This window comes from Liolophura sinensis, chromosome 12 (assembly GCF_032854445.1).
Source record: "Liolophura sinensis isolate JHLJ2023 chromosome 12, CUHK_Ljap_v2, whole genome shotgun sequence".
NCBI lineage: Eukaryota > Metazoa > Mollusca > Polyplacophora > Chitonida > Chitonidae > Liolophura > Liolophura sinensis.
Window position 1 is genome coordinate 2,718,556 of NC_088306.1, and position 137,120 is coordinate 2,855,675.

At 39.4% G+C, this 137,120-nt stretch overlaps 5 protein-coding genes across 7 annotated transcripts; 3 read left to right on the plus strand and 2 right to left on the minus strand.

Moving 5' to 3' along the window:
* Positions 1 to 7,328: 7,328 nt before the first annotated feature.
* Positions 7,329 to 9,438, minus strand: LOC135479500 (uncharacterized). Its single transcript, XM_064759361.1, is given in 4 exon segments — positions 7,329 to 8,061; positions 8,064 to 8,189; positions 8,191 to 8,881; positions 9,214 to 9,438. Coding segments are annotated over 3 exon segments (984 nt in total). The 5' UTR covers positions 8,839 to 8,881; positions 9,214 to 9,438; the 3' UTR covers positions 7,329 to 7,851.
* A 2,494-nt stretch (positions 9,439 to 11,932) lies between these two features.
* Positions 11,933 to 38,753, plus strand: LOC135479550 (uncharacterized). 3 transcript variants are annotated; one of them, XM_064759432.1, is made up of 4 exons: positions 11,933 to 11,967; positions 34,037 to 34,740; positions 37,443 to 37,613; positions 38,305 to 38,753. In XM_064759432.1, exons 2-4 carry the CDS (start codon positions 34,178 to 34,180, stop codon positions 38,462 to 38,464), a joined length of 894 nt encoding a protein of 297 aa, XP_064615502.1. In that variant the 5' UTR covers positions 11,933 to 11,967; positions 34,037 to 34,177; the 3' UTR covers positions 38,465 to 38,753. The 3 variants fall into 3 exon arrangements, with proteins under 3 accessions (XP_064615502.1, XP_064615503.1, XP_064615504.1); XM_064759433.1 differs by lacking the exon at positions 11,933 to 11,967 and adding an exon at positions 17,275 to 17,439; XM_064759434.1 differs by lacking the exon at positions 11,933 to 11,967 and adding an exon at positions 31,918 to 32,003.
* Positions 38,754 to 44,689: 5,936 nt separating this feature from the next.
* LOC135479335 (mediator of RNA polymerase II transcription subunit 12-like protein) lies at positions 44,690 to 94,716 on the minus strand. The gene is given in 42 exon segments (XM_064759158.1): positions 44,690 to 47,679; positions 48,014 to 48,236; positions 53,983 to 54,159; positions 55,031 to 55,142; positions 55,723 to 55,833; positions 56,502 to 56,613; positions 56,943 to 57,082; positions 57,859 to 58,020; positions 59,081 to 59,201; positions 59,643 to 59,752; positions 60,508 to 60,576; positions 61,279 to 61,417; positions 62,636 to 62,800; positions 63,321 to 63,424; positions 64,411 to 64,485; positions 65,689 to 65,790; positions 66,993 to 67,167; positions 68,114 to 68,228; positions 68,676 to 68,903; positions 70,548 to 70,677; positions 71,412 to 71,553; positions 72,513 to 72,623; positions 72,840 to 72,970; positions 74,300 to 74,408; positions 75,496 to 75,659; positions 76,748 to 77,301; positions 78,996 to 79,110; positions 79,569 to 79,780; positions 80,459 to 80,585; positions 81,138 to 81,269; positions 81,990 to 82,129; positions 85,910 to 86,009; positions 86,588 to 86,864; positions 87,376 to 87,512; positions 88,588 to 88,701; positions 89,710 to 89,894; positions 91,354 to 91,513; positions 91,836 to 91,916; positions 93,420 to 93,522; positions 93,799 to 93,866; positions 94,221 to 94,283; positions 94,622 to 94,716. Coding segments are annotated over 42 exon segments (6,228 nt in total). The 5' UTR covers positions 94,715 to 94,716; the 3' UTR covers positions 44,690 to 47,339.
* Positions 94,717 to 96,172: 1,456 nt separating this feature from the next.
* Positions 96,173 to 107,600, plus strand: LOC135479484 (acyl-coenzyme A thioesterase 9, mitochondrial-like). The gene is made up of 13 exons (XM_064759334.1): positions 96,173 to 96,300; positions 97,171 to 97,216; positions 97,780 to 97,976; positions 98,619 to 98,711; positions 99,957 to 100,060; positions 101,542 to 101,615; positions 101,903 to 101,970; positions 102,406 to 102,517; positions 103,107 to 103,197; positions 104,566 to 104,651; positions 105,393 to 105,480; positions 106,099 to 106,252; positions 107,313 to 107,600. The coding sequence occupies exons 2-13, from the start codon at positions 97,182 to 97,184 to the stop codon at positions 107,354 to 107,356; spliced, it is 1,146 nt and encodes a 381-aa protein (XP_064615404.1). The 5' UTR covers positions 96,173 to 96,300; positions 97,171 to 97,181; the 3' UTR covers positions 107,357 to 107,600.
* Positions 107,601 to 123,299: 15,699 nt separating this feature from the next.
* On the plus strand, positions 123,300 to 136,763 carry LOC135479490 (thiosulfate sulfurtransferase/rhodanese-like domain-containing protein 3; the record flags this gene model as incomplete). The annotated part of the gene is made up of 3 exons (XM_064759351.1): positions 123,300 to 123,480; positions 131,637 to 131,799; positions 136,066 to 136,763. Coding segments are annotated over 3 exons (405 nt in total), but the record flags the coding sequence as incomplete, so codon positions are not given.
* Between the last annotated feature and the right edge of the window lie 357 nt (positions 136,764 to 137,120).

Sequence of the window (137,120 nt, forward strand, 5' to 3'; positions counted from 1 at the left end):
AAAAAGTATCGCTCTCGCCGCTTCAGCCGTGTAAGGTATCACTCTCGCTGCATCAACCGTGTAAGGTATCACTCTCAACGCATCAACTGTACAAAATGTCGCCCTCGCCGCGTCAGCCGCACAAAGTGACGCTCTCGCCGCATCAACCGTGTGAAGTATCACTCTCGCCGCATCAACTGTACAAAGTGTCACTCTCGCCGCATCAGCTGTGTAAGGTATCACTCTCGCCGTATCAACCGTGAAAGGTATCACACTCGGCGCATCAACTGTACAAAGTGTCGCTCTCGCCGCATCAACCGCATATAAGGTGTCACTCTCGCTGTTTCGGCTAGTAGTGCGGACGGTCCTGGATTCCCCCGGGGTTTCTCCGGTTGCCTCACACCATAATGCAAGCCGCCATAGTATAATTCAAATATTCCTGACCACAGCGTAAAACATTGATTAAATAAATAAATACATAAATATAGAAATAATTATTAATAAATATAATGCTGGCATTCTTTCCCATATACACAGCAATGGGTAGGCCTAAATATGTTATATATAATCTATATTCCTTATAGCCTTGATGACCTGCTGGGGAGTATATACGTCTATACTGTTTGATTGTTTCCTTCAGCTTTAAATGATACATTAAACGGTAGGTTTTATTTCTTAATATGAAGTTTAACATGTGGAATAAAAAATGACAGTAGAAAAAGCCTTTTATCTTTCTTTTTGGGGCGTAAAAAGGGCTTTAAACTACAGTATTCCTAAGGTCGCAGCGTTCGGTCCGAAAATTAAGTAGCCTGTATAAAATGGTGACGTCAGCGCTCTGTCAAAACTTTTTGAACAACTCTGTACAGGTCGCCTTCCATACGAGTTCAGCTAAAGAATACGTTTTGAGTGTTAAAGTGGCACCCACTGACGCAACAGCTGAAGACCTGAGACATGCGGATGTTCTTGACTACAAGCTAACAGATGACTTTGGAAACGTGGTCAATGAAATTCAGCAGATGTATGAGTTAGGGAATGTAAGATTAACACATATTGTAGATGTTTATGGTCGGCGGCGCAAACCTCATAAAAATTATCTCAATACACCCTTAAAAATTATATTTCACATAATGGAGATGATGTGGTGTTGTTTACATGGCCAAATATGCCTAAATAATATGTTTTTCACCGAAGGTTACAACATATTGTTAGTTTTGCACTTTGCGCATTTTGACACGAGGACGTGTCGAATTTAACGAAGGGAGAAATGTAAGATATGCCTCAATTTTGTTTCTGTTTTGGCATATCTTTCTTCATTTCTTTAAACATTATATTCTTTGGTATGTCTTAGGTAAGTCTTTGGTATGACCCGACCCACGTTTGATCTCGGGTCTCCCGACTTCAAGGTGAACGCTTTAACATTAGCCCACCGAATCGGTCTCTCAAAGAGGATATAGCAGGATTCCCATTTAGTATCGCCAAACTGTGAATTGAACCCACGTATACCGCCTTCCATGGAGAATGACGGGTGACGGACAGCTTTACTTGAGATAAATATAAAAAAAATTGTATAAAATATAAAATATAATTATATAAATAGCCTGCACACTGAATTTAAACATGGCAGTGTGGTAGACATTTCTCAATGCTATATAAAACTTTTGCGAAAGTTTAGTGTCAATAAATAGGACACAGGTTTAATACATGAGGGTTATGTGTTTGCCCTACATATATGCGTTGCTGCCCACACTGGCCAAGGGTTATGTATTCGATATCTCTAAGTTAGAGATCTCATCAACCTCATATATATACACTCCAAAAATAAAGAGTTCTTGTTGTCTGTGTGGTGCTGGAATAGTATTCTGTTACTACAGCAGATTTTCTGACAAATTTAGCTCAAATATTGTATTAATTCAACGTAAAAAGTGTATTAAGACTGTAACAGGATAATACGCTGAAAACACGACAAGGTGTTATGTTTTAACAACACAATACATTCTAGCATAACTCAGACAGACTGAAGGATTGAACAGATTATTCAAGACTTCGCCTCATCATCTCTCATCTTCACATTGTGTCAGTGTGTGTGTGGTGTGTGTGGGGGGGTGGGGGTGGAGGTGGGGGGGCTTGAGTACAGCGTAAAACACAAATCAAATCAATAAATAAAATAAATGAATCATCATAAGTGTTCATGTGTGGTGGACACAGGAGTAAAGCACGGCTCTTCAGTAGGCCTGTGTATGTAAAGGTGTAAGAGTTGGAATATATCGTGACATAAAAACACTCCAAATGACCAATAAATTTTGTCCTGTGTGTGAACTTACCTTTGGTATGGGGGTTTGATATCGAAGCTGAACGTGGTCCTAAAATGCACGAGAGATCAACAAGGTCATCGCCGTCGCTGTGCTGAGCGAGACTGGCTGTTAACCCTATTGAGCGTGACCTACTTACATGGCTGTGTACCTGTATACGCATGTCGGCTACTTGTATGCATTTGATATATGCCTTTTTCAAAGTTGGTCTAGTGTTGTCAGTTCGTACGCCGTTAAGTGTACATACATCACAGTATGCAGTGTACAATGTTCACAGGGTGCTTTCCACTACATCCTTACACCTTTGATTGATTTCATTTGATTGGTGTTTTACGCCATACTCAAGAATATTTTACTTATACGACGGCAGCTAGCATTATCCCCGGGGGAAACCCACGAACATCCGCAGGTTGCTGTGACACCTTACGTACGGCCGGAAAGGATGCCAGCATGCGCGACCACATAGGTGACAGGCTTCTGGGTCATTGCACCGCGCTGGCGTGCTAACCTCCTCGGAGACTCCCTCATACATCTTTAATGACATGGTCTCAAAACTACCGTTCGTTCCTGTAACATGTAATAACTTCTCATTGCAAAAAATATACTCCCGTTTATTGCCAAGAATACACAATCAAGAAACACCTCATTGCAAAAACTACACTTAAGTAACTGATAATTGCAAAACTACATACTCAAGTAATTCCTCATATGTAAATGTTTATTACGCTAAAGGGATTACACAGCAAGTATCTCATTGTAAAACTACAAAGGGCAGTAGCTTTACACTGGAAGAACCACACACTCAAGTAACTCTTCACTGGAGAAATCACACACCCAAGTAATTCTTCACTGAAGGAACCACACACCCAAGTAACGCTTCACTGGAGGAACCACACATACAAGTTATTCTTCACTGAAGGAACCACACATACAAGTAACTCTTCACTGGAGGAACCACACATACAAGTAACTCTTCACTGGAGAAATCACACACCGAAGTAATTCTTTACTGAAGGAACCACACACCCAAGTAACGCTTCACTGGAGAAACCACACATACAAGTTATTCTTCACTGAAGGAACCACACATACAAGTAACTCTTCACTGGAGGAACCACACACCCAAGTAACTCTTCACTGAAGAAATCACACACCCAAGTAACGCTTCACTGGAGGAACCACACATTCAAGTAACGCTTCACTGAAGGAACCACACAACCAAGTAACTCTTCACTGGAGGAACCACACACCCAAGTAACACTTCATTGGAGGAACCACACAACCAAGTAACTCTTCACTGGAGGAACCACACACCCAAGTAACACTTCATTGGAGGAAGCACACAACCAAGTAACGCTTCACTGGAGGAAGCACACACCCAAGTAACGCTTTACTGAAGGAACCACACAACCAAGTAACTCTTCACTGGAGGAACCACACACCCAAGTAACACTTCACTGGAGGAACCACACAACCAAGTAACACTTCATTGGAGGAACCACACAACCAAGTAACGCTTCACTGGAGGAAGCACACACCCAAGTAATTCTTCACTGAAGGAACCACAAACCAAAGTAACGCTTCACTGGAGGAACCACACATTCAAGTAACGCTTCACTGGAGAAATCACACATACAAGTTATTCTTCACTGAAGGAACCACACATACAAGTAACTCTTCATTGGAGGAACCACACATACCAGTAACTCTTCGCTGGAGGAACCACACACCCAAGTAACTCTTCATTGAAGGAACCACACACCCAAGTAACGCTTCACTGGAGGAACCACACATTCGAGAAACGCTTCACTGGAGGAACCACACTCCCAAGTAACACTTCATTGGAGGAACCACACAACCAAGTAACGCTTCACTGGAGGAAGCACACGCCCAAGTAACTCTTCACAGAAGGAACCACACATACAAGTAACTCTTCACTGGAGGAAGCACACACCAAAGTAACGCTTCACTGAAGGAACCACACACCCAAATAACTCTTCACTGGAGGAACCACACATTCAAGTAACTGTTTACTGGAACAATCACACAACCAAGTCATTCTTCCCTGGAGGAACCACACACCCAAGTAATTCTTCACTGAAGGAACCACACACCCAAGTAACCCTTCATTGGAGGAACCACACACCCAAGTAACGCTTCACTGGAGGAACCACACACCCAAGTAACTCTTCACTGAAGGAACCACACATACAAGTAACTCTTAACTGGAGGAACCACACACCCAAGTAACTCTTCACTGAAGGAACCACACACCCAAGTAACGCTTCATTGGAGGAACCACACACCCAAGTAAAGCTTCACTGGAGGAACCACACACCCAAGTAACTCTTCACTGAAGGAACCACACATACAAGTAACTCTTCACTGGATGAAACACACACCCAAGTAACGCTTCACTGAAGGAACCACACACCCAAATAACTCTTCACTGGAGGAACCACACATTCAAGTAACTGTTTACTGGAAGAATCACACACCCAAGTAATTCTTCACATGATGAACCACACATCCACGTAACTCTTTACTGGAAGAACCACACATACAAGTAACTCTTCACTGGAGGAACCACACACCCAAGTAACTCTCCACTGAAGGAACCACTAATGCTTCATTGGAGGAACCACACACCCAAGTAACGCTTCACTGGAGGAACCACACACCCAAGTAACTCTTCACTGAAGGAACCACACATACAAGTAACTCTTCACTGGAGGAACCACACACCCAAGTAACGCTTCACTGAAGGAACCACCCACCTAAATAACTCTTCACTGGACGAACCACACATTCAAGTAACTGTTTACTGGAAAAATCACACACCCAAGTAATTCTTCACATGATGAACCACACATCCATGTAACTCTTTACTGGAGGAACCACACACCCAAGTAACTCTTCACATGATGAACAACAAACCCAAGTAACTCTTCACTGGAGGAACCACACATCCACGTAACTCTTTAATGGAGGAACCACACACCCAAGTAACTCTTCGCATGATGAACCAGAAAACCAAGTAACGCTTCACTGGAGGAACCACACACTCAAGTAACGCTTCACTGGAGGAACCACACACCCAAGTAACGCTTAGCTGGAGGAACCACACACCCAAGTAACACTTCATTGGAGGAACCACACACCCAAGTAACGCTTCACTGGAGGAACCACACATTCAAGTAATGCTTCACTGGATGAAACACACACCCAAGTAACACTTCACTGGATGAAACACACACCCAAATATCTTTTCATTGGAGGAATCACAGAGGGTCTACAAACCAAAGCATTGTTTTATGAGACTGTTGTTTAACGCCATACTCCAAGAGTTTTGATATATGTGATGACTGTCTGTATTATGGTTGGAAGGCACTTGAACACTCAGATTAAACAACCAGCTACATGTAAACCACCCAAAGTAAAGTATGAATTTCTGACCAGTAATTGACAAACATTCTTACAACTGCAAAGTTTTACCTGAAGAACTTGAAGAGCCTAGTATATATGCTATATTGGTTGGGGACAAGTGATCTCCAATGAACTTCATGTATTTATCTATTTATTTATTTGACTGGTGTTTTAAGTCGTACTCAAGAATATTTCACTGATACTATGGCAGTAGGATTATGGTAGGATGAAAATGGCCAGAGCCCAGGGGGAATCCATGACCATCTGCAGGTTGCAGCCAGACCTTCCCTTGTATGGCTGGAAAGGAAGCCAGCATGAGCCGAACTTGAACTCACAGCCACCACATTGGTAAGAGGCTCCTGGGTCATTGCACCATGCTGGCGTGCTAACCACCTCAGCCATGGAGACTCCCTGAACTTCATGTATGATGGCCCAAACAGCTATGCAAAAGCTGCTGATCACCTGTTGCTCCTGTCAGTGTCGGGAATGTGTCCTATGGTGAGTGAAAGACATATATACTATTTGGTTAAAGTTTGTTCTCCTAAAAAGGTTTCCCACAGCATACCTGGCTTACCACCCACCATCTACCCTCAACAAATCTTGTGTTTATTCTTAGAAACCACTTATGGCCAGAGAAGAAGCCAGCATGAACTTGAACTCACGGCACCTTCATTGGTAAGACCCTCCTGGGTTATTGTGTCATACTGGTGTGCTAACCCTTCGGCCATGTAGGCCCTTTCATTTTTACTACTAATTTCCAATCAAAATCTTGACAATCAAGAATGACTAAATTAAAATTAATTTAAAAGAGGAAATATGCTAGTTTTATTTGCTGTACAGAGTGAACAAAAAACTACACGTAAATGAGATCTTGTCTGAACTCCACAATACGGTAATGATTTCCAATCCAAGCAGCCTTTATATTTGCTGTGTGTTATGTGTACATACAATATAGCTTCTCTCAACAATTTTCACCTTACCCAATTATTCTCAACCATGAAGCATATTCACATACATGCAACTTTTATTTACCTTGACATGTATGTAGGCCTAGACGCAGGAAATCTTCTACTTCAGCCACAAAATATGCACTTTGTGGTAATTTTTCAACATTTAGTGGTCCTTTTTCATGTTACTTTTTACAATCTGAACCAAACTGTGTCAGCTGTCTTTCAGTTTGTGGACAGCATATCACATTTTCATTTATCTCTGCACTACAATCATGCATTAAGAACATATCTTTACATAAAAAGATCCTAAAAAATATCTATTCACGAAAGAATTAACATCGAGTACATAAAGGCACTATGAAGACTGACGAATCTGACACACACATTACAAAATATTCTCTACAGGTAGGCTCACAAAAGTCATACTTCATTTTCAAGACTAAAGTAGTTAAATATTATACCAAAACAAAGGTATAATTTTTACATGAATCATAAGCATTTTTTATGATCTTGCAACAATTGTCATTAAAACCCATAGGATTTTCAATGTCATAGCACCAACAGCCAATTTACACTCCCGTAATCTAACTGTTATCTGGTACATATATATTGAAATTAAATTATATTGAAACATTTATGAGAAACATTACATGCATATTTTACTAGATATCATAATCTCAAAGATTTAACATTGACACGTATAGATGCCCATAAAATAATTTATAAATTAGTTTTGTATTAAAGCAGCAAAAGCAGGACATAAGGAGTTTTTATCAAAAGGTGCATGTACACATACCATTCAATCATGTAATGAATCTACCACTGATGCTTATAAAAAAGCAACCAATTGTACAATCTTAAATATGCTGCAACTACTGCCAAGCAACAGATATGCAAAATGTTATGTAGCAGCATTCAGGTTGTAAGGTATCTAAATATTTCATTTGAACAAGCAATCCACTAGATAACTGTAAAAATATATATCAGGACTTCAAAAAATCTCTCAGCAAAACAATCAACAACAATTTAAAAAAAAAAAACATTTCACAAAAATGCAGAAAGGAGCACTGGAATGATTTTTGAATCACCACAAATGACCCTATTTTTCCCTACTTCCCTATATTTCCCTACATGTACTACCCCATACATGGATTTCCCTATTTCACCTATTTTCTTATACCAGTTGTCTAGCTTTTCACCACAGCTTTGTACAGTTTCCGTGTCACACCCACAGATGGCACCAGAGTACGAGCGAACTGTCCTTTCAGCAGTGATCCCATCGATCCTTTGTTTAACTTTGCATTTTTCTTTGCCTCGTATGTGTTTGTCCGGGGGTGGGTGGTTTTTGGAGACTGCGGGAGCTTGCTTGCTTCATGAACAAGCCGGTGACATTCGACCGCCCTTTGTCCAGGTTGGCGGACTCCTCTCCTTCCGGCTTGACTCGCGCTTGTTGACGTGCAGAATTCGGCAGTTGATAATTCGTCACCATGGTCCCCATTCTCTTTCCACGATCTAGATCTGCGTTTTTCCTCGCCTTCAGGCTTCACACGTGGTTGGGTACGACATGACAACGGCGTCTCTCCATACTTGTTCATTATCTTCTTCATCCTCCTCCCTTTTCCCACGTCGGCATTCTCTTCTCCATCCGGCTTCACACGAGGCACCGGGCGTGACGACTCGGGTAACTTTTTGGGATCATGAAGAAGTCCACTCATCCTCCCTCCTTGGTGAACTTCGGCTGTTTCTTCGGCCTCAGGCTTAACACGTGGAACTCTACGTGCTGAGCGCGGCAGTTCGTAGCTGGACATAACAGTGGCCATGCTGGAGCCTTTATGGGCAATGGCAATTTCCTGTGCCTCAGGCTTGACCCTGGGGACAGGCTGAGCATCAGCCCTGGGGGTCGTGGTCCCGCTAAGGAGGCCTCCCACAGAACCTGTTCTGTGATACTCCATCAGTTCTTTGGACATTTCTGACGGACACCTAGTAACTCGTCTTGGTGACTCGACGATCTGAGGCTTGTCTGTGAACAAGCACAGTGTGCCTTTGTGTTTTTTGGCTATTTCTTCTGCCTCTGGTTTTACTGCTCTGAGTGCCCTACCGGGAGACTGCCCACCCCCATTCTTGTCATACCCAGGATATGGTGCCGTCAATGCTCTCTCTAACACAGTTGCCATAATGTATGATTGATGCTGAAGACCTATGAATATTCACTGTTATCTGGAATATACAACAGGAGCAGAAACATTACCGAAACAATAAACAATACCGAATTCATAAACATTACATCTGACTCAGATTAAGCAGCCTGAATATATCTACTCCAGCAACTACATTTCAACCTCTACCTCATCTAATATCCTGACACTCATCGGTTGAACGAGGAGGAAGATTGAAACAGTTACAGCCAGCAAGCTGAATTTTTCCAACATTCAAAGTAAACAAAAAACCATGCAGTTGTTGGTTCTAAAACGCTAACACCGCAGATAAACATATAAACAACATCCATTTCAACGCTTCCAAGGGACTAGCACGCTAAAAGTAATACTTACCTTGCCGCGTCGAGTTGACGACACCAGGCTGTTGTTGTTGTTGTGAAAGACGAATGTATGCACGTCGACGACGAATCCCGCTTTACTCAGTTTGAAGTTTCAATACTTGAGTCAATTGTGGTTCAGAACATCGTTTTTATGCCTCATCGGTTTCCAGTCAAATTAATTAATCCCTATCATCGATTTAAGTGAAAGATATAAAGCGATTTGTGACAGATAATTGCCAGTCGGTTGCCACAGAAACATCAACAAAACATGTCACAACGCGCACTTGTCAAAAGTAGCTGGTTGCATGCAAAAAACGAAATACGGAGTTTGGTTTAATTTTAATTTTTTTTCTTTTCACCAAGGGCAGCTCATTTACTGATAGAACCTTAATCGGACATTAGAATGTTTACAGCTTAAGGACATTTAAACAACCCAACGATTTTACGGCGAAAAGAAGTCCTTAATTCAGTATTTGAGTGTTGTGCGTAGCTCGCGTTATATATTCATATATAACCCAGTATACATCAATAAAAGGTGTCTGGATAGCAAACTGAAGCCGTGTGCCGAAATATTGAGTCAAAATGAGCGTTTCGTTTTTCGGCGTTACACTACTCGTATAAATATATGTTGCGTTGTGCGGGTTTTCAATTTTCAGAACACACTCATATACAAACGAATATAATTTTATATAATAACACGAAAAAAAACAAAACAAAACAAAAAACAAGTTAACAACAAACAAACCCGTAACTGCATATGTTAATTTCTAATTAATAAGGTTATGTGTTGAGTTACAGCATGTGTGTCTTATCTGCGCCATAAAGTTAATATTCTAGTAGTTCCGTCTAAATGGCTACAAGGGCATGCCGATTTTAGAGAACAGGTTTAATTTAGCATAACTAATTAAGTGATAATGGTTCATTTCTGAGATATGATCTAGGCCTAGATAGTTCAGATGAGATTGCTGATGGATATCATATATCTGTGCAAAGTCTTACCATATTGTCGCTGTAGCCGCCAGAAATACTGTAGCGGTAACTGATGTTTATTTCATTTTGTTTAGTTGGTTGAAGACATATGTACAGTAAAGGCATAGCAATTTAAATTTTTCCTAGCCCAAAGGAGTTCTTTTTTCTACGCTGAGCGATGCCTTGTGTATACATGTAGCTTTCTACACACAAAAAAGTGATGTGAAATTAATGACGACAAAATACACGCTTTAGACCAAACTGTAGGCAACCAGAATTAAACCCTGTATAGAGGTGTTCACGTGTCACTCCTGTAATTTTGAAGGCAATTCACGTTGACCTGCGAGATTTCGCATTACATGAACTGTTTCCCAACCAATCAGTATTGTTTGTAGGCCCTACCACGGAGGTATCACAATGTACAGCTATTCTGCAGGATAGAATGTAGGCTATACGACGGTTTCAGTGTATTGGTGACTGCGGGTGTCCAACTTGTTTGTGAGGGCTAGCCTTAGTCTTAGCTTTACAAAATCGTTTGCAGGTTGAGCCGTTTGAATACAGAATGCATCTATTCTGTGATTGCATGGTGTAACGAGATTGGAGATTTTTTTATCATAGCAATTTGCCCCTGGTCTGGTTTTCAATTTTAAGATAACATATGGGTCTTTATTTCCGTTGCTTTTTGCTTGTATTATTTTGTGCTGTGGAGTACTCAGTATGAAATACAGAAAAACATGTATTATTTTCATTATGTCATTATGTAACAGTTTAAGATATAAAAGGAATGTGTGTTGATATTAATATTAATGTTAATATTAATTGTATGTATACAGTATACATGGATATGTTTTAAATAAATTTTTAAACCAAATTATGGAAATTATAAATTTATATTTTAATCCATTCCATATGAATAAATATTTACATTAATAATTTCAATCATCAATTTTGATAAGTAATTTTAAATCTAAAATTTATAAACTGTAAATTTGGAATTGAATATTGCAATTTTAAATGTGAAATTTGTAATTTTCAGATTTGAAAACTGTAATGCCTACTTATAAAATTTTAATTACAATGTTTACAATTTGAATGTTACATTTTAAAAAAGAAATTTTAAAAAGTTGATTTAAGAATTTTGTCCCTTATTCTATGCAGTCTAGGCATATAAGGTAGTACAAAACCACCACTGGTAGGCAATATGCATTCATGCAAAGATTTCTTTTACAGAAAACAGTAAAGTTACTAGCATATGCAACCTAAGTCAATTGTTCACCACAATTCACAAACTGTTTTATTTTACCTCTGTAAAAATAAAAAGTAAAACTATTTATGCGGAGAAAACTTTTTTTCTCTCTACATAGGTCTGTGTTACCCTTACAAAATCACTACTGGCATTTGCATTTTGTCAGAAAATGAACGGCTCTAGAAATTTGACACACTTGACCTTAATCTATCTCAAAACACCTTTATTCCAGTAACTGCACAGGAAAAGTAACCAGACTGGAGCATGGTCAAAAAAAAAAATCATGGATTCATGGATTTCACACATTTGGCTGTGTCAATTTTTCATCTACTAAATCGAAATCAAAAGGCGCTCGGATTTTCTTCGAAATTTTGGCAGAAACAGAGAAAGGTTTTTTGTTAATTTAAATCTCTTCTTAAGATTCCCGAGTACTACTGAAAGGCTATACTTTCAAGGGAGATAACCTTTACATACATCATCTTTTCGACGGAGTGAATGCCCTTGCGAGTCAGCGTTGCAGAACTAATCGGAGAGATTTTGTCCACGAGTGAGGTAAGCACATCAAGTCACTGTTTTAAATTTCTGTAAACACGTCGTCTTTTGTCCGCTCATTACAAGATTTATATCTGTCAGTCATACAGTGTAATTATGATTTTGCTTGATGTTCATTTGGTCTAAATTGTCAACTGTCTGTCGGTGTTTCGCGAATCATGTTATCTGAAATTTCTTTGCACAGCCGACATTTTGGCGGCAAATCCTGAGGCGTTTCCTCCATCCAAATGTATTTTGCCTCACCTGGGCTACATTGATTATGGATAAGAACAACATATTTAGTAAGGTTGGTGTTTGGGATATGTTAAACAGCTTGTGCTCTATGAGTATTGCGGCAGTTTGGTGATGTTTAATCAACATTCCGCTGATGTCCATCTTGAAATTCTCCCATGCTACAACAACGACGCCGGGCTGGGGCTAAGAGATGACGTCAATAAAAAAAAAAAGAAAAAAAAAAGAACAACACTATCTACAAAAACAATACTGCCGCTCCTGTATTTGTCTGTATATGGGAGTTCCTCTAGGGTGGATCATGAAAAGAACTATATTCAGGATAAGTTCATTGGTTTGTTGTGGTTATGTGCAGAAAATGGCAACAAGATTAAACATGTCCTTAGTGTACAGTAGGCATTTCTGTATTAAAGGTAGTCGCAGTTGTAATGACTGGGTTGATCCTTTTGTTAGTTAGTGATCCCTTTCTCAGATGGTCATTGTGACAAACTGTTTTTTCAGTGAATTGCTGTCACTGACACATGTGCAGCAACCTCAACTGTAAAATTCCCACACAATCCACAATCCATGTCAGTGCATATATGTAAGTACCATCCACAAAGACTTGAAGCCTGCATTAGCCTAATCTTATTATACAGTGACAGCCATAATCCTGTTAGCTGCAAACATGTGTGTTAATCCTATAATCCTCTACTTGTGAGTAGTTACCTCTCACTCACAATCCGTCATAAACTGCTCATTGTTGAGTTGTGATTTTGTGTGATATCAATTTTGGGGTCACGTTTTGAAATATTACTTTAAATAAAACCTGGGAGTCGTTATTTGTCCCTTATGATCCAGTCTTTTATTGAAAATGCGTGTAGTGAATTGATAATTTTGATTGGATGAGGCTATGTACGTACATGTAGGGTATCTAAGTGTTGTGTTTGTGTGGTTCTCCATCAGCTTTTTGAAATTAAGCTATTGAATGATGAATGTCTTTCATTATTTCGTTACATTGCTAGTAATGCGAAACATCTTGGCCAAAGGGTCATTAAGCAGTCTTATATTCAAGCCGATTTAGTGTTAACTTGTTGCATTATTGTATAGATTTAAACTTAAAAGTCACTTTTTAATGTTTAACTGGAAGTCTATGTTATCTCTATGTATTAAAATTAAAATTTCCTGCAGTAACTCCCAATTTTTTGCCAGACTTAAGTCTATGAAACTTGTTTTGTCTATGTTGCTTTCACTTTTTGTTATGAAAATTAGATCCATACACGTTAAGAGTTTAAGCGGTATCTGTTGTGTTACCCGATACTGCTGAACCTTGTTTCATGCCGAGTCAAATTTGGTTTGACGAGGTACAAAACAAGATTCAGCAGTGTCGGGTTAAACAACAAACACCAAGAGGAGGGTGTTAAAGTCTATCCTACCCCGAAAAATGAAGAAAATGAGGCAAAATCGGTATATTTCATGCAGCTTTTTGCTGCCGTTCTCTTTCCCTCCCTCCACAGAGTTCATACATTTTAGATCAATCAGCGGCAAGCTAATTCCATTGCAGTTGACCTAGATACATCAAAGCTACATATGGATGACATCGTGTCTCATTGTTGAGTGACATAGGGATGTAAAATTACACTGTACATGTAATATGACGTCATATCGCTGAGCCCGAGTTGAAACGTCACGATACAAATGTTTCTTTTTCCACGTCATTACGTCTGGGTGTAAACTTTCAAAAATCTAGAAACAGAAGCAATATCTATAAACTGTGCAAAATAACACTTTTATCACTGAAGGAAATTCCGATAGTTCACCTTTATATGAATCACAAAAGCAAATCTAACAAGTAAACAAACTCAAATTCTTTTATTTGTAGACATAAACAGTATGAAATCATGTGTACTTAGGAGGGTAAACGTACCGGCTGATCATCTTTATTTCATGTGTATATTTGCACACGGCCCGCAACTAACAGCGAGGTATAATTCACATCTACATGCACTTCTATATTTTGTGGACCCCAAATCCCCACATGAAACAAGCAGCTACAGGTATCAAGAATGAATACAACTTGTCAGTGTGTGAGATTGCTGGTTATGAGGAAAAGGTTGTGATGATGGTACAATAGAACTAGACTGCTACAATTAAAGCTAGACTGCTTGTATATATACATGTATATATGTCGCCAAGATTTAGAAAGATCTAGACTGCTTCATGCTGTCTTATTTCTAGGACTGTTAGCATTAAGCTTTAGTGGATTTTCGTGCTTTGTTACTTTCAATGAGGAATTTAGTGATAGCTGATCAAATACAGCCTGTTGATTTAGTGTTGATCAGTGAATTGGCTTGCTTAATTCCTTTCTTTATTATTGTCTGAGTGGCCTGCATATCTGTGTGCAAAGTAATGGTTACCCAGTAAATTTGGCCTACAGAGAACCACTTATTGTGAACTAGCATGCACACGAGAAGCTTCTGGTCGCCGACCATCCCACCTGGTCCGAGGGAAGAATGTTCCCTTGGGTTAACCTGTATTTACCTGGATTCTGCTGTAAGCCCACCCTGTGCGGGATCATTGTAACCTTGGGAATTGACCTGAACCTCTAATAAGAAAGGGGAGAGCAGTTCACCTTGTCTGACGCCTTGCCCTAGTCTACCAATATAGAGATGTGAAACACAAAGCTGGGAGCTTGTTGATTACACTCAGGTTTAGATGCTGAATTTTGTGTTTTGTCTAGTGTCCAATACTTAATAAATTGAAACAAACACTGAGGTCCAGAAAATCTTTAGTCTTCGTGGTTTTCATTTGATATTTTGTTGAAAGTACTTATAAAATGTTTTGAAAACATTCATTTGATTTTATAGGTATCTTTTCACAGATGCTTGTACCTAACATTGACACAGGTCTACATAACATGACATATAAATCATTTGTGTGAAGCAATTTGGTTACTTACTTTATACAATTAGTGATTTCAGAATGTAGAGTTATTTCCTTATGATATATGCTGTTAATGCACATTCTGTCATATAACAAAATCTAATGACTGCCTTCAAATAGTACCTATTTATGCATAGTAAGGGTCAAACTGCAGTGGACATGTGTTGTGTGTTCAAGTTATTTTTGAGGGGTTGACTAATTAAATTCTAGCCATGTTAACGATAGGTAACCAAGTCTTTATTACATATTAAGCATGGTCAAGAAAAATATGTTACAGGTACAACTACAGTATGTACATGTAAAGAATGTGAGAATTTTGATGTCGTACCATACAACACACAAAAACCCAGTTTAATGTTTTTTTTTTAATCATGACCTTCCTTTTTACCTGTACATGTACAGTGATTTGTACATTCACCTTTGACTTGTTTTATTTGTGTGATCAACAGCCCAAGGCCTAGAGTTTCTTACGGTCTTGTCTTGCATGTACGGTACCTCTGACGAGGTCACTGCTAATTCTAAACTGACGTGACCTGACCTAGTACAGTAACACACACCTATATATGGACATTTACCTGTAACGAGGTAATTGATACAGCTGCCGTGTACTGATTTATTCAGTCTGTACTGACAACAGGTAATGTTCTTGGCAGGTGATTTGTTGCATCTTTCCCCTATCATTGCCCCCCCCCCCCCCCTCCCGAAGTACAGATTGTGTTGTGTCACTTATATCTATAAGTACACTCACAGTGTCTACATGTATCCTTAGCGCATGTATGTGGGGGTAATTTTTCATTTGTATCTCTGTTCTTACATGTAATAAGCGTGTTTTTCTATGTGTAAAAGTTCTGTGGCTAATTCAGTTTATTGTTGAGTCCCTGGTTACAATTCGTACAGGCTGTGTGCATGTTACCTTCATTTTGGACTACCCTATGTCACCAGGGTTAAATTGAGCAGAAAAACTTTGCATCAAAAGTATCAAAGTTTAAGCCCTTTATGTGCTTCTGTAAGTTCATTTCTGCCGACCAAACTTCAGGCGAATTACAATATTTACAGTGAGAGCTTTGACTGAAAATTCACCTATGTATTGGTGTCCTCGTGGAGTTTATACAGTGGCAAATGTACAGTGTAAGTTAACATCACGGTGTTATAAACTGGATTATAGTCAGTGATGTATCTGATGTGAGCATTGGGATGGGCTGTTTATAGATAGGTTACAGTTGATGATGGGACTGTTGGTCTCTCAGCTATGTACATGTACACACAGGATGGGTAGACCTACAGTAATATGCATCCTATATGGTTCATATGCAGCTTTATACGTGTGCATGTACACTGACAGCTTGCATACCTCTCTATGACTAAATTGTTGGCAGCAAATGTAAACTGGAAAACGGATCTTGTCCATAAGCAATGTGTGCAATGTGTACTCTTACGCCAAACACATGTCCAAGGAAGGAGATGCACACATGTACTGTATAAGTATCAAAACTTCAAAGAACCATTTTGATCTAATACTGGTTTGATTATGTTACTCCAGCAAAATTGATCGTGTTTCTGCTCACAGTAGGACAGCATTCGTGTTGTTTGGCTAATTGTGTCTGTATAGTACATGTATGATCTGTTTAATATATATACTCCTAAACAGCGTAGTGGATTTGTCCAATAACTTTTGTGCAGATGTTAAGATAGGACACAAGTTCAAAGTATACCGACCAACCCATTGTACATAAGAGGGTAGATATGCAACCTTGTCCCCTGTGATACCCATGCACATTTACACACATGACCTGTCATCTGGGGTTAGACAGCTGTCCGCTCTGTAGTCGGCAGCACAGCTGTTAAATGCACTTGTATCCCTGTTTGTGTAACATGTACAGTAATCATGTGCTAGATAGTCTTGTGTCTGATCCTTTATATTGCTTACGTCATTCATTTTCTGAATTCAGTAGTTGAAGTTTTCACTAGATTTCGGATGGCTTTCGGCCATATGCTACAGTATGATAAGGCACAAAGATAAAAAACATTTTAAAAGTGGAAGAAACAAAAAGGTGTGACTGTATGGATGACTGGTGGTGTGATTTATTTACATACAAACGGTACATTAACATGTACTTGTAGGAAATTGATTGTATCAGAAAACCCACCGGTGATGAATATGACAGTCAGTTTTGCTTCCTGCGCAACTTCAGGCAAGAGGCTAGCAAAAAAAACGCAGTCTTCAGTGTTCACACTCACTGCAGCCTGGCAGACCAAAGAGTTAACAGTATTGGGTTGTGCTACATTGTGCTGTACATTTACCTCAGTAACTTATCAGTTGTAAGTACACTTCTTTGTTTCTGTGGCCTGTACAAACACATGGTGTTATTTTGAAAAGAATACCATAAGAGTATTTACCTGTGGTTTGTGGTTTACAGTTGAAATGAGGAGTTTAACCAGAGTTACTTGCTGGATAAATGTTAGATTGAACAGTGTAAGTGATGCACTGGCCTTTACAAACAGGAACTACAATCTTCGCAACGTCTTGCTACAATGTATTTGTGTTTTCACAAAATAGTGCCTTTCTGTAGGATGTGGGTTCACCACCCCAGGTCTTTTTGGGAACCCCTTTTTGGTCATTGTTTTGTGGAAATGTTATACATATGATCAGCTTCTGCTTGGTCTTTATCACACCCAAGTGTCTTATATCTCAATAATCGTGACAAAATAACTTATGTAAGAAAACAGGTTGTGAGTAAACCTTTTGTTGTTGTTTTTTACCTAATTTTGCTTAATCCATGGTGCTAATGGACATGCAGCTTCTTACTGTGTAAGTATTCACAGGTTATAGAATAAGACACGGAGGTAAATTGAAAAGGCCATGCCTAAATTCTTCCAATATTAGGACATATTAGTGGTGCTGAAAGCAAGGAATTTCATCTCTTTCCCATTTTTTTTTAGAAAGGTTGAGATATAAATGTGTGTTGTTTATTACATGGACTAACCATGTAAAAAACAAGAAACTAAATATTCCTTCTACAGTTGCATGTATATTGGTTAAAAAGAGCAAACCAATGCGTTGTCTCAAAAATTGAATGAATTAGGGTGTGTTACCCGTTGCGTGTGACCATTTGACAACTATCCCAGTGTCGTTGCTGTTCTGGTATTGCCGGCATTGCTATAGTCCTTTGTGTGATTAAGTGGGGATCAGAATTTGGGTCACCATACCTGTTAAAATATTGGCATGAAAATAGCCCTGGATACTTGCCTGCCACATTTCCTCTAATTTTATTATTCTGCATGCCTTATATGTGCAATGTACGTGTAAGTGATGATTCACACTCCATATCTCATTTTTCTAATCGAGAAAAAAAAAAATTATTATCCATCTAACTGACTTGAAATTGATAGAAGGTGCTTTATTCACAGCTGTATACACATGTAGACATGTGTGGCAATGGTTTGCATTTACATGTACCCCCATTGAAATGCAACAGCGTATGTAGCATGTGGTACTCCTGTTATTGTAAAGCTAGTAATGAGCCCCGGCCAGCGCTCTGTTGATCGTCATGACATCAGTTACATGTATACAGTCTGTGATCTGTTAGGATCTGCTGCCGTGCTCATCAGCATCTATCAAAAGATTATGTAAATGTCTGCGTAGCCTGGTATGTAGACTTCCTTGCAGTGTTGATCATTATGCAAGAAACATTCACTTGTCTGTCTTCTGGAACTCCTCCAACTGGACACATTCAAACATACAGTGAGTCTGAAACGTCTAAATTTAGGAAATAGGTAAGAGATTAAAGAATAATGGGAAACCAAAGAAGTTGTGAGCAGAGATTAAGTACAGTAACTGACAGTAAATTTCGCTCATAAAAGTTTAATGTTAACTGTAAAAATACGGGTGCTTTTGGTGTTTAAGCTTTCATTTTTCCAGAAGGGTATCAACCTGAACCTTCAAAACAAACCTCAAGACAGCTTTCTCTGACCATAAGAACTACTTTTACCGCGTGTTTGTTGGACTGAACATATTTTTGTAGGGCTGAATCTCAGTACTTCATCTGTGTGTGGGTGGGGGGTGGGGGGGACTGTACATGTATGTATAGGGCTGAATCTCAGTACTTCATCTGTGTGTCTGGGACTGTACATGTATGTATAGGGCTGAAGCTCAGTGCTTCATCTGTGTGTGTGGGACTGTACATGTATGTATAGGGCTGAATCTCAGTACTTCATCTGTGTGTGGGACTGTACATGTATGTGTAGGGCTGAATCTCAGTACTTCATCTGTGTGTGTGTGGGACTGTACATGTATGTATAGGGCTGAATCTCAGTACTTCATCTGTGTGTGTGTGGGACTGTACATGTATGTGTAGGGCTGAATCTCAGTACTTCATCTGTGTGTGTGGGAATATACATGTGTGTATAGGGCTGAATCTCAGTACTTCATCTGTGTGTGTGGGACTGTACATGTATGTATAGGGCTGAATCTCAGTACTTCATCTGTGTGTGTGGGACTGTACATGTATGTGTAGGGCTGAAGCTCAGTACTTCATCTGTGTGTGTGTGTGGGGGGGGGGGGGGGGGGGGGCTGTACATGTATGTGTAGGGCTGAAGCTCTGTACGTCATCTGTGTGTGTGGAACTGTACATGTATGTGTAGGGCTGAATCTCAGTACTTCATATATGTGTGGGGGGCTGTACATGTATGTGTAGGGCTGAAGCTCAGTACTTCATCCGTGTGTGGGGGGCTGTACATGTATGTGTAGGGCTGAATCTCAGTACTTCATCTGTGTGTGTGGGACTATACATGTATGTATAGGGCTGAATCTCAGTACTTCATCTGTGTGTGGGGGGCTGTACATGTATGTATAGGGCTGAATCTCAGTACTTCATCTGTGTGGGGGGGGGGGCTGTACATGTATGTATAGGGCTGAATCTCAGTCCTTCATCTGTGTGTGTGGGACTGTACATGTATGTATAGGGCTGAATCTCAGTACTTCATCTGTGTGTGTGGGACTGTACATGTATGTGTAGGGCTGAAGCTCAGTACTTCATCTGTGTGTGTGTGGGACTGTACATGTATGTATAGGGCTGAATCTCAGTACTTCATCTGTGTGTGGGGGGCTGTACATGTATGTATAGGGCTGAATCTCAGTACTTCATCTGTGTGTGTGGGACTGTACATGTATGTATAGGGCTGAATCTCAGTACTTCATGTGTGTGTGTGGGACTACATGTATGTATAGGGCTGAATCTCAGTACTTCATCTGTGTGTGTATGGGACTGTACATGTATGTATAGGGCTGAATCTCTACTTCATGTGTGTGTGTGGGACTGTACATGTATGTATAGGGCTGAATCTCAGTACTTCATCTGTGTGTGTGTTGGACTGTACATGTATGTATAGGGCTGAATCTCAGTACTTCATCTGTGTGTGTGGGACTGTACATGTATGTATAGGGCTGAATAACAGTACTTCATCTGTGTGTGTGGGACTGTACATGTATGTATAGGGCTGAATCTCAGTACTTCATCTGTGTGGGGGGGCTGTACATGTATGTATAGGGCTGAATCTCAGTACTTCATCTGTGTGTGTGGGACTGTACATGTATGTATAGGGCTGAATCTCAGTACTTCATCTGTGTGTGTGGGACTGTACATGTATGTATAGGGCTGAATCTCAGTACTTCATCTGTGTGTGGGGGGCTGTACATGTATGTATAGGGCTGAATCTCAGTACTTCATCTGTGTGTGTGGGGCTGTACATGTATGTATAGGGCTGAATCTCAGTACTTTATCTGTGTGTGTGTGTTGGACTGTACATGTATGTATAGGGCTGAAGCTGAGTACTTCATCTGTGTGTGTGGGACTGTACATGTATGTGTAGGGCTGAATCTCAGTACTTCATCTGTGTGTGGGTGGGGTGGGGGTGGGGGGGGGACTGTACTTGTACATGTATGTGTAGGGCTGAATCTCAGTACTTCATCTCTGTGTGTGGGACTGTACATGTATGTGTAGGGCTGAGGCTCAGTGCTTCATCTGTGTGTGTGGAACTGTACATGCATGTGTAGGGCTGAAGCTCAGTACTTTATCTGTGTGTGTGTGTTGGACTGTACATGTATGTGTAGGGCTGAAGCTCAGTACTTCATCTCTGTGTGTGTAGGGCTGAATCTCAGTACTTCATCTGTGTGTGTGGGACTGTACATGTATGTATAGGGCTGAATCTCAGTACTTCATCTGTGTGTGTGGGACTGTACATGTATGTGTAGGGCTGAAGCTCAGTGCTTCATCTGTGTGTGTGGGACTGTACATGTATGTGTAGGGCTGAATCTCAGTACTTCTTCTGTGTGTGTTGGACTGTTCATGTATGTGTAGGGCATGTGTGTGTGTGTGTGTGTGTGTGTGTGTGTGTTGGACTGTACATGTTTGTGTAGGGCATGTGTGTGTGTTGGACTGTTCATGTATGTGTAGGGCTGAATCTCAGTACTTCATCTGTGTGTGTGGGACTGTACATGTATGTATAGGGCTGAATCTCAGTACTTCATCTGTGTGTGGGGGGCTGTACATGTATGTATAGGGCTGAATCTCAGTACTTCATCTGTGTGTGTGGGGCTGTACATGTATGTATAGGGCTGAATCTCAGTACTTCATCTGTGTGTGGGGGGCTGTACATGTATGTATAGGGCTGAATCTCAGTACTTCATCTGTGTGTGTGGGGCTGTACATGTATGTATAGGGCTGAATCTCAGTACTTTATCTGTGTGTGTGTGTTGGACTGTACATGTATGTATAGGGCTGAAGCTCAGTACTTCATCTGTGTGTGTGGGACTGTACATGTATGTATAGGGCTGAATCTCAGTACTTCATCTGTGTGTGTGGGGCTGTACATGTATGTATAGGGCTGAATCTCAGTACTTCATCTGTGTGTGTGGGACTGTACATGTATGTGTAGGGCTGAATCTCAGTACTTCATCTGTGTGTGTGGGGCTGTACATGTATGTATAGGGCTGAAGCTCTGTACTTCATCTGTGTGTGTGGGACTGTACATGTATGTGTAGGGCTGAATCTCAGTACTTCATCTGTGTGTGGGTGGGGTGGGGGTGGGGGGGGGACTGTACTTGTACATGTATGTGTAGGGCTGAATCTCAGTACTTCATCTCTGTGTGTGGGACTGTACATGTATGTGTAGGGCTGAGGCTCAGTGCTTCATCTGTGTGTGTGGAACTGTACATGCATGTGTAGGGCTGAAGCTCAGTACTTTATCTGTGTGTGTGTGTTGGACTGTACATGTATGTGTAGGGCTGAAGCTCAGTACTTCATCTCTGTGTGTGTAGGGCTGAATCTCAGTACTTCATCTGTGTGTGTGGGACTGTACATGTATGTATAGGGCTGAATCTCAGTACTTCATCTGTGTGTGTGTGGGACTGTACATGTATGTATAGGGCTGAATCTCAGTACTTCATCTGTGTGTGTGGGACTGTACATGTATGTATAGGGCTGAATCTCAGTACTTCATCTGTGTGTGTGGGACTGTACATGTATGTGTAGGGCTGAAGCTCAGTGCTTCATCTGTGTGTGTGGGACTGTACATGTATGTGTAGGGCTGAATCTCAGTACTTCTTCTGTGTGTGTGGGACTGTACATGTATGTATAGGGCTGAAGCTCTGTACTTCATCTGTGTGTGTGGAACTGTACATGCATGTGTAGGGCTGAAGCTCAGTACTTTATCTCTGTGTGTGTGTGTTGGACTGTACATGTATGTGTAGGGCTGAAGCTCAGTACTTCATCTGTGTGTGGGTGGGGTGGGAGGGAGGGGGGACTGTACTTGTACATGTACATGTATGTGTAGGGCTGAATCTCAGTGCTTCATCTGTGTGTCTGGGACTGTACATGTATGTGTAGGGCTGAAGCTCAGTGCTTCATCTGTGTGTGTGGAACTACATGCATGTGTAGGGCTGAAGCTCAGTCCTTTATCTGTGTGTGTGTGTTGGACTGTACATGTATGTGTAGGGCTGAAGCTCAGTACTTCATCTGTGTGTGGGGGGCTGTACATGTATGTGTAGGGCTGAATCTCAGTACTTCATCTGTGTGTGTTGGACTGTACATGTATGTGTAGGGCTGAAGCTCAGTACTTCATCTGTGTGTGTTGGACTGTACATGTATGTGTAGGGCTGAAGCTCAGTGCTTCATCTGTGTGTGTGGGACTGTACATGTATGTATAGGGCTGAATCTCAGTACTTCATCTGTGTGTGGGGGGCTGTACATGTATGTATAGGGCTGAATCTCAGTACTTCATCTGTGTGTGTGGGACTGTACATGTATGTGTAGGGCTGAAGCTCAGTACTTCATCTGTGTGTGGGGGGCTGTACATGTATGTATAGGGCTGAATCTCAGTACTTCATCTGTGTGTGGGGGGCTGTACATGTATGTATAGGGCTGAATCTCAGTACTTCATCTGTGTGGGGGGGGGGCTGTACATGTATGTGTAGGGCTGAATCTCAGTACTTCATCTGTGTGTGGGACTGTACATGTATGTGTAGGGCTGAATCTCAGTACTTCATCTGTGTGGGGGGGGGGGGGACTGTACATGTATGTATAGGGCTGAATCTCAGTACTTCATCTGTGTGTGTGGGATTGTACATGTATGTGTAGGGCTGAATCTCAGTACTTCATCTGTGTGTGGGGGACTGTACATGTATGTATAGGGCTGAAGCTCAGTGCTTCATCTGTGTGTGTGGGACTGTACATGTATGTATAGGGCTGAATCTCAGTACTTCATCTGTGTGTGTGGGACTGTACATGTATGTATAGGGCTGAATCTCAGTACTTCATCTGTGTGTGTGGGACTGTACATGTATGTGTAGGGCTGAAGCTCAGTACTTCTTCTGTGTGTGGGGGGCTGTACATGTATGTGTAGGGCATGTGTGTGTGTTGGACTGTTCAAGTCTGTGTAGGGCATGTGTGTGTGTGTTGGACTGTACATGTTTGTGTAGGGCATGTGTGTGTGTTGGACTGTTCAAGTCTGTGTAGGGCATGTGTGTGTGTGTTGGACTGTACATGTTTGTGTAGGGCATGTGTGTGTGTTGGACTGTTCATGTATGTGTAGGGCATGTGTGTGTGTGTGTTGGACTGTACATGTATGTGTAGGGCATGTGTGTGTGTTGGACTGTACATGTATGTGTTGGGCATGTGTGTGTGTTGGACTGTATGTATGTGTAGGGCATGTGTGTGTGTGTTGGACTGTACATGTATGTGTAGGGCATGTGTGTGTGTTGGACTGTACATGTATGTGTTGGGCATGTGTGTGTGTTGGACTGTATGTATGTGTAGGGCATGTGTGTGGGGGGGCTGTACATGTATGTGTAGGGCATGTGTGTGTGTTGGACTGTTCAAGTCTGTGTAGGGCATGTGTGTGTGTGTTGGACTGTACATGTATGTGTAGGGCATGTGTGTGTGTTGGACTGTACATGTTTGTGTAGGGCATGTGTGTGTGTTGGACTGTTCATGTATGTGTAGGGCATGTGTGTGTGTGTTGGACTGTACATGTATGTGTAGGGCATGTGTGTGTGTTGGACTGTACATGTATGTGTTGGGCATGTGTGTGTGTTGGACTGTATGTATGTGTAGGGCATGTGTGTGTGTTGGACTGTACATGTATGTGTTGGGCATGTGTGTGTGTTGGACTGTATGTATGTGTAGGGCATGTGTGTGTGTTGGACTGTACATGTATGTGTAGGGCATGTGTGTGTGTGTTGGACTGTACATGTTTGTGTAGGGCATGTGTGTGTGTTGGACTGTTCATGTATGTGTAGGGCATGTGTGTGTGTGTGTTGGACTGTACATGTTTGTGTAGGGCATGTGTGTGTGTTGGACTGTATGTATGTGTAGGGCATGTGTGTGTGTGTGTGTTGGACTGTACATGTACATGCAGATGTGTGCTTATCGTTTCCTTTGATCGTCACATTCAGTTCTGTTGAAAATTTCTCTTTGGTCATGGACTGGATTTGAACCACAAACTGACCATACAACATTCAGGGTTGAGAGAAGGCATGCGAATCACAGGTCAGTTTCTTGGGGAAGGTATGATAGTGGTGAGATGTACATGTATATACTTACATATAGCCGTTCATCAGATGCTACATTGTAACGGTTTGAGTTGCGTGCTGATGTATTAAACTGATCAGTACACAATCAATATCACCATGGATATGCATGTGTTTGAAGTCCTTTGAAACTTAAAAGTACAGGTAAAAGAAACACTTTAATTTTTATGATTGCCGTCTACTGGGTTTCCTCTAGCCATAAACGTGAATGCCCGCGTGATAAGGGGAATGTTCGACCCAAAACACCAGTCTGATAAATGAAAATTTGAGCTCTCTCATAATTGTCACTTTAAAATGTCTTTTTAAACAATTTTTATGCTGACTTTTTTTTTAAGGTACATATACATGCAATTTTTATGCTGACTTTTTTTTTAAGGTACATATACATGCACCAGTAGGAAATCAGTGATATCTAATCAGATATGTACACAAAGTTCTGTAAACCTATCGGTTCATCTCCCTTGAACAGCGTGAGCATTTTCACGATGAGGTCTGTGTGAAAACCGCACGACATTCAGGCTCTCTGTACATGGACATGTATGAAGCCGGTCAGCCTTGACATCTGCATGTATAAAAAATAAGTTTGTGGGTTTTTTTTGGTTTTTTTTTTAAAATTGATGGTAATGTCACTTTTTGACTTTATGGGGTGAGTAAACCGTAATGGGGAGGAGAGGAAATAATGCCATGATCCATCATGCATGTATAGAAGACAACATTATACATGTATGGGGGGTCCTCCGTGGCTCAGTTCGTTAGCGCGCTAGCGCAGCGTAATGACCCGGAGTCTCTCACCAATGTGGTCGCTGTGAGTTCAAGTCCAGCTTATGCTGGCTTCCTCTCCGGCCGTACGTTGGAAGGTCTGTCAGCAACCTGCGGATGGTCGTGGGTTTCCCCCGGGCTCTGCCGGGTTTCCTCCCACCATAATGCTGGCCACCGTCGTATAAGTGAAATATTCTTGAGTACGGCGTAAAACACCAATCAAATAAATAAATATACATGTATGGTTGCCATGATATGGCAGAGATATTGACAATGTGGCATTAGGCCATAGTCATTCATTCATCTACCCAATCACAACTTTACTTGTATTGTTGCCAGACTGGAATAATAGTTTCGACTCCAAGGTTACCTTGGAAAAGTAACCAGCTTCCAGTAAGCTGACAGAGAAATTTAAAATAGGAACTTTGATCAAGGAAGGTAGCTAATTTTAACAATAGTAGCAGGCGTGAAAGTAGCTTGTAATCACCTTGTCATATCAGGATTCCTTTCTGACTTGTGTTGCAGACTTTAGATACATAATTGTATAATGTGTACACAATGCCTGTCAAGGTGTAACTGGATACAAAGCTCACTGAGTACCCCGACTAAACTGTTCTCAACAAAAGGGAAACTGCAAGAGAGGAAACTGTTTCGAGACACCTCGTAGTTATGATTGGACTGTTGATGTAGCCATAGTGACACAGTTATTCAGATTAGGCTGAGGTGCGTGTGAGAGTATTCCTATATACAGAACAGGTTTGGTGACATGACAGCCTGGTGAGGTTTGCCATTCTTAGCAGGCAGTTGATTGATTGCCAACTGATTTGTGTCTATCTTTACACCCGATCGGTTTCATGAAGGGTACAAAGGGTCAGTTAAAATTTGCATCTGACACACTCACTCAGTGATATGCTGGAGACATTTTTTACGCACATACTGCCTGGTTCAAATACCGCTAAGTTGAGATGCATAGGTGTGATTCAGTCATTTGAGACTGGATACTGTATGCACTTAGTTGACTGGTAAGTTTATCAAAGGAGTAGGTACTTATACATTGTACATGTATTCTCTTGTGATGTGTCAAACATATACCTTGTCCACCTTTCCAGGAGAGTGACTGGTGAAAAGTTACCTGTTGCTTGAGATGGATGATTTTTGATGGACAGTTTGTTCAAATTTGTGAAATATTGGAAGGAAAATGTAGCATACATGTATGTCATCGTCAGAACTAGTCTGAAAACATTTTCAACAGCACTTGTGTATTTGGTAGCAAGGAATCTGGTGTCTAGCCCTCTAGGACTTTTTATGTACAGATGGGGAAGTTTCTGAACAGATTGAACAAAAAAATCACCTGTCATATTAAAGCGACAGGTAGAACAGATTTCAGCCTTTGTCTTTCATAACCTTTTCACATGCAAAAATGCAGAAAAGGATATTGATGTACATGCACTAATATTAGGCATGTTACAATGTTTTTTTTTTCTTTTTTTTTCCTCTAAACTAGCCATCTAACTTGATGAAAGCTTATATATTATGTGTCTTTGTAGAGGGTATTATAATTCTCCTGTGGGATTGTCAAAATCTAACATTCTGATAATCTGAGACAGTGCTGAGATAAAATAATACAGATCCTCACAAATTTGCTCACAGATACATATAGGTAAAACCTGGAGCACAGCAGCCAATTTTTCCATGCTTTTGAGCTGGATTTGAACCTGGGAGGGTCCTAGTAATTAACGACAGCAGTCTGCAAAACTTGTCGTAATTGAGGACGCCTTACATGTACATGTACGCTTCTTGGTTAACATTTCTTTTTTTCTTTTTTTGCCATAGCCAATTGAATGAAATTGAAGGGTGCTGTTGTGTAGGCATTAAATGTACAGTATGGGTAGTGATACAGGATATCATATGGAACATGATAGAACCATATGGCATAAGTAAGCACCCACTAAAACAGTAAAACTATGATGCTTAAACAACTTATTAGACTTCATCAGAATTAAAACTTTTTTGTAGTAAAATTGTTTCAAGAAAAATTGGGACATCACCAGTAAAGTTAGATCAGCATTTTAAATGCCTTGGCAAACCTCTGCTGCAACCTCATTCATGCCATTGGTATGGGCCAGCTACAGTTTTGTGAGATGAAACCAAATGGTTTAGCAAATTAAGCCAGGGAGGGCCCCTTTAATCCAGTAGTGCCCCTTTAATCCAGTATTGCAATATTAGCTTATAAGCACATCAAAATCAGCTGCCCACTTCAGAGATCTGATTCACTTGTATAATTCGTTATGAACACCCTGTACCTGTCAATGTGCACATTTTCTAGTTTAAAACAGCTTTTGACTACAAAGATTAGGCCGAGACACAGGGCAGAGCAAGGGTAAGCAGCCAGAACTAATGTCTACCTTGCCTTTTCTGCCTGAGATAAGACTTTTGACACAGTCCAATGGTTATTTTAGCCATGCATGACCAGGAGCCAGGTCTTCCCACAGGTTTGGAGGTCAGCCTGATGTGTGCTCTTGCATATCTGAGGTTTAAATGTAGTATATGGCTGACGGAGAAGAGCTTAACTCAATCACGTGTGTTAGAAGGTAGATAAAATGAACACCTATTGTAGAGTTGTCAGCCTTAGCTTTTGTCATTTTACACTTCTCAAAATAGTCACTGTCGTTGCTGGTAGTCCTTAACTGCAAAGCCAGGTTCAAAGTGTCGGAGTCACGACCTCAACAAAATTTGATGCTTTCCAATATCATTTGAAGGTATGAAATGTATTTGATTCCATTGACTCTGTAAATCATTGTGAAACGACATGGATAAAATATCACCATCAATTATTTGTGTCTGAAATTATGACTACTTCATGGTGTTTTCAAGGTACAAAGTAATCTATATGATGACCTGGGGAGAGTTTCATGAAGCACACATTAATAGTCGAGTAGGCCTTTAACTGCCTTAACAACATATGTTGCAGTGTTATTAAGTGCACTTGGCTAAGGGCTACTTAACACTAAGTACATGTTCGCTTCATGAAACTGGGGCTTGGCCGGAATTTAAGGTCATAGCTTTTACCTTGAGCTCTCAAACATGAGTGAATGACCAAACGTTTTGACACTTATATGAACCTTTCAAGGGGTATCACAGGGTCAGATTTATTTTTTGCACAGGTGCAGAACAAGAGTGTGTGTACCACTACAAATTGTTGTTGCAGACACACCTTGTTAAGTACACCTAAATATATGTAGCACTCCTTTGTGAATGTTTCTGGTGTGTGAAATACAATACATACTGTGTCAGTATGGGCTAGTTTCAGTGGTTTCCTGGTTAAAGCTGATAAAAATCATTTGCTATTCTAGGTTCCAAATTCTGGAAGGAAATATCCAGATGTATGGGTGAGTTACACATCAGGTGGTGGTAAAATAATAGCATATGTGTACTGTCTGATCGTCCAAACCTTGTGCTTTAGTGGTTCAGCAGATACATGTACAGTTAAGTGGTACAGTAGATACCTGTACAGGTCATTGGTACAATAGATACATGTACAGGTCAGTGGTACAATAGATACATGTACAGGTCAATGGTACAGTAGATACATGCACAGTTCAGTGGGACAGTAGATACATGTACAGATCAGTGATACAATAGATACCTGTACAGGTCAGTGGTTCAGCAGATACATGTACAGGTCAGTGGTTCAGCAGATACATGTACAGGTCAGTGGTACAGTAGATACATGTACAGGCCAGTGGTACTATAGATACATGTACAGGTCATTGGTACTATAGATACATGTACAGTTAAGTGGTACAGTAGATACCTGTACAGGTCATTGGTACAATAGATACATGTACAGGTCAGTGGTACTATAGATACATGTACAGGTCAGTGGTACTATAGATACATGTACAGGCCTGTGGTACTATAGATACATGTACAGTTAAGTGGTACAGTAGATACATGTACAGGTCAGTGGTACAATAGATACCTGTACAGGTCAGTGGTTCAGCAGATACATGTACAGGTCAGTGGTTCAGCAGATACATGTACAGGCCAGTGGTACTATAGATACATGTACAGGTCAGTGGTACAATAGATACATGCACAGTTCAGTGGGACAGTAGATACATGCACAGATCAGTGGTACAGTAGATACATGTACAGTTCAGTGGTACAGTAGATACATGTACAGGTCATTGGTACAGTAGATACATGTACAGTTCAGTGGTACAGTAGATACATGTACAGTTCTGTGGTACAGTAGATACATGTACAGTTGAGTGGTACAGTAGATACATGTACAGTTCAGTGGTACAGTAGATACATGTACAGGTCATTGGTACAGTAGATACATGTACAGTTGAGTGGTACAGTAGATACATGTACAGTTCTGTGGTACAGTAGATACAAGCAGAATAAATGTTTTTTCAGTGTTGGATGAGGGTGTTAAAATAAAAATAAATTTATGTTGACTTTTCTCAATTTTTCCTGTTGAGTGCATATTTACAGGATCGAAGAGTCTTGAAAAACAGGAAATCATAAAATAACATCAAGATGGGACAAAATAAAGGATAGATTTGTGGTTACATTTTTATTCAATATTTGAATATTTTTTACTTTCGGCTGGCCTGTAAAATACAAGATAAAATTGGTTTCATTTTACATGTAGGTGAAATTTCCAACCTACATGTAGCTGTAGTGTACATGTACATGTATGAACGTCTACTTGGTTAGTGTCATCTAAGACCAGAGTGCACATGTTCATGTCAAATACATGTAATTTTTTAACAATGTCTCTTGGTGGCTTTCCTTCCTACAGACAGCACATTACAATTGTTGCGATCCTGAAATGCAGAATAATAGTAAAACGTGATATATCACAGTCTGTTGTACGGGGTCGTAGCCATGATAAGGGTATATGTGTAAATTTATCGGGCGTAGAGTGAAGAGCTTTTAGAATATGAACCCGGACAGGTGACTATAAACTTTAAACAGCTGAGTGATTTTGAAACTGTCATGAATATGGGAGAGCCCTTGATCACTAGGGAGTGAAAAGCTGGCCAAAAAAGAGGGTAAAAAATGCTGTGTATGTGTTGATAAACTGTTACTGACTTCAAGATGTGGTTTTGGTCATTACTTCGGTTTTCCCATGTAACAGCATGAGTCATTTAAGTCAGAACAGTATAGACTGGGGTCTAACTTACACACTGTGACATTTTTCACACTGTTCTGTCTGGGTGCTGTGTATACGATGTACATGTATGTTATACCAGTTGAATACCTGTGTGTGTGTATACAGTATACACACACACACACACACACATATATATATTGAATATACTAAGAGAACACAGAAGCTGTCAGTTTGTCGTACATGTGTGTGCAGTAATATTTCATATGTGACATCCCTGGACAATTCAACATGGTAATATTTTCACCAGGGCATTGTTGGTATGTCAGCATGACCTGTATAAAATACTGAGCTGAAGAACCTGCGATGTACAATGTGCTATACAGGTATAAATTTTATCAGGAGATATTTTTATTCAGGTGTAATAACAAGTCTGTTGTGATGTAATGATAATCGAGTCTGCAGACAGGATTTGTCTTACATAAGCTGTGTAAACAGAGATACCTGTGGAGTGGTTGTAGCTTGTAGTTTTAGCTTAGTGACACTGAGATGCAGGGACAGCTTACCTGTCCCAGACTGATTACCACCACCTGTGCAGATCACCTGACACTAGAAGGATAAAGTGACAAGTTGAAAGCTGTCTCAGTCACATCCAGGTGTGCTGAGCTCATTAGCTGGCAGGTAACATTGAGGACACAGCAGGAACTCAGCAGGTAATCCCTGGGAACTGTTACGGACACATTTATCACCTATATTTACCTAGCTGTAGTTAATAGCAAACCAGAGACATTGTGGTTGTCACCACACTGAGGAATGGAAGTTAACGCATGTGCAGTATGCTTATACATGTACGTAGACATCATTATCTGCAGTACAACTAGACTTTAATAGGTCTGTTGACAAGAAGATGTACAGGTATGGAAATAATGTTAAGCGACTTGTATAGCAATATGTTATTTGCCAAATGCACGTATACATGTACATGTACTACATTTATGTTATCACAGACCTGCATTGCATTTGACTTTTGGCAGGGTTATTGTAATATTCACAAACTCAGCATAAATGTAACCCTATCTTGTGATCATTTTGAATTCAAGCATTTTCAGATGTAAGGGCTTTAGGATAAGTGCTTACACGTGCAATTTATCACTAGATCAACATCATTAGGAGTATCTGTTTATGCTGGATTTTATAGGAAAGATTGGATTGAATAGCCATCTGTTAAGTCTGGGACACACTTGACAGATTTTTTCGCTGATACAGTCGTCTTTTGTGAAGTTCTTAAAATCTGCCGTAGAGTATTTCGCAGGCGATATTGCCTGCCCTGAAATTTGCTTGTGTCAAACATGTCAGATACTAGCGAGGAAATACGCCGGCCCGAGTAGTGTGTCCACTCACGTGATTTTTGGCAATCAAGCTGATCAATCAAACTTAACGAAATTGTAATGAACTGTGAAATGTTGTTGTGTCACATGGTTTACCAGGTCACGTAACATGACGTAATGACAACAACCAACTGAAAAATCCGCCTAGTGTGTCTTCAACTATGCTGCCAATATCATCAGCTTGTGTTGCGGGGGATTAAGTTAATCCCTACAAGGGGAAAAATCCGCCTAGTGTGTCCCCGGCTTTACATTGCCAACATATCCAACATACACATGTGTATATGTGTGTGCAATATATATATATATATATATATATATGTGATATGTTGACACACAGCCATTGTAATAAATCATTATTTGATATTTATACATTGATAAACAAATCAAAAATATCTATTCCAACCCGGATGCGACTATTGTTCAGGCAGTATTCCAGTATAAACTGCTTGTCAAATCCACAATGTTCATGGACAGCCACACCAGCGTGTTTGTGTGTGCATACACCACGTAACCACTGATCGGTGTAACAACCTGTAGATTGATCTAGTACCTGGACATAAGATACATCGTGCACCTACAGCTGTATGTGTACTGATGCACAAGCTTTTTGCAGCTCTGTGTAAGTGTGTACGGTATTCAACTATGCAGTGTTAACATTTTACCAGACTTCCATGTGTACATGAAATTAATCTTGGTAGTGACTTGATACTCTGTACCCAGAGTTTTCATTTAGTTACTATTGAGTTAAATAGTAAGACTATTCAAAGTAGGCGGCTAGGGGGATGGCAGTAGACAGCTGTCTGCAGTCTGCTACTTGCCCTTTTTGAACACCCTGTATACCATTTACGACGTTATTTTGTGGCTTAACCTGGAGGGTTTGTCGTGAATGAAAACGTGTTTATACTATGCTTTATGCGTTCCCGATTTTATGGAAAAATGCAGTGGTTAAAATACTATATCAGATCTGCATCTAAAGAGTGACAATTAGATTTGTACAGATTTTCCTTTCGCTTGGATTCCCAAAGTTGCGCAAGCATGATATGGCTGCAGTACTTGCAAAGCGAGGCAGTGACATTCATCCATTAAGGATTTGTAACCATCAAGATGTCGAGCCTTTTTCTACCAGTTAAATCTAAATTGGTTCTTGTAGATTTGCTGTTTGCTAATCCACCCTGTCCCAAAAAAGTTATTGCTCCAGGTGAAGTTTTTAATGCATGTTTTGTGGATCCCATGTCAGCAAGGATAGTGGATTTTTCATGCATGTCCTCTTGTCCAAATTAGGTATGGTAGTTGGGAATTAAAAGTTTGAGAACACTTGGCCCTTATTATTTTTATGACTGTGGCCATCTGTGTACATTTGCATAGTTTTATGAAGTTTGCACGAGTCCTCATGAGAATTGGGTTCCTGGTTTCCTGTCAAATGTAACATACATTTAAGAAATGAAATGTTAAGTTTTGATAGTACATGTACGTGTACATTGTGGCTGTTCTGGTAGTTTTACTTCAGAATTTTATCACTGTGAGTTCAAGTGTTGATGTTCTGTGTTTCTTCTGTTGCAGATTTTCTGACGTAGTGTTGTACGTGTTCTAAAGCTGTTTAGTCATGCCCACAGACTGAAACGAAGACATTCTAAAATTAAATCTGACCTGTGCACCTCCCGATTGTGATTTTACTGTCCACACATTCCAGAGCTCATTACCATGCATCAAGAGGCACATGACTACGCAGAACGGAATCGTGGCGATTCCGAAAAATGGTTTGATTACACTGGCACTTATGACAACCCGAAACCAAAGGAACGCATAATAACAGAAGAAGCAAAGAAAAACGCAGAAACCAACAAAGGTTCTATGAAGGACATTATGGGCGGATACGCTGACCCGCCCATCCAGCGGCAACTGCACCCTCGTGGCGTCAGATCTGAAGCATCCGTAACCGCAGAAATAAGCAAAGGTGGGGCCATGAAAGATCTAATCGATAATTACGGACACGCTGGAGATGCAGAAAGGCCAGCGCCAAAACTGAAGGGTGAAGAGGCCCAGGAGAATGCTGAGAAAAATAACGGTGTGGTGGACAATTTGATAAATAATTACGGTAATCTAGAAATCTCTGATCGCCCCGCCCCCAGGCTAGGCCACGGAGGGGATGAGATCGCCAAGAGGCATGAGGACACGTCTGGGATGGGCTCTATCATGAGGATGGAAGCAACACCCAGCCCGAAAGAGACCAAAGTTAGCAAGCTTCACCAAGAGTCTGATAAGTGGTAAGTACTACAAGAAACAGTTTGAAAAATGTTAGGGTTTATTGGTGAGTGTTGGTTCATTCAGAGAGACAGACATACTGCTTACAGCGCATGCATCCTCTACATGTACCTTTCACTTTATCTCTGCAACCATGAGTAAATTTTTTTACAGAATTCTTAAACTATGCCAAGTCACAGTGATGAGGCAGGAAGTGATGTCAGAAAACACACACAACCTGTCTCAACCTACGTCTCTAAAAATACTTCATACAGAGTATTTTTAACATGACGCTAACCAAAACCTAAAACAATTTTATTGGTGAATGCTGATTTAATAATTCCACGGGAGGACACACGTGATGAGGGTGAACCTAAACAAATATACATGTATGTGCATCTCATAGGTTCCAAAGGTCAAGCTTGTCTAGTGGTGGCAGTGATGTAAAACGAATGGTAGAGAGCAACCTGATACTGCATACTGTATTTATGGAATAAATGTAATGTCTGGATAGTGTTTTTCACCTGAAGTTTGGTGTGAAAAAATGCACATTGAGGTGTACATAAAGCCCTTAAAATAATACTTTTAATGTAGACACTTTGTGTGATAATTGATAAAACATCACAAGAGGCTCTATCAGCTGAATGGTTCAGTTAGAATCAAGCAAACTAGGTCACATTAAAAATGCTAAACGTCAGGTGAAATACCATATGTAGCTGAAGTCTAATTGTATAGAGTTGTTCTTGTGTCATAATGTAGCTCAGTCAGTCAGCTGAGTAGGAGCTGCACAGTACATACAGGTTTAGTTTAGTTAACACCTGATAATTCATAAGTGAGTTAATGAGCCACGTCGTTGATTTGCCGAAGGTATTAAGGCATGCTTTAGGAAAGAGGATTAGTGGTCTCAGCAATCATTTGCCCTGGACATGATGCTTCATTACCTGTGGTTTTTATATGTTGTACGGTTTATTGATTTCTGTGTAATTTGAGAATAAGGTTATTGTAGCCGTGGCTATATGCAGATCATTTTGTACCGGTACACATGGACCATATATCATACAGTACCGGTAGTTTTGATACAGTTCGTGTACGATACAGTTTCATGAAACTTACTCCTGTTATACTTCGAGTTTTTTGAGCCAAAATAGTAGTGCTGAAAGCGAAAAATCACATTTATGTCTCAGTTTTGAGGGTTTTGTCCGGAAAAGTAAAGATATGTTGTTTGTTAGATGTACTAACCATGTGAGAAAAGAGAAACTGTGTTCTAGTTACAAATATATTTGCTAAATAGAGTAGACGAGACGTCCCAAAAATTAGAAGTATCGGTACTGTATTAAAATACTTTCACTTCAGTAAATTGCTTACTACATATTCATATATGTACGCACATATGATGTGGTTTTATTTCCCAAATCAAGCACTGTGCATGTGCGACATGTATATGGGTAAAACATGACGTACAGTGTACTTACACACATGTACTTTGTGTGTATCAAGGTACACATGTGCATGTCATTTTTGTGTATCAAAGTACACATGTACATGTACTTTGTGTGTATCAAGGTACACATGTGCATGTGCATTGTGTGTGTCAAGGTACACATGTACATATACTTCGTGTGTATCAAGGTACACATGTACATGTTCTTTGTGTATATCAAGGTACACATGTGCATGTACTTTGTGTATCAAGGTACACATGTACATATACTTCGTGTGTATCAAGGTACACACGCACATGTACTTTGTGTGTATCAAGGTACACATGTACATATACTTTGTGTATCAAGGTATACATGTACATGTACCATGTGTGTATCATGGTTCACGTGTGCGTGTACTTTGTGTGTATCAAGGTATACATGTACATGTACTTCGTGTGTATCATAGTTCACACGTACATGTAAGCACGATATTACAAATTTGTATTGCTCTTACAAGCAAAACAGTTTTGCTCTGGTATAAAATAGATTTAGGAAGGTTGGTGCTACTGCTGCCAGTCTCCACCCTGGTAGAAGTCTCATCAGTTGTCATCAACCTTTCATGTTCTTGTTCCAGTAATACAGTATCAGTATTCCTTCTGTAGTCTAGATGGCCTATTAACAATTTATACTTGTATGTAGTCCGCACATGCCATAGATTTGCCAGAATTTAGTATCAGGCCGTCATTTCTGATTTTCTCCTATTTTCTCTTTCTCTGCCATGTTGCCAAACCTATGCCACATGCCCTACATTTGCATGTTTGTCCCTCACTACTTTCACACTACAATGTCACATAGGGTGAATAACCTAAAACTTTGCCCATGACTGCTGGTACATGTAAGTTGTCGATGCCCGATTCTGAGAGTTCGTAAATTGGAAGGTACATGTAGGATGGTATCCAACGAGAACATTGTAAGATTCAGCGCCAAAAGTGATATTTGTTGTCTCTCAAAATGCAGTTTTAGGGCGAAATTTTAGGTTACTTACCATATAATTCTGTTCTGCGTGTAGATGTAGGTGAAGCAATTCTGAAACCATGATGTGCTATGAGAGATTGAACATGTTCATGTATGAGTGATGTACAGATCTGCATGTTCAGACCCCTTGCTCAGCAGGAAGGGGTATGGTGTAACTCTCAATTTGTGTGAATATGTGTAGAGTGAATTGTGTTAGTGATAACATTTTAGCATGAGTTTCAAGATTGCATTAGGGCATGTTTACATGTGTCCCTGTTGTGTTTCAGCTGGGATGAAATCCCCCCTGCCCGCCGCACGCGTCCAGAAGCGGAGGAGATCATAGCCCGGCAGGCTGGTGATTCCCTGAATGGAATAATCCACATGGATGGGGATGATCAGACTGGTGGTGCACGCTGGGAAGTCAAGACCCTGGCCCATACGGAGCAGTCCAAAACTCCGTGAGTACATGTCCACAGGGCATTGGATCTCGGTGGGGGAATGTACATGATCTATCACACTGTAGTTGACAGAACCACATGACGTGTGAAAGCCAAATTATGATTCAGAATGAAATGATTTCATCTTTGTTCCAAATTCATATGCTGAGAGATAAAAATGACATCATCATGCTGTAAGAACAAAGAAATGTTTGAAGAGACATAGTTTTGCTGGGATGAGATTGTTTCTCTCCACACACAAATATCTTGTTTGTAAATCACATCCTGAGGGATAAAATGACAGAGTTCAAGTCCAGCTCAGGCTAGCTTCTTCTCTTGTCACACATGGAGAGGTCGGCCAGCAACCTGTGGATTGCAGTGAGTTTTCGCTGGGCTCTGCCCAGTTTCCTGCCTCTGTAATGCAAATTTCCTCGAGTACAGCCTAAAATACCACTCAAGTAATATAAATAAAAATCACACTGTACATATATTTTGCAGATTGACTTGTGGTGTGGAAGTTAATTATTAACCTCAGTGATGTGGTTTCTTTTCACACTCAGGTATCTTTGTAGTATTTCAGATTTTGGATTCAGTGGGAGTGTTTTGTACTTGGGTTATGTACATGTGCCAGTTTTGCACGGTCTTGTCAGATTTCTCTTTATGGTTACCTCGGCATTTAAGTAAAACTGTTTTGTTGTATTTATTTTGACAGACGAGTGAAGACTTCACCATCCCGCACCCGACCAGAAGCTCTGATTAACTACCAGCGTAGCCGAGGCTCAGAGATGGGAGCCATCTTGAAAATGGAGCCTGCTGTGAACAACGCTCCTCGCAAAGTAAACAGGATGTTCCTCAAGTCTGAAGAGTGGTAGAGGATGAGCCAAAGCACAACAACTGTAACAGTTTCATCAGCCTTTCACAAGACTGAGGCAAATATTGTGGATATTTTTTATGCGTATATACGATGTTGTTGTTGTAGCCTGCTTCACTTGTGGCTACAGAGTCGGTGACAGAAGATGGTTTTTGACGATGCTTGGCCTTTTAGAGTAACAGTGATCCTCTAAAAACCCAGTGGCGTGTGGCTTACATTTCACTGTGACATGCTGACCAATGATTGCAGAAAAACGGGGGTTTCGGATTGAATTAATTTGAAGAAATGGAGGGTTTTTTTTTTTTTTTTTTTTTTTTTTTTGGATGCAATTTTTATGGAAAGTGCTTAAATCTTGTTTCTCCGAACTATTGGAAATGTGCGTAAAGCGTGAGGTTGACATTTGCAACTTATCCACAGGTCGAAAAGCATGTGCACACAGCAGTCTGCTAGAAAATCCATGTCGTGTGTGGTTTGCTGAACGGACAAGAGAATGGACAGATCGTCTGATTTTGTGAAAGGTAGCCAGGGTGTACATGTATACATGGTTGATGCCAAAAGTGGGCTGTGGCGTTTCATTATTAATACTAATGATTTTAATCTCGTATGCTTATAATGAGCAACATATTCTCTCCCTAAAACATTTTATGTAATATTTACATTGAAAACGATTTTTCTCCTTATCATTACTTGTAGGATAAGTGTCCACGTTCATGGTTGCCAATTTAAATATCTTGCCAACAAGCTCTGTTGTTTTCTATTGACCAAGGGAAACAGCTCTGTGAGTCCATCCAACGATTAAAGTGATCTAAGCATGTAGATGTAAATGCAAGTCTGATGATAGATGTCTGACATTGTTGAAAACACCGCTTTGGAGAAAGTGGTGAAACCCATATTCATTATTCTTCATGGTATAGGACATTGGATCAAGGTCACTTAAGTCTTGCACTTGTAAGTTTGGTCAGTTATGTTCTGTGGAGTTGAACAGTGTGGGCCCTACCACTTTCTGCAAAGGAGTGATTTGAAAATGTCAGGCACCTACTTTTATGCTTATGTTGTAGCATTATGGAGTTAAACAGGACATGGGAATGTAAAAGTACCACACGGGATGGAGTGAACATCCCATTTTTATGACAGTTCAGTTCCTTTTAGATGAAGAGCTTAAGAGCAAAATATACATGCATTTTTCCATGTGCGTCTATTATTGTTATTTATTACTTTCTCTTGTGGTATAGTTTTTTCAGCCTGTTTTTTTAACATGCCATATAACAGTTTTAATCATCACATCATATCAGTGTGTTTTAGGGGTGGCTTGTTCTGCTCAATGCCCACTCACATGTACATGGATGTTATTAAGGGAGATTTTAAATTAGCCTTTTTCCATACATTTAGCCTAAGCCCTCTTACTTTACGGTAGTTACAAATAGTTAGCAGAACATTTTAAGGTGAGGGATCAAACTGATTCTCCCAGTGAAGGTTCATTAGACCGCTTTTTAGTAAGTACATGTCCACTTTTAATGATAAATTTTAATGAACTGGGCGTTTTGTTTCAGAATGAATCTCGCACATTTTCCATACGACTTACATGTACTGACTTTTTTGTACAGATCTTTGTTGGCTTAGACTCCACACCTATAGCCAAACTAATTTTTTTCTCTTTTTTTTACAGTGTGATTTTTAAAAGTGTTTGGCAGCTTCATTTTTAGTGGAATTTCACACAGTACATACATGTATGACATAGATTTGGCATTCACTTTAGACAATCCATTTAATATGCTAATATTCAGGATATTAATTTATATTCATATCTCTCTTTGTTTTGTTGCCTGTTTTTAACACCAACTTCATATTTTTCATAAATATGACATTGAGTGGCTTTCGGAAATGTATGGAGTTGTGACCATACTAATGTGAATGGGATCTGGTTTGTGTGTTGATGTCTTCCATTGCAAACTCAGTATATTGTTGGTAATGGCTACCTGTGAAAACATGTTTGTCATGTTTATACTGGCATCTTGAGTCCCAGTTTCGTTCAAATACACATAAAACATCTTTGTATAATCCTGTTGTTAGTGTACATGTACAAGTGCATAAATGTGATTGGGTGATAGTCTGTTTGCTGTTGTGGAGTTAAGGCTTTTCATTGGTTGGTGGTAGTGTGAGTGACCTATATGTATGTGCCAGTGATTGTGATTGGCTGCATTGTTTATTCCATTTTGATCCCTTATTGGTCCAACTGTTAATGAGTACATGCAGTTTCAAACTTGTGTTACATGATTGCTGATTGGCTCTGTTTGATGTTGGTTTAGTTGTTCAGTTATGCTTGTTGTTTTAACTACATATACAACAGCAACTTGGTCTTGTCTTTCCTCAAGGCAGTCAGTTTGTTTTAAATATGTGCGGCAGGAAAAAATGTCACTTGAAAAGACCCGGAGTTCTTCAAAGGAGACTGGACTTGCACAAATCTACCTCAGTGTGAGGTAATCGGAGTTGCGTTTTAATATTTGCACACATAAAACCATACATGTCATGTACTACCTGTACACTTATGTAGGTTAGATTGCTTTAGGCTGAGGTAGGTTGTGCAAGCGGCCCAAGCGCTCCTACTGATTCTTCTTCAGAGACATGTCTGCTTCATAAAGCTGCTTCACCCGGCCTGACTCGTCGCACAATTGGAGTAGTCAAATGAAGATAAAATAAACAGCTTTTCATATGTCACATTCACGGTGTGATTTGTCAAATTATACTTAGGAAAGTTTGTCCTTCAATGCGACAATCACACTGCGGAAGTTCAACTTCATACACAAATGCTAGATGCGACTCCATTGTGACTGGACAAGGTTAGGCAAAGTGGAGCTATCTATTCGGTATACGTGACATAAAGTTATACCACCTTGTTATGTGTAGCAAATGCATGCCTGTAACTTTGCCACTGTAGTAGTAACAAGTTTATACGGTCTTCTCTTTTTTTTTTCTCTCCCTTTTTCTTATTTGTATTCTGACGTTTATCTTCTGGACGGGAACACATTGGTGCGTTAGTCTTTGAAGGAAGATGTCCTCAGCTATCCTGGAAATGTTCATGAAATATATTTTGCTATTGATATTGTTTTTTTCTAACTTGACCAAAATTCTACTTATACAATTTACCAAGCTTTGCGTGTTCAAGTTGACTTGTATGTATTGTGACAATTGTGTTGGTCTATGCAAGCAACTTGTTATTTTCAGCTACTTAAAGCATTTTAAAGACGTGACTTGGTGTTTTTTTTTTTTTTTGTTTTTTTTTTTATCCTTTTTTTTTTTTTTTTTGTTCCTTTCAGCTAGCAGCAGAGTCATAAAGGCATTTTATTGTACAGTTTTCCAGTTTATTGTTATGGATTTGCATGATATCTTGTTTATACTTCTTGTACTAGGTAACTGTACGACAATAAAATGAAGCCTACATAAGAACTTCACCAGGACTTGATTGTTCATCTCTTTCTAACGAATCTGTGTCATTTGTACGCTCGCTGACAACCACATACTTCCAACAAGGTCCCAAGAGCTTTATCTGCGATTAATCTGACGTAGGGTTTTGCCAAATTTTGTTCAGCCAAACATAGCCCCATAGCAACGTCGGGCAAACCCATCAAAAACTTGATGCAGTTACCTGCCCTTGTCAAATTTTTCAAGGTTGTCATTATTTGTGACACTAATGAATCACGGGGGCTCATGCGGCCTAGGAAATATCAGATCGACTTTGTGCTTGCGATAAATTGATCGATGAAGTGATAAGGAACACAAGTGTCTGCAAACTTCAGGCCATGGAGACCTATTTGACGAGTAATTTTGCTGACAAATTTTAAATGGAAAGCACTGGTTTGGGGCAATTGTTAGCTGAACAAAATTTTTGCCAGACCTTACATCAGGGTAATTTTGGACTGCCCTAGACAGTGAGAGCGGAGGAATCCACAAAATGCTTGAGCACGGTGCTAGCTTGAACTCGCACCTCGTTTTTCCTTGAGAATGAAAGATGGGCGTCTTGACCACTCGGTCAAGGCCCACTGCCATGTGTAATGTGTTGCAAAGAAAACACTTTTAATGAAGTTAATATTAAATGAAAAACCATCAATAAACACTCTAGGAAATAGTAGGCCCCTATGGGGTATTTTTTCTTCCAAAGTAAATTTTTTCAACAGTAAAACGGTTTTAAAATGTCAGATTCTACAACGCTCTGTAGTGACCCATAAATTATCTGTGACACAACATCCATGTTTTTTTGGCTGATGTGATGTCACTGGTCCCAATATGGTCAGAAAAGATCACCGTAGAATCCAAAGTTTCAAATGTATCTTGCTGGGTTAAAAAAGTTCTAAAAACAATAAATCCGACTATTTTTGTGAACAGTGTATTGTTGTTTCATCCGACATACACTTTACATTGGTCTTTTCTGTGTCCTAAACTCCCATTTTAGAATCATGCTGTCGGAACTGAAATGAATGAATGATTATGGTTTAACGGAACTGAAATGAAAACAGGACACATGCTGGGGCTGTGAATTGGGATCTCTCTGACTCAAATTCAAGTCCATTATAATAAATTGCAGAGTGTGAAAGTGTAACACTGCACTAAATGGCCACAACCTGTCTGCGGCCTCCCTTCACTACGTCTCCCTTCACTGGCTGCATAGAACAGGTTTGACTGTATTACTTTTTGCTCTGAAACCTATATTATTCCAGTAGGGTATCATCCTGACTTCCATTCCAATCAATCCTCAAAACATCCTCCTAAGATCAACAGAAGTAACTATCCAGCAAAATATGCAACATATTCATGGGCGAAATTTTAGGTCATTTACCGTGTGTAAATTGGCAGCCAGTTATGTCATGTGGACCAATAACCGTGTGTAAATTGGCAGCCAGTTATGTCATGTGGACCAATAACCGTGTGTAAATTGGCAGCCAGTTATGTCATGTGGACCAATAACCGTGTGTAAATTGGCAGCCAGTTATGTCATGTGGACCAATTACCGTGTGTAAATTGGCAGCCAGTTATGTCATGTGGACCAATAACCGTGTGTAAATTGGCAGCCAGTTATGTCATGTGGACCAATAACCGTGTGTAAATTGGCAGCCAGTTATGTCATGTGGACCAATTACCGTGTGTAAATTGGCAGCCAGTTATGTCATGTGGACCAATAACCGTGTGTAAATTGGCAGCCAGTTATGTCATGTGGGCCATTTACCATGTGTAAATTGGCAGCCAGTTATGTCATGTGGACCAATTACCGTGTGTAAATTGGCAGCTAGTTATGTGGACCAATTACCGTGTGCAGACTGGCAGCCAGTTATGTCAATTGGACCATTTACAGTGTGCAGACTGGCAGCCAGTTATGTCATGTGGGCCATTTACCTTGTGCAGACTGGCAGCCAGTTATGTCATGTGGACCAATTACCGTGTGTAAATTGGCAGCCAGTTATGTCATGTGGGCCATTTACCGTGTGCAAATTGGCAGCCAGTTATGCCATATGGACCAATTACCGTGTGTAAATTGGCAGCCAGTTATGTCATGTGGACCAATAACCGTGTGTAAATTGGCAGCCAGTTATGTCATGTGGACCAATTACCGTGTGTAAATTGGCAGCCAGTTATGTCATGTGGGTCATTTACCTTGTGCAGACTGGCAGCCAGTTATGTCATGTGGACCAATTACCGTGTGTAAATTGGCAGCCAGTTATGTCATGTGGGCCATTTACCGTGTGCAAATTGGCAGCCAGTTATGCCATATGGACCAATTACCGTGTGTAAATTGGCAGCCAGTTATGTCATGTGGACCAATTACCGTGTGTAAATTGGCAGCCAGTTATGTCATGTGGGCCATTTACCGTGTGTAAATTGGCAGCTAGTTATGTGGACCAATTACCGTGTGCAGACTGGCAGCCAGTTATGTCAATTGGACCATTTACAGTGTGCAGACTGGCAGCCAGTTATGTCATGTGGGCCATTTACCGTGTGCAGACTGGCAGCCAGTTATGTCAATTGGACCATTTACCGTGTGTAAATTGGCAGCCAGTTATATCATGTGGGCCATTTACAGTGTGCAGACTGGCGGCCAGTTATGTCATGTGGGTGAAGGAAACCCAAGTGTCAGATACAAACCATCACTCTGGCTAGTTGTCACTTTACATGGCTGAGCTAACAAATGTCAGGAAGTACAGGAGTAGATCACACGACACCAGGTAATTTTGTACAGGTATAATTGTAGTAATTCTAGTTGTTTTTTTACATTCACGTAACATATACAACAAAACAGTAGTAAATAACACTTCTGTAAACAACCTTTTGTAACTGATGCATCCTGCAACGATTCCAGTCTCACCAGCTTCCTCCAGCTGTGCTTTGTATTTTTGTAACCGACGTAAGTCTTACAAAACCTCAAATAGCCTAACATAATTCCCTGGCATCCAGGAAACTGTCTGGTGTTAGAACTTTTAAAACTTACAAATTTTAAACCAACTACAAATTGTGTTTTAAACTGATGTCCAGTCTCAAGTTTCTGTCTTCATTGAACGTTATATGACCCGTGAGAAGAGAGACTGACATGAGTTAGTGAGTTAGTGATAGTGAGTTACTATCACATTTGACTTTAACGAGATTGGAGCAACATCAGGTAATACTGTTATGTTGTTGCAGTTAAAACTGTTACATGTGGATATACACATAGACCTACCAGACAGTTAGCTGGAGCAAAGGTAATGTGAGACAGTCTGAGATTCTGCCAGAATCCACTATGAATCATCAGTGGGAAATAACTTGTGAAAGTACTGTAACTTCTAGGAATTTAAAGGCTCGGATGGCTTGTTTGACTGAAGCACAACTATATCTACACTACTTTTTACACAAGGCAGAATGAAACAGCACTGAATGTTATGAAGAGAATCTGTATTCTAGCCAATTTCACTACGGCGTCAGTGCATGGGAAATGAAAATCTCTCACATCTTTACACATGTACATGCAATTATCGTACAGAGTTACATCCCTTGCCTCTTTCATCTAATAATAGTTTCCATTTATACCAGAGATGTTACATATAACAGTTCTTCAACTTACACTACACTGTAGCCAAGGAGCAGAATTTTCTCAAATATGGATGACACGGGGTATATACAGATGCATGAGTTGTCTCCCCCCTGAATATTTACATCAACAGAAATAAATGCATGACCAGTCATGTACAGAGAGACATAAATAACACGGCCAATATTATAGTGGAAAATTCCTGACAAAAGTGTCTACAATGTCCCAGTATTTTGTACATAAGCCTATTCTGATGGCATGATTCTGTGTAGAATGGTAAAATGACACCTTCTGTGAAGCCTAGAAATGGGCCAATCAACCAAAGTAGTTTCATCATCAAAATTCACCTAAAATGTGTATAAACTGGACTTAAAGTTGCTCTTTCATATGTGAAAAGGTTAAGGAAATAGGGTGCATGTATACAAGCCTTGTAAAATGATCTTAATTAGTCGAACTTTCAGTCTTTCACATATACATGCACCAGTACACAGCAGTCCATTACACAATTTCACAGATGTGAAAAAAAATGTCCACAAGAAAGTGTCAGCATCCAACATAGACTAGCACAGCTTCATTCTGTCGACTTACTTCACGGTTTTCCTCGATCAACTGCCAAAAACCCTGATTTTTCAGACTTTTCAAGGCCTTGTGTGAACTTTGTATCTCAAGAGAGAAGTAATATATACAAATAAAAAGATTGGCCTATACATTTTACACTTGTGTACCATATGAATGTGGGTAAAATTGAAAATTTGACTTAAACCAAAAATAATCAAGCATAATGCAACATTTCATTTCTTTTCTACATACCTTTGTGTGACATTTACTTTTCTACATACCTTTGTGTGACATTTAGCAATGATAAATACAGTATTCATTCATAGTATACAATATACTTTATTCACAAATGTTTTTCAGTAGCCTGAATGAAATAAATTATCTCACTTTCAACTAAAAGGCGGACACCTAAAATTTAATTCACAATTCTAATTCATATCATCTTGCCCATTCTACCAAAAATACAGAGTAATTTATACAGAGTTAAGCCATTTCAACCGAAACACAAGAGTGTTGAATTTGGAAAAAACAAAGTCTGTCAACATTATAGAGTGTAGAAAATTTACACTTTATGACATTTTTTGGTCATTTTAGATAACAATACAACCTTCTTAAATCAACCCCAATAATTAATATATGAAACAACTGTCCAAATTACCAGTGTAACAGTTTTTGATCAGTAACGAGAGGTCCACAAAACTACACCTTAATGATAATGTAACGATATGTCATGTCATGGGAAACTTGTGCATATTGTTAACATACAACATTTTCTAGCTCTTTTGTTTTTTCAGAGAGTTAATTCATGTTCCCAACTCTAAAAAATGTGCTCTTAAGATCAATGTTTTGCCACAGATCTCCAATATGGACTCTTCCAATTACAAGAGTAAAGCAAACATACCCTAAATCAAAAGTTTCTGCACTTCAATGATATTTTGGCATGTTGCCAGAGAAAGTTTCTGGTACTGAAATAAATATTCTAGATCTTACCAAGGAGGACATAACTCTGTCAGCTTATTCACTAGGGATTGTTCATATCTCATTCCACAATCCTTTTCTCACTGACAAAAAGGGAAAAATTTAAATTCTAATACCAGAGGTTATTTTTTTGTACCCAGCCATGGAAATTATTATCATTTCTCATAGCCTATTTCACAACACACCTGTCAAAATTCCAAGTTCCAGTGCCAAAATCTAACCACTGTGATGATGAATTAAAATTAGGACTGAGTCATAGGAATGCGTTTCACACTTGTTCCTCTCCTTCTCAGTACTGCGGGTGCTGTGGATGCTGCTGGTATGCCGTGTGTTGCTGGTACTGAGGAGGCGGAGGGGGGTGGGGCTGTTGCTGTCGGTTACCGGACAGTTGTCGGGTTAGCTGCTCCACCAGCGCCTGCGTCTGCTGCTGCTGAGTCTGCATCTGCTGCTGGCGTTGCTGCTGCTGCTGATGCTGCTGCAGTTGACGCAGCCGCTGCTGGGGCATTGCCATGCCCTGTATGTTGTAGGAGTTGTGCGGCTGTTGTGGAGGTACCATCTGGTTATAGCCTGGCATGTTGGACATTCCCTGAGATGCTGCTGCCATATTGCCGCTCATGCCCTGATGCACCCTGAACGAGAAACACAAAAGAAAAAACCCTATGAAAAATAGTTAACTTATGAAAAAAAAAAAAACCGACTGAAAAATAGCTAAAATAGATAAAAAAAACCTGATGCCTTGAAGGGTTATGCCTGATGGGCCAATAATTTTTCATTTTTTTTTTAAAATATGACATGAAAAATATGCAATTTATCCTTGCTTCTTGTCATAAGTTTAGTCAATAGAAATTGCCTAATACATGTCCCTCACTATCTGAAAGGCCTTTGCCTATACGGCTGCACAGAGTATAGAAATTCCAATGATATGATGTTCCGTTGAAAAGCACACTCCTATCCTTACGCTACCTGGTCTGAGGGTTGTAAGGAGGTTGGAGCTGCTGAGGCGGTTGCTGGGCCATGTAACCGCCTTGTTGTCTCATCTGAGGCATCATGGTAGAGCCTGTCGTCTGGTACGTCTGGCCCATTGGCTGGGACATCATGTTCGTGTGGGTGGGCTCCATCATGGGCTGCGGCTGTTGTTGTTGTTGTGGCATGTTACTGTAAGGTGGGTACGCCTGGGGCATGGCAGCTTCAAAAATAGACAATCAGAAACAGGAAATTAGGCATGGTGATAATTTTTTATTGGCATGTATTATCACCTGTTCAAGAATATTTCCCTTTTAGCTATCAAATGGGAGGTCTGACCCCACTTTCACAAGACTTCGCAACTCATACTTCTTGTAACTTTCTACATAAATTACTATTCATAGGTTACAGTGCAAAAAGCAGACTTGATTTTCATAAAATGTCATGAAAAATTTTTTGTCAAAGTGGGTCCTTTAAAATACATGAATATAGGCTGAGGAAACTGAGCGGAGTCCAGAAAAAAACAGAACTGACAATTCATCTAACAGACTTCTGTACCTTAAGAGTGGAAACAGATCAACAGCAGCTGGATTTGAACTTATCAGGCACTGAATTAACTGTCTTTTTCACACAGCAAAACCACAGGAATCTTCCATGTGGTAGATTTAAGGGATTTACTATCTCTTGCCTCAATAATCCAATTTGACTCATTTAACTGTTTCATGCCATATTTTTTAATTAATACAACATCAATCAGTTTTAGAGTTTTAGAAAACAGGGGTGCCTGGGTAAACCATTGCCCTTTGGCAAGTTACTGGCAGGCATATGGGTATACAAATCATACTGGTGAAAACAAATGGTCTTCAATGAACACCACAATCATTCATTCAATGAACATTAGACTCTGCAAACGTCGAAGACTGAGCAATTCTCAAATTCTCTGTACAAAACTGGGGTCGACCCCACACCTTGCGTGTCCTACAGGTAGCTACTGAAAAACAATTTTCTTACCCACTCTGCCATCGCCTGTTCCCTGCTCAAATAGTTACAGGTCCCCTTTTATATACACGCATGTATCAAATTATCCTTGTAAATACATTTATCCCATAATTTGCCTGTGTCAGTGATATAACAACAGTTATGTAAATTTGTTATATTCCACAGGTTATATAAATTATCCAAACTTTTGATTGGTCACCTGAACTTTCATTGACAAGCTGATCCAATGAAAAAGTACAACTGCATACTGGACTACTTCTCTTCTATTATTTGTTGCCGTGGGGGAGGAGGGAAGCGGGGGGGGGGGGGGGGGGCTACCAGGCTAGTGATCACTTGCTGCACTGGGCAAGTAGTTTCTTGGTGCCAAACGGTTAAGTTTTTGGGACACTTGATAGACATAAAATGTATCTTCATGAAATGTGAAAAATAGCAAAGATTGGTGCAAAGGAAATGAAGGGCTTGACGCTGTACGTCTAAACAAGGTATGGGTACTCACAAAAGGTCAACTCAAGTTCAACAGTCAACAACAGCAACATGCCCCAGTATCATATTTTCACAAAATTTAAAAAACTTAACTTGGTATTTTGTCAAGCACCACAGAGTTGTCCTGTGGGTATGAAATTGCCTGCAACTGATGTGCCTCCAATTATTCCTAGATCCAGTCCATTCTATCTGCCACACTGAACACGATAACTGGTCTCACTGTGACCCTTTGATTCAACATCACATCTACCATCACACGGAAAGTCCAAACAGAACCAAAATCACGCCCTTTGAGACATCTTAGACGCTGTTTTGTTGCATTCTCCAAGTTCCATGATGGTTAGTGAGACCAGCAAATAAGTTTTGAGGCGAATTGTCTGCGTTAAAAGCGTGAATTTGAATATTTCATTCAGTATGATTTTCGAAATCACCGCTCCCCAAACCCTGCAAGTCAGCGCGTGACGTCGTACAGATATGACCTAGATTTACGTCACAAATTTGGAGTCAAATGTGTTGACAAATGAGCAGTTATGAATGCTGATATTTTTGAAAAAACTCAGAGCTTGTCGTCTTATAGCACACTAATGGACTGCGTAATGTTTTCTGTTCGCAGAAATTACAGATTTCCTCATTGTTTTCTAGACCTATAGTTAGTTAAACGTGTGGTTTGGATCCAATCATTTCACAGACACTGATATCAGTATATTGACATATTTGTCAAAACAAAACGACATTGTCGTCTCTATCAACCACCTAAAGTCGTTCAAAATAAATTATGGGATAAATAGGATATGCAATTTGTGACCCATAAATATCAAATTTATTAAACTCGTGATGTGATATTCCTTTGTCCTCGCCAAAGGCTCAGAGCAAATGAAAATTACAGCACTTGTTCAATAAAATTGATATAATGGGTCACTCATTTGTATATCCTCTATATATACCGATACAACACTATCACCAAACTCTACCAGCCATCTTTTAGGTCATGATATTTGAAAAATTATTTCATCCAGTAAATTGGAGCACATGTCTACTATGATTTCAACTGATATATGTAGTGATGAATTATTGATCGTTTTCTAAAGAAAAAAAATACTGTTGGGAGATTTGAACACCTGTCTCATGGGTGCATTTCTGTTGTTCGACTACTAATAGCCACACAGACACTGCTTGTATGGCTATCTCAGACTAAGTATAGATTTTTGCTCACAGAACAAAGCAAAGTGTCAATGTATAACGGAGAGAAATGAAGCAGAAACCCCAGCTCAGCTAACATGAACTTGCAATCTAATAGAAGCTCAATGCAATAAAAGCTTTATTCTATCTCTGGATAAGCCCAACAGCTTATTTTTTGTGTTATGAGCCAACAGTAAAATGGGATTAGTAAAACAGGACAACTATATGTACTGCTACTTACAATATTTATTAGAAAACTTCCCGACTGATTTACTTCAGTGGATTGGTATTTTGTCTCTCATACTTGTAACATATGTATGTTACATGCATATTGGTGGATAGACTTGAAGTGATCTCCAATGCATGAACTTTGTGTAAGACCAAGTAAATGCTCATACCAGCTTTGTCAACAGTTTATTCCCACCAAACCCCAGAGAACAGTGAAGTTGAGAGTGTCTCAATGAGTCCCAGCAGAGAAGTAGCTTAGATTTACAACCACTCGACAGCTGGTCGATGAAGAGAAAGCGGTTCGGAATCTTGAAAAACTAAAAGCACCAACACCATGGGCAAAACTGTATTTAGGCCACATCAATGTTAATTTTTACATGAGCAGAAAAAAAAATTGTTTTCAATGTCAGAGGAAGGCATAAAAATAAACTTGAATATCATCTAATGTTTTGGAAATGTGGATTATCCTGGCAATTTTTGCTGCTGACAACATATCTACATGATGGGAAAACCTTGAAAGCCTTCAAAACACTGAAAGCCTTGAAAACATTGAAAGCCTTGAAAACATTGAAAACCTTGAAAACATTGAAAGCCTTGAAAACATTGAAAGCCTTGAAAACATTGAAACCATTGAAAGCCTTGAAACCATTGAAAGCCTTGAAAACACTGAAAGCCTTGAAACATTGAAAACCTTGAAAACATTGAAAGCTTTGAAACCATTGAAAGCCTTGAAAACATTGAAAGCTTTGAAACCATTGAAAGCCTTGAAAACATTGAAAGCCTTGAAACATTGAAACCATTGAAACCATTGAAAGCCTTGAAACATTGAAAGCCTTAAAAACATTGAAAGCCTTGAAAACTTGAAACCATTGAAAGCCTTGAAAACCTTGAAACCATTGAAAGCCTTGAAAACATTGAAACCATTGAAAGCCTTGAAAACATTTAAAGCCTTGAAACCATTGAAAGCCTTGAAACCATTGAAAGCCTTGAAACCATTGAAAGCCTTGAAAACATTGAAAGCCTTGAAAACCTTGAAACCATTGAAAGCCTTGAAACCGTTGAAAGCCTTGAAAACATGAAAACACTGACAGCCTTAAAAACAACTGAGAGGATATACTTCAGTCCTATTAAGATTCAGAGTCATTAGTCTAAACTGAGAGGATATACTTCAAGCACCAGTCCCATGTTAATAATATTTAATATTTTCTCATGATTCTCAACCTTGAAAGAATCTGTTTTCTAGGATTTTCCAACACCTAATGCCCTACTTTGTCTCAAGAGTTCATATCTGTTCAAATATTTTCATGTCAAACCATGTCCATCAGCACTACTGCAAGTAATTGTAAATTACAACATCTAAAATAAAAGCCACTTTATGATAATAAACCACAGATGCATCACTGAAAAAACCTAGGTGTGTGAAATACCATGCCTTTAGCACACACAGTCCATCAGGTACACCTTCAGGTACATCTCCTCACCAGCACAGGTTCAATATGTTTATGGAGGAATGATACTACCAATGAAGACTAATTCTGACTTAAGTTTTTAGCGAGACTTTGTGAATAGCTTTGTGATCCTGGGGCCTATTATCCAACATGATCTAACCTGCTTTCCTGTTACATGTATGCTTTGTGATCCTGGGGCCTATTATCCAACATAATCTAGCCTGCTTTCCTGCTACATGTATGCTTTGTGATCCTGGGGCCTATTATCCAACATGATCTAACCTGCTTTCCTGCTACATGTATGCTTTGTGATCCTGGGGCCTATTATCCAATATGATCTAACCTGCTTTCCTGCTACATGTATGCTTTGTGATCCTGGGGCCTGTTATCCAACATAATCTAGCCTGCTTTCCTGTTACATGTATGCTTTGTGATCCTGGGGCCTATTATCCAACATGATCTAGCCTGCTTTCCTGTTACATGTATGCTTTGTGATCCTTGGGTCTGTTATCCAATATGATACAGCTTGATTTCCTGTTACATGTATGCTAATGATGTTTAGATTTTTACTAGCCTTTATACCTTCAGTTAAGAAGACCTCCTACTTTGACAGTGGCAATGACAAATGTCAGGCAAACTGGATGACTGGCATCAGGCCAAGCTGGTATTAAATATTCTTGCAAATTTAAATGTGAAAACATGCTTTAAAGCATGAAGCCTTTCACACACCAGAAAGTCAGACTGCTTTGCTAAAATTATTTATAAAAGATTAAAAGCAAAGCTAACATGTAATAAAAAATATCAGTTTATACATGAATAGGTGAATATATTTGCGTAGCTTTATTCAGTCTGCCTCAACAGCAAAGAAACAAACATGGCTTAGTCAGTGAGAGTGTTTCTATATGAAATCAGCTCCCAAAGACGGCAATGGTCTGTCAGGCAGGCAAATTAGTTTGAGATAAAAGTAGCGGACACTCAATGGGTGTCAAGAGCATTGCATGAATACACTTTACAGCACTGACTGGAAATGAAGTTCTGTTGTCTGATCTTGCCATGTTTTAGTCTTAAACCTATTCATACATGTGGCACAGCCATTTCCAATCGGTGCTATTATGATAATATGAACTGGATACTCTTTTATCCTGCATCAGACAAAATTCTCCAATTTTCATTTGACAGCAACGGTCACATGGGAGACAAGTATATTCCCACCATGCCGTTATGTCTGTTGACTCAGTTATCTCCCTTGATTTGGAGGTAGAAAACAGTGACGTGGCTGGAGCGATTCATTGATGCAACAGTATTCTGCATAGAATTTGATGGGTCTTTGCAGGATAAATTCGTTATGTGGTCACTCAGTGACAGGATAAACCGCTTTCCCAGTATGAGAGTTAATGACACCACATCTTTACATATTTATAGTTCCAAATCCTGTCACTGAGTAATGATGTAACTAATAAAGTTTTGTTAGAGATTTCACCACAGAGACTAAGAGAAGAGTAGTAAGACTAAGTGGTATAAAGCTTGCAGAGTAAGAGTTAGATAAGCATCCTCACATGGCGTAGTCCCCATGGGGTTGTAAGCGGCGGCGGCCGGGGGGGGTAGCGGCGGGCATGGGGGTGCCATACATGCCTGGGTTATCTATCATCACCCGTGACTGCATGTTGTTCTGCTGGTGCGTGCGCAGCTGCTGGCGGATCATCTGGTGCTTTCGCATCATCAGTTGTGAGTGCATCATGTGCGGAGGCTGGCTGAAGTTCTGCGGCGGCTGACGCGCCCGCAGCATCGTGTGCAGGACCGCCTTCGGACCTGCGGGACAAAGAATCAGACAGGGTTAACGCCATTCCATTTAATAACAAAACAATAGTCATGAGGAAAAATTTGTGGTAACTTCCCATGAAAATATGTTGCCTTTATAATGACACTAATATCTACAGACTGTGTTGTTTACAAAAATGTTAACGATAAACCAGATTGACAGGGTTATTAACAGAATTTCACTGCATGAATGAACAAGGATCTCTTAGTTAATCAATTTTTCGCAACTTACCATAGAAATATAGCGTATCGACAGTGTTATTTACAAAAACTTCACAATAAACCCAATTTATGCAGTCTTGTAAACATAGTCCCAGGGCTTTACTTTCGATTGGAATTCCATCAGCTTGTACCCTCTTTAAAAAATGGTTATATTCAAATGCATGTTTTTACAAAAGAATATGTATTGTTTCACATCATTTATGATATCAAGATGGAATCTCCAAAATCTGTTTACACGTACTTTGAAATGTATTAAAACCTTTATTCTGGTAAAAAATTGCAAAAATAACTGCTTGACAATACTGTACTTTATAAATCTTTTTATTACATCCATGGTTTTCTGGCAATGCTACATTCTGACAAGTATTCACAGGTGTCTTTACACCTTTTTGAGGCGATATTGCACAATATAATACATTGGAAATTACCGAATAAGTTTTCTGAATTTTGAGATGGAGACTCTTTTTTAGTCAATTTTAAAAATGTATTGCTTCCTTTTATTGTGATTTTAGATGCTCATGTTGCCAGCCCTAACTCATTTCTGGTTCTAATGCTTTTTTTCTCCACAATACGTCTGACATCATGTCCACGTGGCATTAAACCCTAATCCTTCACATCTAACCTGTGTTACAACACTTACCTGGTCCGGGCTGCTGTGGGTAGCTGTACGGTTGTTGCTGCTGGGGTGGGAACCAGCTTGGGTGGTGGTTAGGCTGGTACATAGGGTCAGGCATGTTACGAACAGGGTTAGACTGGAACACACGAACACACGGATAAGAACAAGGAACTGATAAACAGCTGTATTCAGTTCCGTATCATGGCTGAAACTTCTGGTGTGATGTTCACACCTGGATGGCCATTAGCTGAAAAAAATCTCGTTTTTTTTTTCTTCAGAAGTGTCTTGAATGCCAGAACATTCTTAATCAAAAATTTCTAAAACAGGACAATGTCAAATGTCTATTTAGTAATAATTTAATTACAATGAATGAGAAACTCGCACATGTACATGTGTGACTTAACTATTTATATAGTTAAAATGATTCTAAACGTGTTATAATGTGGCCTGCTTTATAATATTTAGGAACATTATTACCAGTTTTGAACAATAACACTTGAACAGAAAAGACTGATATTACCTGACCTATTCTAAAGTAATAGAAAAAGTTCAATCTGATTTGCGCTGATTAATTTTTTGCCAAAGAAAAAAGTGTCCAGCTCATTGCTGGCTTCCTTTTCGTATGTACGTGAGAAGGTCTGCAAACAACCTGCGGACGGTCATGGCAAAAAGCCTGAATCAATCACATCCACGCGCGTCAGACCCCGTCAACTGACCTGCACATATGGACTAGTAGTAGCAGATGGCCGAGTCTGTCGTCTGCGACGCTTTGTTTTCTTTCCTGTGTCGTCTTTCTGAGTTTCTTGAACCTCCTGAGGTTTCTCTTCCTGCAAAACCACAAAAGTTGTTTTCTTCTTAGAGAAAGTAAAAGATTTCGTGCTGCTACAGGTCGTAGCTGATAAAGCATGTTGCATACTGATGACACTGAATGGTTAATCTTTGGCTACAATGAAAGGACAACGTTGTTGTCTGGATGGTTTCCTTCTAGTCTACAATCTTGTGACCACACACTGAATATTTGTTACTGTTCACTTAAATGGATCAAGTCACTCCCGTTTATGGATGAAGGAAATGTCCTAGGGTAAACTACCAGGCTTTGCCTGTTGCCTGAATAATCTCCTGGGTATAAGTGCTGGAGACGTCTCTGTGTTGTCATTCAGACATACTGGTATGCAACAAATGGATTTAAATTTCTTCTGGTCTGTCAGCAACCTGCGGATGGTCGTGGGTTTCCCCCAGGCTCTGCCCGGTTTCCTCCCACCATAATGCTGGCTGCCGTCGTATAAGTGAAATACTCTTGAGTACGGCATTAAACACCAATCAAATAAATAAATTAATTAAATTTGTTCTGACTTTTACAAATACATAATATTTTTGTTTTGTTTTTTTTTGCAGAATTTTTTTTTCACTCAACAATGTTAAAAAGACATTTCTCTAAACTTTCTGGTACAGTAAATTTATAATAGCCTGTTCATGGAATGGCAATGCACTTTACCATGGTGACGACCTTTTCTTGGACCGGCTCCAAATCTTCTGGGGGAAGTGGTGGAGGTTCCAGGTAGTAACTGGTTGGTTGCCTCATGGAGTGGGTGTGGTATAAGAGCATCCTGTGACATTGATTGACAAGGTGATTGACATGGACTCAAAGTACTGACATATATGTAATGTATGTAGAGCTGGGGATCCTGAAGTGTCCACAACACTACAAAACTGGACAAGGTTGCACAGGCTATTATTAAAGAGAATCCTCACGGTTCAAACACTTAAAGATTTCAAGTTTTCAGGCGTTTTCAAAGCCCCAAAATCATACAGTGTATTTACTTACACAACTTCAAAGCAATGTTATTCAATCCTGGATGTTATCATCAAATTCCACATTTTTCAAAGCTTTCGGGCCCATAAGAAGCATGAATGTTGCCCACTCCGCCAGACTGACCTGAACTGTTCCTCATACTTCAGGGGCTTCCTCTCTAGTTTCACTGCCCCAAAGTGCGTCCAGGACAAGGGAGCAGGGTTCTTGTAGCCCTCGATGACATCCCAAGCACTGATCTTCACTTTAGATGCCACTTGATGGCCCTGAAATTAATGTGTTTACTGCATTACTTGATCGTGGGAAGGTCTGGCGGCAACCTGCAAATGGCTGTGGGTTTCCACCATGCACCATAATGGATAATACCCTACACCAGTGTTCTCGCTGACCTAAAATTTTTCAATGCAAAAATTTACACGTCCTACAAACATTCTGCTGCTATGTACCCTGTTTATGCAAAACGCAACATAAGAGTTAACCAATCACCTGATGTCTTGATTTACTGATTAAATTGAGTTAAAGGGAGACTACTCCATAGCAAATACATTTTCAATCAACCGTGAAGTGCTTGGCCGAGTAGCAAAAACAACCAAACCTGATAGCTCGCTCTCTGACTTTGAGCAAACATCACACTGTTAGGATTCGATAGCTTTTAGGCTTTTATATTTATTTATCTTGACATGTAGGCCCAAACAACTTATTTTGAGTATGCTTGTTTTCTTACCGGTCCAAGGGACCAAAAACCTTTTAATTTACCTGTCCTGTATGATTTCTTTGCTGGCAAACGAAAACACTGTACACATTGGTTGCAAATGTTCAATCTTTCTGTGACATGGTGACATCACAATTGCTTTCCCCGGGGAATGGAATGAAAAGTAATGCTATCACAATAAAGATCCATTTATTAAGGTATCTGCGTATCAATACATAATTAATATCATTCAATAATCAATCTGCTCAATATTACACTCTGTTAGTAAGAAAAATTTCCGTTCCATGGAACCATCTGGGTGTCTCTCCACCCACTCATGAACCCGCTCACCTGTTTCTTGCAGATGGAGTCAAAGCCTGCAATCTTGTTGCCTTTCGTATCTACCAGCGTCCCATGAGGTTCGCAAGTGATGACCTCATATGACCTCTGGGGGAGGGGTAACAGTTGTCGGATCTGATCCGTGGCCTCTGTGTGCTTGTTTACCAACTCTTTCTGTAAATACACAGATTTCGGCCAAAATATAATGAAGAAATAAATACACAGTGTCAAGTCAGATAATTATCTTCTATTTTCAGCCGACTTGATTTTCAGAAGAGGGACACTGTGACGTAAATTCAGAGCTAAATGATTTTACTGTTCTTGCATGCAGGAAATTCATTTATTTTAACACAGTAGTCAACTCAGGTTTATGGAAAGTAAATAACAGCTTGAAGCTATATATGACGGCAGCCAGCATTACGGTGTGAGGAAACCTGGCAGAGCTTGGGGGACACCCACAACCATCTGCAGGTTGCTGGAAGAATTTCAAATGTCCGGCAGGAGAGCCAACATGGCTGAAAGATCCACACCACATGTGATCAATATTCTCATACATCTAGGACAATAATATGCAAATATGTAGGCATGTATGTATGCATGCTTATGGTTTAATGTCGCACTTAACAGTTTTCTAGTAAGACCACAATTAGTCATTCGGTGTGTGTACATATACTGTCTCTTCTTTTGGCAGGGAGAGTCCATGCCACCATGGTGCTGCTTCATTGAGGCATCGTGAGCGAAGACACCAGACATGACACCCCACTCAGTCACATTATGCTGACCTGTCAGTCATGTTTCCTTGTTCTAAACTGCAGAGCGCCAAGCGAGGCGGCATTTGGTAAGTCTTTGGTATGACCCCACCCAGGTTTGATCCTGGGCTCTCCTGACATTGAGGTGGACGCTCTAACCATTAGGCCACCGAAGCGTTCGGATAATAAGCGTTTCGCATACTAAAGAGCAACTTTCAGTGCAATTTATAATAATATTTTAGAGACAAAGCTACATCAGTTGGATTGGCCAATTTCAGGGCTTCATAAAAAGTACAATTAAATCAGTCAACACAAAATAATGCCTTCAGAATATCCCTGAAACAACACATTGCAAACATGCGAAAAATGCTAAACAATTACAGTAGTATTTGTGGTATTGGCACTTCACAAAGAACAATGCAAAACTTCCCAATGTACAAAGCAAAAGTAAGAAAAAAAAAAAACAACACAAACAAAGGACAAACCTTGAGTTTCTTGATGAGGTTGCTGTAGGCCTTCTTGTTGTCCTCTCCCTTTTCTACCTCCACCACCTGAGAGCTCAGAATGAGGACAGACAGCATGTCCAGGACTGTTGTGAACAACTCACTGTTAGCCAACAAACAAAGCAGCAGTTTAAGTTATTTGATTGTTTTTTTTTTTTTTAAATTTTACACTGATATGACATTGGTAAGGCTTACCAAAATGCCTGCAGTAAACCAATGACCTTGATCAACAATTTGACAAGATATTTACATCTGAGAGGAAAAACTATTTTCAACTCTGCAACCTCGATGGTCAGAAGTATCAGGACCACCTTCTAATGACAATCAAATCCAGTATTTAGTTCACAGGTTGTGTGAAAGTCAAAGACAAACACTTTCACATGTGATGTACAGATCCCACAGCTGTTGGTGGAAGACAAGAGATCTTCACAAGCAAATTCCCTGTCCTGGGCTGGGTTTGAATTGCATCTCATCTGTCCTAGAGACTGAAAAGGTTTACCACTTGGCCACGACCAACTCAAGAAAGCTCCTTGACAATACTTACTTGTTTGTCTGCATGTCTACCACGCCGTAACTGATAAGCTGGAGGAGAATCATCGCCCAATCAGACGTCAACGTGTTGTTTCGCTGTATAGTGTCAAACATTCCCCCAACCTGTCAATCAGAAAGAGAATTATCTTTCATTAATTTACATCAAATGCCACACCTGTGAATTCATACCTTACCTGCAATACTGAAATGAACGCTGTGCTCTATAATTACAATGAAAGGGGTCCTGGATGATTTATTTATTGGATTGGTGTTTTACGCCGTACTCAAGAATATGTCACTTATACGACGACGCCCAGCATTATGGTGGGAGGAAACCAGGAAGAGCCCGAGAGAAACCTACAACCATCTGCAGGGTTCTGCCAGACCGTGCCATTTGGTCGGAGAGGAAGCCAGTATGAACTGGACTTGAACTCACAGCGACTGCATTGGTGAGAGGCTCCTGGGTCATTGCGCCGTGCTAACCCCCTTGGCCATGGAGGCCACAGTTCCTGGATGAATACAAAACTTCATAATATCTTGCAGTCGTGAAATTTGTAATTCACAGCTATTAATATAATGATTAAACATCTCCCTTGTGTTATTGTGCTTTACATGTACATGTATACAAAACCTATGCTCAATAAATGCAGTACTTTGTAAGACACAACCCTTAACATTTACCTTAAAATTGGTCTCACTGTTATTGGAGTTAAATGCCGACACTCAGGAATGACATTAGCAAGCAAAAAAAAAAAAAAAAACACATAAATCTCCCACATTCATTACCAGGGTTACCAGAATAGTGATAGCAAGATTATTTCTAGTTTACATGCATAGCGAAGAATCAATCCTCTTTATGGGTTTATGTCAATACTTACCAAACTCAGCCTTAATTGCAGAGCTTCATGAAGATTCTGACGGATTTTACCCTCGTCAGGGCTTTTGTCCTGTAAATAAAATCCTTGTTTTGTTATCATGTGATACTAATTATTGTAATACAGTACAATGTAGTGAGATGATGATCCACAGTCAGACACCAGATACGTTACATGGTTGCTCAGTGATAGGATACAGAGATATGAGGGTTACTGACACAATATATTTGCGTATCCTATCACTGCGTAATCATGTAACAAATTTATTCTGCAAAGATCCATTAATTCAGTGCAGAACACCGATGTATAGGAAAATTGCTACAGCTATGCATTCACGACCCAACAAAGGGAGATACCATACTTAGCAGACACATTTGACATCATCTGCAGGATTTCAGAATATATCCCAGATGCAGGATAAATTTCCATATCCTGTCACTGAGTAACCATGATGTGAATTTATCCTGCAAAAGACCCATCAGTTCAGAGTGGAAGTCCGATCTATAGTCAAACAGCTTCAACCACATGTTCTTTGTTTTCACAATGAAACAAAGGGAGAAAACCTAGCCAGAAGACATATGTCATCTGCTGCAGGATATTCAGTGTATGACATATGCCATACGCTGCGTCAATACAAAAATTGACGTGTTTTCTGTCATGTCAATGCCGAGTTCAAAGCCAGGAAAATACCCAGGTATTTGGCATGACTGATTTTGAGGTGGATGTTCTAACCATTACACCTGCGAAGACGATGCTCCATGCTGTACTACTGACCAGTATTTCCTTGGTGTTATTGATGAACCTGTATAACTGGGAATCCAGAGAGTTCAGCAGCCCTTCTCTCTGTTCATCTTGACCCTTCAGACATGTCAGCACTAGGGACAGGAAAGGCTGGTGGCTCAGTAACGACTTACTGAAACACAAAACAACGGAGTTAGCCATACCATCACATGGGTACTTCATACACATCAGCACTAGGGACATGAAAGGCTGGGTTTCCCTTCAAAGACACTGTGACCGCTGACCTTGAGACTGGTGAGGACAAAACTGCCAGATCATATGTGACAGATACAGCGCTATTTAGCACAGTTTTAGCAAATTAGTACAGTATTCAGGGCAATTTCTGAATATTTTTCGACCAAAATGCACCATATCAAAACTTAAACCTTATAAATGTAATGTTTGTATTTGCAAGGAAGGGCCATGATGTTAAGCCTGAGAGACAGGTGTAACAAATGAATACAGGTGGACTTTTATAACTTTTGTGAAAGGTATAAAAGAAAAACTTTTGGGAAATGTAGAAAAAGAAACTTTTGAGAAAGGCAGAAAACAAAAAAACTTTTGGGAAAGGTAGAAAAAAAAAACTTTTGGGAAAGGTAGACAAAACAAATTTTTGGTAAGATATACAAAACAACTTATAGGAAAGGTAGAAAATAACATTTTAGGAAAGGTAGACAAAGCAACTTTTGGGAAAGGTAGACAAAACAACTTTTTGGCAAGGTATACAAAACTTATAGGAAATGCAGAAAATAAAATTTTGGGAAAGGTAGACAAAGCAACTTTTGGGAAAGGAAGACAAAACAACTTTGGGAAAGGTAGACAAAACAACTTATAGGAAAGGCAGAAAATAAAATTTTGGGAAAGGTAGACAAAGCAACTTTTGGGAAAGGTAGACAAAACAACTTTTTGGCAAGGTATACAAAACAACTTATAGGAAAGGTAGAAAATAAAATTTTGGGAAAGGTAGACAAAGCAACTTTTGGGAAAGGTAGACAAAACAACTTTTGGGAAAGGTAGACAAAGCAACTGTTGGGAAAGGTAGAAAATAAAATTTTGGGAAAGGTAGACAAAGCAACTTTTGGGAAAGGAAGACAAAACAACTTTTGGGAAAGGTATACAAAACAACTTTTGGGAAAGGTAGAAAATAACATTTTGGGATAGGTAGACAGAGCAACTTTTGGGAAAGGAAGATAAAACAACTTTTGGGAAAGGTAGACAAGATAACTTTTGGGAAAGGTAGGAAAAAAATATCTTGTCACATATGACAGGTAGGAAATGTTTTTTTGGAAATTTCAATCCCTGACACAAAGAGAAAGTTTTGTATAGTTTCACTACTGTATACAACACTGACCTCTTCTGCGTCTTCTCTCTGTCCATCTTTCCCTTGGAGGAGAGGAAGAGATTATTGCTACTCTCTAACACCTGGCCTGCCAGCTTGAGTACTCTTCCTTGTGCCCCACTGGCCAGTTTGGAGATCAGTGGTGCTACCAGCCACACATCCTCTTTGTCACCATCGCTAAATGAGAGAAAACACAACGATGATCTTTACAAGTAGATGCGAGCTACCTCATTCCCATTTTACAGCTTCTTATTTTCAACATCAATAATTGTATTGAGGGAGACCAACTTTTCAATGTTTAACACTAAATTATTTGCTGTCTTAACATTCAGTTAGTAAAGTGGGCTTTATGTACCATACTGACGATGTATGTTGCCTGTCTGATGTTGATGTTTTTTGATTTTCCTGTTTTCATGCCTTTCCAATCTTGTAAATATATCCTCAACAGGAAAAAACACTGGGATATGCCACATTTTTCACAGTTTAGATGATTCTTAACTTTTATTTTTATACTCTCCACAAATTATAAAAAAATATTTGTTCCGCACTTAAAACAACAATTTAAATTTAGATTAACTTTTTAATATTTTCCCGTTGAAATAAAATTGTAAGTCCATCTAACTAATTCATGGATAATTATTTCAGGTATTTGCTAGTTACAGTTTGAACAATGTTCGAAGTTGTAATTGCTGCCTACCCATTCATGGACGGTGATCCGGGTCTGTTGGATGAACCACGATTCTCCGTCTGCTGCTGGAACAAGTCTATCGTGCCACGGGCAATGTTGTCCAGCAAAGTGTCCTGTCCAAGCAAAAAACCATTGTAAGTTGTGACAAAGTCATAATAATAATAATATATTTTACTCCAGACAGTATTGTCCATGTACATAGGATACTGCCATATATAAATATATATGAATAAGTTAGCTGGTGTTATAGGAAAGACAATAATTACTAGCTTCCATGCAGTTTACACATCCACTCTGCTGTGAGAAGGGAGCACATGCTCGGGTCAGAATTTTTGAAAACACACAATAGCATATTGTTCGATTTTTCTAGTCTGCACTGAAAACTGAACATAGATCTTCGAATCAGCTCACCAGACGACATAACACGATTGATAACAAACATTTTTTTGCACAGTCACTTGTATTGTTCATCAACCATCTAAAAGAGTTGTTGTACATGACCCACATGCTTCTATATACACGTTTAGTAAATTTACACCACAAATGGGAACAGTACAGATTTGAGCCAGAACTGTGATAAAGTGTTTTTTTTAACTAAACAATAATGACATGTGAACATGAAATGTATTCTGCACATAGTAGACGCTATTCAGTGCTGCCAATCTTATTTGGGAAATATCAATACTGAATACAAGTTGAAATATCAATACTGAATACAAGTTGAAATATCAATACTGAATACAAGTTGAAATATCAATACTGAATACAAGTTGACTTTCTTCTCATGTTGAAACTCTCTGTATCAGCAAAGTGAATTGGATTAAAAGCCACTGGATTAAAATCTTAGACCACAAATAAATACTACCCTACTTCCACAACCTTTACTCATATCAAAGAGCAAATCTCAGTACAATTTATGTCCATTGTTAACTTGATTTAGGAGACAAAACAACACTGGCTGGATTGGCCAGTCTCAGGGCTTCACAAAAAGTATGGTTTTAACAGTCTACACAGAATAATACCTTCAAATATGCTTGAATAAACACCTTACAAACATGCGAAAAGGTGAAAGAATTACGGTACATGTAAATGCACGTACCGATTGAGATGCTGACTGTTTGAACATTAGCTGGAGTTCCAGCAGAGACAATCTAAGTGACCAGCGGTCAAGTGTCTGAAAATACACGTAAAGATGGATATTAATATACAGGTTAACAAAGATACATGTTACAGGTAATGAAACATGTCACAGATAATGATGCTTGTCACAGGTAATGATACTTGTCACAGGTAATGATAACTGTTACATGTAATGACACTTGTTACAGGTAATGATACTTGTTACGGGTCATGATACTTAGTACAGGTAATGATACTTGTTACAGGTAATGATACTTGACACAGGTAATGATACTTGTCACAGGTAATGATACTTGGTAAGGTAATGATATTTGTTACAGGTAATGATACGTGGTACAGGTAATGACACTTGTTACAGGTAATGATACTTGTTACAGGTAATGATAACTGTTAAAGCTAATGACACTAAAAGTCTAAAGATCAGTTACCCCCGGGATAAAGGATACACGCAGAGAAGAACTTTTCCAAAGTGACATATTATCCAATGAGAGTATGGGATAAGGGGAAACATAAACAGCAGTTAGAAATGCCTGTGTCAAAAATGTCTGTGCCAGAAATGCCTGTGCCAGAAATGCCTGGGTCAAAAATGACTGTGTCAGAAATGGCTCTGCCAGAAAGGGCTGTGTCAGAAATGGCTGTGTCAGAAATGACTGTGCCAGAAATGACTGTGCCAGAAATGCCTGGGTCAGAAATGGCTCTGCCAGAAATGGCTCTGCCAAAAATGGCTGTGTCAGAAATGGCTGTGTCAGAAATGGCTGAGTCAGAAATGCCTGAGTCAGAAATGGCTGTGCCAGAAATGGCTGTGTCAGAAATGGCTGTGCCAGAAATGGCTGTATCAGAAATGGCTGCGTGAAAAATGGCTGTGTCAAAAATGGCTGTATCAGAAATGGCTGTGTCAGAAATGACTGTGTCGGAAATGCCTGTGTCATAAAATATGAACATCTGCTTTCTCAAATAAAAGAATGCCATAAGCCAACTAAATGTAAATTGCAGACATTAAAAACTGTAATATGCCAATACCAAATACATTAACAATTACATGTATGTTTGATCGCTAAGAATGTCTGACAGTTCAATTTATTTATTTATTTTTCTTGATTTTACGCTGTACTCAAGAATATTTCGCATATACGACAGCGACCAGCAGTATGGTGTGAGGAAACCAGGCAGAGCATGGGGGAAACAAACGACCGCGATAGGTCAGAATTAGAATTACATGTTCCTGTTTAGGCCTTACCTGCAGTATTCTCTGTATGACCTGTTTATTGTCGGGCTCGCTGCCTTCTACCTGGTTCGGTATCCCATTCGGATAACATAACATCTGTAACAGTCGCTGAGCCTGGGTAAGGGAACCAAACGGTGATTGTAGTGGTAACCATAGTAACAGGATAGCAGTTCAAGGGATACGAAAATGTTACTTATATAATACAACCGCATGCAATTAAAAACAGAAGTAACACCACTGGAATCAAGCTAAATGATCAGGTGATCAGATAGGAAAAAAATTGGGGCCTCTGTGGCTCAGTCGGTTAGCATGTTAGCGCAGCGTAATGACCCAGGAGCCTCTCACCAATGTGGTCCCTGTGAGTTCAAGTCCAGCTCATTCTTGGCTTCCTCTCCGGCTGTATGTGGGAAGGTCTGCCAGCAACCTGCAGATGGTTGTAGGTTTCCCCCGGACTCTGCCGGGTTTCCTCCCGCCAGAACCCTGGCTGCCGTCGTATAAGTGAAATATTCTTGAGTATGGCATAAAACACCAATCAAATAAATAAATAAATAAATCAGAAAGAAAAAATTAAGTTTCAACAATGAATGTAATATTTTATGACCTTAGATTTCCTCTAATTCGGATTTGGTAGCAAGGCTATAAAAGAGCCACATGAATGCAAAACTTCAGCTCAATACATCAAGTACCGAAATGGTGAATTGGTAATTTATGGTAATTAACATGCATAAATAGCATCAACAATGAAATATCCTCCTTACATCAATGTGCTTAATATGCATATAGATGCAATACATTTTGAGATGCCACAACTAAGATTTTCTTTCGCTTTGATTCTATCAGAAGTAGTGAATTTCATAATTTACTGTAACTAATATGCACGCAGCAAATGAACAATGGAAAATCCCCCTCATGTTATTGTGCTCAACATGTGTGCATAGCTCAATATATGCAGTGCTTCTCAAGATACCACACCTGACCTGTTCTTTAAATTTGGCTTTCCATGTTATTAGACACCAGGCCCAGCCTGGGTAGAGCCTGAGCTATGCCTGTACTTTGAACAGGTGAGCTAAAAATGGAAGTTTCAGCAGCTCAAATAATATCTTATGACTTTGATTTCTTCAGGTGAATGTTTAGGGCAACTACATTATCTTTCTGAGGAGAATCCTCATGAAGTGGTCATGCGTCAAAATGGGAGCACTCATTTTCAGAACGTTCCATTCATAACCATGGTATAGTAGAAGCCATTGGTTGAACAGTCCCTCAGGATCCTTGACGAACTTTTCTCCCATTTGTAACTGGTTACTTTGGTTACTTACCTGTTTTGGAGACAACATGGAGTCCAGTAGAAGCTCTTGGTTGAACAGCCCCTCGGGATCCTTGAGGAACTTCTCTCTGACCCATTCTTGACTACGAATCTCCTTCAGTGTGTACTTGGCGTACTCGCTCAGTCCGGCCGTCTCCATACCACCATTACTACCTCTACTGGTCGGCCTTGAGAGTGACAAACAAAGGGAGACATTACAACCTAATACATGTAAGCATGAGTGAGTGAGTGGGCGAGTGCTTGGGGTTTAACGTCGTACTTAACAATTTTTCAGTCATATCACGACGAAGGAATCCGTAGAATGCATGTAATGTGTCTCCTTGTTGCAGGACGGATTTCCACCGCTCTTTTATCTAGTGCTGCTTCATGAGGCACCCTACTGGAGGCAAGTAAGCCGCCCCGCCTGAGCCATTATACTGATATGGGTCAAACAGTCGTTGCACTATCCCCTTCATGCTGAACGTCAAGCGAGGAAGTTACAACTTCCTCTTTTAAGGTCTTGGGTGTGACTCGACCCAGGATTGACCCTGGATCTTTCGCTCCCGAAGCAGACACTCTACCAACTGTGCTATCAGGGCCGGAGTGTACGCATGAGAGATTTGTAAAAAAAAGTACACATTGTACATTAGACTTGTCAGGAATTTGGAATATCTCCATCTTATTTAGTTTGTTTTTCCTGAATTTTGGGCAGAGGAAAAAGAAAAAAAAAATCAACCAAAAAAATAAAACAAAAACATCACTCCTTTATCTGGTATATGACTGTGAAAGTCTTTAACATATAGACATGACTGATCCAGCTTGAGCTGGGTTCAAATACGCAATCTACAAGTGACCTAGATACTCACAACCCAATGAGTTGTAAGTGGAGCAACAGTACAATAAATGACCTAAAATTTCACCAAAAACAGAGCAATTTTATAAGCAAATAAAATGTCAAAATAAAATGGTGTTGAAATAGACTCTTTCAGAAAGACATCATCCTTCGTTCCAAACAAACCTCAAAACACCTGTCTACAATCAATAGATCTTTCAGAATCAGGAAGATGTACCACTTTGTTTTAGATCATTTTAGGTCATTTACAGTTAGGACAGTGCAGTATATAAGGTACTCACTCCAAGTTTTCCTCAAAACTCTTGAACAGCGTACTGAACAAGTCCTGCTGCTGATTGCCTGTCCTGCTGGTACTGCTGGCAGATTTGTCTACTTCCTCCTCCCCACATGAATCACCTGTCAACCACACACACTCATGCATGAAAAGCAAATATATTAATACAGATAATACAGAAATGAGCTGTTTACTACCCAGCTGGAAGACCGATTGAATGATTTCATTTAACTGCTATCTAGTGGGTTTACTGAGATCAAAACTGAAGCACAGCTTATCAAAAACCAGCATAGCTTATTGCCAAGAACCTGCATACAGCATACTGTAATTCTTCAACCTTTTCGAATGTTTGCAAGGAGTTTATACAAACATACTCTGAAGGCATTACGCTGTGTAGATTGACAAAATTTTACCTTTTGTGAAGGCCTGAAACTGGCCATTCCAACCAATGCACATGTAGATTTGTCTCCAAAAACAAATTTAAAATGTGCAAAAAGTTGCACTGAAAGTTGCTCTTTCACATGCGAAAAGGTTGAGGAATTAGAGTATATAGCTCACTAAGAATTAACATAACTTACCCAGAACTAACATAGCTTTGAGCACGGCCAGCACAGCACCCACGGTGATGCTGGCGTGAGCTGCTGTCAGCAGATTGCGATCACACGATGCCCGCACATTACACGTGTTTCTTCCCTGAAGACTTGTCGGGGAGAAGGTGACCGGTGAGGTCTTAAAGAGGTGTAGTAATAGATGACAGGTCAGCCTCGCGCCCGACTCTGCATCCTGATCTCCTCCAGCTGAAATTACAGTCAGGGAATGTTAGCACAGACACACAGACAGACTGACAATCAGACAAACAGCCAGTAATTAAAGTGGTGTTCTTTTGCTGCCTTGATTTACAACAACAGTTCCGCAAACTTTTCGCCTTTTGGGAGCAAAGCAACTGCTTGATTACCAAACAAATATCTGCTTGATAAGATGAAAACTAAAACATCTCACCTTTAACGTAACAACTTTAAGAGTCGTATTTACACATTACAAATGTTGACAATGTCATTCACTGGATTGTACACGTAACAAACTGCTTTTGAGGAAACGGTTTAAAGGCACATACATCATATATGTCTGTAAATGAATATAGACGTGATGAAAAACATTTTTTTCGATGTATGTCAGGGTGAAAATAAGAGAAGAAAAGCAGTAAACCCATAAATCTGCAAATAGAAAACGCCAACAAGAGGAAGATCAACCTGTGAGAAACAGTGAGCCTTCCAAAACCTGAAACAAACTTAATACCTTTTCCCAGTCTTCAAAATAAGCAGTAGTGAGTGCTTTGATAACAGAACAAGTGACAAAGTGATAAAATGTAAATTATATACATATATTTCAAAGCAAAAGGAAGTTATGAATTTGAAAACCTTTTTGGAAGATTGTTTTAGAACAATTTGTTAATTGATACTGGGCAAACTCAGCATAGACATCTACCATTAGAGTTTATAATCAAAATTGTTTCATTAAAGTGTTTGTATACATTAAGAATATTTTGTAAAAAGGGAAGTACAGTGAAACAACAGTGCAAAACAAATACCACTCAAACTGAAATAAAGTTTGATACTGTACACAGACGAAAGCTTGGGAATTCTGCCAAATTGAAAAGCAAAATGGACATGTAACGTGACTGCTGGAATCTTGTTGATGTAAAACACAACATTCAAGACTGAATAACTCAATTATGTTTAATAATCAGTAACGGTAGCATTATTTGCTCGGTAACGGTAGCATTATTTACTCGGTAACAGTAGCATTATTTACTCGGTAACGGTAGCATTATTTACTCGGTAACAGTACCATTATTTACTCGGTAATGGTAGCATTATTTACTCGGTAACGGTAGCATTATTTACTCATTTGATTGGTGGTCAATCCCATACATGAAAAGATTTCATTTATAGGATTTCATGGTAGAGGAAACCAGGAGCAAATACATTTTGAGTTTTATGGGCGAGCGGACACTAACAAACCTGAAAATGGCATTTTTATTTTGTCTGTTCTGTTTTTCTAGGCTTCAACAGAAAAAAAAGCCTGGGAATAGACCACATTTCCCAAAATTAGATGATTTTCAAGGTTTATTTTACTGTTATACCTTTCTCCGACATTGAAAAAAGAATACATTCCGGCCCTACAACAACAACAACAACAATCAGTGTGGCCTAATAACCCTCAGCCCTACAACAACAATTTAAATCAGTGTTGCCAAATAACCCTCTAATATAATAATGCCTAAGTCAAAACATTGAGGGACTGCCAGCTCGGTTTCAGGTCGGGAACAAAACACAAAGCCAATTTACAGGCACAACTGAACGATGAACTTAAACGAGGGGCAGGCACATGTGACCGGTGAGCTTACAAGATGGGCATACACAAATGACAGGTGAACTTACTCGAGGGACAGGCCGCCATGAGGGATGGGAGAGCAACATGGCCGACAAAGTCCTGGAGTGAGAAGCAGTGGCGAGCGATGAGGATAGACGTGAAGACAGCTAGAGAGTCATGGATTGACAAGTCACCCACCTGCAACAGGTAACACAGAATGCTAGAATACAGAGGTCAGAGGTGAGCCAGCCAGCCAGCTAGCCATTTAAGGACGAGACACTCAGCTAGAGCAGGTAAAACTCATCAAGAATTAGGCTAATACATGTGATTAATGTCATTATAACAAACATAAGCAATAAACGACCTCAGTAAGAATATATATGGTGGTATCAATGAACCCAAAACTTAAGAATAACTCAATAATAATAATCACCTTATTTAATTCAATAACTTAATAAAAACATTCAACTTTACAGTGTACCATAGTGTACAATTTAAATGTGCGTTCTACTTAGGGTGAACTTTTTTTATTTTTTAAACCAAAAAAAAAAAAATGTAATTTTAGAAACTATTCCCCTTCCCACCTCAACTAAATGTTATGATAATGACTTAACGATATGGATGTAATGTTAGGAGGATTGTCAAATAAGTAAAACTTCCCTGAGTCTGGCATTCAATAACAAGGAAATATTTAAATCAAAAAAGTCGGATAAAAGTACTTTAAATACTGAAAATCACCCAAAATTTCCCGCAATTTTTCACCAAGTTATCATCCTGTGATGCTAATTTGGTGAACAATTACAGGAAATGTAACTTCAAAAGATTCGCTTTTTTGTTCTAGATCATGCACAACAGAGTGAATAGGTTGAGTAAAATATTATTTATTAAATTTTATTATTAAAATTATACTTGGTGTGTTGTAGATTACTTACATCAATCTGAGTGAGGACATCAATAAACCCACAGCTGTGATTCGATGAGCCACAGAGAGCACGTAGAACTCCCAGCCATTCGGAACTAAGCGCATTACATTTGGCTGTCAGCTCCGCACACAGTATAGAGATGTCATTCAGCCTGCAATACGACACAACTACAGGAGTGGAATCTAACAATAACGTTGATAGCACTACTGATAATTATCGTACTTGCCCTACAAATTTGCCTGAAAAAGTGCATTTTAGAGGCAAATAAAAGTAAAAAAAAAAACAAAAAAACAGTGATGTCTGACACCATCTACCTTGATTTACTGAGCCATAATAATGCTTCAAAGTCCTGAACTTTCCTTCATAAATATGCATGATTCCTGATCCAATCAAATTCCACCATAGTTACTAACACTGACAGGAGTTCAAAACAATATGGGATGTGGCTGCAGTGGGAAGTATACGGTGTGTGGCATAAATTTATTTCACACTAGATGTAGAAGTGTTAGCACAAAAAGTAATTCCCTGCACATCGTCGTGTTAAGGGTTATAGGGTGGGCTGTCATTTTGAGGCATAAATGGCTTCAAAATTAACAGTAAAACAACAACTTAGGCAGTGGTAGTGACTTTCTGCTGCCTGTTTGTTTCATGAAAAGCACATTGACCATCACCATTCACAGCACTGCTAACTGCTGTCGTATAATATTGTGTCAAAGAATACATCAGTTCTGAACGTACATCCAATTGCTTTTAAACAAGGAAATACACACTTATAAGGAATGATCAATGACTGGCTGAAAACGTCCTGGCGGCAGTAGGCGGGTCGCGATGCCATTGGCTGTCAAAGGGGGTTTTGGAAGACCTTTATACGTACAGAAAAGCAAGGATGATTACGAAGTCTATAGTGCAGTATCAACCTTGGTGACAGGAAGATGAAATCTGCAGAAGTTGTGACATCCTGCCAATGCTGTCTTGTACTCCTCAGTAAAGGAATGATCCTTTTTTAAAGGTAAAATGTTACTACACAATGGTCATTTTTTCTTGTTCTCACAAGAAAAACCTTGTTCTCGTCCTTAGTCATTGGCTCAAAAGACAAAGGAAGTAACTCACCTGTCAGCCCCTTGAGATCCACAAATCTGAAGCATGGCATTGCAGACAAAGCTGTAGCGATTCGCTGACATTTCGTTCAGCTGACGCACACTCTGGGGATCTGGCTGAGGTCTGTTACCAACAAAGAAATGTTTAAATCAGTCATGTGATTCACCTTTCACATGTTGGTGACATATTTCATGTTTATATCCATATTACCTGGAACTGTTCATGGTGTTTATCATTTCTACATCCACATTACCTGGCACTGTTGGTGACATATTTTACATCTATATCCACATTACCTGGCACTGTTGGTGACACATTTCACATCTTTATCCACATTACCTGGCACTGTTGATGATATCAATCATAAAGGAAGGTTCCCACAACAAGTTGGAGGAGGATGGCTGTGTTGGAGCACAAAGGCGGTTGTTCATCGTGGTGTAAGCATTACTGAACACATCGGCAAACTTGGACTGGAAAAAAACAACAAAAATACGATGATAAATCCCATCATGCATTTCTCTGTTGTTTCAATGGAATTAATGTTCATTCTTACAATAAAGGGGACTGCTATCATACCAGTCACTGAATTATTTTGAGTATCATCTAACATGTCAGTGTATAAATTAATACATTCCTATGTACATAGAGTTTCTAAATTTCATGTGTTAGCATACTTTCTTAAAGGTAATTCTGGCTTTCACATTTATGTATCACATCATTTAGATGTATGTAGTCAAGTTCTGTGTGTTTTCAGTACCAAAACAGAACCAATAAAGTCTCTCATTGATTGTAAAAGCACCTGACCAAATCTGTGATGGCCTCATCTTGATGTAGCTGGAGCCTGTGAGGTAGCACACATGACGTACCTTGATGTAGCTAGTCTGTGAGGTAGCACACATGATGTACCTTGATGTAGCTAGTCTGTGAGGTAGCACACATGATGTACCTTGATGTAGCTGGAGTCTGTGAGGTAGCACACATGATGTACCTTGATGTAGCTAGTCTGTGAGGTAGCACACATGATGTACCTTGATGTAGCTGGAGTCTGTGAGGTAGCACACATGATGTACCTTGATATAGCTAGTCTGTGAGGTAGCACACATGACGTACCTTGATATAGCTAGTCTGTGAGGTAGCGCACGTGACGTACCTTGATGTAGCTAGAGTCTGTGAGGTAGCACACGTGACTTACCTTGATGTAGCTGGAGTCTGTGAGGTAGCACACATGACGTACCTTGATATAGCTAGTCTGTGAGGTAGCACACATGACATACCTTGATATAGCTAGTCTGTGAGGTAGCACACATGATGTACCTTGATGTAGCTAGTCTGTGAGGTACTGCACATGACGTACCTTGATGTAGCTAGTCTGTGAGGTAGCACACATGACGTACCTTGATGTAGCTAGTCTGTGAGGTAGCACACATGACGTACCTTGATATAGCTAGTCTGTGAGGTAGCACACATGATGTACCTTGATGTAGCTAGTCTGTGAGGTACTGCACATGACGTACCTTGATGTAGCTAGTCTGTGAGGTAGCACACATGACGTACCTTGATGTAGCTCGAGCCTGTGAGGTAGCACACGTGACTTACCTTGATGTAGCTAGGAGTCTGTGAGGTAGTACGACTTACCCTGATTTAGCTATAGTCTGTTAGGTAGCACACATGACTTACCTTGATGTAGCTAGAGTCTCTCAGATACCGCACATGACTTACCTTGATGTAGCTAGTCTGCGAGGTAGCACCCAACTTACCTTGATGTAGCTAGAGTCTGTAAGGTAGCACACATGACTTACCTTGATGTAGCTACAGGCTGTGTAGACATCGTACAGGTAGGCCAGTATACACCGTTCCGCTGAGCTACAGTCTGTAGGATTGGATACATGTCTTACCACCTTTATCAGGCTGCAGGTACGAAAGGAAAGAAACAAGGTAATAAATGCGAGATCTCACTTTACAGCTCTAATATTTCACGTTCTACCCAAACTACATGTGGTATTGCCTATAAGAGCCACTGTCACAGGTAACATTAGCATTTTGAGTTTAAAACAGGGTGACAACTCAACACCCTTAAGTCTGAAGTCTCATTCCATACATGTAGCCTTAATTTTATTTCATGTTTTCAACACTTATGTGTGATTTTTACACTTGAAAAAAGCTAGACTTCAGGTGAAATACAGTAACATATTTTAATATTTCATTGGTGGTTAACACTGTTGTCTCAAATTTGAACTCCTGGTTGACCTCATTGGTCTGGGGCCTGACAATTTCAGCCAACCAGTGTTGTAACCATCTGACTCTGTGAGAGCCACTTCCTTCCTGACAAGACAACTTTAATAATACCAGCACAATGACATCACCAAACTTGTCTACTGTAATTTTTAAACCTCATTGCTTGTTTGCACAAAGTTTATTTATTTATTTGATTGGTGTTTTACGCTGTACTCAAGACTATTTCACTTATACGACAGCAGCCAGCATTATGGTGGGAGAAAACCGAGCAGAGCCCGGAAGAATACCTTAAAGAAAAAGGCCTCTAAAAAAAGTAGGCATCACTGATTAGACCTCCTAAAACTATGCATAAATATTTATATATATATATATTTATTTCATTTATTTTTTTTTATATATTTTTGTGAACAGAGTTAAAGGCATTCAAACATTTGAATTCTAAGGTGTCATGGGCTTTACGGACTATACTATCAGAGTTGAGGAACTCTGACGTCACAGGGAGTTTTTCCAACTCTAAACACTGAATATTGCAGTAACTCTTTTTACCCCGCATGTGACGTCAGAGTTCCTAGACAGCGTCAGTATGGCACATAAAGCCCACCGTAGTTTCCAAATATTTGAATGCCTTTCAACACTCTTAAGAAGAATCTGAAGAAATAAATGAAAGTATTTTTACGCCTAGTTTTCAGTTGTCTGTATGATGAACCTTACTGCATATTTTAGCTTTCCTTTACTTTAATCATGATTGATCGCTACTCACTTCTCAAAGGCCTGTACCGCCCACTCCTGACTAACCGCCAGATACGAGTGGTATTTCCTGAACAAAGCCACGATACACATACACAGGGACGTGCAGTAGTTCCCCGCCAGTGCCGAATTCTTGTTTGTCAACTGCACTTCTACTTGTATCAACTCCTTGAGCAACTGAAATGAAGAGAAAACTTGAAGGTCAAATGCTGGTAACTATCATTAAACGTGTATTTACTGGCTGGTAACTATCCTTACACATGTATTTACTAGCTGGTAACTGTCGTTGCATGTGTATTTACTGGCTGGTAACTACCATTACATGTGCATTTACTAGCTGGTAACTATCATTACACGTGTATTTACTAGCTGGTAAGTATCTTTACACCTGTATTTACTAGCTATTAACTATCGTTACACGTGTATTTACTGGCTGGTAATTATCATCACATGTGTATTTAGTGGCTAGTAACTATCGTCACATGTATATTTACTAAATGAAGCAAAATGAGTAACTTTGCCATGGACAAAATTTTGGTACAAATACATCCGTGGGAGAGCAGACAACGGTATGGTGGTTTGGCGCAATTGCATTTCAATTGCTCGAACTTAAGACGTGCCAGGTTCAAAAACAGACACGGACAGGGAATATGTAGAATGTCTGCTCTCATTGTACACGTATGTGGGGCCTTCAAGAGACGTCGACGACACCTGTTTGGCTAAACAGTTTGCGCATGTTAACCTGCATTGATTTGATTGGTGTATTACGTCTTGGTCAAGAATATTTCACTTATACGACGGAGGCCAGCATTATGGTGGGAGGAAACCTGGCAGAGCCCTGGGGAAAACTCATGACCATCTGCAGGTTGCAGGCAGACCTTCCAGAGAGGAAACCAGCATGAGCTGGACTTGAACTCACAGTGACCGCATTGGTGGGAGGCTCCTTTGTCATTTCGTAATGCTGGTCTGCTAACTCCCTCGGCCACGGAGGCCCCCTTAACCTGAGCTGAAGCCACTTGCTTTCCACCAATATGGTGACCATATCCGTATGTCACATTTGAGAAAGTTTGTTCGTAACTTGCCAAAGGTTGATGGTTTACCCCTGGCACTCTGGTTTCCTCCACCCATAATACAGCTTCTTGCTGTATAAGTGAAAAATTCTTTTGTGTTCTCTTAAACAATAATCAAATATTAACTACAGTAGTCTGAGGTAACAGAGTCACAGCAACGACTCTTACTCCGTAATCTGTACAAGAAAAACTTACCTGAATGCAGAATTCGATGACCCCATTAATATTTAACGAGTACTCCATGAGATCAAATAAATAGGACACATTATCAACTAGGGGGAGATAACCGGGGGTAGCTGTCATGAAGGTGTTGATTTGCTCCAGTACTGTGGCCGCACACTGCGATGTGACTGCGTGTTGGTCGTAGTATGACAGTTTCTGAAACTTATTGAACGTCGCTTCGAGATTTGTGGCTGTGTCAGTATCTTTGTCCTTCTTCTTCTTCTCCTTCCCGATGGCACCGCTACTGATGTCGATACAGTTTTTCTTACTGAAAAGCTTCAGGATTTCTTTTGTGATTTTCTTTGAGACATGTTTTGCGTCATCGCGCGTTTTCCCAACGCCGTAGAGGACAACCATGCGCTGGTTACATTCGTGGTACGATGCATCGTCTTGTGGTATGGGAAAGTGTGTGGCATACTGGAGGTGACGGGATGGCCCTTTGGGGGGAGGAGGGGCGGGTTCTTGCATAATACCACTGTAATGAACTCCACCCTGTTCCTTCTCAGACTTCACCGATTTTACAGAGGCTAACGAAAGAAAAACACCGCTATTATAAAACTTTCATCTTTCAGGCACAATCCTAATTCTAAAATGTAGTTTTGTTAAAAAACACTCTTACATAACACCATACACAAACGGATAAAAGACCATATTTATTTCTTCTCAAATCTGACCATTTTTTGGTCTGAGGAGGCTTCAGAGAATGTGACAAACTGTCTTACAAAACCTGTACCATACTGTGTTCTGAACTGTTGGAAGGTAGGACGATATTCTACTGGAAAAATGTTTCCTCCAATAATAATACAGAATTTTTCACAATAGAAACCATTATTATGGCTGGAGGAAACATTTTTCCAGGGTTTTGAGAAATCTGACGGCTCGCCGGTAATGGATTCAGTTCAAATGACAGCCTAAGTTTCATGGAAGATATGTTGAAAACTGAGAACAGCTGACCCACACGTAACACCTTACTCTGAGGCTACATATACACCAGTGAAGTGAATGTGAACATGACAAGACTAAAACATGGTAGTCTTTACCAAACAGGAAAATCAAGTATAATGTCAACATCTTCACAGCATGTCTATCAATCCCAAGAGGTTTCATGAAGCAAAGTAGGCATCAGTAAACAGACCACACACAACTATGCATAAACATTCTTTCACTAATTTTTTTAGATTTTTGTGAGAAGAGTTAAAGGCATTCAAACAATTGAATTCTAAGGTGGGATTTATGGACCATACTTTCAGAGTTTAGGAACTCTGATGTCACAGGAAGTTTTTCCAACTCAAATTACGCCATTGAATGTTGGAAAAACACTCTTTACCAATTAGTAAAAGATTACTGAGACAATGTTCCCCAAAATTCCTTCTTTCTGGTAACCATCAGGAATAAAGGTGATGTGACGTCAGAGCTCCTAGATATTGTCAGTATGGCTCATAAATCCCACAGTAGTATTCAAGTATTTGAATGCCTTTCAACACTCTTAAAAAATTTTGAAAAAAATATATGAAAGTATTTTTATGCATAGTTTTCAGTTGTCTGTATGATGATCCTTACTTCATATCTTAGCTTTCTTTTACTTTAATCTGCAATCCATGTAAAAGTGCCCAATATATAGAAGCTAAAAAAAACAGCTTAACCTTCCAAACAGCCAAAACCTGCTAACTTGATTAAAAATGCAAACATTCCTAATTTATGACCAAAATGAGTAAATGTCCAAATCATCTTCATCACTCCCACAAGTTTCCTATAGGTGATGTGAAAACTGTGAGACTAGCAGACCCAAAGATAAAACCTTACCCCACTGACCCAAACAAAAAAGCTTACTCGGATACTGGCGCCAACGCTGACGCAAACACTAACACTCACACAAACACTGACATCAACGCAGACACCAATGCAGACACCAACGCAGACATTGATGTCAATGCAGACACCGATGTCAATGCAGGCACCGACACTAACACAGACACCAACACAGACACCAACACAGATATCTATGCCAACACTATCACAGACACCGACAATGCTCACACCACTTTTCCCCCACACTCACAATAATAATTATGACATTTACTTCTAAAAATGCATTTTTCTGGAGCAAATTTTACTTTATAGGGTAATTCCTTTTATATTACCTGATTATGTATAGTATAATAACCCAAGATAAATTCTCTTACAAAACCTGCACCCCACTGTGTTCTCTTCTGACACTCACCAGGCTGTTCCGGGCTGGTTTTCTGCCCATCTTTCTCTTCAAACAAACTTGACCAATCAGAAATCATGTCTAGTGAACTGTGGATATCCATGTCTGTCTTAATGTCATCCTGAGGCTGGGTAGAAAAATGCAAAATGTCTCATGTCATTAAAACCAAGTGATACATGATGTTGGTAAAAAGAAGAGATATCTGATGTCAGTCATATGACGATAATGAGTCATTAGGTGTGTGTATGCATACTGTGAAAGTGCTGCCGCTACTGACATACCATGCAGTCACATTTTACTGACACCGGACCAACCAGTTATGCTCACCTGACCTAACCTCTCAGTGCTGTGTGCTGTACGCCAAGCGAGGCAGCAACAAGTACCTTTTTTTAAGGTTTTTGGTACATGTATGACCAGACCCAGGTTTGATCACGTACTCTTCCAACTTTGAGGCAGGCGCTCAGACCGTTAAGCCACTGAAGTGCTCGCCAGACTATTAGTGAAAAACTCTTAAGGATGGGGTTAAACAACAATCAAATAAATAAATAAATTTAAGTGCCACACATATTTGATCAACTAACGTACCATTACTTCCATCTTGATTCCTTCACTCTTCACACTGCACAAGTCCACGCTGTCCGCAAAGGGCGTAACCATGGCAGCAGTGGAGGTCAGGTCGCCACGAGCTATCAGCGTACACATGTAGGCATCGTGGGAAAAGACATCGTTCCTGATTAACTCACAGAAAAGGTGAATCAAATTGGCGAAGGCTTGTTTGTTTTCTCCCCAACTGTCATCTGTTAAACAAACAAACAAACAATAGGATCCATGTACATCTTACTGAATACTGACTGACTAATGTAACTGAATAATGTAACTGAATAATGTAACTGAATAATGTGACTGAATAATGTAACTGAATAATGTAACTGAATAATGTCTGTACTAATGTCTTCATTAAGGTCTCACCTTTCTTTCTTTTTGGAGATGACAAAGGTTTTCTTACCACTGCTAAGACGAAAATCAGGGGCCTCCGTGGCTCAGCTGGTTAGCGGGCTAGCATAGCATAATGACCCAGGAGCCTCTCACCAATACAGTCACTGTGAGTTCAAGTCCAGCTCATGCTGACTTCCTCTCTGGCCGTACATGGGAAGGTCTGTCAGCAACCTGCAGATGGTCATTGGGTTTCCCCGGGGCTGTGCCTGGTATCCCCAACCATAATTTTGGCCACCATCATATAAGTGAAATATTCTTCAGTATGGCGCAAAACACCAAATCAAATATGTAAAACCAAAATGACAGAAAATATTAGGAACATTTTAATTACATGGCATACAATACATGTGCCTGTAATTCTAGTACACCAAGTCGTCTGAAATAACACAGTGCTTTTCCTAACTTACTAAAAATCCTTAACATTTATTAGGATCAGAGCTTGGTCTTGATTTATATGAAGATGATTATTAAAGACAAACCTAAAACAGGTGCCCGCTCATCTAAAAACTGTATGAAGAGGTTCTGGAAGGGAGGTAACCCAGTGGCTGCCATAGCTTCTGATCCCATGGATTCTTTCTCGTCCAACACCTCAGTATCATTGAATTTCTACAAATGACAGAAAAACTGAATGTAACAAAACTGTTTCAAGCAGACGTGACTTAACATAAACATAAGTTTTTGAAGTTTTTTTTAGCATAAGCAATCTAAAGAAAATATGCAAAGTTTAGGAGCCTCTGAAGAGTCTCTTGTGAACTTAGATAGTGATACACTGTAGTAGGCTACATTACTGTATGTTGTACTATGATGTTTAAAATTTGCTTGGTTAAAGTTTGTCTGTAGGAGAATTCATGAAAAGAAAAGTAGTACCTCACAAAAAATAGTGCATTTTAGAGGCTAATTCATACAATAAATGAAAATTTCATAAAACATTATTTTTGGTGCTGAAACTTCCGTATTTTCCAGTAGGAGATCATTCTACCTAAAAAACAAACCTCTAAACATTTTTGTAAGATCAACAGAAACCTTGGAATCAAGTAAAATGAGTAACCTAATGGTGGACAGATTTTTACGTCAACTACAGCAGGTCCTCTGCTTTCAGTATTATCCAGGGAGTCGTGGATAATTGCTTGTAACTGCTTATAATGCTGAAGACCTCACCTCACTGCGCAGTTCACTTTGTCGTCTCTCCAACAGCTTAGCAACCACCAGTGCTCTGTGGTGTCCGTGTCGATGAATGCTCACCGCCCAGTCAATGAGAAGGTTTATGATTGGTTCATCTCCAATAGGAGGCTGTTAACCAATGAAATGGCAGAAGGCAGAGATGAATATATAATGAATGTGAAACAGTATTTCATATCTCGCAAGCGCTTCACAACAAGCATGCCAGGAATTCAAGTCTCCAGTGAACTCCATGGCCTTGTTAGTTATGAATTAAAAAGCATACTGTCATCAATATTGTTCCAATATAAACCCTGTGAGTTTCATATTCAGCTCCCCTTGTTTGCTGTATGAGAAGTTGATTCCAGAGACCAGAGGCACCTCATGTACAAAGACCATGCCAAAAATTTCATGTCATTTGATGCCACACACAAATTTTTCAGTTTTGCCACATATATGGACGGAGGGAACCGGAGTGGCCTGAGTACACTACCACCCATCATCGCTGTTGATTTCGTGTGATATAGATTCAAGCTTTAGGGCCAGGATCATAATTTCAAAGGGTGGATTGGCTTCAGCGAGAAAGATCCAGTGATAACACGTAAGGCCCTTAATACATTACTGTGTTCACTGCGAATAATCCAAATGCCTGTTTCACTCGTCTTCCTCGGATATTGACACAAGTTCTTTCTTCTTTGTTAATTTTCTTAAAACCCTACCTTTTTCACTATCAAAATTTTTTTTCCTAAGCTATTATTTATGATGGCACTGCATTATGTTCAACAAGGATATTTTTAAGGATGGTTTAAGTGCTACAAATATTAAGAGTGTCTTCATCAGTGTGCTCTTCACCTCGTTACTGTTGTCTTTGGTTTGTTGGCTGGCGAAGATTTTGTTGTAGAGAGAGTCAAGGGTTGAAGACGGGTCCACACGCTCAAAGTTATGACGGTCCAGGATGTCCAGCACAGTTAGTATACGGCTGATGGTAAAGCCTGAAACAAGGGCAAATAGAGAGGATGAAGTGTGATAGCCAATAATGACAGTGACAAGTTATGTATGTGGGACACACTATTACCACTTATTGTAAAACCTGAAACAAGGGCAAATACAGAGGATGAAGTGTGATAGCCAATACTGACAGTGAGGAGTTATGTATGTGGGACACACTATTACCACTTATTGTAAAGCCTGAAACAAGGGCAAATAGAGAGGATGAAGTGTGATAGCCAATAACGACAGTGAGAAGTTATGTATGTGGGACACACTATTACCACTTATTGTAAAACCTGAAACAAGGGCAAATAGAGAAGATGAGGTGTGATAGCCAATAACGACAGTGAGAAGTTATGTATGTGGGACACACTATTACCACTTATTGTAAACCTGAAACAAGGGCAAATACAGGGGATCAAGTGTGATAGCCAATAATGACAGTGACAAGTTATGTATGTGGAACATACTATTACCACTTATTGTAAAACCTGAAACAAGGGCAAATAGAGAGGATGAAGTGTGATAGCCTATAACGACAGTGAGAAGTTATGTATGTGGAACACACTATTACCACTTATTGTAAAGCCTGAAACAAGGGCAAATAGAGAGGATGAAGTGTGATAGCCAATAACGACAGTGAGAAGTTATGTATGTGGAACATACTATTACCACTTATTGTAAAACCTGAAACAAGGGCAAATAGAGAGGATGAAGTGTGATAGCCTATAACGACAGTGAGAAGTTATGTATGTGGGACACACTATTACCACTTATTGTAAAACCTGAAACAAGGGCAAATAGAGAGGGTGAAGTGTGATAGCCAATAATGACAGTGATAAGTTATGTAGGTGGGACACACTATTACCACTTATTGTAAAGCCTGAAACAAGAGCAAATACAGGGGATCAAGTGTGATAGCCAATAATGACAGTGACAAGTTATGTATGTGGGACACACTATTACCACTTATTGTAAAACCTGAAACAAGGGCAAATACAGGGATCAAGTGTGATAGCCAATAATGACAGTGAGAAGTTATGTAGGTGGGACACACTATTACCACTTATTGTAAAACCTGAAACAAGGGCAAATACAGGGGATCAAGTGTGATAGCCAATAATGACAGTGAGAAGTTATGTAGGTGGGACACACTATTACCACTTATTGTAAAGCCTGAAACAAGGGCAAATACAGGGGATGAAGTGTGATAGCCAATAACGACAGTGAGAAGTTATGTATGTGGGACACACTATTACCACTTATTGTAAAGCCTGAAACAAGGGCAAATACAGGGGATGAAGTGTGATAGCCAATAACGACAGTGAGAAGTTATGTATGTGGAACACACTATTACCACTTATTGTAAAGCCTGAAACAAGAGCAAATGCAGAGGATGAAGTGTGAAAACCAATAATGACAGTGAGAAGTTATGTATGTGGGACACACTATTACCACTTATTGTAAAACCTGAAACAAGGGCAAATACAGGGGATCAAGTGTGATAGCCAATAATGACAGTGAGAAGTTATGTAGGTGGGACACACTATTACCACTTATTGTAAAGCCTGAAACAAGGGCAAATACAGGGGATGAAGTGTGATAGCCAATAACGACAGTGAGAAGTTATGTATGTGGAACACACTATTACCACTTATTGTAAAGCCTGAAACAAGAGCAAATGCAGAGGATGAAGTGTGAAAACCAATAATGACAGTGAGAAGTTATGTATGTGGGACACACTATTACCACTTATTGTAAAACCTGAAACAAGGGCAAATACAGGGGATCAAGTGTGATAGCCAATGACAGTGAGAAGTTATGTATGTGGGACACACTATTACCACTTATTGTAAAACCTGAAACAAGGGCAAATACAGGGGATGAAGTGTGATAGCCAATGACAGTGAGAAGTTATGTATGTGGGACACACTATTACCACTTATTGTAAAACCTGAAACAAGGGCAAATAGAGAGGATCAAGTGTGATAGCCTATAAAGACAGTGAGAAGTTATGTATGTGGGACACACTATTACCACTTATTGTAAAACCTGAAACAAGGGCAAATACAGAGGATGAAGTGTGATAGCCAATAATGACAATGAGAAGTTATGTATGTGGGACACACTATTACCACTTATTGTAAAGCCTGAAACAAGGGCAAATAGAGAGGATGAAGTGTGATAGCCAATAACGACAGTGACAAGTTATGTATGTGGGACACACTATTACCACTTATTGTAAAACCTGAAACAAGGGCAAATACAGGGGATCAAGTGTGATAGCCTATAACGACAGTGACAAGTTATGTATGTGGGACACACTATTACCACTTATTGTAAAACCTCAAACAAGGGCAAATAGAGAGGATCAAGTGTGATAGCCAATAATGACAGTGACAAGTTATGTATGTGGGACACACTATTACCACTTATTGTAAAACCTGAAACAAGGGCAAATAGAGAGGATCAAGTGTGATAGCCTATAACGACAGTGACAAGTTATGTATGTGGGACACACTATTACCACTTATTGTAAAACCTGAAACAAGGGCAAATACAGGGGATCAAGTGTGATAGCCAATAATGACAGTGAGAAGTTATGTATGTGGGACACACTATTACCACTTATTGTAAAGCCTGAAACAAGGGCAAATAGAGAGGATGAAGTGTGATAGCCAATAACGACAGTGACAAGTTATGTATGTGGAACACACTATTACCACTTATTGTAAAGCCTGAAACAAGGGCAAATACAGGGGATGAAGTGTGATAGCCAATAATGACAGTGAGAAGTTATGTATGTGGAACACACTATTACCACTTATTGTAAAGCCTGAAACAAGGGCATATGCAGAGGATGAAGTGTGATAGCCAATAATGGCAGTGAGAAGTTATGTATGTGGAACACACTATTACCACTTATTGTAAAGCCTGAAACAAGGGCAAATGCAGGGGATCAAGTGTGATAGCCAATAATGATAGTGAGAAGTTATGTATGTGGGACACACTATTACCACTTATTGTAAAACCTGAAACAAGGGGAAATACAGGGGATAATATTATGCTGCTTACTAGGTGGTAGACTGTTGACATTTACTTGGGTTTCTGACACACATACCTGTGGTAGACTGTTGACATTTACTTGGGTTTCACACACATACCTGTGGTAGACTGTTGACATTTACTTCAGTTTCTGACACACATACCTGTGGTAGACTGTTGACATTTACTTGCATTTCACACACATACCTGTGGTAGACTTTTGACATTTACTTGTGTTTCACACACGTACCTGTGGTAGATTGTTGACATTTACTTGCGTTTCACACACATACCTGTGGCAGACTGTAGACATTTACTTGGGTTTCTGACACACATACCTGTGGTAGACTATTGACATTTACTTGCGTTTCACACACATACCTGTGGCAGACTGTAGACATTTACTTGGGTTTCTGACACACATACCTGTGGTAGACTGTTGACATTTACTTGGGTTTCTGACACACATACCTGTGGTAGGCTGTAGACATTTACTTGGGTTTCTGACACACATACCTGTGGTAGATTGTTGACATTTACTTGCATTTCACACACATACCTGTGGCAGACTGTAGACATTTACTTGGGTTTCTGACACACATACCTGTGGTAGACTGTTGACATTTACTTGGGTTTCTGACACACATACCTGTGGTAGATTGTTGACATTTACTTGCATTTCACACACATACCTGTGGCAGACTGTAGACATTTACTTGGGTTTCTGACACACATACCTGTGGTAGACTGTTGACATTTATCAGAAGACCACCTGACTTCTGCGGCTCGCCCTCTCAGTTTTATCTGGTGCTCTGCCGCTCGGATCTGCTGCCGTATCTGGACAGGAGGAACAGCCAGAGCAGTGGATTGAATGATTAAGTGAGTGATTAAATTGAACTACATGTGTCCTAAAACCTCAAAAAAATTAACCAGTTAAGTGCATTTTGAAACAAGTTTTATTAGTCTGATGCCAATTAAATACCCTGACAATATCAATATCTGTATTCCCCTTACACCTGAGCGGCATAATACAAGCCCTGAGAGATTTCTGTTCCTGCCAACGAGCCGTACATAACTAACTTAAATACTTTCTACAGCAGTACAGATGTATACATCTGATGCAAAAATGACTTCATATGTGTCCTGCTGCATATCTGCTGAATTCAAAAAATGAAACAAAAAAAAAAAAGAAAAAATCCATACACCTCTCTTTATTATAACATTCTTGATTGCATGACACAATTCACCAGACAGTCAAAAAAGTGCTTCCCCAATGTTTCACAATTTGCCACAACTTCACACACTTTTGAAAGTGTGAGACATTATACCGATACATACTACTGTCTAACAGTAGAGTATGCCCACATCCACAGTTTAAGTCTTGGAGAAACCTATTTCTGTTTATATCTTCCCACCTGTTGGTTCTGTGGCCCTGGGGGCATGGGTAGACTAGAAGGAGCACAAGGTAGGAGATCCAGCGGCGACCCACACAACAATAGGTTATTTTTAGCACCAGGGGTTTCTCCGAGATTGTTCCAGGCCATGGCGCATGGACACTTAAGGGTTATGGTCTGTAGTGCGGCGCTGAGGCCCAGAACAACGCCACGATGCTGCAGGCAACTGTTGTACTCTGAGAACACCAAGGCTACAGGATTGTGCGCGATTTGATTGGTGTTATCTGTTGCCAAATTTCTGTGGGAGTAAAAGATAAATACCTTATATGATCCTAACAATGATAAAAATCATGGACTTTCAAATAGTCTTTCATACTGCTTACTAGTCCTCAGTGATGATACCGACAATGGGATGAAAATGAGGAAACTACCTTAGCACTGCTAACACACTAAATGCTGAACCATTGCACCAAATGCTGATTAATTTGTCATATTTTGAGGACATTTTTCTGTCTGCATTATCAAACTAACACTTTTATTGAAGCTTGAATGTATGTTAACCTTGCCAATGTAGTATTATCTTCTCAGTCATCTGTTTTTTGCTGGATAATTGGTAATTACAATAGCAAAAAAGATCAAGCATTTAGCGTACATAACATTTTTTAAACAGAAATTTTTCATAAAAAAAGAATTCCACTAAAAGCATAAAAGATCTCAGGCCTGTGTTCTTACAGGTCACTTTCATACACCCCAAAATGTCCTTTTCACAAAAGCATTTTCAGCAGTCTCTGGACATTCTGAAACCTTACCCATTGGAGTTTAGCATCGGGGACTGAGTTCTTGGGGAACTACATCCTGACTCACTACACAGTTGGGCAAGCTTCTTGGCGCAGTAATATGCCAGTCGCCGTGACAATAACTGATTCAATGTAAACTCATCCAGATTCTGAAATGAGCGAAGAAAAAAACAACACATAATATCGATTCATCCCTGTACATGTAACAATAAAACACATACACATGTACATGTAGGTGTTGGTACACCTCCCACAAAAACAAAACAAACAATTGTTCATTTGTTTGAAGAGTTTGGATGAAATGATTTCTGCAGCATTCTCATGAAAGTTTGGAACTCAAAGTACACAGAAAACAGCTGCCAATTTTACAAGATTCTGCTTGTTGATGAGCACAAAAATATGATGCCACAATATGGAAATTTAAAGATGTAGAAACACTGTACAGTATTCACCTGTACATCTTGGGGAACTTTTCACCAAGGTATCACCCTGCTGTTGTAAGTTGGTCACAAATTTTATGCAATTAGCAGTCAACCATCTAAAATTTGGGGGAATTTTTTCACCAATAGTATTGCAGAAGGGTGGGTAGGTTACTGGAAAATCATGTGAAAGTTCTATGTAGTTTACTGGAAAAGCATGTGAAAGTTCTATGTGGTTTACTGGAAAATCAAGTGAAAGTTCTATGTGGTTTACTGGAAAATCATGTGAAAATTCCATGTGGTTTACTGGAAAATCATATGAAAGTTCTATGTGGTTTACTGGAATTTCATGTGAAAGTTCCATGTGGTTTACTGGAATTTCATGTGAAAGTTCTATGTGGTTTACTGGAAAAGCATGTGAAAGTTCTATGTAGTTTACTGGAAAAGCATGTGAAAGTTCTATGTGGTTTACTGGAATTTCATGTGAAAATTCCATGTGGTTTACTGGAAAATCATATGAAAGTTCTATGTGGTTTACTGGAATTTCATGTGAAAGTTCTATGTGGTTTACTGGAATTTCATGTGAAAGTAATATGTGATTTATTGGAAAAGCATGTGAAAGTTCTATGTGGTTTACTGGAAAATCATATGAAAGTTCTATGTGGTTTACTAGAATTTCATGTGAAAGTTCTATGTGGTTTACTCGTACACCATGTAAAAGTTCTATGTGGTTTACACTAAAACGCATGTAGTCGATTTCCTGTTATGGTTTTTCTTCTGTCGTACAGACCACAAATTCACTCACTCGGACAATCTGATCGAGCACCAGTTTGAGGACTGTGTCATCTGTGCTCTGTAGCTTCTCCACAAACTGTTCCACAAGCCAACTGAGAAAGTCTTGTCTGTCCAGCAGACCCTCCTGAAAAAGCACCAAAAACATGTCCGACAGATCAATCAACAGGAGTCTTATGACCATGCCCATGTTGTGTTGGTCTCTGGGCTATTACAGGTATACTGACACCAGCCATCACCACATTCTCCTGAACCACGAAGGATACAAGGATACCACAGACTCAATGGCGTTAAGTTTCCTGCTTGTACAGTAGTTTAGAATCCCCACAAGAATTAATTTATTTGTTTACTTGATTGACATTTTGCGCTGTACCCAAGTAATATTTCACTCATTGGATGGCGGCCAACATAAAGGTGGGAGGAAATATGGCGAAGCACGACTATCCGCAGGTTGCTGGCAGGCCCAATAGAATTAATCCTATGTACACAGATGCACCTGTACACACACAATGGTGGTTTTACTCTCATCACTTTCTTCATGATGCTGTAGTCTGGTGATCCTAATCGTATTTATTTTTTTTGCACACTTTTCCACCCCTGGACAACCGTTGACAGTAACAGCATCACAAATTCCCCTCCACTCCTAATACATGTAACTATGTCACATGCTGCTTTTCAGACCACACCTAGTTCCTTTGTGTTGCCTGTGAAACTCAACCTACCTAACTGTGATAGATATTTTGATGGTTTGACTATCAATCGGTCAGTTAACCCAGAATTCAACTATCTGTCTCAATACTGTAGTTCATCCAACTTTTCACATGTCTGCAAGGCATTTATTCAAGCATATTCTCATGGCACCATTCTGTGTTCACCAAATACTATTCGTGAAGCCCTGAAACTGGACAATCCAATCAACATGGTCCTGACTCCAAATTCTAATTAAAATGTTCATAAGTAGCACTGAAAGTTGCTCTTTGATACACAAAAAGGTTGAGGAATTAGGGCAGTCAAAAAACAAATTAAGTTGTTCTTTTAGAAGGCGACTAGTGGCAAATCATTCTCAGGATAAAGGTGAAAGCCCGAGTCTCAGAAATACTAAATTTACATCTTGTAGCATGACACTAAATCTTACCTCATACATGTGTCTGGCCAGTCTACAGCAATAGTGCCACTGCTTGAGGGCCAGGTTCATTTCCAGCTGGGAGGGGGGTTGGGAGGCAGTGAGGAAGCTGGTCTGTTGTCCTCCTACTCCGCTGTAATGCTCCTGTACCTTGTTGAGTTGATCCTTCATGAACTTTGTGATGGCCAGGGTCCAGTCTGCAAGACAGAAAAACCTTGACTGATTAACTGAATGTGGGATTGGGTTCATTTCTGTTCACATCCTGCTTGAATGAACATCCACTTTGCAGCTGGCTTCATTTTTCAGAACTTTTATTTCAACAATATTTTAATGATATCACCTGCATCTGCCTTGTATCAGCCCAGGAGCAATACTAATGTATGTACTGTGCGACCTCACTAGAATGTCACGCTCGGGGTAAGACATGATGCTTAACATTTTACTGACGACAGTACTTGCTGGTCGCAATTCAGAGGCAGATTCCACAAAGCCATTTCTGCCTTATGTCAAAATATCACAATACATTCTATAAGCTTACATTGGACTTCAGAAATTAAAAAGTCTGTAAATACAGGTAATACAGATTTGCTACAAGTAAAAACCTGATATCTAAATCACACAAAGCTGGCTCAGACAATTAAAGTTCTGGCTCACTGTCAGTGTGGCTATCAACCCCTTTGACCTGGCTCACTGTCAGTGTGACTATCAAAGCCCTTGACCTGGCTCACTGTCACTGTGACTATCAAAGCCCTTGACCTGGCTCACTGTCACTGTGACTATCAAACCCTTGACCTGGCTCACTGTCAGTGTGACTATCAACCCCTTGACCTGGCTCACTGTCACTGTGACCATCAAGCCCTTGGCCTGGCTCACTGTCAGTGTGACTATCAACCCCTTGACCTGGCTCACTGTCACTGTGACTATCAAGCCCTTGGCCTGGCTCACTGTCAGTGTGACTATCAGCCCCTTGACCTGGCTCACTGTCAGTGTTACTGTCAACCCCTTGACCTGGCTCACTGTCAGTGTGACTATCAAAGCCCTTGACCTGGCTCATTGTCAGTGTTACTGTCAACCCCTTGACCTGGCTCACTGTCAGTGTGACTTTCAACCCCTTCACCAATGAGACTGTCCTCACAGTTTCAGTTACTGCTTTAATTCCAGAGGTTTGTACGGAATTTGTAAGTACCAAAGGGCAGTGTTTTTTTCTGGAGGTTTGTGAGGAACCTGTACGTACCAAAGGTCAGCGGTTTATTCTGGAGGTTTGCGAGGAACTTGTATGTACCAAAGGGCAGTGGTTTATTCCAGAGGTTTGTGAGGAACTTGTATGTAGTGAAGGTCAGCGGTTTATTCCAGAGGTTTGCGAGGAACTTGTATGTACCAAAGGGCAGTGGTTTATTCTGGAGGTTTGTCAGAAACTTGTACGTACCAAAGGGCAGTGATTTATTCTGGAGCTTTGTGAGGAACCTGTACGTACCACAGGGCAGTGGTTTATTCTGGCTCCCTTCAACCTAAACGTATCGACACCTTGTGCATTGCATTAAACACCAATCAAATAAATTGATTTCATGCACATTCAAGAAAGCATAAGCTTTCGTTTTTATTGGCATTTCCCCTCTACTGCCTGTATATATATTACTGATACTAGGCATTTCTTACCCACAGACTGGTCAACAATCTGTTTTTTCCTGGCCTTATTTTCCTGTAGAGCCACATTGTAGGCAGCAGTCAGCTTGATGAACCAGGCAGCCTTTACCACAGGAATTGAAAACTCACATAGAGTGGTGAAAATCTCCTCCTTCTTGGGAAACAGAGGGACCTGACATAATAAAATTATTTTGACATATTATTCCACCTGTAAAGCGTAAACAAACACTGCTTCAAAACCTGATAAGAAAGACTGATTAATCATTCAAAGTTAATTATTTCATGTTTTCCAGTCCCAGCAACTCAACATAATATATTCAGATAGAAACAATTTGAAAGACATTACATATGATGTACAAAAATCAACTTCAGTACAAAAGCGAAGAATGGAAATGGTTTTTGAAACAGAAAATCTAGTCTGCTAACCTCAGGTTAACCAGACATAATTCAATTCAACACTTATGACAAAGTATTTATTTCTTCACACATCTTACCTTTTTGCCCAGTTGTGACAAAGGTTTGCTGCCTCCAAGGTCTTTAAACCAGGCCTCCATCGCAGGACGAGAACGGGCAGCCTAATAACACAAAATAGATGACTGACTGAGGGACATCTAAGACCACAAAACAAAACAAAAAAAAAATATCAACCAGTAAGCTAAGGTAGGAGCTAAATTTATGTACTGCAGAGCTGGTACCACTTCCCCAATCAGGAATGGTAATGATCTGTACTGCAGAGCTGGTACCACTTCCCTAATCAGGAATGGTAATGATTTGTACTGCAGAGCTGGTATCTCTTCCCCAATCAGGAATGGTAATGATTTGTACTGCAGAGCTGGTATCTCATTCCCAATCAGGAATGGTAATGATGTGTACTGCAGAGCTGGTACCACTTCCCCACTCAGGAATGGTAATGATTTGTACTGCAGAGCTGGTATCTCTTCCCCAATCAGGAATGGTAATAATTTGTACTGCAGAGCTGGTACCACTTCCCCACTCAGGAATGGTAAATGATTTGTACTGCAGAGCTGGTATCTCTTCCCGAATCAGGAATGGTAATGATTTGTACTGCAGAGCTGGTATCTCTTCCCCACTCAGGAATGGTAATGATTTGTACTGCAGAGCTGGTATCTCTTCCCCCACTCAGGAATCGTAATGCTTGTACTGCAGAGCTGGTATCTCATCCCAAATCAGGAACGGTAATGATTTGTACTGCAGAGGTGGTCTCTCTTTCCCAATCCAGAACAGTAATAATTTGTACTGCAGAGCTGGTATCTCATTCCCATCAGGAATAGTAATGATTTGCACTGCAGAGCTGGTATCTCTTCCCAATCAGGAACGGTAATGATTTGTACTGCAGAGCTGGTATCTCATTCCCAATCAGGAATAGTAATGATTTGCACTGCAGAGCTGGTATCTCTTTCCCAATCAGGAATGGTAATGATTTGCACTGCAGAGCTGGTATCTCTTCCCCAATCAGGAATGGTAATGATTTGCACTGCAGAGCTGGTATCTCATTCCCAATCAGGAATAGTAATGATTTGCACTGCAGAGCTGGTATCTCTTTCCCAATCAGGAACGGTAATGATTTGTACTGCAGAGCTGGTATCTCATTCCCAATCAGAACGGTAATGACTTGTACTGCAGTGCTGGTATCTCTTCCCCAATTGAAAAAAGTAATGATTTGTATTGCACAGCTGGTATCTCTTCCCTAATCAAAAATGATAATGATCTGTTTACATGGTGACTTCACCATTAATCAGTAATTACTTCATTAGCTTGTAAAGAACACAAAAAAACACCCCCACCAGAAATCAAATCTCTCAACTTTGCATGTGTTTCTAGATTTCGAAAACTTTAAGCCCCTCTTTTACACACAAGAAAAGTTGTATATTTTAAAGGCACATGCTTTCTTTTCTGTAACTCTTACTTATTATTTACTGTCTCTTTCCTTGAATCCATTGATTCTGAACCTAAAAAAAGATGTCCTCTACCTTTAATAAAACTGATATTCAATCTTAGTGGAGATTTCAGGAAGAAAAACACATTTTTTTTTTGGCTCCTGCAAAGTTTTAACTTACTGGCCAGAAGTTGTCTTTATTCAACTGCTGCTTCTTCTTTCCAGTGTCCTGGCATGTGTTCAGTTCAGTTTTCTTGGCATTACGGCTGTGAAGAGGCACCAAACTGAAATAAAAAATACCAAGGATAAACTTGATGAAAATGAAAGTTACAAAGTAGTTTATTTATTATATTTTTTAGCTCCTGATGTTTGTGATCTCCTTCTACCACAATTAAACCAATACCATAATCTATTGTCTACACTGAAACATCACATGCAAAACACACAAACAACAGTACATTTATTTATTTGATTATTCCGCTGTTTCTTACGCCGTACTAAAGAATATTTCAATTATACCACAACAGGAAGCAACAGTACACAACAGACATGACAGAGACCAATTAATAAGAAGATTAAATGAGTTTACCCTCTCTTGGCTTATGTTTCAAGTCCTGGCAGATCCATACTGAAAGAAAACAATGACAAAAATGGAAAAAACATCACAGTCCAAAAAACTAAAGGAAAAGAAAACATAATTATTCTGTTTTACATGTACTATGGATCGAGTTTCAACCTCATCATCAGCATCTTACTGACTTCAGATTTTACAGCAAATCCTTTCTTCGAGTGAATGTTAAGAAGAAACATCACAAAAATGGTAGGAATCCAGAGAAAATCCTATATTTGTTTCTGATTTGCTTGATAACTGCATTTTTTGGCTTTTGCATTTAACAGATAAATTGTATTCACATATTAGGCCTATTTGTAATAATTTATTTGTAATAAAAACTCTTCAATTGAAAAAAATAACATATCTTACCTCATCGCTGATGACAAGCGAATTATTGAACCCTTGCTTGACATTTGTAGCCGTGAGTTCATCCTGTACAAGAAAAAAACAGTTAAACCTTGTAATAGAGAGATTTGGACAATTTATTGACATAGATTATTGACACGTTGAAGCAAATACCATTGGTTTGTTAATTACTGTAATGTATCTATCATTTATTATTATCATGCACATCAGAAAGGTAAAAGCGGGTTCGCTTGCTGAAAGAATATAAGCAGAAATAACTATATTGTGCGGCGAAATTTGGCGTCTCCATAATTTAGCTTGATTCGATGAATAAACAACAACAACACAATATTTATTTAATATCTTCAAAGCAAGAAATTATGTTAAACATTAATCAAATGGCTTTAAATGAACTTTTCTCTCACCTCCTTTTGCTTTGGATCTTGGGGATAAACATCTGGCGGACCCAGTCGTGGTTTTTTCAAGAGCCGATGCTCTTGACTGGGGAAAGCCGCCATCTTTCCTCTTTTTGTTCGGCGACCGGATTCAGGGAGAGCCTAGCGGACCGATCTTGTGATCTGCAGGAACCAGTTGTATGCAGTGGATGCTGCAATGATGAAACCTAAACTTAGGAAAGCAGTATTTATTTTTCTTTCAAGCAAAAACTGTATGAACAAATTTTCTTATTTTCCCTCATCAAAAAATCAATGTTTAATCATGGGTTGCGTCCCTTGTGTAGCTAGCTCTTCTGTGTGTTGTTTCTTCAGCAACTTACAGCATCTCGTTTCGCCCAGTAGTTCACCCATCAAAAACTTTGCGGAACGGGTAAGCAAATAGCGAATTACATATTTGGCGTTCTTTATTTCTGCACGATGAGCATTTCATTGACTCTAGAAGAGCATAAAGTACTTGAAAGTAAATTGCATAAAATAAGATCCATTTAGAGGGATCCGCAGATATTATTATTATTTTTTTTTTTGGAAATGAAGTTTTTAAAATTTGACAGGAATGTCTTCAATGACCCCTAAGTTATGTCAGGGTCAAAACTTTCTTTTAATTTTATTTTAATTTAGGCAAACGCCATTTCAGTCCATGAATAACCCTGCAAAATGTGAACAATTTGATCTTGTGAACAATTTTTATTTGAATGATAATCTCTGAATTAAAGCTGGGACAGGAAAGGCGCCGAGCATTGATACGAATGATAAGACCACGTGGAGTATTTATTGGGGTCCGCCAGCCCTGTACAAAGGGAAGCAAATTTTGTAACTGATAAAACAGCAGTGCCCTCTACCTACTTAAATAACAATACCACTGACTTCAATACCAACACCTTTAATCATGAATAATAAAAGCTGACATTGTTATTCAAATAGATAAAGGCACTGCTTCCCTTTGATTTGCTTCCCTTTGTAGAAGGCTGGCGAACCCCGAATTCAGTTTCATCAATTTTAATTTATTTATTTCGTTTTAGTGTAGTTATTTTGTGGCTGTGTGATGTGTAATTCATTTCATTTAAAAGTGAACATATGTTGATGACGGAGGCCAACATGGTCGAGAGGGCTTGCACGCCAGCGTGGCGCAGTGACCCAGGAACCTCTCACCAAAGCGGTCAGGTTGTGAGTTCAAGTCCACCTCATGCTGGCTTCGTCTCCCGCTGTACATATCTGTCAGCAACCTACAGATAATGCTGGTTGCCATCATATAAGTGAAATATTCTTGAGTACGGTGTTGAAGTCACAAAGCTCTATTTTTGGTTCGGTTAGGCAACTACTGATCTTCTTTTCAGCACTTCTCCACGTTGGAGAGATTACTCTGTTGAGCTGAATATTATATATATATATTTATATATATATATATATATATATATATATATATCTCATTCACTGAGCAGTTCCCTTTGTTTAGATTTATGAATGTACACTTGTGTCTTTTTTTCACTCAATCCTCGTGAAACACACAGCAAGGATGTTGACAGTGATCAGACCCCAGATCTGCCAGACTTGTGGGCATGTGTATAAGGTGTTGCCATGGATACGGAAGCTGTCATCAGCAGCAGCCAGTAGTGCTGAAGGGCTAGAACCGCGATTAGGGATACATGAGGGTAAGTTTACATACATGTATATGTACATGTAGCCAGACAGTGGTAGATCAGTGGTGTGACAGTATCCATGAAAAAAGACACCTGTAGGTATAAAATAAGATGAATAGGTTTTCCAAAAAATTTAAAATTTGTCTTTTCCAAAAGTGAAAATGGAAAAGCTTTAGGTTTCACAGTTTTCATTTACATGTAATCCCCCCCCCCCCCCCACCATAAAAAATAATTGAATGAAAATTGGGAAAACATAAAGATTTTCTGAACATGAATGCTTCATTTATTGAAGTACATGAAGTAAGGACAGTGACAAATCTCTGGATCTATTAACCTAGGGAACAAGTTAACTTATGTCGAAAGTGTAGACCAGAACCAGCTTAAGTCAAAATTTGAAATACGATCTCAAGGCTTATGTTGGGGTTTTAGAAATTAAAACTTTGTGTGCCTCATCAATATGATTTAAGATAAATGTGTCAAAATTTCAAAATCCATTACAAAAAAAACTATGCATCGTAAAGAGTTTTAAATTTTGACTGAAGTCAGAAAGGACTGTTTGGAATGGGCTTCTGATGATATATGCTATGTCTCCCTCCAGCATGTCCAGGCTTCACCATGTTTCTTACACTGCACATGGTGTTACATGAAAGTTACCATATGCCTATTTTCAGTCCTCATTGAATTGACAAAGCAGAATGCAGGGTGTAGTGATGGCTTAAATAAATAAATTCCTTTCTGCAAAATTATTAACTTGAGGATTTATATGGTTTGTAGGACTGTTTGGTGCAATTAATTGAACTTGGTCTCCTGTATTTATGTTTATCAAACAGATGTATATACCTTTTGCATACTTTAATCTATAAGCGTGTTCTTAATTTTTAGTGCGAGAGAAAATGAAGGATTTGGTCGGAGCGCAGAAATTGTACAGGTATAATTGTTTGTTTTAATAATGTCATCTTTTCTCAAGTAAAAAAAGAAAGGTAAAAGGAGTTAAGAGCAACGATAAACAAAACCTTTTGGTGACTTTTAACAGATGGAATTAGACCTAGAAATGCACATTGACAACCCAATTCTGATACTGTGTATAACCACAGAATGAAATTACATCTTGAGATGTCAGGACATAAATTGAGATTTAAAAAAAAAAGGAAATAAAAGATAATATCCTGAATACATACAATTCTTTTCTGAAACTGTGTTGTGTTCACCTAAGTTCTGTGAGGGCCTAGTAGGCTTTGGACATATATAAAACAAATTTTAGAAGTATGTAAATAAGTCAGTTGTCATGGAAACCCTGTCATCGATACCTGTAGCTGTTTATTTTTTCTTGAAGGTAGGATTATTGTGATTATTCTGCTGAGAAGTGTAAGCTTTAGCACCAATAGGTATGTTTTATGACCATTATTTGCCCCTGTAAAGAATGCACGTCTTTGTGCGAATGTTCACAGGGCTATTACAGATATTTGTTACATTGTTTTTTTTCGTTTCCAGTGTGGGCACGTATGACCGATCAGATGCGGCGTCAACGTTACCCAAGGACCAGTCAGAGCTTCGTGAGCGTGGCATGAAGGAAAGTTATCAGGAGGCCATCATCCCACTGACTGATGATGTCATTAAGGAGAAGTACATCAATTTCTACAAGGGCATTCGGTTTGGCAGGATCCTGGAGGATTTGGACACATTTGCAGGTAAGGAGAAGTACCTGAACTTATACAAGGATATCAGGTTTGGCAGGATCCTGGAGGATTTGGACACATTTGCAGGTAAGGAGAAGTACCTGAACTTATACAAGGATATCAGGTTTGGCAGGATCCTGGAGGATTTGGACACATTTGCAGGTAAGGAGAAGTACCTGAACTTATACAAGGATATCAGGTTTGGCAGGATCCTGGAGGATTTGGACACATTTGTAGGTAAGGAGAAGGCTTGTGTTTGGATGTGTAAAGGTTGGTATCATGAAGATGAAAATGTGGTTTCACCATCTCGTTTGAACGCATGTTGTACAATACCTCCAATCATGCATGGCCTGCCACAACAAGACAGAGTGTATGCACACACCTAATGACTCCTTGTCGTCACATGACTAAAAAAAAACTTGTTAAGTATGACATCATAAACCAAGCATACATACGCACTGGAAGTACATGCCCCTCTGGATCCAAAATTCTGGGAATGTTATTTATGTTATTTCTGTTGAGTTGCCACACAAACTGTTAACATGGATGTACATATTGGAGAATTTCATAAGCGTTATTTGTATATGTTTGTGTCAGAAATAATATACCTGCCTATTTTTATTTACACAGAGATCATCTTCCTTTTACTTTCAGTTTGGATTGGCTATTCCCATAACCGTGACCCAGCTAAAGGCTCTGATCAGAAATCGAATCTAAGCATTGTCACTGCTTTTGTGGACACAATAGGTAAATCTCTGTCTGATACGGCAGTTCCAAGTTTTCTTTTTTTTTTTTTTTTTTTTTTTTTGATTTGTGTTTTACGCCGTACTCAAGAATATATCACTTATATGACAGCGGCCAGCATTATGGTGGGTGGAAACCGGGCAGAGCCCGGGGGAAACTCACGATCATCCGCAGGTTGTTGTCAGACCTTCCCACGTACGGTCCAATTTTTAACATTACAACACAGTGGTGTAACCATTAACATGGTCAGGTATATACAATATTGAAAATTATCCAAAAAAAGATGAAATTATTCTGTTACAAAACCAATCTATAATTGAAAATACTTAAATTTTGTTGAAAGGTTTTCATTACATAATTTTTAGTGAGAATTTGTACAGTGTAATATTTTATTTGTCAATATTATATCCCATATGGCATTAGTGAGAGTTTGTAATACTTCATTTTTCAATATTATATCCCATATGGCATTAGTGAGAGTTTGTAATACTTCATTTTTCAGTGTTATATCCCATATGGCATTAGTGAGAGTTTGTAATACTTCATTTTTCAGTGTTATATCCCATATGGCATTAGTGAGAGTTTGTAATACTTTATTTTTCAATGTTATATCCCATATGGCATTAGTGAGAGTTTGTAATACTTCATTTTTCAATGTTATATCCCATATGGCATTAGTGAGAGTTTGTAATACTTCATTTTTCAATGTTATATCCCATATGGCATTAGTGAGAGTTTGTAATGTTTCATTTTTCAGTGTTATATCCCATATGGCTTTAGTGAGAGTTTGTAATACTTTATTTTTCAATGTTATATTGCATATGGCATTAGTGAGAGTTTGTAATACTTTATTTATCAATGTTATATCTCATATGGCTTTAGTGAGAGTTTGTAATACTTCATTTGTCAATGTTATATCCCATATGGCATTATGTTTGAATTGCTGCCAAAATATTGAAAGTGCAGTATGTAAGATATTAGGTCCTTGACGGTCATTTAAAAAGGTATCATTTATGGGTGGAAACGTTTTCTTTGTTTTTTTCCCTGTTGTTGAGGATGATGACTGTTTTCATCAAGAAAATTACATAACTCAAAGTTGTTTTCGCTAGGGAATGATGGGCATTTTCAGTTTGAATTTCAAATAAGCCTGAAGAAACAAAAATTAGAGTGAGGTCTTTTGTATTTGGAAATCAAACAAATTAAAACCAATGAGCAATTTTCATGCGTTTACTTTGTATATTTGTACAGAGGTAAAACACAGCAGAATTCAGCCTGACCAAGACGTGAAGATGTCAGGTCATGTAACCTGGGCAGGGAAGACATCCCTTGAGGTGACCATGCAGCTGGAGCAGGTAAGTTGATCACAGGTATGTCTTGGATCATGTAGGGTAACTTGGACAGTTAAGTTGATCATAGGTATGTCGTGGATCACGTAGGGTAAATAGAACAGGTTAGTTGATCACAGGTATGTCATGGATCACATAGGGTAACTGGAACAGGTAAGTTGATCACAGGTATGTCATGGATCACATAGGGTAACTGGAACAGGTATGTTGATCACAGGTATGTCATGGATCACATAGGGTAACTGGAACAGGTAAGTTGATCAGAGGTATGTCGTGGATCACATAGGTTAACTGGAACAGGTAAGTTGATCAGAGGTATGTCCTGGATCACATAGGTTAACTGGAACAGGTAAGTTGATCACAGGTATGTCCTGGATCACATAGGGTAACTGGAACAGGTATGTTGATCACAGGTATGTCGTGGATCACGTAGGGTAACCAGAACAGGTATGTTGATCACAGGTATGTCATGGATCACATAGGGTAACTGGAACAGGTAAGTTGATCAGAGGTATGTCCTGGATCACATAGGTTAACTGGAACAGGTAAGTTGATCACAGGTATGTCATGGATCATATTGAACTGATTGGTCATTGTTAAGAGAAAGACAACGCCAGACCAAATGCTTATATGTATGGATAAAGCAAACCGCATAAAGTTTAACAGGCAAACCTTTTTAGTTCACCTTTACTTCGTACGCGCATAGGTAATGTCATACTCCGAAGGTTGGTGTTGATGCCCAATAATAGTGAAAAGTTGTGTGTTAAGTACTGATACCAAATTGCTGACCTTCACATCTCTTGTGTGTGTTAATCACCATGCTGTGTGTTAAGTACTGGTACCAAATTGGTGACCTTCGCATCTCTTGTGTGTGTGTTAATCATGGTGCTGTGTGTTAAGTACTGGTACCAGATTGCTGACCTTCACATCTCTTGTGTGTGTATTAACCACTGTGTTGCGTGTTAAGTACTGGTACCAAATTGCTGACCTTCACATCTCTTGTGTGTGAATCACCATTCTGTGTGTTAAGTACTGGTACCAAATTGCTGACCTTCACATCTAGTGTGTGTGTTAATCACCGTGCTGTGTGTTAAGTACTGGTACCAGATTGCTGACCTTCACATCTCTTGTGTGTGTATTAACCACTGTGTTGCGTGTTAAGTACTGGTCCAAATTGCTGACCTTCACATCTCTTGTGTGTGAATCACCATTCTGTGTGTTAAGTACTGGTACCAAATTGCTGACCTTCACGTCTAGTGTGTGTGTTAATCACCGTGCTGTGTGTTAAGTACTGGTACCAGATTGCTGACCTTCACATCTCTTGTGTGTGTATTAACCACTGTGTTGCGTGTTAAGTACTGGTACCAAATTGCTGACCTTCACATCTCTTGTGTGTGAATCACCATTCTGTGTGTTAAGTACTGGTACCAAATTGCTGACCTTCACATCTCTTGTTGTATATTTATTTATTTTTTTTTTATTGACAGATGTATCAAGATACATGGAAGAAAATCCTGGATGCTAAGTTTGTGATGGTGGCCAGAGATCCTGTTGCCAAAAGGTGAGGAAGAACATGTTTTCAAGAAGTTGTTGTTGGTTGTATCTGTGGCAGAGTGGTTAAGTGTGCTCTTTACCAGGAGCCTCTTTACCCCTGTTCTTGCTTTGAGTTCACATCCAGCTCATGTCACCTCTCACCTGAAAATTATTTATGATATTCAACCCTCACTGTGCATTGTCCTCTATATTTCTTTTAGCTTGAGAATATGTATATAAGTTGTTATCTTGGGGTACCCTTTTTTTTAGTCTTTGAGTCAGCATTTTAAATCTGTTACAATTATTGTCTTGAAGGGCTGCCTTTGTGAATCCACTGAAGGTGATAAATGACGAAGAAAAGGAAATTTTTGAAATGGGTGAACGTAAGTTGCATTGTTTTTTAACAACCTTATTGTTCTTGTCAAGGAGGTTGGCTGGAGTTGTTTGACATTAGTGTGAGCAAATCCTGACATTATGAGCTGCCTCACTGAATAAGCTAAGGTCCATCTTGTCTGTAAGTCTTCAGTATAATGTTTTCTCCATTTTTGCACAAGTACATTCAAGGAAATTAACTGAAACCAATTTATTATTAGCAAGCCGTTGTCATGGATACAACAGTTTCCATAAAAGTTAAAACTGATCTTGAAAAACATCATCGTTACAAGATGCGGAGTAGTGGCCCTTTGCTTGTAGTTTACAAATTTGTAAGTTTGGGGGTCTCGGAGCTTGTGCATGTAGCGTTGTATAAAAACCTCTGCCATGTCAGCAGGACAGTGATTTAGAATGCCGTGTGTAGTTTGTATTTTGTTTGTTTCCAGAAAGGAAGAAGAAGCGTCAGGATCAGTCTACGCAGTCCTTGCTGAGAACTCCACCTGATGCCGAGGAGAGGCTCCTCATACACGACCTCTTCCTACAAACCCTCGACCCAAAGTAGGTACACTGTACATAATTTAGTCTGTGAATGATATGACCAACTTGTGGCTGCCTCGCTTGGCGCCCAACACTGAGAGGTTAGAGCAAGGAAACAGGACTGGCTGGCCCTGTGTAAAATGTGACAAAATGAGATGTCATGTCTGGTGTCTGGTGATACTTCAGTGACTGCAGAGCTTTGGCTGCATGGATTCACTGTACACACATGTAATGATGCCTGTTCATCTTATGACTGAATATTTGCTTGTATGATCCGAAACGCCATGCATATGTATGACCCAAAACCCTATGCATATGTATGACCCAAAACCTCATGCATATGTATGAACCAAAACTCCATGCATATGTATGATCCAAAACCCGTGCATACATACCACACACTCTATAAACTGTATATCTATGTGAAGGTATCTGATTTGAATAAAAGGAAGATGAATTTCAAAACACAGTGGATAGAACATCGGCAATTTCATTGTTTAGATAAAGGTGTGATAGACAGTGTGTTTTCGTTGTTGTGTTAAAAAGAGGAATATGTAATATGAGTATTACCTATAATCTCTTTCTGTAAAATTTGCCTATTTTGTTTTAGTTCTGCTTCATTTCGAGTGAGAGTTAAACCAGAGAATTCTGTTTGGATGGAAGAAACAATGCTGAAAACAATGACTATATGTCATCCTGAGGTGAGACATCAGGGCCACGAATAACAGTTCTTTATTGGGCATCACCCCACCTTATTAGACTTGTTAGATCAAATAGGCTTGTTGGAAGAGGATTTTTTTTTCTATTCTGGCGCTGAAGAAGATAGAATTCCGACGAAATTAGCATTATTAAGACATATCAATAGAAAAACTTGTATCTAAATCCCAATGAAAACTTTATAACATCTTCAAGTTGCCCCCAACAAACATATTTTTAAATATGGCCCAGGAAAGCTACATTTCGATAAAGAACACACTGATACAGAGTAAGTAAACAACCTTCAGATATCTGTGTTGACATGGGGACAAATTGTGCTTACAATGACTGGATTCTTTGCACCGACCTGGTATTTAAATGATGCCTAAGTGGTTGACCTGGTCTTTGAACGATGCCTAAGTGGTTGACCTTGTGTTTGAACGATGCCTAAGTGGTTGACCTTGTGTTTGAACGATGCCTAAGTGGTTGACCTTGTGTTTGAACGATGCCTAAGTGGTTGACCTTGTGTTTGAATGATGCCTAAGTGGTTGACCTTGTGTTTGAACGATGCCTAAGTGGTTGACCTTGTGTTTGAACGATGCCTAAGTGATTGACCTGGTATTTGAACGATGCCTAAGTGGTTGAACTGGTATTTGAACGATGCCTAAGTGGTTGACCTGGTCTTTGAACGATGCATAAGTGGTTGACCTGGTCTTTGAACGATGCCTAAGTGGTTGAACTGGTATTTGAACGATGCCTAAGTGGTTGACCTGGTCCTTGAACGATGCCTAAGTGGTTGACCTGGTCCTTGAACGATGCCTAAGTGGTAAGAAGTGTCATTTGTACCCTCCAAATATTTGGGTGCGCAGACAAACCCTCTTTCCCTAACAACTATGAGAAGCTTTCATGTGTTGTATCATGGTATATATTTGTAGTATGTGCCTCACTAACTCACATGGTGAAAGCACTGGCTCTCAAATGATCACACTGACGAAATTCATGAGCACAGAGTTGACGAGACTATACTGGAGATTTTGGGCACATAATCCATATTTGGGAATCAAGTCTGTGTTGACCAAGAAAATCCCAAATTATTTTGTACCTGTGCTGTTTTTAGTGTTAAAATGATTCTAAAGATTGCAAAAGTTATAATGCAACCCATTTTAGGAACTTAAATACCAATTCTAAACTATAAAATGCATGGTTGAGGGTGATATTTTGTGGCCAAATTAACTGGGCTATTTTAAAATAATCTAAAAAATTCAATTGGGGTTACGTTGACATGTTTTTGTCAAAAATCTATGGTATACCCTTTTAAACTCCAATCACTTTATTGATCAGTTTATGTTTGTGTATGATTTGTTTTTCCATAGCAACGGAACTTGTACAACAAGGTGTTTGGAGGTTTCTTGATGAGGAAGGCTTTTGAGTTGGCCTGGGCAAATGCCAATCTTCTGTGGTAAGGAAGTCAAAGTTCTTGGATGTAGCGAGGCCTCGATAACACAGTTGGTGGAGCAACCGCCTCAGCTGTGGTAGATCCAGGGTCAATCCTGGGTCGGGTCACAAATAAGACCTTAAACAAAGGAAGTTGTAACTTCCTCGTTTGGCGTTCAGCACTAAGGGGTCAGTGCAACGACTTGTTGACCTGTATCAGTATAATAGCTCAGGTGGGGCGGCTTACTTGCCTTCGTTGAGGCATTTCAGTGAAGCAGCACTACATAAAAGAGCGGGGGAAATGCGTCCTGCAACAAGTAGGCACATTACATGCATCCTAAGGACTCCTTCGTTGTCATGTGAATAAAAAAAATGTTAACTACGACATTAAACCCCCACTCACTCACTTTTGAATGTAAAAAATGAAATATTTAAATGCCACTACTCACTTTACTGCATTCCCATTGGCCAAGCTGTTCAAAGAGTCGTAACATCGTGTTTGTTATGCTTTTCCTTGAATTGTGTGCTACATGAGGTATTGCTTCATTTCAAATTCTTGAAAACTTTGCAGCAATAAACTGTTCACATTGGTCTTGGTAATTTTGCATTGATTGTTTTGTAGAGAAAGAATTTTATCAATTTGTTTGTTTTCTCCATTTGCAGCAACTACTTCTTCTTCTTTATTTTTCTTTAAACAGCTAAGAGTCTTTATTTGGTAAAAAAAATTGTGAAATACATACAATATTTGATATATTTTCTTCCCTAGTCAATCCAGACCATATGTGCTAGCTGTAGATGACATCTTGTTCAGGAAACCAGTTGAGATTGGCTCCCTGCTGTTTCTCTCATCTCAGGTGAGTGCATTGTAAAAACACAGGAGATCATTTGAAACTGGTTTTCTACTACTCTCTCTATTTATAAGTAAGTGTTGAAAACCAGCTGATATTGGTTTCTTGCTCTCTATAGTTACAGGTCAGGGTATTTAAAAATGAGTGAATGACTAAACATCTTGTCCAGTTGAACCTAAACAAATTTTCACATTGTGCTTGTGATAACTGCTGTTACCTAACGGAACCATTCTTGAGACATGACAAGAAACATCAATCGATCAATCAGCGTTCAGTCTGACAGTTAGTTAAGGTATTGTTGACATGTCCTCTGGATTCGAAGTGTTTGCAAGTCGCGCCTTTATCCAGTGAAGTGACATAATCTTAAAAGACAAAAGAAATAACTAAAGCTATGTGGCTGAGATGAAATTTTACACTTATGCAAATGAAATAAATAAGTAAATAAATATAAATAAAAATAAGTAAGGAGATAATAAATGGCACCATTGTTCACCTACAACACCGCTAGAGTAAGCCACCGTTGGCTGTCAACATCATTTGACAGGAGGAGCTGTAACTGACATTTGTCTTCGTTTGTTCAGCCTAGTGATGTTATTATGATGTTGTGTTTTGTTTTACTTGCAGATTGTGTACACGAGTGGAACTAAGATGCAGGTCAAAGTTCATGCAGAGGTTGTGAACCCTGCTGACGGCCATCACGACACAACGAACATGTTCCACTTTACCTTTGACTCTAAGAAGACCAATGTTCCTATCCTGATGCCCAAATCTTATGCAGGTAAGTTTTGTATCTGAACTGGATGATAACATGATTTTGGTTCCTATTTTGTTTAATTAATTAAATTAATTCACGCCCTAGGAGTAGTCTCGCTGTTTCTTCATGATCAGGCATGACCCAAGAGGTTCCCCTGAAACTTTCCTTTCGTCCACAACATGATGGAAATTAAAACCTCTGAATAAAAGAATGCGCATTATTAGCTAAATGATATCAGATACTAGATATCAGATAGCTAAATGATATCAGATACCAGATATCAGATAGCTAAATGATATCAGATATCAGATAGCTAAATGATATCAGATACCAGATATCAGATAGCTAAATGATATCAGATATCAGATAGCTAAATGATATCAGATACCAGATATCAGATAGCTAAATGATATCAGATACCAGATACCAGATAGCTAAATGATATATGATATGGCGAATTAAAATATCAGTTAAACAGGTGTCATATACATAAGTGGTCAGCTGTGCTGTTTAAGCCATTTGGATAGTGTAACGTTGGTTAAAGACCAGCTTTTCCACCAATATGTTGTGCTTATCTGTACCTCATGCATCGATGTTGGAAAACTCATCAGAAAGTTCATCACAGGTAGGTGGTTTATCTCAGGCACTTTGGTTTTGTCCAAACATAAAACTGATCGCTATCGTACATAAAACTGATTGCCATCGTACAAGTGAATCAATCCTGAGAACGCCATTAAGCAACAATCAGTGAAGTGCATACTCTCTGGCTGTGCGTGGGAAGGTCTACCAGCAAACTCTGGAAGGTCGTAGATTTCCTCTGAGCTCTGCCCGCTTTCCTCCACCATAAGTGAAAATATTGTTGAATGCCGATCAAATAAATAAATAAAATAGCTAAGTTTGTAAATATACATGCATATGTGCACATACATGTGATAAATTCTTGAGCATGCATAGTATTTAGAAGTGTCGAACCCCTCCCACCCACCCACCCTCCCCGGGAAAACAACCAGAACTAATTATCTGTGATTGTAACAAACTTTCACTGTTTTAAGCACACAATGTCCATTTCTCTCTCTTCCCACAGAAGCCATGATGTATCTGGAAGGTAAAAGGCACTTTGAGAGGTGAACTACGGAGTTTGCAAGTTGGGTACCAAAACTTATTAATTATTAAAACTATTATTATATTCCAGATTAATTTATAGAAACCTTAATTAAATTGTAATATGGTTCAATATTGTCGGATATTAGATATGCAGATTGACAGATGGGGATATGAGTACTTGGAAGTACCAGCTTGCTGGGCTTTTATAGGTTATCTTTACAGTGCTATGATTATCTTAAAATAGATCACAATACTCTGAAAAGGATTTCACAAAGCCATTAGTTCTTTAAATAGTGATGTATAGCAGTGATGAACTTATCAGTCTTATGTTTGAAAATTAAGTGTAAAATGTTCATCAGTAATGACCATCAGTCTTATCTTTGAAAATTAAGTTTAAAATGTTCATCAGTGATGACTTCATCAGTCTTATCTTTGAAAATTAAGTTTAAAATGTTCATCAGTAATGACCTCATCAGTCTTATCTTTGAAAATTAAGTTTAAAATGTTCATCAGTGATGACCTCATCAGTCCTGTCTTTGAAAATTAAGTGTAAAATGTTCATCAGTGATGACCTCATCAGTCTTATCTTTGAAAATTAAGCGTAAGGTATTCATCAGTGATCACCTCATCAGTCTTAACTTTGAAAATTAAGTGTAAAATGTTCATCAGTGATGACCTCATTGGTCTTATCTGTGACAATTAAGTGTAAAGTATTCATCAGTGATGACCTCATCAGTCTTAACTTTGAAAATTAAGTGTAAAATGTTCATCAGTGATGACCTCATCAGTCTTGACTTTGAAAATTAAGTGTAAAACGTTCATGAGTGGTGACCTCATCAGTCTTATCTGTGACAATTAAGTGTAAAGTATTCATCAGTGATGACCTCATCAGTCTTAACTTTGAAAATTAAGTGTAAAATGTTCATCAGTGATGACCTCATCAGTCTTGTCTTTGAAAAGTAAGTGTAAAGTATTCATCAGTGATGACCTCATCAGTCTTAACTTTGAAAATTAAGTGTAAAATGTTCAACAGTGATGACCTCATCAGTCTTAACTTTGAAAATTAAGTGTAAAATGTTCATCAGTGATGACCTCATCAGTCTTATCTGTGACAATTAGGTGTAAAGTATTCATCAGTGATGACCTCATCAGTCTTAACTTTGAAAATTAAGTGTAAAATGTTCATCAGTGATGACCTCATCAGTCTTACCCTTAAAATTGAGTGTAAAGTATTCATCAGTGATGACTTCATCAGTCTTAACTTTGAAAATTAAGTGTAAAATCTTCATCAGTGATGACCTCATCAGTCTTATCTTTGAAAATTAAGTGTAAAGTATTCATCAGTGATGACCTCATCAGTCTTAACTTTGAAAATTAAGTGTAAAGTATTCATCAGTGATCACCTCATTGGTCTTATCATTGAAAACTAAGTGTCACAATTTCTAACATTGTGATGAGGAATGGTTTTGTGGAATATGTCTGTTCCACAAAGTAGACAAGTCCTTTGTGGAGTTTAAGCATCATGAGCCTCTTGTTTTAACATTGTTAACCATTTTAATGCTTTGATGGGAACAATTATATTAGCTTACAATTTGCACAAGGACTATAGCCTTACTGAACAATGAGATCAATGTCTGGGCTTTTTTGACACTTTGGCTACACAGTCTGTGATGTTGATGTTTCATTTTTCTGCCGATGCATCCGTTTTAGACAATGAATGAATGTTTTTAATTGTTTTTGATAGTTATATATTGATAGTTACAGTTAAATGTAGACTAGATAATTTTAGGATGTCCTTTTCTTTTTTTGGAACAGCGCCATGTATGTTTGTTTGTTCACCATAAAAAATATACAGCATGGCGAATGCAGAGAAGAATTTGGCCTTGTTCTATCTCATTATTTAAAGCAGATTTACGTTGTGCTGAAAACAAATGGTCACAATTGTCAAATGTTTGGTATCCATTTATGTTTTTATATTGTCAAAAATATTCTATGTGGCATGAATTTTACTTTTCAGAGCGAAATGTGAAGGTAACAGTGTAAATTTCACAAAGAAAGTTCCATTTGTAGTTACATCATTTTATTTTTTAAATTTAACTCTCAGTGACCTTGATATACAAGCAAACAATGTCATGTGTATGAAATTCTCTATTTTACTGCACGATATAAATAGTTTACATGTGCATTTATGATCATAATTTGCATATTTGATTGATTTTCTACTATTTTTGACTGTCACTCAGGGAAATCCATGTTCATGCTATATTTCTTGCTGCACTTTTAAACTACTTGTTGAATTATTCACCTTGTTTGGTGTTGTTGTACAAGAAGTACTATAATGTTATTATATTTTTTTAGATATGCTGATTTTATCCAAACTTAAAGTTGAACTGCAAGAGTTTTGATATGGAACTGAAAGTTTCAGATGAAATACAATGTCATTTAGTATTTTATATTTTTCTATTTGTTTGTATACCTGGGGACACTTTCACAAAACTTCCTAGGTCGTATTTCTTGTAACTTTCTTCGTAAAAGACGTCTAGGTTTTAGTGCCTTAATACGAATTCATTTATGAGAAAAGATACGAAAAATTGATTTGTGAAAGATTATTATTGTATTACTGTGTTTTTGCAGCTTAAGTTTGGCCAGAAATAATCTGGACATCATAATTTGGTGAAAGCACCTTGCCTGATTCCCCTTGAATTTTTTGGAACCTTGTGGTGACAAAGCAGCCCTGGTACATTCATCTGACTATCACCAAGGGTACAAAAACTGTTATATTTTTGCAAACACAAATGACGGCCACCACCAAGGATGCTTTTTTCTATAAATAGAGGGAGATCAGCCATGGACATTTTCCATACAACATTACATTAGACAAGCATAAATATTTATATTAAAAATGCTTAAAGACTTATTTTCTCAAAGAAAACCTTCACAGTGGTATACAATATCTGGAGATGCCTGTCGACAAAAATTGTGGCAAAAACTGAAGGCGTTGCATTTCACCTTTAAGTTATGAAGTTTCTTTTCTAGTCGTTCTTTTTAGTGCTAGCTAGATTTTGTAGCGCATGTATTTATCACAGTGCTCCTGCACCTGTATCATAGAGGTCACAAAAGACCCAGCTTTACATAGAGCCTGATTTGCCAAAGATTTTTGATGTTTGTTTTTTTCTCTTGACTATAACAGAACTTTATTTGCCAATTTAAAATAGATATTTATTGGTCACCCATTAGCATGCTCTGATCACTGCCGATTGTTCCAATCATATTAGCTCTTTGTATAAATACACCTCCTATTTAATTCCTCAACCTTTTTGCTTGTGATAGAGCAACTTTTAGTGCAGTTTATGCATATTTTGTATTTTATTTTGGAGACAAAACTGCATTGGATGGATTGGCCGGTTTGAGGGCTTCCAAAAAGTATAATTTTATCAGTCAAAACAGAATAATGCCTTCAGGATATGCTTGAATAAACACTTCGCAAACATGCGAAAAGGTTGTAAAAATACAGCATGTGATTTCTGATTGGCTGCTGCTTTGCTACTCAATTCTATTGTGGTAGAATTCGCTTTGTTACAGAACACTAAATGCTATTAGATATTGATTGCACACAGAGGATATTAATTACGTATGGCCCACTCTGGATATCAGTTAACACTGAGGGTAATAGTTACCGCACTAAGGGTGTCAATGAAATATTGCAAGCTTTTTAGAAAGGGTGTTATGTGTCGTTCTTGCAACTCTAAGAACTTTTGTTGATTATCGTTTACGAAAGATAAAAGTTAGTTATTGCACAACTGGGATATTATTTTATTGCCATGTACTAATTATATCAGATAATGCATCCTAAAGGAATAAGATAATTATTGCACACTGATGGTAATATTAAACTGCTGCACACTAATGGTATTAATTAGTTATTGCAAAGGAAGGCTGTTCGTTTAATTAGTTAGCTGTTAGTTTTTACAAGTTAGTTAATTATTGTATGCAGGGTTATTGAACGCTATAGATAGTGGTTGGTTAGTTATTGCAAACTATTGATATTAGTCGATAATTGTTTTGTGCTAAGGATATTAATTAGAGTCTTATTGTGGATATCAGTTAGTTTCTGAGCACAAAGCTTTAATCAAAATCGTTTTTCGCGGCTTACAATTAAAATGTGTCTGTCTGTTTTCGTAGTAAAATGTATGTGTTACATTATGTAGTGCTTTACTGCTGAATGTTTGCGTGAGATTTTTACAGGCACATTTACATGTAAATATAGTATGAAATTTATAAATGTTCGTGTTGTAAAAACATAGATCTGTATGTTCACAAGTCTTGTCTGTTAAAAATTTGTGGAATAACATGTAGTAGGCCTTATCATTTAACATGTGCCTGTTACTCAGGGGCCCTTTCATCTTTTTAGCTTTCTGCATTTACTTCTGTACTTCAAATTTATATCCAGTTTTTGTTTAGTTGTTTTGGACATGATTATTGTGGCATTTATTTTTAGTATGTATTTTAGGAAACTTTTACCTGTATACTCGCGAACAGACAAGATATTCTATGTAATACTCCACAGTAGAAGGGATCATTTAGAGTGAGTGAGTGCTTGGGGTTTAACGTCGTACTCAACAATTTGTCAGTCACATGACGAGGATCATTTAGAGAGATTGTGTAGGTTCATATCCTAAATTGTGGTATTTGCCAGATTAGGTAAATAACACTTAATTTCTCGCTTTCCGCCATTACCCACAAGTGATAAATTTACGCTCACACAGGAGCTTATGACTTAATTTTTTGTCAGAAATCGTCACAAAAGTTGTCATTAAATTATTGTAATATTATTATTAATATTATTAGAAACGAGGAATCAAGTGTCATTGGCCTTATGGGATTCACCTGAATGATGAAGCGCTTTATGTATTGAAAATGTGATATTACTGTGTATGATATATAAATTCTGTAACTCCACGTCTTTTTTGCAGGAAAACTGCAGTTGTGATCAAGTTTAACCATCTTGCTTACGTCAAACACATTAAAAACATAGCTTTCAAATCAAGTCTCCCACCATAATGCTGCCCGTCATCGTGTAAATGAAATAAATAAATAAAAAAATTGAATCAAGCGCAGAAACCGTTTCCACGTGGCTTGACGTGGAACCAAGATTCCAGATAAGAACCAACTGCGCCAGGTTGTCTGCTGGTGGTGTGACTGCAGCATTTAGATGTCATCTATACATCAGAACTCTATTTAGTTGTGCCTTGATAGTGTGACGGTGGCATCGGGCGTGAAGGTATACAATCAGTCAATAATGAAAACTTTCGTGGACAAGACTGATGGAATGGAAATACTTTTAGCGAAGACGTAAATGAATTAATGATTTTGGCTTATCTCCACCTTTGGATGTACGAGAACGGTGAGGTACTGCGTTTATGACACATACGTTTAAACAGAAGGAAAGCACATAGCTGTACTTTATTCTTTATTCTGTGAATGGTAGACACGGAATGCGTTGTCCATACATGGAGCTATATTCTTGTACCATGTGTAAGGTGCACATTCCTCTATGGTGCAATACACCACATTAACATTCCTGCACAAGTAACGATGATTGGCTATGGCGTTCTCTTTTTATTAATCTGAGTGTACTATTTGTGAAACAAGGCTTCAAAGAAGCCGGAGTCCCTGAGACGACAGAAAACAAGGCAAAATGTTGTTTACTTTTTGCGGATATTTAGATTAGTAATTTTGGGAAAAAATTATTCAGGTTAGTTATGAATTAGGGACCGGTTTCATGAAGCTCACTTAGCTAAGTTTGCCCCGAAACACCATGACGAAGTATGTTGTAGAGATATAAAGTGCACTTAGCTAAGGGCCACTTAGCACTAAGTATGCTTCATGAAACCGGCCATTGGTATATATTATTTAAGAGCTCATCACGTTCATTTTGATTAAATCTCATCGTACAACAAAGGCTGTCTGGAATGACTTGTTATTTTGATTGAAATGTTAAATTGATTGATGGATGCTGCCGATAATTGGCATCAGTTATTTGAGTGCCATTTCTGTTATACTTACGATCGATATATAGGCCTATATTGTTACATGTATCCCTATTGTAGGTAAAACTGTGTGAAAGTTGACGCCAAATAGAGTACGGTCATAGAATCGGGACACAATAACATCAGTAGTAGTTTTGCTTTGCTTTTATTTCGTAATGTTTAGCATGATAAAAAATGTTCGTCGAAACAGAAATTTGGTCACCAACCGTCAACCAAGAGGGACGTCCCTGGGGGTTGTTTCTCAAAGGGGCCGTAATGTTACACCGCCCTAATCACCATGCCCAGGGATCACCAAACTGTCTTTTATTACAATTATGTGTATAATTTTACGAGATTGTAATATTAATTTTATTTATGGAACTCCATGCAATGTTTTGGAATTTCTTTTACCGGTTGACGGCATGATGTATTATCATTCGGCTATTTTCTTCGGCTCTGTAAATAGCTTTAAATGTGACTATTTTGGGATAACAAATTTTAGCAAGAATCAAAATTTAAAACTTACTGTTATTCAAGTCAGCTCCTACATTAAGCGTCTCATTAAATGAGTTCACGCCATCTGTGTGGTAAGCTTGGTTCCTTTACCGTATACGACTCTCAGAATGGCCCGGAGATGAAATGATCACTCTTGAGCCTGAACAGACCGTCCAAACAGCTAATCACCATAGCCGTTCTGCCGCTATGACGACCACCCTACACATCTCCGAGCTAACCTTGAGATGTTCCTTGAGGAACGCTGCACCCATCATCCATCTGTCGGACCGGTCCATTCTCCATCCGTGTCCGGGAGTGTAGACGACCTGAAGTCTAGGGTCAGGGGCCAGCACGTCCAGCTCTGATTTGATTTCCTCTGTCCATTCCTTGGAAGAGCAGAGTGACGCTTGTTTTGTTCGATTTGTTCTTATCCAACGTGCCCACAATCTGAATTCCAGGTGCGACACCAATCCCGCGACAGATACAGACCACATGATCTAGTGTTGGGTTCATACTCAAAATATCCGCGCGGTCCCCGGAAGCTCACCGTTTAGCCTGCGAAACAAATTAAAATATTTTGACAACTATGTTTATCGCCAAACATTATATCTGCTTGCCTAGCAGTCCTGCCCAAAGTGACCCAGACTCTGACAACGCTAGCATCGCCAAAAATGAAAAATACATTTTGTTTTGTATTGTTGTACTTTATTTGTATTGTGTGTGTGTGTTTCATTGAAAATATAGAAAGACCCTGTATAAAAGGCAACTCATGTGGCGCCTGATCAAAGCAAAATGTGACGTATCAATTAAAAAGCTGATACTGAGGCATGCAGGCTTGGCACTTTCCACCAAGTGCGTGAAGAAAAAAACGCGGTTTCTAAGCGTTTTCACTGACGTAGTCATCAAGCCGAGTGAGTTAGCGAAAATGGACGACAAAGAGCGAAAATGGACGAAAAAGAGCAGGACAAGACTAAATGAAAATATGTAAAGCCGAATCAAGGGATTTTAAACAAACGCGGAAAATGATATATTTAAAATGTTTGACGTAAATTGGATCGAAATGCGTAACGATACAAATAAATTTTGATCTCAGGAGCTTACCAGCTATTAAAGACGTCAAAAATCCTGCCAGTTAGCAGCAATTCGTTCGACTTTCGCCTTTGTCCTTGTAACTCCGATTTGTATAACTCCTCCTTGGTGGGAGCACAAATCTTTGAAGTAGTGCTTCCAAGAGACACTGGTACTTTGCCTTGGTATCTCGATATCCACGAATAGCCTAAGCGGGTCCCGTTAGACTACTGGCCAAGTAGAGCCCTTTGTGTTCGTCAATCCAACCGTTTATTTCCGCGCACGTTTCGAAGTGGGTGTGGTGATCTATCCAAGGAATGAACCCATCAAAGGAAGCAGGCCCTTTGTTCCCCAGGGGAATGGTTTCTTTTGCCCAATAACTCCTCGAGATTTGCTTAATCTCGCTGGAGATCCAATCGGACGTCTGCGAGAGTTTTCTCGCTAGTTGGTTTCATCTCGAGGATCTTCTGGTCTAAATTCAGGTGGCCCATTTGGCGTGAAACCCAAAGATCTCCAATTGGGAGGATCTTGGCGTTTCCTCTCTATGGCTGTGAACAGGAACGGGAGTAGCGATCTCTTGTTGTGCGCTAAAAAGTGTACAGTCCAGTCTGGCGGCCTATGCCAGACTCAATCGGAGCACTTCGACGTCTTTTGCCTGCTATTTTCCCCCGAAGAATTGCTCACCTTCGTTGTCGCTACTGCTGTTACGCAGTAATTCCTCCAGGGTGTGATGCTTATTTGGCCTCTCCATCCAGTGTTTACTCCGTCAGCGATGTGTCTGGTCCCACCGCTGCCACCAGACGTGTTACGCAGTTATTCCTCTAGTGTGTCATCCCCTCCACCAAATGTGTTAAGGAGTAACAGTTTATTTAGAATCGGCACCAAATCGAGTCCGCTATGAGTCCGCTAGGCGAGTCCTAAAACAGAAAAAAACAAAAAAGATGGACACGTCATATGTAACCCAAACATTCCAGCAAAGAATCAAAACACATGTAGATTACCATGCACAAGAAAATTCAAGGCAATCATCAGGAACCATCACATGCTTGGCGGCTGTGAATGTTGAACTCGAATGAAACTCCTTCAAGTAATAGGCCGGTAGGACATACAAACTAGAAAGTAAGTCCACCAAGCGGTTGTCAGTTGTGAACACATGCCCTGCATGGAGCTTAAAATCATGACCAGCAGCGTGAAAGGAAATTTCAAGCAAACAACTTACCATAACAGGGAGCCGAACACTCCCCGATTTTCACAAGCAACAGTAAGGCCACGCCCACTCCAACACTGGCCCCACAATTTCACTGCAACCATAAGCGCTATACACTCCAGGATGGCGAAGAGGTACTGCACCAGTAGGATTCGTTCCGGGAAGGCATGGTGAAAATACAGTTCCTCAGCCCAACGATCACACTCAGTGGGACAAGCATCAGTGGAGAAGACTTCGTCAGCTTGAGGCCAGGGATCGCACTTTATCATCGACACACCATTGAAGACTGAAGAATTGCCGCCATCTCAGATGATCCAAAAGGAAATCAGGAGTCATTTCAAACCTTTGGGCCGCAACGCCTAAGTCACGGAGAAGCGTAGGCGTAACAAGCGCAGTTGTTACCGATGCTTCTTCAGGTGGCGTAAAATAGATCAGTCCCATTACAGGCGACAGGTGATTAACATGCCTGTTGGTTGTGGCACAGGTGGTTGTGGTAGAAGCCATTGGAGTTGGCGCAGATGTGGTGGGAGCTGTTGGAGTTGGCATAGATGTAGTCGAAGCTGTTGGAGTTATCGTAGATGTGGTAGAAGCTGCTGGAATTGGCACAGATGTGGTCGAAGCTGTTGAAGTTGGCATAGATGTGGTCGACGCTGTTGGAGTTGGCATAGATGTGGTCGACGCGATTGGATCTGGTTGATCCGTCACTTGTGACGAAGCAAAATCAGCATCTATAAATATTCAGTTATTGTAAGGCCGTAGCCCACATGCGGCAAATCCATTCACTGCAACGGCTACTGTTGCTGATCTTGTGTAAACCTGTCCAAAAATTCGAGTAAAATCGAAGAATGTTATCCTCTGAGCAGGATGCGATACCATCCATGCGCCTGCTGCGGTATTGTATGCTGACTTCAATACTTTGATGCGGCCGCTGTGAGTTCAAGTCCAGCTCATGCTGGCTTCCTCACCGGCCGTAAGTGGGAAGGTCTGCCAGCAACCTCCCCCGGGCTGTGCCCCGTTTCCACCCACCATAATGCTGGCCGCCGTCGTATAAGTAAAATATTCTTGAGTACGGCGTAAAACACCAATCAAAAAAAAAAAAATCAATACTTTGAAAAATGATCTGGGTTAGCACGTGGATTCCCTGAAGGGTTTTATGACCTTGGTTTCCGTCGAGAAGTAAGATGTGTGAATTTTCCTTTGTTGGATTTCCATGCTTCACAAAATGCTCAAGCCACGTCATGGACTGCTCCTTGTCAAACCAGCCGTTGTCACTACAAGAACCATGAGACTCTATGGGTGCTCGGTTCATCATAGCGGGAGGGAGACATTTTCTGGGGAAAACAAGCATAGGAGGAATGAAGCTTCCGGCTGCACTGAATGCGCAAATTGCTGTGATGTTTTTACCCGTTTCAGCACTGGTTATTTTGCCAACTGATTCTTTGCCTTTTTCAACCAGGAATTAGTTGGGCGCTGTACCCAGGATACTCCAGTCTCGTCCATATTCCAGATCTTGCAGGCGCTGACGTTTGAATACTCAAGAAAACTTTTATAGCAGGCGAAAGATTTTTCAACTCGTGGCCTGTTGAAACCCACAGCTTTTGACAGGCTGACAGCTTCTGGGCGATGGATTGAAATAGTTGGATCTCTTTTCATAAGGCCTGCTGGCCAGTCTTTCCCTGCTAATTTTGATTTGATTTAAGCGGTGGTTTAGTCCAAGCAAAGGCCGGATGGCGTATATCGATCACAATGGGACTAAATAACATTGACTCTACGTCCTTAATTTTGAAACACATAGCTTCCTCGAACTTTGTGGAAAACTAAATCTGCCGAGAGAGATCATTCCAGGCGCATTTATTTTACTGTCTCTATGTCAGTGAAGCGTTCTTCTGTCAGTTCTGTACTTTTTAGATACCCTATTAAGGGATGCGCCGTTAGATATTTCGTCGGCTCTCAACTTTTCGGATCTGTAACTCCTTTTGTCTGTTTTCTGACATAGGCCTAGTTACATGGCATGGCAAGGGGTTAAGCAAATAATGCCATTTAATGATAACATAAATGATCAAGAAAAGCATTTTATTTCATTTTATTTAACTACATTTACATTTATTCCATTAAAATGTCGATGCTTGGTCAAAGTAGATACGAAATAAAGTGATGGCGCAAAACGACCAGATTGGACATTTTATCCACATGACGCATGCTTTGTTTTTACTCAACAACAACATGTTTATAATCTCAGGACCCCAAAGCGAGTATGTACTTTGTCTGTTAGTTACGCTTTTTAGTGGAAAATAAAATTTACACTAACTCGGACTATTTGCTGACTAATGACAGCTCACATACACATTATTAATTATAAGTAAAGTTACAAAACTTGAAAAATGGCGCTAAAAATCTTACAGTTGTGAAGACGCACTCCGGACTAAAATAAATATCGCATAACAACGCGCCACGTCGGTTGTGTATAACAGTTTAACTGGACCTGTAGGGGATACGTAAAAAAAGGTGTGCGTGTTACCCCAACTGGGCGTCTTACCCTAATCCACCCCAGCAGGTTTCCGCAAAACGGTCCATCTTGGTGAAGGGGAAATGTGAACATTGCACATTGATACGGTTCAAGCTCCTTTTGTGCATTGCCCTTTTTCTATAAGTTTCCAAACGGCTCTGCCCAATTTCCACTCATCATAATGCTGGCCGCCGTCGTATAAGTGAAGTATTCTTGTGTACGGCGTAATCACCAATGAAATAAGTAATTTAGTAGGCCTAAATGGTAAGCGAAATGGCCGGTATCACGATTGATAGGCTACTCTTTACAGCGCATGCATGGCTCACTTAATCTATCTTTCACTGCACAAAGCCAAAGGTAGACAGCTATGCATGCGCTGTAAGGAGTATGATTGCAGTTGGTAAATCAGTCGATGAAACCAACGACCCACTCCCATCTCGTACACCTGGCCTACGCAACAGAAGACAACATATGTTTACGTACATTTTCCTCGTATTTATGATTACTATTTTTTGATGATGCAGCACTAGCTATGATCGACGTTCTTACACCACACGATCTGATGTTAGCTTCAGGAGTGAAGTTGACACCTTATTTAACAATGTACTAACGTACCGAGCGTAGGACTACGCCATTGTTTACCGTACATTTGTCGTACTATATTTGGTACGTAACTAAATGTACGATGGTACTGTACGATAATCGTACGTGTAGCCCAGTTTCACAATGATTGCGTTCATGTACAATATTTATTTATTTATTTGATTGGTGTTTTTCGCCGTACTTAAGAATATTTCACTTGTACAACGGCGGCCATCTTTATGGTGGGAAGAAACCGGGCAGAGAAACCGGGGGAAACCCACGACCATCCGCAGGTTGCTGGAGACCTTCCCACTTACCATGTACAATATAATCGCACATACAGGACAATGGTACGGTAATAGTAACGTACAAAACAGAGTACGACAACTGTACGATAAAAAATGTACGCCGCTTTGTGAAACTAGGTCCTGCGCCCTGTACTACGTGGTGAGTTAGTACATCTATCGCCTGATTTGTGGAGCTACACATGTGCAACTCGGTCTGCTTTGAGTCAGTAGTATAAGGGGGGATAACTCTCATTGTCAAAAGTTTTAACGACACTTTGCCTACGTGACCGCGAAGCGGTGTGTGCATTTCCGTCCTGCTTGCAGGGACTTCAAACGGGGAAAAAAAGTATTATCGGTTTTAAGAGGGAAAACGAGATGGCGGCAAGGGGAATCACTGGACACATTTGCCGACTGGCTTTACGCAGAAGTTTGACAGAAAGTCGGTTGTGTCGCATTGCTCTTGTCAAAGGAGTGAGGCACTTCTCCCGGAGTTTGCCTCCAACAACAACAACACAGGCTAGTGTAACTAGTCAATGTCACACGAGGATCGTCCCTTTCTAAAGGTGCTTTCATGTGGACTTGTCAGTCTATATAAACAATACATGAATGTCTTGGAAAGTAGCTTGGTCTTGGGCATTTTGTCTGAGGTGATCATGAATGGAGAAGTCGACCACCTCCTTATTTAACCTTCTGAAGTACGTTGTCAATAGCCCGGAAAGACTCCAACTCCTTTTCTTATATTGGCCTAGCGTCGTTGGTGTCTCAACGCTAATAGTATTAATTTTGTATTCATGGAAGGTCTGGGTCGATTCTCTTATTGAACAAGTCTCGTGCAAATAAAAGACATGTCACAAACCTAAAGATCTGCTATCCACACCGCCACCATATGTCCCTACTCGCTTTAGAATAGATTTATTATAGCCATGAAATCTTCCAAGGTAGACTATCCTTGGTTGTGGCCACCATGTTGAACAGCTGCATGTGGGCCTAAGCACATGTCCTGCTTCATAGTGGAGCAGTAGGAAGTTGGCGGCCTCAGGAGCGTGTGTCGTGGATGCCATCATGGCTATAAAAAATCTATTCGAAAGGGAGTAGGGGCATATGGTGGCGATGCGGTGGGTGAGGGAAACAGATCTTAAGGGTGGTGTTTTTTTTTTTTTTGCACGAGGCTTGTTTGATAACAAAGAGAATCGGTCTTGACCTTCGCTCGGTACGAAATTAATACTCTTAGCATCGAGAAAAGGAGTTGGAGTCTTTCGGGGTGCCTTGTCTACGCCTAGAGTGCCTAGAGTAATATTGTATACGAGATTGCCTGGCTACAGACTGCAGATGACAAACCACCCACATTTTGTAAATCCATTTTTTGATAATTTGAGTAGATTTGGCAAAATTTTGTGCAGCCAAATATGACCCCGAACCAGCATCAGCAGTTGCTGTAGCTGTGTGTCAAAGCATTTGAGACAAAATTTATTTATCAAATACAATTGAATTTGCAGAAAATTATGTTCCTTATCTTTTCGTTTATCGATATATCCCATGTCAGTGTGCCCCTAGAGTTCATGGGATTCCTTGGGAAGCCCAAAGCAAGTATTTTGCCAATCCTAATGTCAGTGCAATTTCACTCTAATGTCTTTTTGAAAGGACGTCTGGAATTTTATTTTGCTATCAAAACTTTATACTTAGACAGTGCATATATTTTAGCTTCTTAAAACAAATTTTTTTTTTAGCCAAATTTTCTATTAGGTATAGTCCTTCAAGAAGGACTCATTGAAAAATTTTGTGCAGCCAAATATGACCCCGAACCAGCATCCTTATCTTTTCGTTTATCGATATATCCCATGTCAGTGTGCCCCTAGAGTTCATGGGATTCCTTGGGAAGCCCAAAGCAAGTATTTTGCCAATCCTAATGTCAGTGCAATTTCACTCTAATGTCTTTTTGAAAGGACGTCTGGAATTTTATTTTGCTATCAAAACTTTATACTTAGACAGTGCATATATTTTAGCTTCTTAAAACAAATTTTTTTTTTAGCCAAATTTTCTATTAGGTATAGTCCTTCAAGAAGGACTCATTGAATTATTTTTAAAATTTTGAGGGGACTCCGTGGCCAACGGGAGTAGCAAGCCAGCACGGTGCAATGACGCAGGAGCCTTTCACCAATGTGGTTGCTGTGAGTTCAAATCCAGCCCCTACTGGCTTCCTCTCTGGCTGTAAGTGGAAAGGTCTACCAGCAAGCTGCGAATGGCCATGGGTTTTCAGTTTCCTCTGAGCATAATGCTGGCCACCATTGTATGAGTGAAATATTCTTGAGTACGGCATAAAACACCAATTAAATAAATAAATAAATAAAATATTGAAATTCATAATCAGATTGAGTTCCAGTGTTACAATGAATGTCAGAATTTTAAAATAACACAGAGGGTCCATCCAGATTTGCTTGTCTGTCCTGCCTACCTATAAGACTACTGGCATATCTTAGTAGGCCTATCTTGCTAATTCACATATTATCTAAATAAAGTTGCTGTTAAATTAGTAATGCCACATTCCTTCATCTTTTGTGTTAATTTAACTCACAAGCCTTCTCATCACTATTAATAGGAAGAAGACAATTTTTGCCAGTTTAATACAATAAGCAATAATATAGAAAATTAGCATTAAAAGAACAATTGTTTAAGAATAACAATTTAAAATATACAAGAATGTGTGACTCAAAACGTTATCTGTGGTGTTGTTTTTGTCTGATATTTTACGGGCCATAATAATATTGACTACTTGGATCAGCGGGGCTTGTGGAAAAAATCTCGACAAACCACACTTCACAGTCTAGAGCTATAAAAATCATATTCATATGAACTTTCATTGATTGACATTCCTTCTTTTAAAGTTCGTGTGAACTCTTATTAAAATTTCTAATTTGTTTTTTTGGGTTTTTCCTCACTAAAGTGGCTGAGACAATAGGATACTTCGTCCATGCTGAACAATTCTAACCAGTCAAATTCACTTCGACTGCACTTCACTATTTACGTGTATTTATTTATTTATTTATTTGTTTGATTGATGTTTAACACTGTGCTCAAGAATGTTTAACTTCTGTGATGATGGTCAGGTTTATATGGGGAGTGCCCAGAATAAACCATTGAAGTCCGTCAGGTAGCTCACAAACTTTCTAACTTAAAGTTTGGGCGGAAACAATGTGAGCTTCTATAGTTGAATATACTGACTTGGATATAATGTACCTTGTAAAAGGGTGTCACTGTAGCGACCAACACACTGCAAGGATTCTTTCAAAAATCAGAGGGGCCTCCGTGGCTCAGTCGGTTAAAGCGCTAGCGCAGCGTAATAACCCAGGAGTCTCTCACCAATGCGGTCGCTGTGAGTTCAAGTCCAGCTCATGCTGGCTTCCTCTCCAGCCGTACGTGGGAAGGTCTGACAGCAACCTGCGGATGGTTGTGGGTTTCCCCCGGGCTCTGCCCGGTTTCCACCCACCATAATGCTGGCCGCCGTCGTATAAATGAAATATTCTTGAGTACGGTGTAAAACACCAATCAAAAAAAAAATCAAAAAAAAAAATCAAAAATCAGATGAACAAATGTCAGATCAGAATCAAATGAAATCTTACTGAGGAATTTTGTACTAGACTGCTTAATTAGAAGCAAAAAATTCATCCCTAAGAATTCATTTGAGAAAAAAACTTTTTTTATTATGGCATAAAAACATGATTATGTAAATAATCTCAAAAAAAACTTTAATATTTGGTCCATTGTATTTGTAAAAAAATGGAAATACTGACTCTTGAGTATTTTGCTATCTGTTTCTGCAGCATGTTATTCGAGCAGTCATTATGACAAGTGGACGGATCTAACGTACGAGGATTTGGTAGCTTTATTAGACAGCGGAGACATACAGCTGTTCGATGTGCGAGAGCCAAAGGAACTCGAAGAGACCGGAAAGATTCCCAGATCAGTGAATATACCATGTAAGTGATTTTTTGGTTCGGTTTTTTGGGGTAATTCATTTCTTTTTTCCACACATGCAGGAACATGTACATGTATCTGGAGTGACAATTGTGTTAAGACTGTTCAAATTGTGTTAAGACTGTTCAAATTGTGTTAAGACTGTTCAAATTGTGTTAAGACTGTTCAGATTATCTTATTTTTGTGGTAACAAACCCATAGACAGGGCTCCTGTAAGCATTTACACATACATTTCTTCATCATGTACCATCTTGATATAATCATAGTTACTTTGATGGGGGGTTTAACCCCATTTTTGGACAGGGAATTGGCGTATATGGCGTATAAACTTTTTCCACATAATAGTTTTTCGCACGACTTAAACTTTATAATCATGCTGTCTCAAATAAGGTGAAGACTGATTTCAGCTACATGTATGCGAGTCTGGCTCCCACTGACATATGCTGGGTTTTGCCAGGTGTTGTTTAGTTTTTGCCAGGTGGTGTTTGGTTTTTGCCAGGTGATGTTTGGTTTTTGCCAGGTGGTGTTTGCTTGTTATCAAGTGTTCCTTGGTGATTTGTCACTTGTTGTCAAGTTTTCCCCTGGCCTGATCTGATTTCCCACCGTCTCCCACAATCCGCTGTTTTGGCTCTGTTGTCAAGTTCTCTCCTGGCCTGAACTGATTTCCCACCACCTCCCACAATATGCTGTTTTGGCTGTGTTGTCAAGTTCTCCTCTGGCCTGAACTGATTTCCCACCGCCTCCCTCAATCCGCGGTTTTGGCTCTGTTGTCAAGTTCTCCTGGCCTGAACTGATTTCCCACTGCCTCCCACAATCTGCTGTTTTGGCTGTGTTGTCAAGTTCTCCTCTGGCCTGAACTGATTTCTCACCTCCTCCCATAATCCGCTGTTTTGGCTCTGTTGTCAAGTTCTCCCCTGGCATGAACTGATTTCCCACTGTCTCCCACAATGCGCTGTTTTGGCTCTGTTGTCAGGTTCTTCCCTGGCCTGAACTGATTTCCCACCGCCTCCCACAATCCGCTGTTTTGGCTGTGTTGTCAAGTTCTCCTCTGGCATGAACTGATTTCCCACCGTCTCCCACAATCCACTGTTTTGGCTGTGTTGTCAAGATTTCCCCTGGCCTGAACTGATTTCCCACAGCCTCCCACAATGCGCTGTTTTGGCTCTGTTGTTAAGTTATCCCCTGGCCTGAACTGATTTCCCACCGCCTCCCACAATGCGCTGTTTTGGCTCTGTTGTCAAGTTCTCCCCTGGCCTGAACTGATTTCCCACTGTCTCCCACAATCCGCTGTTTTGGCTGTGTTGTCAAGTTCTCCCCTGGCCTGAACTGATTTCCCACCGCCTCCCACAATGCGCTGTTTTGGCTCTGTTGTCAAGTTCTCCTCTAGCCTGAACTGATTTCCCACTGTCTCCCACAATGCGCTGTTTTGGCTCTGTTGTCAAGTTATCCCCTGGCCTGAACTGATTTCCCACTGCCTCCCACAATCTGCTGTTTTGGCTCTGTTGTCAAGTTCTCCCCTGGCCTGAACTGATTTCCCACCACCTCCCACAATCCGCTGTTTTGGCTGTGTTGTCAAGTTCTCCCCTGGCCTGAACTGATTTCCCACCACCTCCCACAATGCGCTGTTTTGGCTCTGTTGTTAAGTTATCCCCTGGCCTGAACTGATTTCCCACTGCCTCCCACAATGCGCTGTTTTGGCTGTGTTGTCAAGTTCTCCTCTGGCCTGAACTGATTTCCCACCGCCTCCCACAATCCGCTGTTTTGGCTCTGTTGCAGAGATCAAATTGAAAGGTACAATTTTAACACTATTTCTGCTCACTCACAATCCTTGACCCACATTATCTTAATCTGGCTCTTATGGTGACAGAAACAGCAGTAATTGGTATGTTCACAACAATGATGCATGTCATGGCAGATTGGTTAAGGTGCCTCTTTCTAGTACACATAAGATGTAGGTTCAAAACTGGCCTTAGACAAGGATTTTGTACATTCTCGCACTCTCACTCTTTAATGGGCCTTGCCAGGAAGAAGCAGTTGACGACGCTCATGTGGCTGTTAAGTGAGTTTGGCATACATGGGAGCTTGTACCCCTAATCAGCTCCACCCAACATGTACATGGGAGTGCGCACCCCTCATCAACTCCACCCAACATGTACATGGGAGCGTGCACCCCTCATCAACTCCACCCAACATGTACATTGGAGCTTGCACCCCTAATCAACTCCACCCAACATGTACATGGGAGCGTGCACCCCTCATCAACTCCACCCAACATGTACATTGGAGCTTGCACCCCTAATCAACTCCACCCAACATGTACATGGGAGCTTGCACCCCTCATCAACTCCACCCAACTTTTGCAACAGGCCCTAAGCTTTAAAGATAATTTAATTGTCATCCTCCATTGTGATACTGGCTCAATTCAACTGATCTGATGGTATGAGGATTGTCCTCATGACTGATGACCATATATTTGGATCTGCATGCAGGTGATGAGTCTATTTGTACCACATCAGTATCTTGCATACGCGACCATGACAACTGCTTATCACATACATGCATACAGGTAATGAGTCTGTTTGTACCACATCATTATCTTGCATACACGATTATGACAACTGCTTATCACATACATGCATACAGGTAATGAGTCTATTTGTACCACATCATTATCTTGCATACACGAGTATGACAACTGCTTATCACATACATGCATACAGGTAATGAGTCTATTTGTACCACATCATTATCTTGCATACACGATTATGACAACTGCTTATCACATACATGCATACAGGTAATGAGTCTATTTGTACCACATCATTATCTTGCATACACGATTATGACAACTGCTTATCACATACATGCATACAGGTAATGAGTCTATTTGTACCACATCATTATCTCGCATACATGACCATGACAACTGCTTATAACATAAGTGCATACAGGTAATGAGTCTATTTGTACCACATCATTATCTCGCATAAATGACCATGACAGCTGCTTATAACCTGACGGAATTGGACTGTTGGGTCTCAGCAAAATGCCAAATTTTGAACGCATGGTGGGCCAACGTGGATAGATAGTTTTGGTGGAAAGTTTGTTGATTATAAAGAAGCTGTTATATTCACTGTCATTTGCCATCAACTTTAACAGTGACAACACCTGGGATCTAGGTGGCTACTTGTAAGCAGGTTACTAATTTACATGTAGCTTGGTGTTTTACAAGAGCCTGATGAATAAAATCCTATATTATGACTACCATCTATGGATATATGTATTTATGCCTTGATTTTTAATGTTCTTATATGCTTTTTTGAGATAAAAGTTTTTATGCTGTGTTTAATAATGTGTTTAGAACAGTTGTATGTTATGTGGAGTTATTAACAGGTTTTGAAGTCAAAAACCCTGATACAGCTGTAAGGAACTTAAATTATAACAGCTTTAATAATTGTTCTGTGAATTTTTGGATCATATCTGCCACAGAAATGGCTTCAGGGCATTTCCTGAAATAAAGACAATAAGACCGACATGTGGTTTATTAATTTTCAGCCAAAAATGGTGCACCTGACTGTTGTAACAACGCCTATAATGGTTCAGAATGTCTGATTTTTCTTGAATTTTACACATTACTTATCAGATACACATAAGAGTACCAAGGTAAATTGGAATGAATTCAGTTTTCTATATTGCAGCTCAGTGTTCACTTAGGAGTGCAGCCAAATATTGTGCGGGAACCAATCACTCACAATCTGAAGATTTCCCGTCTGGCGCGTCCAATGAATTTTGAAACAGATTGGCAGTCACACCTATTCTCGCGATGTATTCATGACTGGTGAAAATGGGATCCCAATTGCGTCTTTAAGATCGCTGTCACCATGACTAAAGAAAGACGAAAGTAGTTTGTACTTCAGAGTTTATAGTTACATATGTGTATGTACCAATGTCAGAGTTGTGCGGTTTTCAGATGGCTGATTGTATCACTCCGCAACAGTAAAGTGCTCAAGTCTCGTTTGAAACGCAATTTCATCTTATCAAGAGCAACCATGAACTTGTTGTCAAAATTAGAGTCGTGGAATTTATTTGGAAAAGGTAGGAAAGCTCCCGAATCAAAAGTTGGCGATCTTGAAACTCATGATTTTTGGCTGTGCTCCCTTGGTATTGCAAGCTCAAAGATTGTAATGATTAGAGTGTTTTACCTCTGGCTGTATAAACCATGTGTACAGACTGCTTGGAAGCTGTGAACTGCATGGTGGTCCAGTCATTTTGTATTGTGCTAACAATACCTGTATATCAGTCACCTTTAATATGTCCGTTACTAATGCTTTATTAATCACCATACATTATGTAACATCAGTGTTATTTACCAGTTGCTTGGCTACAGAATATGGGAGTTTAAAGGCTGAACTCGTTTGTCACTAAAGGTAAAAAAGGAGATCATGTGACTCGTGAAAATGTTAGGCAACTTTTGTGGACATCAGTTTAGCGATTACCTTTCTCGCCATGTTCCGGACGTTTGGATGGCACCTAATTCCTTATAGAACTGTTTCCATTAACTGATGTTCAGTTTTTCCAATTTTCTCCATTATTTGCATACTCTGAGTACCTTTTTTTTGTGAAACTTTTTGCCCATGTTAGTATACATGTAGTAAATGTAATAAAAAAACAATTGATTTTTAAAAACATTTTTGACAGGTCACATTGTAAAGTGCAACTTTTTTTACCTCCAGGGATAAAAGTGTTCAAAGTTTCTATGGTTTCTGGGTTATTGCATGTAAGAGACTGTACAGTGTTCTGTATTTCACCTGAAGTTTGACACATGTAAAAGTGCACTTTTATGAGGACGCAAAAGGCTTAAAATGATACTTTTGATGCCAACATTTAAGTCTTTCCAATGAGATATTAATCAAATTTTTAAAAAAAACTCTCTTAGGTGAATGAACCAGTCAGAATCAGGTCAGATACATGTATATCACTTGAAAAATACATGACTTTTATTTTGGGTGAAATACAGTGTACTGTAACCTTTATTGGCTTGAGTTTAAACTGGCCTCAGAAGTACCCTATACTGTAACTTTTGTTGGCTTGAGTTTAAACTGGCCTCAGAAATACAGTATACTGTAACCTTTGTTGGCTTGAGTTTAAACTGGCCTCAGAAATAGCCTGTACTGTAACCTTTGTTGGCTTGAGTTTAAACTGGCCTCAGAAGTACCCTATACTGTAACTTTTGTTGGCTTGAGTTTAAACTGGCCTCAGAAATACAGTATACTGTAACCTTTGTTGGCTTGAGTTTAAACTGGCCTCAGAAATAGCCTGTACTGTAACCTTTGTTGGCTTGAGTTTAAACTGGCCTCAGAAATAAAGTATACTGTAACCTTTGTTGGCTTGAGTTTAAGCTGGCCTCAGAAATACAGTACACTGTAACCTTTGTTGGCTTGAGTTTAAACTGGCCTCAGAAATACTGTATACTGTAACCTTTGTTGGCTTGAGTTTAACCTGGCCTTAGAATCCACCATTTTAGTGCACAACATCAGCAAGGCCTACTATCAAGACATCACTGATTTGTTACTTTTGTCAGTCACATAGCGTTTATGGCATTGGAAATCTGAATGTGCATATACAAGTTGTTGAAGGATACATGAAATAGGTACTCTGAAACAAAAATAATGACTCAAAAGAGAAGTTAAAAAAATTGATACAAGAGTGTAAATTTTTATTTTTTCATTTTTGAGGCATATATTTTATCTGTTAATAAACTATTTGTTTAAGGCATATTTTCCAACCATGGTCGACAGTATATAAGTTGACATAATCGATGAGCTTACCGAGAACCCGGTTTACATGTAGGCCGCTTATCACACTCATTGCCCCCAGAGTATTGTTGAGAGGCTGCTTAATTTTTGAACTGACTGCTGGGCTTGCAGGAAAACTGTAGTTTAAGGCCATTTTAACATCATAAGAACAAACCTGAAAAACTTGTATATGTTAGGACACATCCTGAAGTGCATAATGAGAAATGTATCCTGTATCTTTTGAGGAGAAAAGGGATTCGAAAAGTTGCGTTTCTTAGTGTATGTATCAGTCTGATATTAACACATGAAATAATTCAGCCATTCACTTCAAGATTTGATTTGATTTTGTTACCCTTCAGTGGGGAGCATAAAAGAGGCCTTAAAGATGGAAGATGCCCGCTTTACAGAGCACTACAAAGTGCCCAAGCCTCAGCTTCATGATACAAATATAGTGTTTTATGGATTGGGGCCAATTAAAAGCAGTGCTGCTTTGGAGATTGCTCATAAACTGGGATATAAAAAGTAAGTGATTTTTCTTAATGACTGTACGTTTCTTGTGCTTTACGGGTCTGTTTTACCCAAGGTCATGGCCATGTGCTAGGTGACCCGTCTTAAAATGAGGTTTGTTGAGAATTGATGAGGATGTAAAGGAAATGTTGGCATGTATTACAGAAACATGTACTAGTAAGCAGATCTGTACTGAACAAACCATGCTTCCTGTTTTGAAATAAGACTCTCATAGTGGATAAATACACGCTATGTCACATATTCTGTTCCTGATTACCTGAACGTCCGTGGTATTATTAGCCTCTTGGCTCAGTATAATGTTTGTACAATTACTATGAGGAACTTTCAAAGTGACCTCCCTTGCAAAGATGTTTTCTACTGCAGTTGGAGCATACTTCTTCATACAATGCAAGCATCACTCTGGACGTCATCTTTACATCACTGGCACCACTAACAATTTTTGTACGGAAATCTTGAACACGTTCACTGGGGTCATGGTGATGAGACAGGAAGTGATGACAGAAAACACAAAAACTCTGTCTCAATCATTGTTTCTAATAATACTCTATACATATGTAGTCTCATGATCTAAAGTATTCACAACATGTAGTCTCATGATCTAAAGTATTCACAACATGTAGTCTCATGATCTGAAGTATTCACAACATGTAGTCTCATGATCTAAAGTATTCACAACATGTAGTCTCATGATCTAAAGTATTCACAACATGTAGTCTCATTATCTAAAGTATTCACAACATGTAGTCTCATTATCTAAAGTATTCACAACATGATTCTAACCAACGCCTGAAACAATTTTATTGCTGACTGTTGATTAAATAGTTCCTCGGCCTCTCTGAGCCCCCTCTCCCCCAGATTTGCCCACCCCCATCCCACACACACTTCATCATATTTTCATGAATTTAATATACATGTATTTAGACTTTGGTGTATGAACATGAAATGGCCATTGTTATGGTGGAGGTGTATACATGTGGTAATGAAAGCCTTGCATATGTCACGGTAGTCGGGTAGTGTTGGGCTGGCTGTAGACAGAGTGGGGACGAACTTCTGTGACTTAGATACCTTTGTGTGTGGTCACTGTCCAGGTGTCTCACTGTTCATGTTGTCTGCACTGTTATTCACAGCGTTTTGTAACATACGTGCACACTGTTTGTCTGTGTTCATCTGACTGCAATGACTGCTGTTTACAGGGAAGCAGAATCAATGCTGATTGGATGGCATTGAAGATAGGGTTTCCTGGGTTAAACCCTACAGCTTTGTTTACGCTTGAATATATCTGCTATAACTAAAATTCCGCTTAGCCTAAGCACTAGCCTATCAATCAGCCACAATTCTGTATCCCTTTAACTCTGTCCTACACTTAGGAAAAGCTCTGCTCATACATGGACCATTGTCATTTTCTGACCCTCTCCTTGGCTTGTGCTTTTTCTGACAAATAACCCTGCCATATAGTCATACTAACTCAGCAGTGCTTATATAACATACATAGACATGTACATGTCATTATTGCTTTCTAAATCTAGAATTTTAATATTGATATTTTTTATGTTATGCTTGACCTGCTGGATGTTTGTTTGTTGGAAGGTTGTTGCAATAAAAGAGAACATTATTTTATCGTGATTTTTCTGAAGACAAAAAAGAAAGATGAAACTACAACAAAGGTTGTCTGATATCATTCCTGTGCCAAGCGAATTGGTTGCCCAAAAATTTTGTCTCCTGGCCCGTTATTTTTTACAAACATTTTAACCCGCTCTTCTGCATGTACAGACATGTAACAGTTTTTTCTCGAAAATTTCTTAATATCCTATTTTTTTTTTTGGTTTATTTGGCAGTGGGTCAGTTGGCTGATGTTCTATCACTGTCCCCTGAAGAATTCAAAAATCGGTTTGGCGTGGACAAGCCTAAGGAAGATGATCAAAATATCGTATTTCATTGTCGTACTGGCGTGCGCAGCAAAAACGCTCTTCTGATTGCTCGGGAGCTTGGCTTACCAAAGTAAGTGCCTAGGCTTGTGCTGTCATGGATTTTCTGGCTTTAAACTGTGGTATCCTTCGCATATGTCAAGTTTCATTTCCTTTCTTTGGGAGCATTGCCCTTTCTATTCTCTGACTTTTCATGTCCTGCACTACTGTACTTCTGCTTTAATAGTTTGACCTCTGCTTTCTTATTTCCCTGCTTTAATTTATTGTGACCGGTTCTTAGTTTGACTTTCATTTCTCGTGTTTGATGTCATTTCTACTTCCTGTGTTTGGTGTGACTTCCGCTTCCTGTGTTTGGTGTGACTTTCACTTCCTGTGTTTGGTGTGACTTTCACATCCTTTGTTTGGTGTTACATTCAGTTCCTGTGTTTGGCGTGACTTTCACTTCCTGTGTTTGGTGTGACTTTCATTTCCTGTGTTTGGTGTGACTTTTACCTTCTGTGTTTGGTGTGACTTTCACTTCCTGTGTTTGGTGTGACTTTCATTTCCTGTGTTTGGTGTGACTTCCACTTCTTGTGTTTGGTGGAATTTTCACATCCTGTGTTTGGTGGAATTTTCACATCCTGTGTTTGGTGTGACTTTCATTTCTTGTTTTTGGTGTGACTTTCACTTCCTGTGTTTGGTGTTACTTTCAGTTCCTGTGTTTGGTGTGACTTTCACATCCTTTGTTTGTTGTGACTTTCATTTCCTGTGTTTGTTGTGACTTTCATTTGTTGTGTTTGGTGTTACATTCAGTTCCTATATTTGGCGTGACTTTCAGTTCCTGTGTTTGTTTGACTTTCACTTCCTGTGTTTGGCATGACTTTCATTTCCTGTGTTTGACATGACTTTCATTTCTTGTGTTTGGTGTGACTTTCACATCATGTGTTTGGTGTGACTTTCACATCCTGTGGTTAGTGTGACTTTCACTTCCTGTGTTTGTTGTAACTTTCATTTCCTGTGTTTGTTGTGACTTTTATTTCTTGTGCTTGGTGTGATTGTCACATCCTGTATTTGGTGTGACTATGTCTTCCTATGTTTTGCATGACTTTTATTTGCTGTGTTTGGCATGACTTCCGTTTCTTGTGTTTGGTGTAACTTTCACATCCTGTGTTTGGTGGAATTTTCACATCCTCTTTTTGGTGTGACTTTCACTTCCTGTTTTTGTTGTGACTTTCATTTCCTGTGTTTGGTGTAACTTTGTCTTCCTATGTTTTGCGTGACATTTATTTTCTGTGTTTGTTGTGACTTTCATTTGTTGTGCTTGGTGTGACTTCCACTTCCTGTGTTTGGTGTGACTTTCACTCCCTGTGTTTTGCATGACTTTTATTTGCTGTGTTTGGTGTGACTTCCATATCCTGTGTTTGTTGTGACTTTTATTTCCCTGTGTTTGATGTGACTTTCATTTCCTGTCCTTGGTGTGACTTTCATTTCCTGTGTTTTGCATGATTTTCATTTCCTGTGTCTGGTGTGACTTTCACTTCCTGTGTTTTGCTGTGTTTGTTGTGACTTTCATTTCTTGTCTTTGGTGTGACTTTCATTTCCTGTCTTTGGTGAGACTTTCAAATCTTTGACAATTAAAGCCTTTTTTTCGACAGTTGTGTTGCAAGCGTTTGTTTCAAATGTTTCATCTGGTTGATCTCTTATGAAATATCTGTGATAAAAGTTGTTCATTCGATGATAAACTTTAAAATTTTGTTATGGAGACCGCAGAGTAGTAGATTAGTTCTTATCCTCGTGTTGGCTCAGAATATGGAAGCGTTGACTTGGTGCATCTAAAAAGGCTCTTGACCAATGAGATCATGTGTGTGAATCCAGCTCTTGCTGTGTTGAGAGGGACTTGTCGATAGGTTTGTCAGGTATTTTGGGGAAGGCTGGTGCTTTACCCCAGGAACTTTGGTTCTCTTAACCCAGAAACTTTGGTTTCCTTAACCCAGGAACTTTGGTTTTCCTTAACCCAGGAACCTGATCGCCGTCATGACAAATTCTGAAGCGTGATTCATCCAGTGATGCCCTCTTGTTACAACTCTTACAACCTGCATATTCCAATTGTAGGATTAGCACATTCCATTTATTAAAATTTATGGTACAGTTTTTCTCTCCCAAACATTCTTTTATCTATGGCCACCATTGCTTGTTGAAATCAGCTGTTAAATCTGGGAGAACTGGGCAGAACTAGTGTCCTCTTTTTACAGATCTGATTCAGTGCCAGAATGACTGGAGAATTTTCTATTTTTCTATTACACAGCAAATATTTTTGCCTGCTAAGTTGTATGCAATGTTTTAATTGTATGAAGTACAGTATCACTAATGTTTGTCCCCGGCAGGAGAAGCCATCTTGTATATTCACAACAAAACTTTCTTGCTTTCGGTTTTTCCTCCTCTACTATGAAGCTTGGTCTTTCCCTTCACTCTTTTTTCTCCACCTAAATTTGTGCTCATTACTTTACCTTGACGTGATAAGGTGGTCTTTCTGGCTCAATTTCTGATGTCCTTTTTTTTTCTCTGGCCCTTGTTGTAGGTTTGATTGTTTACTTTTCTGTCACACAATTATAACAACACCAAATGAGAGACTCCTCCAGCTTATATCCTTCCTCAGGACTAGTATTATTGTTTCCCCTTTGTCAAAATAATTAATCATCGTGCAAGTGACACCAAAAAACAAAAGTATAAGGGAATGTAGTTTAATGGTTAGGGGAAAAATACATGCCTACATGTAGGTCTATTGCAAATACATATATGTGTATGTAAGTAATACATTTTGTGACAAAAAATTTGCCAATGCATATGAAAAAATGAAAGAAAAGAAAAATTAAACCACCTGCACAGAAGGAATTAATAAGCCAACAAAAGCTTGCAAAAAGGAAATACATGTGGGAAGAACAGTAAGGGATGGGTGAGAAGGAGAAAATAAGAGGCTGACTGGCCAGATCTATGCCAAACTATAAATTTCACTATTAAATGCCTGGGATGGTTAGAGCAGCTGTTTTTATGTAACCCTACTAGACCGCGGCAAAACTAACCATATATATATATAAAGAAATGCTTCTAAACAATACTACTGTGAAAGGCCTTGTACAATATAAACCCTAACATGCAAGTGTTAAGCATTTTGACATGCACCATATTGGGCACAGTTTGAAATCTGGGATTAAAGTTTTGTGAATAGGCAATTGCTTTCTCTTGCTGTACATGTATTAAAAACAAAATAGGAGAGTCTCATTTGAAAACAGGGAATCTCGTTTTTAAGAGGCAGCCTCGTTTTGAAACAGGAAGCATTTTTGTGTATATGCGTATATATATATATATATAAATATAGATATTTCTCTATATACTGGATAAAGCCCACCATAGTGTTCAAATATTTGAATGTCTTTCAACACTCAAAAAAAAAGAAAATCTGAATAAATAAATAAAAGGATTTTTACACTTAGTTTTTAGTTGTCTATATGATAAACCTTACTTCATATTTTAGCTTTTTTAACTTTAACCAAGTCCTGCAAGTGGCCAAAAGAGCTTTGCTTTTGTCCATTCCTCAATCATGTGTCAATTCACCGTGTGAATGGGATAGCTGGTGATTAGTTTAACAGCTGGTACTACAAGTACTTAGATGTGTGACCCTCAGGTTTCCGGTTCAAAACCCAGAGTGGTCCACAAAGGTCATTATGGGGTTGTTACAAGCCAGCCTACTGATTTTGTGGGGAAAAAACTTGAACAGGTAGCCATGTACTTTGACCAAAACCTCTAGTTGACTTCATATTAATATATAAATACTGTCAGGTAGCTGGATACTTATTCCGTTTGGGGCCTCCGTGGCTCAGTTGGTTAGCACACAAGTGCATTGTAAGGCCCCAGGAGTCTCTCACCAATGCGGTTGCTTTGAGTTCAAGTCCAGCTTAAGCTGACTTCGTCTCTGGCCATAAGTGGGAAGGTCTGCCAGCAACCTGCGGATGGTCGTGGGTTTCCCCTGGGCTCTACCTGGTTTCCTCCCTCCATAATGCTGGCCGCTGTTGTATAAGTGAAATATTCTTGAGTATGGTGTAAAACACCAATCAAATAAAATAAATAACCTTATTCTGTTCAAAAAAAGAATGATAGAAAACCTGGTGGTTCTATAAATTGTGTTGAAAGCTAGACTCCATGCTACAAATAATGTACCCAGAAAGTGTAAATCCCCATATAGTGATAAAGCTTTTACTTTATAATAAACAACAACTTTCTCAGTTATTCTCACCACTACCATACGAACAAACCCATCAGCGGTGACCTACATGTAGTGTATTTTGTGTACCATCTGTTTCAGAGCTCGTCATTATGTGGGCGGATTTGAAGAGTGGGCATCCAAACAGAAACAGAGGAAGTAAAACTCCATTCTCAAGTCCTGGTGTTTTTTTATTTTTTTTTTATTTTTTTTTTCCAGAGTTACTTTTAAATACAGTCTCAACATGTGCATGTACAATGAAACACAATGAATTCTGCCTTATGAAGTCTGAAGATGTGTTTTGTTGAGAGCCATAAATGCATGTGGAAGGGGGAGGCTGTGTACATATATCCAAGTGCTCAGCCTTGATTTAAACTTTTTTGTCGTTGAATGTAAAAATCAAGATAATGCCAGAAAGTACTATAATGTTACTAATTTTGCTGATGCTAGGTACACGTGAGCAGCCAGTCAGTGACCATTTGTTCAAAAGTGTAATAGAAGTTACAATAAACCCAGTATTATTTTGTTTAAACTGTGCTCTTGACTATTGAAGTCTTATTACTTTTGTAGTAGAGCATGAATGGTGTTAAGATTTAATAAACATTTCTGAACAATCAGTCTGTGTTTCAGAATTTGCTGTTTCATACCTGTACATGTAGACCAATGTGCTTCTACTGTCTGTATACAGTGTATACATGTATGTATGAAGTCTGACACGCTGTGGCTTGTAACATACATGAATGTGTGAAGTCTGACACACTGTGACTTGTAACATACATAAATGTGTGAAGTCTGACACGCTGTGGCTTGTAACATACATGAATGTGTGAAGTCTGACACGCTGTGACTTGTAACATACATAAATGTGTGAAGTCTGACACGCTGTGGCTTGTAACATACATGAATGTGTGAAGGCTGACACGCTGTGGCTTGTAACATACATGAATGTGTGAAGTCTGACACGCTGTGGCTTGTAACATACATGAATGTGTGAAGTCTGACACGCTGTGGCTTGTAACATACATGAATGTGTGAAGTCTGACACGCTGTGGCTTGTAACATACATGAATGTGTAAAGCCTGACACACTGTGGCTTGTAACATACATGAATGTGTGAAGGCTGACACACTGTGGGCTTGTAACATACATGTATATGT

What these genes read in the sequence shown, in the direction of transcription:
- LOC135479484 (XM_064759334.1), top strand. Translation starts at nt 97,182, where the DNA reads ATGAAGGATTTGGTCGGAGCGCAGAAATTGTACAG. An exon ending in GGATTTGGACACATTTGCAG is followed by an intron (nt 97,977 to 98,618) that starts GTAAGGAGAAGT and finishes TTTTACTTTCAG; the next exon opens with TTTGGATTGGCTATTCCCAT. An exon ending in TGACTATATGTCATCCTGAG is followed by an intron (nt 103,198 to 104,565) that starts GTGAGACATCAG and finishes GTTTTTCCATAG; the next exon opens with CAACGGAACTTGTACAACAA.
- LOC135479550 (XM_064759432.1), top strand. Translation starts at nt 34,178, where the DNA reads ATGCATCAAGAGGCACATGACTACGCAGAACGGAATCGTGGCGATTCC. An exon ending in CACCAAGAGTCTGATAAGTG is followed by an intron (nt 34,741 to 37,442) that starts GTAAGTACTACA and finishes GTTGTGTTTCAG; the next exon opens with CTGGGATGAAATCCCCCCTG. An exon ending in ACGGAGCAGTCCAAAACTCC is followed by an intron (nt 37,614 to 38,304) that starts GTGAGTACATGT and finishes TTATTTTGACAG; the next exon opens with ACGAGTGAAGACTTCACCAT.